Below are 144,179 nucleotides of genomic sequence, written 5' to 3'. Positions count from 1 at the left end.
TGTGCAGGGAGAGCTGTTAGGAGAATTTTTCTGCCCAACAGCAGTGGTCATTCCTCTGTTCCACTCGATGGTACTAGACAGAAAGCAGTATGACCTCTGGGCATTTTAATGGTGCTTTCTCTTTGGAGAATCTCAGTTCTATATAATAGGATAGGAAAACACATCACTGAGCGAACTGCCACATGGTGGCTCATCCTAACAAGGCTTTTTGGCTGAGCTTCTCTACTTTCTGTGTCTGTTTGAAAGATCCCTGGCCCTTTTGTTAATTGCAAGGACTGCTCTCAGGGTGGGCAGTTGATGATCAGCCCTCGTTAAAGAGTTCTTAGGGCCATGCTGGCCAGAACATCCGCACGGCTTCCAGGCGACGGTGACGGATCCTGAGAATTAATTAATTGATGCCAATGGGAGTTGTATGCTTGGAATGAGGACACCACAAAGGCTGGAAGTAGACACAGCCCAGCCACAAACCTCACACTTCCTGACACTCGGCTGCTGTGAGGAGCAGTGATGAGAGCATTGGGGTTGGTCACTTCTGTTATTCTCTAAACACAGAGTTTATTTGCAGAGAGGATATATCTGGGTCTATGGGACCTTGGATCTTGCTAATCTCTCTGAGACTAATTCCTCAGCTTTAAATGAGAAGAATAATCCCTGCACTACTTATTACAGAGGTGTTTGTGAGGCTCAGATGAGGTATTTGTGATTTGAGAGCTCCATAAAGACTGTAACTAGATTTAATGCCCCCCTGGAGTACTCCTATAGCAATCTGTGCTCCCCCAACACGCAGTCATATTTTGCAGCTATTACTTCTTCGTCTATCTTCCTCTTCTCGGCTGTATATACTATAAGGACAGGATCTATTGCTCACCACTGTTTCCTAGTATCTATCACAGTGCTGGGCATGTGGTTGATCTGTAATAAATATTTGTGAGATGAATGGATAGATGATTAATACAGTCCTATATAGTGTTCATTTCTTTTGTGAAAATTTATGCCACAGAAAAATATGCCCCTATGTCATCATCACGGTCTTGAAATAGATCAGCTACTGGCAATTTTGTTTCACTTTATAAATGTTGTTTCAAACACAGTGGTATCTTCCTCCTGAAACAAAATAAACTGGTGAACAAAATAGGACCAGAGACATGGATACATGGAACAGACTGACAGATCTCAGAGAAGAGAAAGGGAAGGGGGGACTGGAAGAGATTAGCCAAAGAGCATATGTGCATATATGTATAGCCCATGGACACAAACAACAATGTGTTGAAGGCCAGGCGGGGGCTGGGGAGACTAGGTGGAGCGGGACAAAGGGAAGAGGAATTGGGGGACATCTGTAATAGTGTCAACAACAAAAAAAGAAGTGTATGTCCAAAGAAAATAAGACATGTCCAAATGAAAATTAAACAAAAAACACAGTAATACCATTTCTTTTTTTATATGTATTTTTATTGATTTCCAAGAGGAAGGGAGAGGGAGAGATAGAAACATCAATTATGGGAGAGAATTATTGATCAGCTGCCTCTTGCACACCCCCAACTGGGGATCAAGCTCACAACTCAGACATGTGCCCTTGACTGGAATTGAACCCGGAACCCTTCAGTCCACAGGCCAACACTCTATCCACTGAGCCAAACCGGCTAGGGCAATACCATTTCTAGTAAGTTCTTTATATTTCAACTGGAAGCCCGGCACACAAAATTCATGCACAGGTATGGTTCCTAGGCCTAGCCTGCAACCAAGGCCAGCTTCCCTGGCTGCTGGCAACTGGCCCCACCCCTGCCACCACCCACCCAGGTTCCCAGTTTGTGATTGGGTGATTGGAGCCTGATAGCCAGGGGTGAGGGACCGAGAGGTCAGCCGGTCTCGCCCACTCATGGCCCCACCCTCGACACAGGTTGCCCTCTGTGTGTGGAGCAACTGACTGGGTGGGAGGGCCTTGGCTTGGCACTGCCCGCATCCCCCACTACCCACCCCCAGGTCCCCATTCGCCATCAGGCGATCAGAGCTTGCCAGCGGGGGGAAAGGGACCCAGAGGTGGTCAGTGCACCTCATAGTGACTAGTCGAGCAATCATTCTGGTCATTCTGCCATTATGGTCGCTGGGCTTTTATTACATAGGATCTTTTCAAAGAACTGACCTCTGGGATAATTCCCAACATCCTAAAACTGCAAGTTTTTCTATTTTGTGGCTTGTAGACTACTTAGTATGACCAGATGGACTATTCTAAATGTAAATTCACTTGTGTAAAACCCCAGACTTTCTTTTGTGGAGGAATGACTGTTTCCTGAAAGCTCTAAGAACCAGAAGTAGACATTATGGGAGGAAAAGTGTGGAGGAGGGGGCAGAGGTGGATCTGAGGATGCCTCTGTAAATCCCAATAAAACATGTTATGGAAATACAAAGTCAAACTCAAAATTTAAAGATGGGCTCTATTATTTACTAAGATTTGCGTGCAATGAGAAGACATTGGAAGGCAAACATGCAGCACAGGTTTAATGCCCCAATACTTTTAGTACCTTGACATTACATTCTACCTCCTTTTATGTGGGACAAATATGCAGGCTAATTTAATAATTTGAACAAACCACCATGGGTTTCTTCTGACAGTGATTTTTCACTGTGATGGGTCTACAGGATGGACCTGATGACAAGGGCATCATATGACACAAGGAAACTTGGTACACATGGCAAGAAGGGGTCAAGTGACATCTTTATCACTATTGAGAAGGGGAAGCAGGAGAAAGGGAAATAGTGAAAATAGTAAGGTGGGAGGTCTAATTAAAAAAAGGCTTCCTGATCTAATAGCAGCGATTGATCAACTGGTGAACCCTACAATAATTGAGTTTGAAAAGATAGATTATAAAATTCCTTAATTGTATCTAATACCGCCCTTAAAAAAAATTATCCTATATAATAAAAGCCCAGCTACTGAATGGCGGAATGACCAGAATGACCAGTCGACCAGTTGCTATGACATACAGTGACACCGGGGGCAGACGCTCAACACAGGAGCTGCCCCCTGGTGGTCAGTGCGCTACCACAGTGGGAGTGCCGCTCAGCTGACTGGGATGAGCAGCTGCTCCCGCTGCAAACCCCAGGCCTATGGGCAGGAACCTGGACTGTGGTTGTCGCCTCCTCGCCCCAGGCTCCTCCTCCTCACTCCCTGCCACCTCCTCCAGACACCCGCAGGCCGTGCAGCACCACTGCCGCTGGGCTCACAGAGCTGACCCTGGAGGCTGGGAGGCAGGTTTCTGGTCACCACGGGACTGAGGCCTACTCCGCCGACTCTCAGTGCTATTGTCCCTGGACCTGGCCCCAACTGGGTCACCTGGAGAGGCGACTGCTCTGGCTCCACGGAAGATGCTGGACCAGGGAGCAGCCTCTCAGAGGGCGGGTCCACAGCCACTCGGCTGACCGGGATGAGGGCGCTCCCACAGCAGGCCAATCCCCACAGGCTATGATCCCCACCAGTGGACAAATCCTGTGCACTGGGCCTCTAGTTATAAATAAAAGTGTCCTGGCATTCATTATCCAACAAGTAATTCTGAGATTAAAGCTCAATGTCACTTACTTGCTAAAGTTCCTTTTAAGCCTTTATCTGGAATTAATGCCTGTGGTAGACACTTTGGGGAGTATAATAGACACTAAAAGTTAGCCCCCAGTATCTATTCTCCCCTGAGCACAAGACCATGAAAAATAAAGACTACATTTCCCAGATTCCCTTGCAGTTTAGGTATGCCCATGTGGCTAAGTTCTACTAGTTGGGGTATAAATAGAAGAATTTCCTTAGCAGTTTTCAGGAACCTTCCCTAAGAGGGAGTTGGTGCCTCTCCTTGGCCCCTATCTTTCTCTCTCCTTTTTGCCTCCTGCAACAAAGATGCTGCCACCTAGAGGCTGAAGACCACATTCTTGGGACCAAGGAGCAGTGAGCCCAAAGGAGCCTACAGCCCTAAAGACTTTCAGAGTGAGTCAAAACTTCAGCCCTCAACTGCTCACCTTCTGACTTACATGAGAGACAGCCACTTCTATCTTGATGAAACCACTATTATTTGGAGGTTTTCTGTTATTGCTGAACCTAAGCCTGTTATTGCTGAACCTAAGTCTCATTGATACAGAGGTTTGTATAATAAGAAACAGTCCTCAACTCTAAGAAGTTTCATAAACTTGAGAAGAATATGAGTGGTATATGCATAACTACACATTTGTACAAAGCATTAAATTATGAATGTCACAAGATTAAAATATTATCATTGAGGATGGAACAATTTTTTTAAAAAGGTAAGTCATTTCTCTTAGGAGAAAATTAGGGAAAGAATCATGGCTCAGGTGACATTTGAGGTTGGCCCTAAAATAAGAATTAAATTTTGAAACATGAAAATGGGGAGAAGGACAAATAATAATAATATTTTAATCTTGTGACATTCATAATTTATTGCTTTATACAAATTTATAGTTATGCATTATGCTGATTACAGTGTAAAGTGTTTCCACCTGGCTATAAAACATGTCATGTTCCTGAGCTGCTAATAGAAGACACCTGGATTCCCACATTGGCTTCCACACTTACCAGTTCTGATATCACATATTAGGTAGCCTCTGGAAAACTTCACTGTACATACATTTGAAAATGAGGCCCTGGCCAGATAGCTCAGTTGGTTAGAGCATCATCCCGATACGCCAAGGTTGTGAATTGAATCCCCAGTCAGGGCACATATAAGAATCAACCAATGAATACATAAATAAATGGAACAACAAAAAATGATGTTTCTCTCTAAAAATAAAAATTTAAAAAAAGAAAAAAATGAGAGTGAAAATAACAGAAAGTAACATCTTACTATTATTACGAAAACAATTTTCACTTTGTAGACACCCTGAGAGGCTCTCAGAACCCCTCAAGGTCCCATGACTACACTTTGAGAACCGCTGAACTAGAATATAAATTCAGTGAAGGCAGAAATTATGTTTAATTCTCTGTTATATTCCAAGCACCTAGACCTGGCCTATAGTAAGCACTTAAAAATACTCATTAAATAAATGCATGAACCTGAGGCCATATTATGAAAGACACTGAGTGCCAGGCTAAGGAGTTTGGAATTGACTTAGTAGACCCTAGGGAGTCAGCAGAGGTATTTGAGCAGGAGAATGTAATCATCTGAGTAATCTGACCAACAAGGAAGATGGGTTGGAAAAAAGGGCAACTTTGAGACAGAGGTACCAAGTAGGATGCTCTTGATCTAATCCCAGTAAAAAAATAGTGAGGTTGTGAAGTAGGACAGAAACTGTTCCAACAGATAGAAGACAGAAGTGAGAAACCACTGGCTGCAGTGTATTAGCCCTCGCTCAGAAATCCATGAATAGAAAAGACAGATTTCCCTGTCTGTGTGATCTTTGCCAAGTTAATCAACTCCTGTTCAATTACACTTTCCTCAACAACAACAAAATGTTGTATTAAATATGGATTGTCATTTTCTTTTTAACTACTCTTAAGGTAATTTACAGATGATAGAGTTGTATCACCAAAATATTAATTTTAAATTTCACAAAATCTTAATTCCTTATTGCTAAATATTCCTTCACTTACTGATGCTGACCAGTAATTAACTAGGTTCCTTAAAAGTAAAATTAGAGAATCAATGATAAACTTCAATGTTAGTTAAAATATTTTCTTGGAAAAAAGGTAATTGTCATTTATTAAGGAGGCTTTTTTAACTTATTTAAAACTCAAGCAATCCCTATGATGTAGTTTGTTTGTTTTCCAGATGTTGCTAATCAGGAGATATTTCTCAAGGTCACACACTTTGAATTAAGTAATAGTCGGGAGTCTGAAACAGATATGTCTGCTTCCAAAACCTATGGTCTTCCCAGTGCATAACAGTACCTCAAAGAAACTGAGATACTTTTCAAATTTGGATATGCATTATCAATATGAAAGTCTGCATTGACAAGAAGAAAAATATGGCATATGTGGAATCAAACTAATTACATCCTAAGTTATATCAGAAAACGTTAGACTCTGTAAGGTTAACATGGCAGGGAAAATGACTATATTCAGGTAATTAAAATGTATAGAAAACTGTGGGCCAAAGCAGAGGAAAATAAGGAAGTTGGAAAATTTTGAGGGAAACAGGAAAAAAAATAAGATCATCATCTCATCTTATTTTCAAACCTGAGCCTCCCACTGAGAAAGAAACAGGCTCTGTTCATCATTGCTTTGTTCATTTTTGGCTGAAGCAAATTAAGTTCATCCACTCTGGGGTAAATGGGATGCACTCTGAGGTAGTTAGCAAGTCAACAGAGGCACAAGCAGTACTGCTAATGAAAATTATTCCAGCTGCCTGACTCACGTCAGCTGAGATTTCATCTCCCTCTGGTCATTTGGTTGAAAGGATTTCATAATGATTTTCAAGAGAGCATTTAAAGTTTGTATTTCACCTTAAGAAAAGAAAGGATGCATTTGTTCTCTGCTTCAAATCAGAAATGTGCTTGACTTTGTAAAGATTGCATAGAGAGAACATTCACCTGTATTCTCTTAAAAATTATTCCTCATTGCATTCCTCTTCTGTTCAATTTCCCAGTCATTGTTCAAAGGCCCACTCGGCAACCTTTGCGTATCTACTTCTATGGTAATATATTCTAAAATTAGAACATCAGAGCTTATCATTCTTTTACAGTATGCTGAGATATATCAGTAAATCTCTGGCTACTATTTATTTATCCAGTAAAATTTGCTTGAGAATCGACTATGCACCCAGCAGTGTGTCGGATCCTAGGGATTCAAAAATGGATCAATCAAGTCCTTACCTTCAAAGTGGTCACTGTTTAGTGGGAAGATAGACAGGTGTTCACATTATCAACAATATGAGCAGCTGTTATGTTCCAGGTGTTCAGATTAGATGCTGGGGATGCAAAGATAAAAATCAACTCCTCACCAAAATGGTAATACTGTCCATGTAAAGCAAAGATCAATTCAAAAGAAAAAATAGTTCAAAAATCAGAAAGAAATGAGCATTCTGAAATTAGCTCCATGGAAATGAGATCTGGGATAAACCTATGCCTTTGGAAATGGGTTGAAAGAGCATGAAGAAGGTAGTCAGGAAGACAGAAAATGCGAAGGAAAGACAAGCAATACCCCGGAAGCTCTGCCTGGTGAGTTAGCAGCCTGACAGTGTCCCCATCTGGCTTTGAGGAAGCAGGCCAACCAAGGTCACTGTGTTTTCCTTAGAGATTTTTTCCATGAGTTGCATTAATGCCACAAGATTAGCAGACTGTTTACATGACAATCAAGCCTGTGTATTGAGGTTGGGGATGGAGGGAAAGGTGGTTAGCAGCTGAGTGTAAAATTTTCCTAACATAACTGTTCTGGTAAGAAATACTAACTGCTTTTTGGACACATCCTTTTACCCATTTACTTTTATTCCAACCCAGAACCACTCTTTATATTTACAGTACTAAGCTTTGGGGTTTATAGTGACTTCCACTAATTTCACTTGAGTAACACTCCTAATTAGTATAAGCACAAGTCCTTTATTTTATCAGAAACACTGCCAAGTTCAGCTTCCCCCCCCCCCCCCCCGCCCCCGAGCCAGGGGAAACTTAATTAACATTTTGTTAATTTCTAGAACTGCTTCAATTTGTCCTTCTGTGGGGTTTCCACCCCCTCAGAGGAGGGGGTGAAATGTTCATAGACAAAGAATTAGTAGGTGAGGTATAAAGATTAACAGGAAACTAATCCAATTCTCAGGATGATTCAGGAAACTAAACTGTTTTGGGAAATTATTGTGGCAGGTTGTATATGAAATATTAACCCATATATAACAGGGGGAGGGGAGTCATGAGATAGCCTGCAATCCCTTTGTTTACCCTGTGGCTCCCACCACTTCTTTAAACTAATCCTGGCCTCTGCTGCCCCCAGAAAATCTAAACCATATTTGAAATGCAAATAGGAACAAAAGAAGTTAATGTTTAGCCTTTCAGCTTCCAAGGCAGAGATCCTTACATAAGCAATAAATTTGGAAGACTTCTTAACCAGCCATCTCTTCCATCCCTTCCCCGGCCCCCAATGGAGAGGGCAAATAAAATCTTTGTGGATTGGAGGGGGAAACAAGAATGTGGTTAAAAAGCAATAGAATTAGAAATGATTTGACGGTCTTGTTCTTTGTCCACTCCAGCCAGGGACTTGCAGGATGAAAGGGAGGTGATTCTCCCTTTAAGCTTAGGAATCCCAGGCAGACCTCAGTGAGAAGCCCACAGCCCTGTTGGCCCTCAGCCACAAAGAGGAATGGTGGACTGCTTGGCAGGGCTGGAAAGAGCCCTGAGTTTCCTCTCAGTCCCTGGGAGACACAGCAGAGGGTCTGAAATTCGCTTGCCCCAGACTCCAAAAGAGACACAGAAGTTAGCAGAGAGAACCACAGCCCTGAGAGCCCTGCAGTGTTCTGAGATGTTCCCCACCACCCAACTTGTGTCTGCCCTGTAGACTCCCCTCCCCTTGAGTGGGATAGCATTTGTGAGAATGACGAGAGATTTTACCACTGTGTTAGCTTATCTTACATGGCAAGTGGAGGAAATGTGAAGATGGGATTAAGAGGCCTAATCAGTTGACTTTGCGTTAATCAAGAGGGAGATTATCCTGGGTGAGCTGGCCTTTAGAAGGTCTTCCCTGTAGGGAGAGATTGGAAGGGAAGTAGATTCCTCTATTGGCCTTGAAGAAGCAAACACCCGAGTTGTGAGGAGGGCCTGTGAGAGGACCACATGGCAAGGACATGAGGGTGTCACTAGAAGCTGAGTGGTTCTTGGCTGACAGCTAGAAGAACAAAAATGTGGACCTCAGACATATAACCACAAGGAAATGAATTCCACCTCAAAAGAGAGGAAACAAAAATTATAAATATGTAAAAAGTTGTTCCACCTCATTAGTAATTAGCAAAATGCATTAACACCACAGTGAGATTTTATTTTACACCAAACAGATTGGTAAACATTAAAAGGCCTGGAAATAACAAGGGTGGCAAAGGATGTGAAGGAATGGGGATTGTCATAAACTGCTAGTGGGAGTATATATAAGCCCTGGAGAGCAATTCGGTATTGATGGGGTTGGGGGAACTGATAGTGCATTTGGATTTTCACTAGTTTTGAGGGGGCCCTGAGCAAAGAAGTCTCTGCTGCAGCCACTATGGAAACCAGGATGGAGGCTCCTCAAAGAATTAAAACCAGAACAACCATATGATCCAGCAATTTCACTTTTGGATATTTATCCAAAGAAAAGAAAAACACTAAACTGAAAAGATATATCCACCCCCATGTTCACTGCAGCATTGTTTACAACAGCCAAGACATGGTATCCATCAGGGGATGAATGAATAAAGAAATGTCATATATATATACACTACAGGCCCGGTGCACAAAAATTTGTGCACTCGGGGAGGGGGGGGGGTCCCTCAGCCTGGCCTGTGCCCTCTCGCAGTCTGGGATCCCTCAGGAGATAACTACCTGCTGGCTTAGGCCTGCTCCTGGGTGGCAGAGGGCAGGCCTAATCCCTAGGTGCAGCCCCTGGTCGGGCTCAGAGCAGGGCCGATTGGGGAATTGGGGCGCCGTCCCCTGTCATGCACAGAGGAGCGGGGATTGGGAGGTTGGGATGCCACCCTCAGTCATGCTCAGGGTAGGGCCGATTGGGGGGTTGGGGCACCGCCCCCTGTCACACTCAAGGCAGGGTCAATGGGGAGGTTGCGGCGCCACCCCCTGTCACGCACAGAGCAGGGTCAATCAGGGGGTTGGGGCATTTCCCCCTGTCACGCACAGAGCAGGGCCAATCAGGGGGTTGGGGCATTTCCCCCTGTCACGCACAGAGCAGGGCCAATCAGGGAGTTGGGGCGCTGCCCCCTGTCATGCACAGAGGAGCGGGGATTGGGAGGTTGGGATGCCACCCTCGGTCATGCTCAGGGTAGGGCCGATTAGGGGGTTGGGGCACCGCCTCCTGTCACACTCAAGGCAGGGTCAATGGGGAGGTTGCGGCGCCACCCCCTGTCATGCACAGAGCAGGGTCAACCAGGGGGTTGGGGAGCTCCCCCCTATCACGCACAGAGCAGGGCGGATCAGGGGGTTGGGGCGCCGCCACTCTCACACTCAGGGCAGGGCCGATGGGGAGGTTATGGCTCTACCCCGTCACACACAGAGCAGGGCCCGTGGAGTGGGGGGGCTGGGGCGCCGCACCCTGACACACACAGAGCCACAGGGCGATCAGGAGGTTGGGGAGCTCCGCCCTATCAGGCACAGAGCAGGGCCCATCAGGGGCCTGGGGCGCCTTCCCCTGTCAGGAACAGAGCAGGGCCAATAGGGAGGTTGTGGCCCCGCCCCCTGTCACACACAGAGCCACAGGGCGATCAGGGGGTTTGGGCGCTGCCCCCTGTCATGCTGATCCCGGTGCCAGGAGGCCTCTCGGCTCTGCTGATCCCGGTGCTGGGAGGCATATTACCCTTTTACTATATAGAATAGAGGCCTGGTGCATGGGTGGGGGCTGGCTGGTTTGCCCTGAAGGGTGGGGGTCCCCACTGGGGTGCCTGGCCAGCCTGGATGAAGGGATGATGGCTGTTTGCAGCTGGTCACACACCCTTCAGGGTGGGGGTCCCCACTGGGGTGCCTGGCCAGTCTGGGTGAGGGGCTGAGGGCTGTTTTCAGGCTGGGACTGAAGCTCCCAACTGCTACTTTTTTTCTTTTTTTCTTTTTTATTCTGAGCCAGCTTTAGCTCTGAGGCTCCAGCTCTTAGGCCTCCGCTCCTGGAAGCAGGTATCTGGTTTGTTTAGGTTCTACAATCAAAACTCTGTATCAACTCCAGGTCTGAGATCCCGGCTGGCTGAAAGCTGGTTTCTGGGGTTTTGTTTAGCTTCTATTTTTGTAATTATGTTTCAAACTGCCAGCTCAGAGGCCTGCAGCAGCAGGCGGGGAACGTTGGAGTCCTCCGTCGCTGAAGCAAGCAAGCCTCATGTTAGTTTCAAGCTGCCTGGCTGCCTGCCGCCATCTTGGCTGGCAGTTAATTTGCATATCGCCCTGATTAGCCAATGGGAAGGGTAGCGGTCGTACGCCAATTACCATGTTTCTCTTTTATTAGATAGGATGGGGGGAACAGGGTGCAAATAGGTTTACAGTTGTGAGTGCATGAAACATGGGGTTTATTCTTGTATTATTGTTTATTAGTGGCCAGTGCATGAAATTTGTGCACATTAAAAGGGGATTAGTTAGAGGAAATATTTATTTTAATATTGCTATTTACCCTTTCTCCATAATAGAAGTGTCAGAGATGAAAGAAAATTAGTAAAATGTATATGAAAATCTTCCTCCTTTCAGAGTCTGGGGCACACCACGGGACCCAGCGTCAAGTCGCTGCCCACTGCAGCACCTCAAAATTGCGTGAGACCCAGCCCCAGCCAGCCCCACCCTTGTCAAGCCCCACCAGGCAGGGGGCACAGCCTCAGGTTCCCTGGCCCAGCACCAGGTGGGGGTGCAGCCTCAGGTCCCCCATCAAGCCCCACCGGGTGGGGGGACACAGCCTCAGGGCCCACGTCAAGCCCCACAGGGTGGGGGCGCAGCCTCAGGTCCCCCAGTGCACACTGGGTGGAGGACACAACCTGAGGTTCCTCAGCCCAGCATCAGGGCAGGCAGTGCAGCCTTAGGTCCCCCATCTAGCCCCGCTGGGCAGAGGCATAGTCTGAGATCCCCGTCAAGCCCTGCCAGGTGGGGGGCGCATCCTCAGGTCTCCTGGCCAAGCGCCATGGCAGAGGGCACACCTTGAGGTTCCCCCGTCCAACCCCACTGGGCAGGGGGTGCAGCCTCAGGTCCCCCATCAAGCCCTGCCAGGGCAGGGGGCATGGCCTGAGGTCCCCTCTCAAGCCCCACCAGGTGGGGTGGTCACAGCCTCAGGTCCCCTGTCCCGGCCCAGTGCCACACAGCTGCAGGTCCCTGCTGATTGTTCATTAAGGCTCATTACGGGAACTCGGCCTCCGCTGTGGGTGCAGCCATCTTGTGTTACAGAAACCCCACCTCTGCTGTGGGTGCAGCCATTTGTGACAGCATCATGGTCAATTTGCATATTCCCTCTTTATTAGATTGGATTCTTGTGTTCTTTTCCATATGAACAACTGTAAACCTACTTTGCGCCACCATGTATATATAGCATAATGGAATATTATTCAGCCATAAAAAAAGGAAATCCTACCATTTGCAACATCATGAATGGGCCTAGAGAGCATTATGCTAGTTATAAGATAAGTAAGTCCTGGGGCTGTATTGTGTGGCATGGTGACTATCTATACCAGTGGTCGGCAAACTCATTAGTCAACAGAGCCAAATATCAACAGTACAATGATTGAAATTTCTTTTGAGAGCCAAATTTTTTAAACTTAAACTATATAGGTAGGTACATTGTTATTAACTTAATTAGGGTACTCCTAAGGCTTAGGAAGAGCCACACTCAAGGGGCCAAAAAGTCGCATGTGGCTCGCGAGCCGCAGTTTGCCGACCATGGATCTATACCAATAAAAGGGTAATATGCTAATTAGACCAGGAGACCTTCCGGGCATCCTTCTGGACAAAGCCATGGTGGCAGGGCCAAGGCAGAGGCGGTTAGGGGTGATCAGGCCAGGAGGGGAGGGCAGTTGGGGTGAGCAGACCGGCAGGGAGAGGGCAATTGGGGGTGAGCAGGCCAGTGGGGGGGTCAGTTGGGAGCGAGCTGGCCAGCAGGGGGGGGAGCAGTTGGGGGTGAGCAGGCCAGCAGGGGAGCAGTTGGGGGCAATCAGGCTGGTGGTGGGGGCAGTTGGGGGCGATCAGGCGGGCAAGGGAGGGAAGTTAGGGGTGAGAAGGCCAGCAGGGGGTGACAGTTGGGGGCGAGCAGGCCAGAAGGCAGAGTGGTTAAGGGTGATCATGAAGGCAGGCAGGTGAGCGGTTAGGAGCCAGCAGCCCCAGTTGCGAGAGGGATGACCGACTGCTGGTTTAGACCAGATCCATCGGATGTCCAGTCAGACATCCCCCGAGGAGTCCCAGATTGGAGAGGGTGCAGGCCGGGCTGAGGGAATTTTGTGCACTGAGCCACTAATAGTTTAATAAAAAGGAGTCTCTGTAGGAAGTCCAAGCTTTCATGCTCTCTCACCTTCCATTCCCTGCTCATGACCTGTAGTAGATCCAGGGGAACTCCAAGTGGCTATAGTAAATAAAGACATGGCAAGCACCAATGAAAGGATCACGGCAAAGAACCCTGGGGTCCTCTTCTGATACCTACTCACCTTTTAAGAAACAATGCCTAAGCTTGCCCTTGGGCCCAGCTGAGACTAAATGCTTCTACAGGACCCCAGCGGCCCATCATTACCAGGTGCTATAGATCCACTGTTATACTAGTAGTTACCTATTGCTGCATGACAAATCATCCCAAAACACAGTGGCTTAACCAACAAGCCAGGTAACAGAGTTCTCTGTGCAACAATCAGAAAAGAGAAATAGACTCAAATCGTAATTTTTAAATCCCCTGACGATTTTTAAATGACATTCACAGATTTCAATAATTCCACCAGTGAGTAGCTTCTACTTCATTGCAAATAACTTCCAGATTTTTACCGACTTAGTTATGTCTATGAACTGGAGAAATGGGAAACAGTAGGAACTGGGGGAATAAACTATAGTAAAAAATAAAATATTTCCTATATAAAATCCTCACTTCCCCAGAATTGCAATACTTGAGATAATTTTGGAACACAGCTATTCTGAGATCATAATGTAAAACCAAGTTGGTGTTGCTGTTTATTCTCAAGTGAATTCTCACTAGGAAATCAACCTGACAAACCTTGGCTGCAGAGAGAGATGGTAAATACTTCTAATCTCTCCAGCATTATTCTCAGTGACATCTTCCCCCAGACAATCACAGACACAGGTCTCCCAAGAGTGCATTTTAAAGAAAAAGAGACAAATAGAATGACAATAACAGGACTGAACAAATGACTGGTCTCCTGGCTCCCACAGATAATCTATTGTCTTGTAGATCAACATCGGGAGGATCATCGTACTACATCTGTGCAGCTGGATGCTGCCAGACAAGGTGAATGGAATAAACAAGTTTTGACCCCCTCAACCAGCAACAGAAAATCTTTGGTGAGAAGATTTCCAGCTGGAATACTTAGCCAAGTTTCAGAAATGTTCCCAAACACAGCAAGTCCACTAGAATTTCCACTGCCATTTCTCCCTCCCATAAAATCAGAAATTTTTATAATCCATAGGTAAATCTTATCCTACTCTGCACTACATCCTATGGAAGTTACATATGAATTATTTCAGGTCCCTGGAGCTGCTTAAATCATTTCTGCTACAAGTCAATGAAAATAAATTAAAATAAAGGTAATAAGAGCTCCCACAAAAATCAGAGGGGCTAAGTGCCTGGGAAGGAAGGTAGACAAATGCAGGTATGGTCCCTGTCTCATGGGCTTACAGCCTAGTTGGGGTCAGAGACAGTAACGTCACTGTGCAACTGTGATGAGTGCTCTCGAGTAGAGGTGCATGTTCTTCCCCAGGCCTGAAACACAGGGATTTGACTGAGTTAGGTGATAGGCACTATCACCTATGCTTTACATACATCATCTCATTTAATCTTGTCCACCCTATGAAGAAGAGGTTATTATCTCCATAGTACAGATGAGAAAAATAAGATTCAAAAATTTATGTAACTAATCAAGGATGATCTAGCTAAGTAAATAGTGGGGTTGGGATTCATACCCAAGTCTGTCCAACTTCAACACCAATACCAAGCTCTTTCCACTATACCGCTAAGTCATACTATACTGGCCTTAAAAATTGAGCTCTACCACGCATATTTAATATTCTTGAGACAATGAAAAACATATCTTCAAAATAGAAGACACTTGGACTAAGAAAAAGTAAGGCCTAGTAAATAAATGGGGGAAAATCCTTTGGTCAAAGGAATTTGATTACAGTTAAGATAGACATAGCAAAGCAAAATATTCTAAGTCTGGATGAATCGAATTAATGGTGGTGTAACATGTTAATGAATTATAGTAAGATTTTAAAATAATTAGGAAAATTAGACTTGCTTTTATAAGAATCTCTGATTTTTTTTTAATGACACTATTTGAACAAAGAGAACACTACACAAGAACTGAGAGTTAATTATAAAATTGTAATAGATTTTACTCTCTGCTTTTTCAAGCACACAAACTATTTCAGCAGTTGTTGTGAATATTAAATAACCCAGGTCAGAAGTTTCTAGCACACAAATAACTGTACGACACAAAATGTTCTCCTACAATCAGATTACTAAGCAAGATTAATTGAAGAAAGCATTTTCACTTTCAGATAATCTTCAAGTATTTAACTGTTTCCTTGATCAAGTGACAGATAATAGTACAGACAAAATGTACATGGTGGGAAGGAAGACTGATGTGGTTTTTGCTGTTGTTTTTGTGGGGTTTTATTTTTTAACTAGAGGCCCGGTGCACAAAAAATTGTGCACTAGGTGGGGAGAGGGGGTCCCTCAGCCCGGCCTGTGCCCTCTCGCAGTCTGGGACCCCTCGGGAGATAACGACCTGCTGGCTTAGGCCTGCTCCCGGGTGGCAGAGGGCAGGCCCAATCCCTAGGTGCAGCCCCTGGTTGGGCTCAGAGCAGGGCTGATTGGGGAGTTGGGGCACTGCCCCCTGTCATGCACAGAGCAGGGCGGATCGGGAGGTTGCGATGCCACCTTCAGTCACGCTCAGGGTAGGGCCGATTGGGGGGTTGGGGCACCGCCCGCTGTCACACTCAAGGCAGGGTCGATGGGGAGGTTGCGGCGCCACCCCCTGTCACGCACAGAGCAGGGCCAATCAGGGGGTTGGGGCGCTGCCCCCTGTCAGTCACAGAGCAGGGCCCATCAGGGGGTTGAGGAGCTCCCCCCTGTCACTCACAGAGTAGGGCCAATAGGGGAGTTGGGGCACCGCCCCCTGTCACACACAGAGCCTCAGGGCGATCAGGGGGTTTGGACGCTGCCCCTCTCATGCTGATCCCGGTGCCGGGAGGCCTCTCGGCTCCGCTGATCCCGGTGCTGGGAGGCATATTACCCTTTTACTATATAGGATAGAGGCCTGGTGCATGGGTGGGGGCTGGCTGGTTTGCCCTGAAGGGTGTCCCGGATCAGGGTGGGGGTCCCCACTGGGGTGCCTGGCCAGTCTGGGTGAGGGGCTGAGGGCTGTTTTCAGGCTGGCGGGTGACTGAAGCTCCCAATTGCTCCTTTTTTTCTTTTACTTTTTTTATTCTAGGCCAACTTTAGCTCTGGCTCCAGCTCTGAGGCCTCTGCTGCTGAAAGCAGGTATCTGGTTTGTTTGGGTTCTATAATCGAAACACTGTATCAACTCCAGCTCTGAGATCCCGGCTGGCTGAAAGCAGGTTTTTGGGGTTTTGTTTAGCTTCTATATTTGTAACAATGTTTCAAACTGCAAGCTCAGAGGCCGGCAAGGCAGGTGGGGAACGTTGGTTTCCTCCGTCACTGAAGCAAGCAAGCCTCATGTTAGCTTCAAGCTGCTTGGCTGCCGGCTGCCATCTTGGCTGGCAGTTAATTTGCATATCACCCTGATTAGTCAATGGGAAGGGTGGCGGACGTACAGCTAATTACCATGTTTTTCTTTTATTAGATAGGATATATTTTTATTGATTTCGGAGAGAAAGAGAGAGGGATAGAGAGATAGAAGCATCAATGATGAGAATCATTGATCGGCTGTTTTCTGCATGCCCCACACTGGGAATTGAGCCCACAACCCAGGCATATGCCCTGACCAGGAATCAAACCATGACCTCCTGGTTCATAGGTCAACACTCAACCACTGAGCCACACTGGCCTGGTTATATATATATATATATATATATATATATATATATATATATATATATATATAGTTGTTGACAGTATTATAGATGTCCCCCTCTTGTTATTTTCAAAGCTGTTGTGAATTATTTTATAAAAATAATTACTGTATATTTTATATTTTGAGTATATCTCTTGGTCCAGTGTTAGAATTACTTTATGTCAAATGCTGTTGTATCAGATGAATAAAATCATAACTAAATCAATATACACTGAGTGGCCAGATTATTATGACAACCCCATCAGTACTTCATTGACACTTCCAAAAATACTGAATATTGAAAACTTCCTAAGCAAATCTCAAGGTTTTAAAATAACTAATTCACTTCATTGTATTGATGGGGTGGTCATAATAATCTGGCTGGTCATAACAATTTGGCCACTCAGTATATGTTCTGCTAAGGGAATCAAAATTCATAATATCCCTATGTCTTTTATAAAGTAAGTTCTCTCTTTAAAATACATTGTCCTCAAACACACCTCTTCCATTCCGTCATGACTGATTCTGAGCAAACCATCTCTTTATCATCTTGCACACTGAGTTTCAGTTAAGGTGGATTTTATTTAAATCAAGTAGTTTCAGAAGTCTCACTTCAATTCATTTTCCCACTCATATAAACTATATCATTAGATAAAAATCTTAATAATTCTGATAACAATAAATGACTTTAACTCACATGGGACTTTTTAAACTGGTGTTTTGCATACTTTGAAGCTAAGATTTAATGTGTTTTTAAAATTAATTTTGCAGTTATATCAGAAAACAGCGTCTTTACATGTCCTATTCATTCTTTTCCAGGCATCTTCTTCAAAGGAAAAGTTATGTGTAGTTTAGTTTAGGCTATGCAACCATGTCTGCCACATTTTGTTACACTGTTTGATGTTTAGAGCCACCTGATTCACTTATAAGAAGATTTCATGAAACTGTTGTCCCCTCCACGCCTCCATCCAATCCATCACCAACTCCCGAGATTTTCCTCCTAAATATCTCTTGGATTCAGTCACTGTACTTCATCCCTTCCATTTCCACCATGGCCCCATCCTCTTCTGGGTGAAGAGCACTGCAGGTTCCTCACTGGCCTATCTACACCACAACCCACTCCGGCCCCCTCACTCCACTCTCCACAGCCAGAATGTTCTTTCCAAGCTCTGCTCGCTCTGGCCCCACCGGGCCATGCCAGTCTGCCTCTCACGCCTGCTCTTCCTGCTGCAACCACACTGACCTCACAGCCACCCAGACACTGCATGCTCCCTCCCACCACAGGCCCTTCGCCCAGGCTGTTTCCTGGGCCAGTACATTCTTCTTCACCTCTGTATCATGAGTATGACGATATTTACATACTGTGTTTATTTAGTAAAAGTCAAAACTATAAAAATAAAATAAAAATAATAAAAGTCTGTAAATCTGTGTATGCATCCTTCTTTACTCCAAAATGCTGGGACTAACACTATTACTCTTCATCCTACAGATTTTAGGTTCTTTCATGAGCCTAATGTTGTGTTCCACTCCAGGGAGAGAGTGACACTAACAAAGCTATCATAAAACAGCAGAGTTCCTAGCAGAGAGGTGGTCAGGGTCCCGTGGCATCTCAAAGGAAGGAGCAACAATGTTCAGGCACAAAATGATCAGAGACACACTAAGAAAAGAGGTGATATTTGAGCTCATCCCCAAAGAATGAATTGAAACAACAAAGAAAGGGGAATAAAGCTTTCCAGATGGAGGAAACAGCTTATACAAAGGCTTAGAGATGTTTTATTAGATAGGGGTCAATCAAGGGTCAAGTCACCCAGTGACTGGCGACTCTGTAGAGATTAAACCTTACACAACTGTTGGAAAAGCTATGAAAGTAAAAGCCTAGAAAGGGAAGGATAAAGGATCAGAGAAAAGTCACTAGCCAGAGACCACAAAAATGGGAGCTGGTAAAGAAAGAAATGAAAGCAGTTACCTGGGTCTGGTGGTCAATCTGAAATCACCATGGGTCAGCAGAGCTTGCAGATGAGAGGGGAAAGCAGCACATAAGTCAGGAAAAACCAGACCCTGAAGATGAACAGGAACCTGTGAGGAAAACCTGGAGCATACAAAGACAACACCTGTCTCTAACTAACAGTGCAGGAGCCATGTGGAAGAAACTTTGCCAGGGAATGCACTCAGCACTTAGAAAAGTTGAAGGAGGAGATCTGGCAAGAGCCGCAGGAGCTGTGAACACAGAGGCTGCCCCACACCAACCAGAAGATCCAGCAGGTCAAACAATACACATAGCCTTCAGCAACATTTAGGGCCCTGAACTGCTCTCTGAGCATGATGCCTGTTGGAAGAAATAAGGATTTTTGTCTTTGCGTGCAAACTGGCCTAGTAAAAAGAGCACAGGCCTTGGAATCCAATATGTATGGCGTCAAGCCTGACTTTACCCCTTTGAGGTAAGCAGAATTCTACCATATGCCCAGTGTCTCGTGTCCTTATAAAATCCCCTCCCCTTGATCTGTGAATATGATGGGATATTACTCCCTTAATTGGTTTAGATTATATGCAATAGTTGACCTTAAACAGAGCCTCAGTGGGCTTGACCTAATCAAGTAAACCCTTAAAAGAGATGGGACTTTTCCTACAAAAGAGATTTAAGGTATGAGAGGGATTCAACACAAGGGAGAGTCTCTATTACTGGCTTTGAAGATGGAGGAAGCCGTGTGGCAAGGAGTGCAGTGGCTCCAGCTGACAACCAGCAAAAACACAGTGACTTCAGTCCTACAACCTCAGGGAATTGAACTTGGCCAACAACAAGAATGAGCTTGTAAGCAGATTCTTCCCCAGAGCCTTCAGGGGAGGAACAAAATCCTGGCCAACGCTCAGAGCTTAAGAACATGAGCAGAAAAGCCAGCTTCACGATGACCAGGGTTCTGACCTACAGAATCGTAAGCTAATAAACAGATATTGTTTTAAGCTGCTAAGTTTGTGGTGATTTATTACATAGCAAAGAAAACAAACACATAGTAGCTGAGTGAACTTGGACCCACTCCTTAACCTCCCTGAGCTTACCTAGTATACATGCTCATATGTAAAATGAGCATAATAACTACATTGCAAGATTGTGGTGAAAACTAAAAAGAGGTAATGTAAGTAAAATGTTTGCTGTGGCATGTTGCACATAGGTCATCAATAAGGTCTGCATTCTTTTTTATATATATGTATATATTTTACTGATTTTTTACAGAGCGGAAGGGAGAGGGATAGAGAGTTAGAAACATCGATGATGAGAGAAACTTCGATCAGCTGCCTCCTGCACACCTCCTACTGGGGATGTGCCCACAACCAAGATACATGCCCTTGACCGGAATCGAACCTGGGACCTTTCAGTTCGCAGGCCGACGCTCTATCCACTGAGCCAAACTGGCCACGGCCTGCATTCTTTATTATAAGAATAATGAAGATCACCAGTGTTGACCCTATAACAGGTATGGGAAACCTTTTTGTGAGTGCGTGCCAAAACCAGCAAAATTTCTGACTCAAAATTCTTCTGCGTGCCAACCCTAATTTTTTGAGAACACGTTATACCTACTTGATATCTCTTAAGGTGTATGTATGTGAAGAACCTTGAAGAAATAATAAAATTCATTCGAGCGACAAAAACACAGTATATGATGATGAAAAATACATTTATTTTTTAATGTATACATGTACACTGATAGTCCGACAGAAAACTTTATGACTCCATTTAATATTATCAGTGAGACTTTTGCTGCTGCATCACTGATGACAGAGATTTTACATCAGGTTTATATTTCGTGACCTTCAGAGATATGCACGAGCTACTACTTTCATCTGCCAGGCTACTCCTATTATGAGACTTAACAAAGTTCATCACTGAGAACAAAGATTCACAAGCAAATGTGGATGACACCAAAACACTGGTCGGATCTAGGAAGGCAGGGAGAGTTAAGGCAGAGGCATAGAAATTGCTCTTCCCCACTCTCATCAATCCATGTCGATGGTCTTTAAGATAAATTGTTATGTAAAATTATTTATCTAAGATGCACCTACACTGAATTTATCTGAAAAATAAAAAAGTCGATATTAAGGAAAAAAATGTAAATGGAAGATTATAAGAGAGGGTTTCTCGTGCCAGCAAAAGTTACTGGCATGCCATGTTTGGCACGCATGCCAGGGGTTGCCCACCCCTGCCCTATAAGAATCTCTTGAAATGGGAGAGATGTAGCTATTCCACAAGGCTTTGCCTAAAGTGTTTAGAATCAGAGGCTATTTACACCTACTAAGAACAAATTTAGGCTAAGGGTTTATCCCACAGGTAATTTCACCAATTTTTTTAAATATACTTTTTTATTGATGTTAGATAGAGAAAAAGGGAGAGAGGGGGAGAGAAGTATCAATATGACTCAATCAGCCACCTCCAGCACACACCCCGACCATAAATCAAACCGGCAACTCTTTGGTGCACAGGATGACACTCAACCAATGAGCCACATGGGCCAGTATTGCTTAGAATTTACATATTAGCATAGAATAGCACTTTAAAAGGACATGGCACCACAACAATTTGACAAGTTCTGCAAAGACATACTCCAGCACACTTCAAATAAGTGGATCAGGGCTAAAGGCTTCTCAAAAGTCTTCCTCTAAATGCCAACCTCTTTAGTTTCTTTTAGGTGACAAAATAATCATCTCCTAAGGGGAAATTTACTGTGTAAAGTCATCAAAAGTAGGAATGGCATATAATTATAAGAAAACTAAAAAAGGTTTAGTACAATGAAAGGGACTTTGTTGAGCAATATTCACAGTAGGATCACTTGGGGGCAGACAAAGATACATGCTCATTCATTCCATAGATATGAGGACAGATGTTAAGTACCAGTCATTATATTAGATGGTGAGAATGCAGTGATAAATTAGACACTGCCTCTTCTCCCAGGGAGCTTACACTTTAGTATGGTCAAGGGGCATAAGATGAGACAAAGCTAAATTGAGTTATTCATCTACTATTTGGTTTCCATAAAATAAAAATGGGCTTTGTTCTGCATAGAACAAATGGGTCTCTCATGTCCAACAGCTCTTGAGGTGTGGGGTGTAGGGGGAAGGGACAAAACTGTCCAGCATTTGGTTGCAATGGGGAAAGTGCATTCAGTCTTTTTTTGTATCATAGGACCAGTTCCACAACGTCCAGGCAGCTCAGTCAGAGCAGGACATTTAACACAAGGGCCTGCAGATTGCCTGCAAAAACTAAAGCTAAACTGATGCATACAAAAAGACAGGAGAAGCAATAAGAAAGTCACAGTTTCAAGGAAAGAAACAATGAGCAAGCAAAAGCAATGAGTAAATATAAATCTAGCAGAGAAAAATAAGCCATATTGGTAAGAGAAGAAATGCAACAGGACACACCTAACAACGTGAACTTCTGGTCAAGAGGGAATAAAAGGGACCAGAGTTACCCTCCCCACAGAAACAATTAAAAACCCAGACAAACATATTGAGCAATGGTTTTCAAGATCCTTCACATCAGGCAATGAGGAACACTGATCCCTGAAAGACAGAAAATAATAATAATAAATAATAATAATAATCATCATCATCTAAATAAAAGATGGGCAAAGCACCTATATAGACATTTTTTTCAAAGTAGATATTCAAATGGCTAAAAGGTATGTGAAAAGGTGCTCAACAATGCAAATCGAGACCAAAATGAGATATCACTTTATACACATACACAGAGACAGAAGTACTATTCATCCATAAAAATAAGGAAATCCTGCCATTTGTGACAACGTGAATGGGTCTTGAGGGCAGACAGTATATGATATCACTTATATGTGGAATATGGAAAAACCAAACTCATAACAACAGAGATCAGATTGGTAGTTGCCAGAGGTGGGTGTGGGGGAAATGGGTGAAGGTGGTCAAAAAGTACAAACTTCTAGTTATAAGATAAATAATTTCTGAGGATGTAATGAACAGCATGGTGCTCCTAGATGACAATAGCATATTGTATATTTGAAATTGGCTAAAAGAATAGATCTTAAAAGATCTACAAGAAAAAAATTATAGCTAAGTGTGGTAATGATTGTTAACTAAACATATTGTGGTAATCATTTTGCAATATATACATTTATAAAATTATTAAGTTATACATCTTAAATTTATACAATGTTAAATGTCAATTATATCTCAAAACTGGGAAAAATATTTTAATAGACACAACAACAAAGAAGATAAATAAATAATCAGTAAGCATACAAAAAGATGTTCAACCTTATTAGTCATTAGAGAAATGCAAATTAAAGTGACAATGAACTACCACTACACTAGAATAACTAAAACTTAAAAGACTGACCACACCAAGAGATGATGATGTGAAGTAACTGTGACTCCTGCTGGTGAGAATATTAAGTGGTACAACCACTCTGGAAACAGTTTGGCAGTTTCATAAAATGTTAAGTATACATCTACCACATGCTCCAGCTATTCCATTTCTAGTTACTTACCAAAAAAAAAACACAAAACCTAAGTTCAAATATACAAAGACTTGTACACAGATGTTCAGAATACCTTTATTTGTAATGGCCAAGCTCTCAAACAACCCAAATGTTATTCAACAGGCTAATGGATAAACAAAATGTGGGATAACCTTACAATGGAATATTACTCAGCAATAAAAAAGAATAAACTGGTGGTACAAACAATTACATGGATGAATCTCAAAATACTTATACTATGATAATAGTGAAACACGTACATACTATGATTCTATTTATATAAAAATCTAAACATGCAAACCAATCCATAGTGAAGTGACAGATGGGTCAAGGGTGAGGTGAAGTCAGAGGAGGAGGATGGAGGGACTACAGAAGGGCATGAGGAACCTCTTGGGCATGATAAAGATGTTCATTGTCTTGATTGTAGTAATGGTTTACAGGTGTAACATGTTAAAAGTTATTAAATTGTACATTTTAAATATGTATAGTTTATTGTATGTCAGTAATAGTCCAATAAAGCTGTTTTTAAAAAGAAGACACACACACACACACACACACACACAAAAAAAAAAAAAAAAAACAAAACAGTGAGTCACAGATCACAGTCACAATTGACTGAACCAAAAACGGATACGATACTAGAGGGAAGACTCACATATTCCTGCTGCTGGTGCCTCATAGACACCAGCCTCCTTGAAATCTATTCTTCTGTTCTATGAGCTCCCTTTCTTCCTCACTGCTGTGTGTAACCTCAGATTAAAGCTTTCTTCATTGACTCTTTGACTTTTTATTTCTTAAAACCAAACAAAGTTCTTTGATGTGAAACTAGAATGTCAAGTCAGGTGGGTAGATTATGAGAGGTATGATTTAAATAGTTGGTTTAAAGGGATTCAGTTTTCTAAGCCTAAATGAAATTCCTGTTTCAGAGGGCAAGAACCTGCAAATGTGAATGAGGAATATGCTGTTATGTAGTATTCAGTAAATGTTTGTTGAACTATCATGGATCTCTGAAGAATCAGTATGAACTGGAAAAGGATCAAAAGATAAAAGACATGGGAAATAACATCTTAATTTCCCAAATGTGCAAAGGATAGATTCTACAGCTGTCAGATCATGAATTTGATGACAACCCCAGAAAGAATTCTGGAAGGCACAAAACAAAGAAGCACTGTGAGTGCGTTCAAGAGGAAGTAGCTGTCACTAAAAGCCAACGTGGAGCCAGTTATAGCAAGTCACACTACTCTGAAATCATTTCCTTTATGACAGAATTTGCATTCTGGAAGATCAGCAAAGTGTCTTTCTCATCCATTAAATACTGGCTTTTCTCCAGAATTCTGTACTCAGCACTGAGTAGAGTTGCTAATTTGGTAAGATGTAAACCTAGAGCTTCTAAGAAGAAATATTTGGAGAAAGTCTGCCTGGGAGTGAAGAAAACACAAAGGAAAACAGAGCTAAGCAATGAAGACAGAGATCAGACGATATTTGAGCCCCTGGGTCTCCAGCCCTACCTCTGACTTTTTCATTGTTAGTCAATATACTTCTTCCCCTTACTTACTTACCTACTTACTTAATTTATTTACTTATTTCTGTATTTATTTATTCGTGTATTTATTTATTTTTGTAAACCTATTTAAACTGAATCTCTTGTAATTCATGACCAAGAGTCCTGGCTAATACATTCAGCATAATGGCTCATTAAAAGCACTTCATTTTACTAGACTTGATTAGGAACACTGTGAACCACTTTGGCCACTAACCTTTTAAAACGACACTGGGAAATTGTATTTCGTCCAAAACAAGGTGACCAAGGTAGTGAAGATTCTTGAAACTAAGTTAGATAAGAAATTGAAGATGTTTACACTACAGAAGAGAAAACGCGATGGTCGCCTTCAAATATTTGAAGGGATCTCATGTATAAAAATGAATAGATTTGCCCAGCCTGCGTGGCTCAGTGCTGAGCATCGATCTATGACCGAGAAGGTCACAGTTAGATTCCCAGTTGGGTTGTGGGCTCAATCCCCAGTGGGGGGCGGCAGGAGGCAGCTGATCAATGACTCTCTCTCATCATTGATGTTTCTATCTCTCTCTTTCTGTCTCCCTTCCTCTCTGAAATCAATAAAAATATATTTTTTTAAGTGAATAGTTTTGTTTTGGCATGCCAGAGAGTAAAATTTAAAGGAAGGCAGATTTCAGCTCATCTGTGCTCATTTTTGTGTTCAACTCTTTTTACTCCTCTGTGAAGGACACTGAAGGGGATATGTACATGACTCCAATCCTTTCCGACAGTGAGAGTCTCTGATACATTCAATATGTTCTATTATTTATCCTCTGATTACTTTTGCTGGTAAAAATATCCCTAGGACAAATTCAACAGATATTTATTGTGTTCCCTATGTGCCAGGACCATGTGCCTTTATCACTCCATCCCAGGTAATATTGCATCTCTTTAAGATAAACCATTTCAATGCTACCACTCTTTCATATGATCCATAAGATGACCTACTTTTCTTCTTGTTAATAAAATAAATTCAGGAAATAATATGTAGCTCCTGTTTAATTTGCATACCAGATTTGGAGAAAGGCTCACATAATTCCTCAGTCGGTCCATAATCCAATTTTCCCCAATGTGTAGCTGGGCACCTTAGAATTCATGTTAGGTATTGTTAACTGCCCACCCAACAGCTACTCTCCCTTCTTGCTGGGGAACCCTGATCTGATTAGGTCAGCAATGTGCTCAGCTTCGGTGGGTGAATCACACATTCATTCTATCATATGTATTGAGTACCTCCCTGTGTGCAAACTCTCAAGACTAAGGATACAAGTGAACAAGCAGACAATCCTTTTGAAGTTTCTATTCTAGTGGAGAAAGACAGGTCAGAAACAACAAATATACTACCTAAGTAAATTATATGGTATATTAGAAGATCAATGACACAAGGAAAAAATGGAGCAGAGGAAAGGGAATAGAAGTGCCAGTGGTCGCGGTAAGAAGCAGGTTGCAATGTTAAAACTGAGAGAAAGGGAGATTTAAGCAAAGACTTGGAAGATGTGTACAAGAGAGCCATGCTGCCTGGCCAGTGTTGCTCAGTGGTTGAGCATCAACCTATGAACCAGGAGGTCACAGTTCAATTTCCCAGTCAGGGCACATGGGTTGTGGTCTCAATCCCCAGTGTGGGGTGTGCAGGAGGCAGCCGACTAATGATTCTCTCTCATCGTTGATGTTTCTATCTCTCTCCCTTTTTCTCTGAAATCAATAAAAATGTATTTTTTTCAAAAGAGCAAGAGAGAGAGAGCACAAAGAGGAAAGCATTCCAGACACGGGGTACAGCTAGAGCAAAGGCCATAAGGTAGGAGCATACCTGGCATGTCAGAGGTATAACAAGAAGGTCAGCATGGCTGGAGTGGAGTGTACAATGGGGAAAACAGTTGATGACAAGGTCAGAAAAGTCACAAGGGTCTAGATCAGTGATGGCGAACCTTTTGAGCTCGGCGTGTCAGCATTTTGAAAAACCCTAACCTAACTCTGGTGCCGTGTCACATTTAGAAATTTTTTGATATTTGCAACCATAGTAAAACAAAGATTTATATTTTTGATATTTATTTTATATATTTAAATGCCATTTAACAAAGAAAAATCAGGGGAGACAGAAGATGGAGGCGATATAGGCAGACGAGTCCCAGGTCGTGTCCCGGAGCAAATGGAGTGAGCAGCTGAAACTAATAACACCCACCCCAAATTGGCAAAATTGCTCAGCTGGTGAGACGGTTTGCGAGCAGAACTCCCCTGGAAAAGTAAAAAAAAAACAGGGATTTGGGCAGGAAAGTTTGCCAGACCTCTGAGCCCAGAGAGTCGGAGGGAAACCACGTGGCAGACAGCCGCGTCCCTTGGGACAGGCACAGCCCCTGACGGGGGAAAGGAGAACCGTGGGATTCCTGGCGCCGCCAGGGGAATTGAGAGCTGGGTTCTGTGATCACCGAGGACTGAGCCTAAAGGGGACAGCCTGAAGAGCTGACCAGACCATGCAGTCCCAGTGAGAGAAGAAGCTTACAGAAACCAAGCCTTCCCCATTTCCGCGGCCGGCGTTTGTTTGTTTGTTTTCACTGAATCCTGTTCATGGGACATTTCAGATACAGACACTCACCTGTGCTGAAGAGAGGGAGAGTGTGCGGAGGAGTGGAATCTGGGGAGAGACTGAGGAGAGAAGGGGGGCCGGGAGAGGTGGCAGCGAATTGAGTGCTGAGACACCCCTGAGCCCAGGACTGGGGCAGCCATTCTCATCGGAGAGTGAGACTCCTCCCCCCAGCCCCAAGGCAAGGAGCACAGCCACACCCAGATTCCACCCTGAACGAGATCAAGGATTAAAATAACCTGATCAGTCCCTGGGAGTTAACAGGGTCTGGCCTATAGAGGGATTTTCAATCCCAGCAACAACACAGCACCGATAACTAACTATTACGCAGCCAGCTCTGGGCAGTGAACTTCCACTGGACAGAGAGGCGCTATAGCCTCAGAGGCCAACCCCATAACACTGCCACCCAGAGGCTGACCCACAAACTGACTCTTTGCTAAACAAAAAATAAGGCAGTCTGGGAAACAAATACGGCCTGCTTTAAAATAAGGACTGTGGTTTACAACACAGAGGAACAGTGTATCACAGGGAAGCTCAACACTCTCCTGAATACCTGGCAGGTCTAAGGCGAGCCACACTGAAGAATAGAAGAACCGAAGGACCTTCACTACTGCAATTTTTTTTTTCTTTTTTCACCTTTTAACTAAGAAACCAATTTTTTTTTCTTTTTTTTTCTTCTTCTTTTTTTTCTTTCTTTTTTTTTTCTTCTTTTTCCATCACCTGATTTTATCCTTTTAATTACTACCTTCTTATTTTTAACCAGTACTATTACTGCTACCATTTTACCATTTTTTACAGTGCCATTTTATTTTCTCTTTATTTTATTTTGGGATTAGGGTTCTCCATTCTATTTTCGTTATATTATTGGTTGTTTCTAGTTCGCATTCATCTCCAGGGAGCTGTTGCTGGAATTTGTTGGAATTAGTGGTGGTTCTATAGGAGTATTCTCCTCATATAAAAAGTCTCTTCCCCTCTTCCACTTCATTCTCTCTTTTCGCTCTTTTTTTTTCTTTTCTTTTCTTTTCTCACTTTTATTTTCCCCCCTCCTTTTTCCCAATTTCATTTTTGCACTCCTTTTTTTGGTCCCTACTTTTCTTTTCTTTTTTCTCTTTTATCTTTTTCTCTTCCTTCTTCCTTAACCCCTAATTCTCTTAATTCCGATGGTCACCTTTATTTGGGCTTATTAATATCGTGAATATATTTGTGTATAGTGCCTGGTACGTGGTGCCTTGTTGTGTTGTATTTTGTGCCTTTAAATCAATGCAGCAGATCCAAGCAACAGCAACCTCCTGAGCACCACACGCTCTGCTGAGGAACAGCAGCTGTACATGAAATCTCGCCGCACCAGCCAGAAGAGCCACCACAGCAGTGAACAGCACCCACCAGAGGAGCTGCTGCCAACTGAAGAGCAGCTGCTACCGCAACCGCCCGAAGAGCAACCACAGACCAAGGAGTCACTGCCACCAAGGGAGCAACCACTGAACGACTCAACGTCTAGATATGTCAGTGAGATCAAACGTGGGTAGACAAAGAAACCCCCAAAGGAAAGAGAAGGAGGACTCTCCAGAAAAACAGCTAAGTAATACAGAGGCATGCAACATGACAGAAAAAGAATTCAGAATAAGGGTCCTAGAGTGCATAAACCGGATGGAGGAAAAAATCGACAACCTCTGCAAGAAGCAAGAAGAAACAGATGAAAAAATCAATAACAAATGGAAGAAGCTAGAAGAAACAGATGAAAAAATCAACAACTTAAGTAAGACCCAAGAAGAAATGAAGAGTGATATAGCTGCAATGAAAAACTCCATTGAAAGTATCAACAGTAGACTAGGAGAAGCGGAGGACCGAATTAGTGAATTAGAAGACAAGGAAGCAAAACACACCCAAAATGTACTGCAATTGGAGAGAAAAATTAAAAGACAGGAGGAGAGCCTAAGGGAGCTTTGGGACAACATGAAACGAAACAACATACGAATAATAGGGGTACCAGAACAACAGAAAGATGAACAAGGATTAGAAAACCTATTAGAAGAAATAATATCAGAAAACTTCCCTGAGGTGGGGAAGAAAAAAGTCACACAAGCCCAGAGAGTCCCAAACAAGGTGAACCCAAAAAGACCCACACCAAGACACATCATAATTACCATGGCAAATGTTCAGGACAAAGAATCTTACAGGCTGCAAGAGAGAGACGGAAAGTTACACACAAGGGATCTCCCATTAGATTGTCAAATGATTTCTCAACAGAAATACATCAGGCCAGAAAAGAATGGACGGAAATTTACAAAGTGATGCAAAGCAAAGGACTGAATCCAAAAATACTCTATCCAGCAAGGCTATCATTCAAACTTGAAGGGGAAATAAGAAGCTTCACAGACAAAAAAAGGCTAAGGGAGTTTATCACCACCAAGCCAGCATTGCAAGGAATGAATGCTAAAAGGACTGGTATAAAAATAAGAAATAAAAAGCTCAGAAAGAAAACAGCTACACAAAAAAAGAAATGGCTACAAACAAATACCTTTCAATCATAACTTTAAACGTAAATGGGCTAAATGCTCCAACCAAAAGACATCGAGTGGATGAATGGATAAAAAAACATGACCCATACATTTGCTGTCTATAAGAAACCCACCTCATTAGAAGGGACTCACACAGACTGAAAGTGAAAGGATGGAAAAATATCTTTCAGGCAAATGGAAAGGAAAAGAAAGCTGGGGTAGCAATACTTATATCGGACAAAATAGACCTCAAAGTGAAGGCCATAACAAGAGATAAGGAAGGCCACTTCATAATACTAAAGGGATCAATACAACAAGAAGATATAACCCTGGTAAACATATATGCACCCAATGCAGGAGCACCCAAATTCATAAAAAAAACTCCTGGAAGATATCAAAGGAGAGATCGACAACAATACAATCATAGTAGGGGACTTTAATACACCACTGACAGCACTGGATAAGTCTCTAGACAAACAATCAGCAAAGATACAGCATTCCAAAATGACTCACTAGATCAAATGGACTTAATAGACATCTTCAGAACACTTCACCCCAATGCCACGGAATATACATTCTACTCAAGTGCTCATAACACATATTCAAAAATAGACCATATATTGGGTCACAAGCAAAGTATCCCCAAATTCAAGAAGATTGAAATCATAAAAAGCGTCTTCGCAGACCACGATGGCATAATATTAGAAATAAACTACAATAAAAACAACCCAAAATACTCAAACACCTGGAAGCTGAATAGCATGCTATTAAATATTGATTGGGTTACCAATGAGATCAAAGAAGAAATTAAAAACATCCTGGAAACTAATGACAATGAAAATACAACAATCCAAAACCTATGGGACACAATGAAAGCAGTCCTGAGAGGGAAGTTTTTTTAGCTCTACAGGCCTATCTCAAAAAACAAGAAAAAATGGTAGTATATCCTCTAACTCTACAACTCAAAGAATTAGAAAGAGAGCAACAAGAAAACCCCAGAGTGAGCAGAAGGAAGGAGATAATAAAGATTAGAGCAGAAATAAATGACATAGAGACCAAAAAAACAATACAGAAAATCAATGAAACCAAGAGCTGGTTCTTTGAAAGGATAAACAAGATTGACAAACCTCTAGCCAGACTCACCAAGAAGCAAAGAGAGAGGACCCAAATAAACAAAATCAGAAACGATAGAGGCAAAATAACAACAGACCCCACAGAAATACAAATGATTGTTAAAAAAAATACTATGGACAGCTCTACTCCAACGAACTAGACAACCTGGAGGAAATGGACAAATTCCTAGAAAAATACAACATTCCAAAACTCAATCAGGAAGAATCTAAAAATCTCAACAGGCCAATAACTATGGAAGAAATTGAAGCAGTCATCAAAAAGCTTCCATCAAACAAAAGCCCAGGACCAGACGGCTTCACAGGGGAGTTTTACCAAACATTCAAGGAAGAACTAAAACCTATCCTCCTCAGAATACTACAAAAAATTCAAGAGGAAGGAACACTTCCAAGCTCATTCTATGAAGCCAGCATCACCCTAATACCAAAACCAGGTAAAGACAACACAATGAAAGAGAATTACAGGCCAATATCCCTCATGAACATAGATGCCAAAATCCTCAACAAAATCTTAGCAAATCGGATCCAGCAGTACATCAGAAAGATCATACACCATGACCAAGTAGGATTTATCCCAGGGATGCAAGGATGGTACAATATACGCAAATCAATAAACGTGATACATCACATAAACAAATTGAAAGAAAAAAACCACATGGTCATATCAATTGATGCAGGAAAAGCATTTGACAAAATTCAACACCCATTTTTGATAAAAACTCTCAGCAAGGTGGGAGTAGAAGGATCATACCTCAACATAATAAAAGCCATATATGACAGGCCCACAGCCAACATCATACTCAATGGACAAAAACTAACACCATTTCCCCTAAGAACAGGAACAAGACAGGGATGCCCCCTCTCCTGTTCAACATAGTACTGGAAGTGTTAGCCATTGCAATTTGGCAAGAAGAAGAAATAAAAGGCATCCAAATTGGAAAAGAGGAAGTAAAACTGTCCTTATTTGCAGACGACATGATATTATACATACAAAACCCTAGAGACTCCATCAAAAAACTACTAGACTTAATACATGAATTTGGCAATGTAGCAGGATACAAAATTAACCCCAAGAAATCTGAGGCATTTCTATACACCAATAGTGAACTTTCAGAAAGAGAGATTATAAAAACAATCCCGTTTACCATCGCACCAAAAAAATTAAGCTACTTAGGAATAAACTTAACTAAAGAGGTAAAAGACCTCTACTCAGAAAACTACAGGACGTTGAAAAAAGATATAGAGGAAGACATAAACAGATGGAAGAACATACCGTGTTCATGGATTGGTAGAATCAACATCATTAAAATGTCCATACTACCCAAAGCAATCTATAAATTCAACGCACTCCCCATTAAAATACCAACGGCATACTTCAGAGATCTAGAACGAACTCTCCAAAAATTCATCTGGAATAAAAAAAGACCCCGAATAGCTGCAGCAATCCTGAAAAAGAACAAAGTAGGTGGGATCTCAATACCAGATATCAAGTTGTATTACAAAGCCACTGTTCTCAAAACTGCCTGGTACTGGCACAAGAATAGGCATATAGATCAATGGAATAGAATAGAGAGCCCAGAAATCGGACCAAACCAATATGCTCAATTAATATTTGACAAAGGAGGCAAGACCATACAATGGAGCCAAGATAGTCTCTTCAATAAATGGTGTTGGGAAAATTGGACAGATATATGCAAGAAAATGAAACTAGACCACCAACTTACACCATACACAAAAATAAACTCAAAATGGATAAAGGACTTAAATGTACGACAGGAAACCATAAAGATTCTAGAAGAATCCAAAGGCAACAAAATCTCAGACATATGCCGAAGCAATTTCTTCACTGATACAGCTCTTAGGGCACTTGAAACTAAAGAGAAAATGAACAAATGGGACTACATCAAAATAAAAAGCTTCTGCACAGCAAAAGAAACCATCAACAAAACAACAAGAAAACCCACTGTGTGGGAAAACATATTTGCCAATGTCATATCCGATAAGGGCCTAATCTCCAAAATTTATAGGGAACTCATACAACTTAACAAAAGGAAGATAAACAATCCAATCAAAAAATGGGCAAAGGACCTAAATAGACACCTTTCAAAAGAGGGCATTCAGAAAGCCAAGAGACATATGAAAACATGCTCAAAGTCACTAATCATCCGAGAGATGCAAATCAAAACAACAATGAGGTACCATCTCACACCTGTCAGACTGGCTATCATCAACAAATCAACAAATGACAAGTGCTGGAGAGGATGTGGAGAAAAAGGAACACTTGTGCACTGCTGGTGGGAATGCAGACTGGTGCAGCCACTATGGAAGACAGTATGGAGTTTCCTTAAAAAACTGAAAATGGAACTCCCATTTGACCCTGTGATCCCACTTCTAGGAATATATCCCAAGAAACCAGAAACACCAATCAGAAAGGATATATGCACCCCTATATTCATAGCAGCACAATTCACCATAGCTAAGATCTGGAGACAGCCTAAGTGCCCATCAGTAAATGAATGGATTAGAAAACTGTGGTACATCTACACAATGGAATACTATGCTGCTCTAAAAAGGAAGGAACTCTTACCATTTGCAAAGTCATGGATGAACTGGAGAGCATTATGCTAAGTGAAATAAGCCAGTCAATGAAGGAAAAATACCACATGATCTCACTCATTCATGGATAATAGAGACCATTATAAACTTTTGAACAATAATAGATACAGAGGCAGAGCTGCCTCAAACAGATTGTCAAACTGCAGCGGGAAGGCCGGGGAGGGTTGGGGGGCAGGAGGTAGGGGGGTAAGAGATCAACCAAAGGACTTGTATGCATGCGTATAAGCATAACCAATGGACACAAGACACTGGGGGATAGGGGAGGCTAGGGGACTGTCTAGGGCGGGGGGATAAAATGGACACATATGTAATACCCTTTTTAATACTTTAAGCAATAAAAAAAAAAAAAGAGTTCGTGTGACACCTCTGACACGCATGTCATAGGTTCGCCATCACTGGTCTAGATGATGCAAGACCTTATAAGCATTGGAAAATCTTTTGTTTTTACTCAGAAAAATGGGGATTCTTCAATAGCTTTTGAACAGAAGAGTGACGTATGGAACTTCAATTGTGAAAGGATTACTCTGACTACTGTGCTGAGAATGACTGTAGAGTAGATAGTCAGACATAGAAAGACCAATATGGAAGCTATTACGATGACCCAAAGCAATGACGATGGGGTTTGTACCACAATGTAGCAGTGGAAGCAGTTAATAGTAGGCAGTTAGTTGGATGTATTTTGGAGGTAGAGCCAATAAGATTGGCTTATGGGTTGGATGAAGAGTATTTAAAAAAAATCTAAAGGCACCTCCAAAATTTTAGTCTAACCAATAAAAAGATGAAGTAGTCATCAACTGAGAAAGCAGCTGAGGCTGGAGCAAATTTATGAAGGAACACCAGGAGTTCACTGTTAGATATAAACTAGGTGAAAGATCTGGGCTGAAGATAAAAATGGTGGCACCATTGCCATATAGATAGTATTTTAAATGACATGAATGGATGTGATCTCCAAGGATGAGTGTAAATAGAGTACAGAAGAAAATGGGCCACTCAGAGAGCTTGCCAACTAAAGAGGTCAGGGAGAAGAGAAGGAACAAACAAGGGAGATTAAGAAGAAGCACTAGTGAGGTAGAAAAGGAACAAAGCCCTGCTCTGATCCTTATCCCTATCTGTCTGATATAGAGGTTAGGAGAGAATGTGAAAGCTTGTGATAAACTCAAGTCCCCCCAATAAAGTCCTAGCAAAAGAGTAAGAATGCTTGTTTCCAGATGTCTGGCTTTCAATCAAAAATCGTAACCGAGAATGAAAACCCAGCCTGTCAAATCTGTGGGATGCAGCTAACACAGAAGGCTCCTTGGAAGGAAATTTGGAGCATTCAATTATTATGTTAAAAAATAAGAAAATTCTCAAATTATCTAAGCTTCTGCCTTGACAGACCAAAAAAAAAAAAAAAAAAAAAGAGCAAAGTAAACAGAAAGAACAAAAGAATAAGGTAACAGCAGAAATCAATAAAATTTAGAAAAGAAAAGCAATAGGAAAAAAAAGGCTGATTCTTAAGATCAATAACATTTGTAAACTCTTGGCCAGGTTGATCAAGAAAAGTCACAAATTTAAAAATATCAGGAAGAAAAGAAAAGACATCATTATAGATCCTACAGATTCCTTGAAAGTCACACTGCCAAAGCTCACTCAAGAAAAAATAGATAACCTGACGAGTCTTACATCTACAGGACTTTTATCTATATTTGCTGTTCATTGTACATCCAATGTTTTCCCTCCAGATTTTTAAATTCATCACACAGCTCAAGGGTGATTAGGGAGGGCTTCTCTGATCCCTCAAACTAAAGTAGCAATTTGGTTCTATCCTCTTCAAAGTATTCCTAGCACATGAAGTTATCTTGTTTAGTTTGTGTGTATTCGTTTATGGTCTGTCTCCCCACCTTGTCTGTCTTGGTCACCAGTGTATCCACAGTGCTTGAAATGTTACAGGTGCTCATCATTAAAATGAATGTTCACTAAGGCAGTCATTCCCTACCAGTCACTAATCTGTCTGGGCTAAGATGGATCTACCTGGGGTGCTAAGTCTAAAGCCCAAGATGATGACTCCTACTTTGCTTTTATCCAGTTTTTCTCCTAGTCCCACCATCCAAATGATTAAAGAAGTCAATTAAGCTCAACCAACTTGCAGTAAAACACCAACTAGGAAAGAGGCAAACAGAACATTCTTTTGTTTAAATGTCTCAGTGTAGTGAAAAGGTCCACCCCGATGCCCTCTTCCCATTTATACATATTAACATATTTTATCATCACACCAACCCCGAGGGTTAGGTGTTATTATAATTCCTATTTTATAGATGAGGAAACTGAGGCACAGAGAATCTAAGTTACGCAACTACTGATCATAGAGCCAGAAGTGAAATCCTGGCCATCTGGTTCTAGAGACTGGGCTCTTAAACATTCCAATAAACTCCTTACATTACAGGGTAGCTATCCTGCCTGAACAATGCACAGGGACTTTCCTGCCCCACCCTCCCCTCCATCCACATTGACCAAACACCCAGACCAGGGACTGAGCAGACTTAGAGGCAAATTCCTGAGGAAGTACTTATTCCACTGGGGCAAGACAGGGGTGGAGGAGAGGCTTCAAGAAGGAAGATGACCCACAGGAGGAAGAGGAATATTTTTCTCTAATAACCATAATAGACATCATGACATGGAGTGACCCCAAGTGTCTAGAACAAGAACTCACTCTTTTTTAGAAGCAGGGTAAGTCAAATCAAATAGAGCTGCCATTCTAGAGTTGGACCAGCCCTCTGGTTGGAAGGTAAAACTTAAATCCAAATTAAAGTATATTTTTACCTTCACAACAATTTTCTTTATTTTTTTTCTAAATATTTTTATTGATTTCTAAGAGGAAGGGAGAGGAAAGAGAGATACAAACATCAATGATGAGAGAGAATCATTGTTCGGCTGCCTCCTGCACACTCCACACTGGGGATTGAGCCTGCAACCCAGGCATGTACCCTGACCAGGAATTGAACAATGACCTCCTGGTTCATAGGTCGACACTCAACCACTGAGCCACACTGGCCAGGCCGCACAAAACAATTTTATAAGATTGACTGGCAAAAGTAACATTGCTATAATAGGCAGTAAGACATTTCCTCCCACAAAATGGAGATCCTGTAGTTATATATAAAGAAACTTAACAGATTGGGACATTTTGCCCAAAACCTTCCTGATTCCAGCTTCTCATAACAGTAACAGGGAGCCTTTTGAGTTGCCATGTGAATGTCTCACACAATTATCTTACTTCCCAAGGGGTATTTTCCCAAAAGGAAAGAAAAGAAAAACCTAAGTCGAAAGAGTTTTCCTCTTTTTTTTTCTGTCAAGGTTGGTCCTTGAAATGAAAAACACAATTGCACTCAGCCAAGAAGACAAAAATTAACTTTGCTAAAAGAAAAAAGGGAGGTCACCTGAAAAGCCTGATTCTTTGGGTAAATTAGTTCAGCATCATGACTCCTCACACCCAGAATATAGTCTCTTGAAAGATTTAATAACTTTTATACCAGGCCCAGTAATATTGTTCCTTGGAGCCAATAAGTCCTTCAGGAAAAGTCAATAACTTGGGGATTTTCTTGCAAAAAGAAATCTGCTCTTTACTGATCCCAACTACTGTCCAAAAATGGAATTCAAACAGAATTATAACATACCAAAACACATGCAACTTTTTAACAAAACAGCATAATGCCCTGACTACCACTTAGAGGAGAAATAAAAAGAACGGGATTTATAAAAAAAAAAAAAAAAAAAAAAAAAAAAAAAAAAAACAAAACTAGAGGCCCGATGCACAAAAATTCATGCAAGAGTAAGCCTTCCTTCCCCTGGCTGCCAGCATTGGCTTCCCTCCGGCACCCAGGACCCGGGCTCCGCTCCAGTCTAATTAGTATAGTACCCTTTTATTATTATAGATAATGTGTGTGCCAATAGGCCAGGGGTGGGCAAACTTTTTGACTCAAGGGCCACAATGGGTTCTTAAACTGGACCGGAGGGCCAGAACAAAAGCATGGATGGAGTGTTTGTGTGAACTAATATAAATTCAAAGGAAACATCATTACATAAAAGGGTACAGTCTCTTTTTTTCAATAGTTTTATTCATTTCAAAAGGGCCAGATCCGGCCCGCGGGCCATAGTTTGCCCACGGCTGCAATAAGCTCACGCCCAGCTATACCAGAAGACTAGTGAAGTATTTAATGCATCTACATGTGGAATTCATGGGAATTTGACATCTACTAACACAGACTGATTTGGGTGTGTTATATTGCTGATTCAAATTCCAAAAGCAGCTGGGCCTTTGGTAATATGCTTTCCCTAATTGGGAAACAACTCTTGGTAAAGTTAAAAACAAATCAAGTATATCCTTTCTTCAATTTACACAATTGCTGTAGTCATGAAAACTTCAGTCTGTTTTTAAATCTTGCAAAAAAATATTATGAGTTTATATATAAAATGTTATTAGGTCCTAGGCTCATAATAATAAACAAGTTTTTCACATACCTGAGTGACTGGTGAGGGATTCAAAAATTATGCAGAACATCAAACAATTCTTCCTTGTGCAGGGCTGTCCAGCAAATCGCAATTTTCTTGTATCACTAACCTTTGCTCATCAATTGACTGTAGCATCCCTCCAAAACCAAACATCCTCCAATTTTCCAAAATGCTAGGGAGCAGTATAACAAGCACAGTTTAAAAGAAATCTCACTTTAAAATTCAGCTTTTCAGACTTCACTTTGACTATCATCTGCATCAGAAGAATAGAAACACGTTTCACCACTAACGACCTGGGTGACCTGGAGCAATCCCTCAGCCTCTCTGATCATCAGGTCTTCTGTAAAAAGGGAATAATGATGTCTTTGCAGCAGGACCACAAATTTAACTCACACACAACTCAGCAATGTCTTAATTGTCCATAAACTAATCTGGCATTTCTCCCGGGCTCCCATTCACTGGTTAATGGGAAAATAATTAACTATATGTCCAATGCAGTTTAAATTTAATCCAATCTGATCATTTAAACAACCCCTTTGGGCAATGTTGGGAATCTCTAAGAGAAAAATACTATTTGGGCTCCCAGCATGGCCAGCTTTATGGGTCTGACACCTGTGCTGTTGCACAAGGCCCTACTCTTAAAGAGGCCCACACCTGGTTAAATGCTCTACTGTAAGAGTGTTTAAATTCTTCATTTTTGAGCAAGGGACTTGTGTTTTCATTTTGCACTACAGCCAGAAAATTATGTAGCCAATGCTGGCCCTCAAACAGCTGCCTTCTACCCCTACTTCTCTCCCTAAGATGACACCTAGATAACTGAGGGAGAGAGGTGTTGATGGGTCCTCATGACACTGAGGGAAGGGCCTTCTGGCCTTGTGGGGGTCACTGACAGGCATTGGTAAGTTAATGCAAGTCTCAAGACAATAACCATTATTCACTGGGGACTTTCTGCTTGGTCAGGAAGCAAGTTACACCTCTGCATGGCTCAGCCTCACCCCAGCTATGTTGGCTGCAGACTGTGGAATGAATACTCCTCTCACCCAGGCTACTGGCCTGGAAGTTCACCCTGCCTTCTCAGGGCAGGGTGGGTAGATGGTGACTTCGAAGACCTACTGGCAATGGTCATCCCATCCATAAAACATGGGAATTAGGAGCAGCACAGGAAAACAAAACCATAAGACCTCCTTCTGTCCTTGGTGCATGGCCAAGTTGTTATGGTCAGACCCTCAAGTTGGTACAAGTGAACAGGACAAGAGATGAACTTTCCAGGGCCCCCCAACTTGGTAAAGGTCAATCTTCCCTCTTTGTGTTTACTGTTACTATCGTTTTTTTGTAACACAGCTCCTTTCCAGGCCATGGGAGAAATTTCAAGACACAAATCCCTATCTTCTCTTCCCATTCTTTTTCACACTCTCCTTGGCCAAATGTCCTGCTTCCTGATGCTGATCTTTTTAAGCCTAAACTGTGTGCAGAAGTGTCTTCTCTATACAATGGGGATCCCCTCTATGACCTGAGTTTCCGGGGCTCAGCTAGTAATGTGTGACATGGAAAATAAAGTAATTTAGCAAACCTTCTATCTCCACAACACCTGGCTAAGAGGTCGAGAGTCCATCTTCTCTTTCTCTAGGATACTAAAGCTCATGGATCCCCTTCAGAGGTCTGCCCTTTGCAACAAAATATAACATAAGAAGGAAATTAAAATGCATCCATTCAGCATTTGCAAAAACATGAAGCCAAGAACATTTGTTTTGCAGATTGGTTTTGAGTTTGGGTTTTTAGGTTCCTTCTCTTTCAGCAGCCCTACCTTTTTTTTTTTTTTTTTCAGTTAATTCTTGAGTATGTGCAATATCTAAAGCAATAGGAAAGGGATTATTTGGAATTAGCTCTACTTCAAACCTCCTACTTCAATCCCACTAGGTCCTCACCATATCCAAAGTTGAATTCATTCACCTTTCCCTCAAACTAGCCTTTCTTCTTGATTTTCTTCTTTTATCAGCAATAGAAAATGACGTTAGAACAGCAGTTCCCGAACTTTTCTGGTTCACAGCATCCTTAGTGTCTTGCTAATATTTTTATAGTGCCTCTAGACCAAAAGAAATACTTATTACTTTCATTTATTAAGTAGTTAGAGCCAAACAACTTTGTAAGTTTGTATGTCCTAATAACTTAAATACATTTGAAAAAATAATACATATGTATTTTAAATAATATTTTCTTTTATTCATAAAGCACATTTACTTAATAATGGCATATATGCACGTGGTGGGCACTGCACAACTTTGCAATCTTCGAATCAAATTAAATACCGCCACCCTCACTTCCTGTTCCACAATGATTCTTAAGCAATACTTGCTTTTTATCACAGCAACCACCAAAAATCCAGCTTTGCAAAGAAGAAACAGCACCAAAAGGAATGTATTGCTATAATGTTGACACTGTAACCTACATCAAGTGAGTAGTACATGATGTCCAACAGTCACAGAGTATAATTCTGTTTACATCAAAATTTTATAAAAATCCCACAACACCCCCTGTGAATTCATTGTGGTATCCCAGGGCACCTCAGCTGAAGTTTGGGAACTGCAGGGTAAGAATGATAGCTCAGAGCATGCTGCGATAGATTATTGCAGTAATGACCCCCATGAATCAGGCCTCTCTGTACCCATGCACTGGAGCCAATGTGATTTGCTTTGGCCAATAGGACACTGGTAAATGTGACACACATAGAGGCTTGAAAACTACAGATACTCTAGGGTTTGCCCTATCTTGCTTCTGCCCCCATGTGACACACCCAAGCTAGCCCCCTAGAAGATGAAAGACCTTGTGGAGAGAGGCCCCAGCCATTCCAGATGCGTGCATGAGGTCAGCGAGACCATCTAACTCCATCCAAGCCAAAACATACCAAAAGAGCTGTCCACTGATCCATAAATCATAAAACATACTGAAACTTTTTACATTTTAAACCACTATGTTTTGGGTGCTTTTTAGGCAACTAAAGTAACTCACAGAATGTTAAAGCAATTGCGTTTTATACTTTAGGTCATAGAAAACCAATAAAAGAATTAATTTCTTTAGTTAAATAGAGTTATTAAATGGATGAGAGCATGATCACTCGATTGTCCCCTTGGAATCCTCTTAGAAATACCTTGTGATTTCCGGTCTGATAGCCTCAGGAACAGATCCGGAATTCATATCCCTTTCATTGTGAACAAGATTTAAAAATTGACTTCATTCGTCTAACCACAGTTCCTAAAACTAACACAGTCACTAACATAAGTGATCAGTAACGTATAGAAAAGTCTGTTTGTAAGGAAGATGTCAATTGTAATTTGGTTGTCAAAAGGTAAATAGATACCTTTTTGCAAAGTATAAGAATAGCCCGTTTAACCAGAATTCAGATTGCTGACAACTATAACCAGAGCGGCAGAAACCCAGCCACAAACATGGAAATGGCCTCACAGTGGCAGAAATTTGTCTGCCACAAGATGTTGAATTTTTATGCTAATCAGAGCCATTCCAATCAAATGCTCTGACATTTTTATTCCAAATTTTGAGAAACTTTATGATTATTGTTCCAGAAATTTCTAATAATAAAAAATCTTTACAGACATACTTTATTCCAAGCATATATAGCACATGGAAATCTGAAACTTTTGAGAAAAAAAAAATAACTCAGAGTAATTCCTTGTTCTCTTTATTAAGAGATTGCTAGAACCTTAAGATATAAACTATTGACAAGGTACACTGTTAAAATGATTGAACTCACACACACTTTATAGAATTAACAGATAGTTCCCAGGATTTTGATACAGAATTTGCCAAGGATAACAACTTTATTATTCTTAGGTATTACAATTGATCACTGACAAATAGAAGACTCTTTAAAGAATGGATTATTCAATAATATTTTTGTAAGGGTTCTTAAAGTAATGGATATTGAATAAATGCTAGAAAGCAAGGCCTTGACCAAAGTGGCTATGGTCATGCTTCCTATTAAGAGAATTTCCATTCTTAGCAGAAACATGTACACCTTAAAATCTACCAAACCACTAAATAGCAAAATTCTGGGATTTCTCCTATTATGTATTATGCCAAAACTTTCCTCCATCGTCTTTCTATTTTTTCATAAGGCATAGCAATGCCTGTTAGAGCCCTCATCATATGTTACTCTTCATTAGTTCAATAAACATTTTTTCAATGTTTTTAAGAACCTGCTAACAAACATCCTTAAGGACTTAGTCTGTGCTACATTAGGAGCTAAGATTACAAAGACAAGTTAAACTGTTCCTACCCTCAAGGAAAACCTGGTCTAGAGTTTATGGTCTAGGAGGGCAAATAGTTAGTCTATAGTTTACATAGTAGGGATGGGTAGACAACAAGAAAATCAGAATTCACTGTGACATAACCAAGCACTGGCTGCTAAGACAACCCAAGGGAGCAGCCACTGACTGCAGCTGAGGAAATCAAAAGAGACTTCCAAGAAGAAGTGAAGAGTCCCTGAGTCCTGGAGAATGAGCAGGTTCTAACCCAAAAAAGGGGGGGGGGGGGGGTTGGTGAGGGTAAGTCAGGCCTGTGTACAGAGGCAGAATGGGTCACAACATGGAGTTCTGTTTTGTGAGAGACTGCACTACAGAAGAAACAATAATATTTCAAATCTTATTATTGAAAATTTACCATCCGCTGGTTACCTTATTAAGTCCTTGACATATCAATATATGCTGACCAAAAAAAATTGATGTGGAAAAATTTATTCTTACCCTCCTCCCCCAATTCACAATTGAAGAAACTGAAGCCCAATGAGATTAAGTAACTTGCCCAAGATATATTTTGCAAGTGGCTAAGATATATTCCAACTAGAAGTTCTGATTCCAGAGCTTAGGCTCATCGGCTAATCATGAATGGATTTTTATGTCATGATAAGGAATTTGAACTTGACCTTCAAGGCCATGGAGGCTAAGAAGGATTTAAGGCAAAAGAATGACATGGTCAGTATTGCCTTTTAAAAGGATGGTCCAAGTTCATGGGGGGAAGAAGTGAGGCTGATCTGAGTGGCAACCCTGCAGTTATGCAGTGACAACCTTCATGGCCATATTTAATGTAACTGCAAGCCAGGAGGTGATTACAGTCATCCACACATAAAATGTATGAAGGGTGGAACTAAGGAAGGGTAGTGACAGAGAAAAAACAGGGTCATAATGCAGCACTGTTAATGATGTAGGCTCAACAGTAGTTGATGGCTGGTTAGATTATGATGGTGATGCAGAGAGAGTGGGGTTTTTTAGTCAATCTCGCTAAATTGGAACCACATTTTAGAATCACCTTTCCTGTTCAGTTCTGGATTAGACTAAGCCAAAACAGAAACTTACGCAACAATAGGAAAGTGACAGGAAGCAGCCGGCAGTACACTTTGCCGCCAGTACGCTCTGAAGGTCGGTGTGGTTAGAAATGAGGAGAGATAGACACAGAGATGCCAGCAAGGGCCAGTCTGTCCTCTCTCTTTCCCCGCTCTGCACCCTCTTCTGCTCCTTCTAGCTTTTTCCTCTCTGCTTGCCCCACTGACCCACCATCAGATGCCTGACAGCAAACTCACAGGCAAGAACTTGGACCAGGTTTTCCATAGACCTCGACACCAGCTCCCTTTGCAGTCCCTCTCAGCAGGTTCCCCTCAAGCTCTCACTTGTCCACCATGCCTGTGCTTAGGAGGGTTTTACTTAGTGACGGCCCTGATTAGCCAACTCTCCTCCCGCACTCCCTACTTTTCCAGCTTCAGATTTGATCCCAGCAGGGTTTTTGTTTTGTTTTTGTTTTTGTTTTTGTTTGTTTTATTTTGTTTTGTTTTGTTTGTTTGTAGTAATTAAAAAGATGAGTCTAAAATTCATCTAGAACTCCGAAGGTCCAAACAGCTTTGAAAAAGAACAAAGTTGGAAGACTTCCACCATTTGATTTCAAGACATATTATAAAAGCGTTCATAACAGAGCTATAAAGATGGACAACCAAATTAAAGAGGGGCAAAATATTTGGAAGAATTGCTGCCTGAGATAACTGGGAAAGCAGGCCACAAGCTTACTGAGTCTGTAGCTCTGGGGGAAATGGTTGTTGGCCATAGAATAATTGTGGGCTTGCTTTTACTTTGTACCTCAGGCAAAGTATTACAAGAGAGATGAGCTCAGGAAATAATTGACCACTTTGCAAGCAGAAATTGAGGATCTAAAAATTGGAGGCCTCAGTAGAAAATTTACAAAAGCTATGCACCAAGATGGATGGGAGAAGGGCCTTGCCTTCATTCTGGAGATGTTCCTATCTATATAAAGTCTATGCCCAAAAGATGCTCTGAACATGGAATTTCTTAGAATTAGGCTTCTAATAATTTCTCTACGTGGGAAAAGAAAAGCATTGTAAACCAGACTTTTCTAAGAGAAAGGTAGGTGCTCAAGGATTCGGTATGCTTGGTTACTGGTATTGTTCACAGGACCTCTGCTCTCTCATTCTGTCACTTTATTGTAACAATCTTTTAAAATCCTAGTTTCGATCATTCGAGCTTCTGGGAAGTACTTTGGATTGTCGGAATTACACTTCATTTTGAAATTTCTTTTCATAGGCTCAACAAGCTTTATTCTATTGGTGCCTTCTTTCATAGTTCCTTTAAAATCTAAGAGTTACTGGTGTAAGCTGTTAGAAGAATTATGTCAGTACATATTGCTGAATTTCGTTCCCGTATCAGTTTTGTTTCATTACTTCATTAGCTATGGGGAGTTTGCTGATATAGCTAGGTAGATCCTTGGGATATTACTGACTTTGTTCTAACCCATTTTGAAGCTTTTGGCTTTTTTTATATATTTAAGAACTTTCAGGCGGGTTTTATGAATATGTTTTACACAACCTCATTATGGAGTGACTTGTTCAGGAATGGATGGCCTTTGTTCCACATGTCAATCTGAATTTCAGCACTTCTTCCCATCTGTCAGCCTATATTGTCCAAAGAGTGTGTTTATTACCTTATGGTTGTACAGAGAGAAAACATGTCCACCGTGCAGAACCGTGATTCCAGACCATATAAACAAACGGAAAGGTGGGGCTACTGCAGCACACCTTCAAATACAATTCAGACCACAAAGCATTAATTTCAGTGGTCACAATGACTATTATTAAAGGCATTAGGATAGATTTCAGTGCTAAAAATTAAGAAAAAGTTTTCCAAACATTTTTGAATACTAAAATAAGATTTAAGTGTGTATTTCAATTTTTTAATTAAATGAATAAAAGAACACAGTGTTTTTAAAATATGTAATATTCAACTACATATATGTGTGAATATTTTTCTACCCGACTTACTTGACAGATAATTGCAGTATAAAAGTATAAATGTGTTTTCTTGTTCATGTTACCAAAAAACAGCAACTGAGTGAGGTGCTACTAAGATCCCTCCTGTGAAATCTTCCCTGATTCCAGTGAGGTGGGTTCCCTCCCTTCTCTGAAGTCCGTCAGCTCTCCCTGTCACTCAGGAAGCTACCATTCTGCTTTGCAGAAGAGCTATTTTCTGGTCTTGTCTGATCTCCACTCTAAATTGTGACCCCCTGAGGATCAGGAATATTTCTACTCCTTTTTACATTCCCCATACCGGGTATAGCACCTTGTATATACACAGTGGATGTTCAATAAGCATTTTCTGAATGTTAGAATTTTAAGCCCAAAACCCACTCCTGGATGCTGACTCTGCACACACCAGTAGTCATTGTGCTGTTTGGTCCAGAGCTTAACTGTTGGGTAATGTCTGATGTTTTCTCATGGGAGGAAGGCAATTTTGTAAAAGGATTTAGTGATAATGAACAGGGAAAGTAAAAATAGTGCCTAGCTGTATCACAAATATTAAAACTGTCCCATGAGCAAATATCTTAGATTACTGACTAGAAGAAGTTGAAATCCAATTTTTGCAAGCTCTTTACTGAAAAAAAAAATTTATAGAAGAAACTTAATTAACTTTGAAAATGTCATATCAACATTTTCTCTTAAACAATCCAGTGAGGAGAAAATGGACAGTTGCTTCCCCTTCTAATATCAATACCATTAGCAAATGGTATTGACACACCAGGGCTATACCATTAGTAGGTGGGTGAGGAGGAAGTATTGATTATCTGTAATGTCCCCACATTGGTGATGTAAGAGAACTGGAAGCTAAAATATGGGGACAAATCATCATTATTCAGTATGGAATGGTCAAAGTCTAAAGAAGAAAGGATCAATGTCAATAAAATACTGAAGTGTACTGAATGTGTTCACTGAAATTGGGAATATAATAAAGGAGATATATGCTTAAAGTCTAAATAGGGACAAACTTAGGGTAAGTAGAAATATGTACAAGATTTTTAAGAGGGTAACTTTAGTTTTTTGTTAACTTAAGAAACAAAGGTACATTGCCGGGGTCCAACCCCGGCAGGTCCAGGGGTCCCCAAAGGTGTGGACGGAGTCGGCGAAGAAGGAATGATACGGAGACAGTGTTCAGTTGATCAGCAGCCTATCCAGGATCTCCAGCCAGGATCTCCAGCCAAGTTCTGTGTCCATGTTGTCTTGCTAGGTTCTCCAGCCAGGTTCTGTCCAGGTTCTCCAGCCAGGTTCAGTCACCAGGTTCTAGTCAGGTTCTCTTGCCAATTTCTGTAGTCAGGTTCAGTCCAGGATCTTTTGCCATGTTCTCTCGCTAGGTTCTGTCTCTAGGTTCTGAGGCCAGTTTCTGTCCAGGACCTTTTGCCATGTTCTCTCCAGCGAAGTTCTTCTGTCTCTAGAGAACGTTCTGTGTAGGTTCTGTGCCTAGGTTCCGTCTCTCCTAGTTCTGTGTTCTAAGTTCTGTATTCTAAGTTCTGTGTGTAGGTTCTGTCTTCTCTGGTTCTGTATTCTAAGTTCTGTGTCTTGCTGTCTTATTACATCTGTATTTATACCAGTTGATTCAATCCTATCAATCTCTATTACAAAGGTTAGGGCGTTTCTTATCTCCATTCCAGGGAGTAAAGATTATGTAGCTTAAGCATGATTGTTCATAGTTAAAGTGATTAATTACCCACCTGGCACTAGTTAAGAGGTTTTATTCCCTCCCTAACTTCAGGGGAAAATCCCTACCTGGGGAAACAACCTTTCTCAGAGACCTTGGTTAAAACACATAGTGCCAAGAAGGTGAGCAAACATATTAAGAACAGTATGCCATATATGCCAGGTCCCTTGAAACAGCAAGTATGGACCGGCTCCCAGCAGTACATAAGAATGAAAATATAAATAAATCAATGGGTAATATCTCCATAGTTTATTAATAGTAGAGAGATTTTTGTGGAAGTAGTTCCCAACCTGTTGGATTCTGGGGCCCCTTAACCACTGTAATTGTTATAAGGAGACCTTAACTACATTCACACAGCAAACCTTGACTATGACATGCAAATTATATGCCTGACACATATGCATTTCCATTTGACATAAACACATAGATGCTTACTGATGAGTAACAGAATGTTCAGATAGGTGGGGGAAGCCAGGCAGGCTGATGCAGTAGGGTCACACTCACATGGGAAGAGCTGTCAGAGGGAGGGAGAGAACTCATTGGGGGGGTGGGGGGGGACACATGATCAGTGAAAGGGGTCGTAGCCAGAGACTGGGCTTTGAAAGGCCCTGAGCAGAAAAGTGAGAGGGAAGCAGCCAGCAAGATGGCATAAGCTATGTTGTGAGCACTAGGACCTCTCAGATCTTCAGGAAAATTACCACATTCATAAAATCCTATGTATGATTAATTTTTATGGGAAATGTTTAAGAGACTGAGCTTCTGGATTTGACCTAGGGGTCATCCCAAACAGCAAGGAAGTGAGCGTGAAGGGAGGAAGCACAAGGAATTTAAATGGGAGAAACTCAAGGAAACATGAGCAGCACATTGCCTATTACAGGCCCTCGAAATGGAGGTCTCGCCTATTTAATCTGATCTTGAAGGACTTAGAAGCCTTGGGAAATAAGTGAGTTTCTTATATAAATTCACTTAAAAGTGTTCCTGATTTCTTAGAAGTTTTTGTCATTATGTGTTTCCTTAGATGATGGAAACATGCAAAAATAAAATTTTACATTAAAAAAATCAATCAGTACTACAAGAATTCAGACCACTATTTTCAGAGCATTGGCCCGTTATGAATTGTATCAAGAGGATTACAAATTGTCAGCTTCATCGGAGAGGAAAGGCTGAGTGGAGTTCTCTGCAGAGCTGTGAATGCCACTGTATAAGACAGGCCTGACCTGACAGGTGCCCCATAAGTTTTGAAGTTAAGAAAGAATGGGCATCTGGAGAAAAATAATTTAGTAGAAGGGAATAGAAAAAAAAAACTTATGTGATGTCTATATGTGAGGTGGCTTTGTTACAGGATTACTGGATACTGAGGCTGACTCCAAGACCTCTTTGGGTTATTTAAAGAAGTAGAGTGTACATGACGGCAAGTTCCCAAATCATGGCTCTGCTTGCATTTCTATGGCAAGCGTTAAGTATTTGTTAAGTATGGCAATAGAACATATAAAAAATTCATTATTAAAGAACCTTCACTCTATCCTCCCTCCACCCACTGGCGCTTTTTTTCCCTACAAAGCTAATAACTTTTCTATGTTAATTAGGGAGAAAGATCGTTTATATGTAATTCTCTTTTTGTAATTTTTCTTTTTACCACCTTCAAATGTTTGAGCTTTGTTTTTCACCTTGAAAAATATTTTTGGAAACACATGCACACAGAGATTTTTGTCAATCTCAGTTCCAAGTAGAAATGCAAGATCAGCTTTACTTCATGTACAGCATTACGGGAATTCTGATGCAATCAGAGGTCAGATGCTCCTTCAAAACCACAGAATTCTCTCATAGATACATATATAGCAACTCAAAAACCTTCTCACTTAATATAGTACCTTTCCTGGGAAGAAACCCAAAAGTTCCATAATCAATATACATAAAACACCATTTAAATAAAACTGCCATCGCAAAGCTTTCTGAGCAAGAGCAAAACTTCTGGCCTAGGACCTCTACATCTGAGAAAAGTGCTTGAGAGCCTTCAAACTCCAATATTCTGTCTGGAAGAATAAGCACAGCCAATTGTGTGAACAGAGTCAGCTCACCAGAAAGTAGATATACCATAGGAGAGAATTCATTAGAATTAAGGTGTGGTCAGAGAGGAATGAAAATCATTAACCGCAGGGTTAGAAGTTATCCAGTGATCTTTCTAATCACTCTTACTAATTCAATTATAAAATTACTAGAGGCCCAGTGCACAAAAATTTGTGCACTCGGGGGGGAGGGGGGCCCCTCAGCCGGGCCTGTGCCCTCTCACAGTCTGGGACCCCTCGGGAGATAATGCCCTGCTGGCTTAGGCCTGCTCCTGGATGGCAGAGGGCAGGCCCAATCCCTAGGTGCAGCCCCTGGTCGGGCTCAGAGCAGGGCCGATTGGGGAGTTGGGGCGCCACCCCCTGTCATACACAGAGCAGGGTGATCGGGAGGTTGTGATTCCACCCTCAGTCACGCTCAGGGTAGGGCCGACTGAGGGGTTGGGGCACCATCCCCTGTCACACTCAAGGCAGGGTTGATGGGGAGGTTGCGGCGCCACCCCCTGTCATGCACAGAGCAGGGCCAATCAGGGGGTTGGGGCACAGCCCCCTGTCACGCACAGAGCAGGGCCCATCAGGGGGTTGGGGCACCACCACTCTCACACTCAGGGCAGGGCCGATGGGGAGGTTATGGCTCTACCCCGTCACACACAGAGCAGGGCCCGTGGGGGGATGGGGTGGGGGGTTGGGGTGCCGCACCCTGTCACACACAGAGCCGCAGGGTGATCAGGGGGTTTGGGCGCTGCCCCCTGTCACGCTGATCCCGGTGCCGGGAGGCCTCGCGGCTCCGCTGATCCCGGTGCTAGGAGGCATATTACCCTTTTACTATATAGGGTAGAGGCCTGGTGCATGGGTGGGTGCCGGCTGGTTTGCCCTGAAGGGTGTCCTGGATCAGGGTGGGGGTCCCCACTGGGGTGCCTGGCCAGCCTGGGTGAGGGGATGATGGCTGTTTGCAGCTGGTCACTCACCCTTCAGTGTGGGGGTCCCCACTGGGGTGCCTGGCCAGTCTGGGTGAGAAGCTGAGGGCTGTTTTCAGGCTGGGGGTGACTGAAGCTCCCAACCACTCCTTTTTTTCTTTTTTCTTTTTTTATTCTGGGCCAGCTTTAGCTTTGAGGCTTGGCTCCAGCTCTTAGGCCTCCGCTGCTGAAAGTAGGTTTCTGGCCTTTGCTTACAATGTTGCGATCCTGCTGGCTGAAGCCCAGCAGGTTTCTGGGGTTGCTTGCAGCTCAGAGGCCTGCAGCGGCAGGCGGGGAATGTTGGAGTCCTCCGTCACTGAAGCAAGCAAGCCTCATGTTAGTTTCAAGCTGCCTGGCTGCCAGCCGCCAGCCGCCATCTTGGCTGACAGTTAATTTGCATATTGCCCTGATTAGCCAATGGGAAGGTTAGCAGTCATACACCAATTACCATGTTTCTCTTTTATTAGATTGGATAGAATCTTAGGATTGGCGGCGATATTAACATAGCATCTAGATTCCAGAGCAAAATACTGCATTAAACACATGACTATCCATATTTTATTAATTCATTTCTTATGCTTAATGAAATGTATTTGGAGACGAGCAAAAAACCAAACAAACAAACAAAAAAACTTGATTATAAAGTTTTTGGCAACTTCCAGCTTGAACTTAAAAAAAAAAAAAAAAAATTGCCAAAAACCAATAAAGTGCAGTATGAAACATTTAGGAGGGTAGTTATTTGGAAAATTCTGATATGCATATATGTACATTATTTCTCTATCAAATGTGAAAGCCATGATCATAGCCCATGGCCCTGTTGGTTCTAGGGCCCACAATGGCAACCCTGTTTCACTGACATAGATCAGCTGCTTCTCCTTCAAGCTCTACTAAGGCCAACAGAGGCAGGTATCTACACTAATTAGGTATCTACACTAATTAGGTATCTACACTAATAAAAGACAAACATGCAAATTGACCATACCTTCACTACACCCTAAGCCACGCCCACCAGCCAATCAGAGCAACTATATGCAAATTAACCCAACCAAGATGGCGGCCGGCAGCCATGGAGCTGGAGCAAGCAGGAGGCTTGGTTGCCCCAATGATGGAGCCGCCTGCCACTGGCTCTGAGCTCCACTCAAAGCAACAAAGTTTCAATTATAGAAGATAAATAAACCCCAGATAACTGCTCTCAGCTGGCTGTGGCCACAGAGCTGGAGCAAGCAGGAGGCTTGGTTGCCCCTGGCAATGGAGGAAGCCAAGCTTCCCTCCTGCCCACCCTGGCCGGCTCTGAGCTCCTCTCAAGGCTACAAAGTTTCAATTATAGAAGGTAAATAAATCCTAGAATAAAAAAGAAAAAGGAAAAAAGGAGAGGCTGAGGCTGGGAGCTTCCGTTGCTGTGGGGGCTTGGCCAGCCTGAAAACGGCCCTTAGCCCCTCACCTAGACTGGCCAGGTGCCCCAGTGGGACCCCCCATTCTAAAGGGGGTGTGGCCAGCCTGAAAACAGCCATCAGCCCCTCACCCAGGCTGGCCAGGCACCCCAGTGGGGACCCCCACCCTGAAGGGGGTGTGACCAGCCTGCAAACACCCACCAACCCCTCACCCAGGCTGGCCAGGCACCCCAGCAGGACCCCCACCCTTATCTGGGACACCCTTCAGGGCAAACCAGCCGGCCCCCATCCATGCACCAGTCCTCTATCCTATATAATAAAAGGGTAATATGCAAACTGACCCTAACAGCAGAAAGACTGGAATGACTGGTCACTATGACACACACTGACCACCAGGGGGCAGACGCTCAATGCAGGAGCTGCCCTCTGGTGGTCAGTGCATTTCCAGGGGGAGCTCTGCTCAGCCACAAGACAGGCTGATGGCTGCCAGTACAACGGTGGTGGGAGCCTCTCCCACCTCCTCAGCAGCGCTAGGGATATCCGACTGCAGCTTAGGCCTGCTCCCTACTGGCAAGTGGACATTCCCCGAGGGTTCCCGGGCTGCCAGAGGGATGTCTGATTGCCAGCTTAGGCCCAACCCCCAGGGAGCAGGCCTAAACCAGCAGGTGGACATCCCCCGAGGGGTCCCAGACTGTGAGAGGGCACAGGCCAGGCTGAGGAACCTCCCCCCCCCCTCCGGCCCGAGTGCACAAATTTTTGTGCACCAGGCCTCTAGTTTTATTATTAAATGTCTCTATTTCTTTATATTAGTTCTATTTCAAAGATGACTTATTTATTTTTCCCCTGGAGTCCAAGACTTTATTTAAATAAGGTCATAGATGCTTAACACTTCCCAAGCTTATTTCCACTAGTTATTAACTTAATTCAATTATCTAAGTCCTTTCATTTGATATTGAATGGAAATGCCGCTGATGAGATTTCCTGGAGAATAACATGCTGTTGGCCTGGGAAAATGGGCTTTGAAAATTATGTCCTCCTTTAGCTCTGAAAATGTATCACTTACATCTCTAAGATAAAGCAAAGCATGAAAATAAAAAACACAAATGTCATCCATGTGACCTTGATTTTCTGGGATAATTCAAATTTTATATATTAAAATATAGTATTAAGTGTCAAATAATAGAAGTTTTGTTAAATAAGTTGTAATACATTATACAATGGGCAACTATACAAACATTTAAATGATGTTTAAATGTTGCCAAACATTTAAATGACATATGAAATGGAAGATGTAAGACATGTTTAGGTAGAAGCCAGATTATAAAACACTATTAATCCTGATTTTGTATACCAAAATAATAATTGTAGTTATATTGCGATAAAATAATGTGTGATTTTTATCTTTTCTTTTAACATTCCCATATTTCATCAAATAGATTAAAAATAATTGTTAAAAAAAATGCAGCCACTATTGTCCACTCAGCAAAAGATACCTAAAAAGTAAAAGTTGCCATCTTTTCTCTGATGTTCCATCTAAGCATCTTTTCAATAGTCTTTGAATTCATTCTTGCCCCTTGATTCTAGTTAAATCTGTCTTAGATTCTATTGCTGCATAAGAATTTGCACAGCTTATCTGGATCCTTTGCTTCGTGGTCTCTCAGTCAAGGGGTTGGTCCACAATCTATAGTCTCATCTGGAGGTTCAACTGGAGAAGGAATGGCCTCCCAAGTTCGCTCAGTGGTTGTTAGCAGTATTCACTTCCGCATAGGCTGTTGGACTAAAGACCTCAATTCTTTGCTGACTGTTGTCCAGAGGTTACTCTCATTTCCTTGCCACATGTGCCTCTCCTACAAGCAGCTTGCTTCATCAAAACATGCTCTTTAATGTATTACTTAATTTGATATGTTTATAAACATTAACTATTTCTCTTACCTGTTGCAGATGATGAAAGAATCTAAACTAAAAAACAAGAAAGACAATCTAATGCTATTAGATACAAAAAACTTCATCACCATGTTGCAAGAGGGATGGGCTTAGAAAATATCAGACTTTTCCAAAAACTAAAAATGTTACACATTCTGCATTTTCTTGCCTAAATGAAATTCTAAGTGCAGGGCTTGGTCTATAGTACATTAAATGACATAGCAATGGTATTTTTATTCCTTTTTATCTTAGAGCCAGGAGATTTGCAGCAGCATGAATTTTTCAGTGTATAGAACATTTAAAACATTAATTATCTGCAGTTTTTAAAACAAAAGTGAAGATACCTATTATGAGAATGACTGAACTAGTTCCTCAACAATTAAATAATCAAAGATGGAATTATACAAATTAAGAGTCAGTCTAAAATAATTAAAGGAAAATAAGCATTCGCTTAGATCAATTATCAGCACAAATAAAGGAAAATATCACTACCATTTAGCATTGCTTGTAAAATTCAATTAGGAAAGTAAATATGCAATTCATTGAGAAGATACTTTAGTATGAACCAGAGAGAGGCAGAAAGCCATTTGCTCATTTAGATCAATTAATAGCCAATTAGTTTCTTAATATGACTTGTCTATATTCTTTGCACTGAGATGCTCTATAATAATGAAGCAAGCCTAGTAAAATTCTCTCAAGTGAACCACCATATGTGTAGGAAGGAAGGATTTTTTTAAAGAAAAAGAGAATGAGACTAGTTATAAAGCTCAGAGAAAAAAGTTTTAATTGAGGGTGTTGATTTATGATTCAGTTGCTTCTCTCATGGGCAACTCTCACCTCATACAGTAACAGAAAATCATTCATATAGACCCTGGACCTAAACTGACAAGTAGAGTCTATGAGGAAGCAGTTCTATCTATATATATAAAAGCCTAAGCGACCGTTGCTACTGGTCGACTAAACACTATGATGTGCACTGACCACCAGGGGGCAGATGCTCAACACAGGACCTGCCCCCTGGTGGTCAGTGCACTCCCACAGCCAACCTCTCTCCCCCTGGCTGGCCAGCCCCAATCCGACCCAATAGGAACTGGGCGAGATGGCCCCGATGGCCCTGATCACTGGCCAGGCTGAGGGTCCCCACCCATGTACAAATTCATGCACAAATTCGTGCACTGTGCCTCTAGTGTTGTTATAATTATAGAAAAAAATGTTGCAATTCTAACTTTAAAAACTCTTGTTTCTAAAAAATGTCACTTAACTCTAGCTAATGATTCTCCCAAGTAACATCAGATGATAATAGAACTAATATATAATAAACAAAAGGAAAATATCCTATAATAAGTACAAAGTATTGTACCTCAAAGATGTTAGTCAATTACTGAAATGAGAAAAACATCAGAGAAGAAAAGTTAGCTCAAGTGACAGCTGTTGAAACAGTAATATATGAATCAATATCATCCACATATTAATTACTAAACACAAAGAAGCTCAATTTATTTTATTTATTCAGGCAAAGAACAAATAAGTTCAGAATTAAACACTTGCTTAAAGCTTATTTAAAAGTTTTGAAGTCAGAATGAGATTTTAAAGTTTTTAATGTACCCATTTAATTTTATGCTTGGTATGAAGCCATATATAACTTTCACCGGTTATTAACCATAATCACCTTGGCAATACTTCAGTGCTCAGTCATTTCTTTGTCTCTCAGGTCTAGAGCAACCTTGGTTGGTTTTGTAGAATTAGTCATTCACTCTGAATACTCTCCAAGACCACATGATATAATCCCCAGGATTCTGAAGAGAAGCTATCTGTATACCAAAGACACTTTGGCTATCAAGGGCTATCCCTAATGAGATCACAGATGAGCTCATAAATCAGACTGGACAAGAAATGAGACAAGAGTATGAAAAATACCTGACTTGCTACTCAGTTTCTGACTGATCTGAATTGCAGCCAGGGCAGGCAATGCTACCATTGGTCAGCCAAGGTAGTTTTTTTAATTGCCTAGTGAATTCACTTCTATCATATTTGGGTGGCGAGGTGGTAGATAGCTGGGACATCTTCTAATCATTGAACCCTGGAGGAATCTTTCTGGAAGAAAAACACATGTCCTAGGGGTTGGGGGCTGTGAGAAGAGTGAAGAGGGAGAGAGAGAGAGAGAAGAGAGAGGGGGAGAGAAACAATGGTATGGTGACTGCCAGAGGGAAGGGGGGTGGAGGAGTGGAGGTAAAGGGGGATAAATGGTGATGGAAGGAGACTTGACTTGCGATGCTAAACACAAAATACAATATATAGATGACGTATTGTAGAATTGTATACCTAAAACCTATATCATTTTATTAACCAATGTCACCCCAATAAATTCATTACTTTTTAAATGTTCTGATTACAATGAATATTTGATTCTCTGGAAAGGAACATGATTGATTTCATTTTTAAATCCCACAGTTACAAATAAGGTTACTTTGGGTTTAATATTGAAGGAAGCCTCACAAATATTCCCTATTCATCAATGCATGATGTAATATGTTGAAACTGACTATGCTTATGTATAGAAAAGAATTGAGGAGGGAATATATTCAGGGAATTTATAATCATCTCTATAAACTCACCCCTTCAGAATATAAATTAGAGTTGTAGTCCAGAAATGGGCCTTCTAAGGCAATATAACTTCCCAAGTCATTTCTCAGAACTCAAGGGTCTTAGAGGCTTAAAAATGGTAAATGATAAGATTCCATGGTCCATGAAACTTCAAATGCTAAAGACATTTTCGAACAGTAAATGACACACAGAGCATTTGATAACAAGCTGCTACTTTTTAAAATGTGTTTCACACTATTTAAAAAACATGTAAAGAACACAGCAATCGCCCTTTAATAATCTTCTGAAACATAAACTACCCAGTAATGACTCCAGAGGCAAAATACCCACAGCCCACATCAACACGATGAAACCATGAAATCACTTTCATCAGAAGACGCTTTGAAAGCCTTCATTCTCCAAAAAATGGTCAACACCTTTTTATTCTAAACCTTTCCTAAATCTAGCAAAACCTTATTATACCAGTGATGACATTTTTTTAAATCCAGATCATTTTTAGCAATTGAAATTTTTTTAACCTAGAGAACCACTGAAATCCTTCAGCATATGGTTTCTAACCAAAAATCCGTCACTTAGTCATTTCAGTCGACTTGTTGGCCTGACCTTGCGTGGCTGTTCCCTTTACTCCGGCTGAAAAGAGCAGTTAACTGAATCTCTAACCCCGTTCTCTGGGCTTTAGTCCCCACCGTAACTTTCTTCAGTTGAGTGACTCAGAACATTGCTCTGGTAAAGTATTAACAGGATCAATTTTGAAGAGATTTCAGGACTTAGATGCAAAACTGGACTCAAATCTTTTCTTTGCCACTAACCAATATGTGCCTCAGTGCAAGTTATTTAATTTCTCTGGGTTGATTCTTCATCTTTAAAATGGGAATAACTATCACCTACCTCAGCGGTGGCTGAGGATTAGGTGAGGTGATCCTGCAATGGCGCACACCGTAAGCATGACAAATGCTTGTTGAAGTTCACCATCGATAATTATTTTTTAGTGCTTGATGTATCTTAGGCCCCGTACTACATGCTGGGGACACAATGGTAAGAAAGATATAAGTAATCTGACCCCCCAAAAGCCTATAGGCAAGTGAAGCATATAGAATAAAAGCAAACTAATGAAAGATTTACCAATAATGATGTGTAAGGTGGAAACAAACAAGGGCTGAAATCTAGCATACAGTGAAGGAGGGAGAAGGTCACAAAAGTCTTCTTCAAAGAAGCGGCATTTAAACTAATAACTGAAGGATGACAAAGACCTGACCAGACAGGAAGAAGGGTGTTCAAGGCAGAAAAAAAAATAGCAAATGTAAAAGCTCTGAGAAAGGTAAGAGCTTGGAAATGAAAAGAAAGTTTGATGTAAATAGAGCACAGAGCTAGGGGGGATATGGCAATGAGGAGGGCAAGGCTTTGAAAGCCACTGTAAGGAGTCTCAAGGGGGGTGATGTGATCCCATTAACAAGAAGCCCAAAGGGCCATGTGTGCCCATGTCCCAGTCAGGGGTCTTATACTAATTCACTTCAACCTCCCAAGTACAGAAGCCAAGGCTTCCCCCACCTCTCCACCAGGCATCCAAGGACCACTTCTCTTTTCTAAGCTTTATGTATGTAGGTCAGATCATTGCAAAAAAAGAGCCTGGGAGAGTCACCAAAAGAACCAGAGGTTTGGGCTGATGAGGGTGACACTCCTGCTGGACAATAATAAGCAAGACTGCTGACAATTCTCTCCAAGCACTGATGATAGAAACAAACAGGAGTGGGAAATGTTGGTGCTGTGGCAGCTGGCAGGCTCTGGTTAATGGCTCAGGCTCCCACAGGGTCTTGGGTGATCAAACACCATCTCTCACTGTGGGCCTTACTGCCTCTGTGCCATAATGAGAGATCAGGAATCTTTAGAAGGCCTTGGTTCCTATGGGTCTAACACTCCACCTAGCCACAATGTGCCTACAGGAAAACAGGGCACAATCCTCCTCTGTGTGGGCCTCTAAAGATATCTCTCCCTGTCCCCCTTCCAATACACACACACACACACACACACACACACACACACACACACACACACATCACAGCCTTTAGTCTACACCTGTGAGAGTTCTTCCTCTTGCCTCCTCTTTGTTCCTAGTTCTTTCACAGTAGAAGCTAAATCATCCCCAAATTAGTACCTCTTCCCTAAAACACAAAAAAGAGCTTAATGTCAACTCTCCTGGAGAAGAAAAACTGAGATCCTGACATTTTCATTTCAAAGAAAGCTGGACACTATGTCCTTCAACAAACATTTTTAGAGCACACATTACCGTGTAATATAAATTAGAGTGGGGCAGGAGTGAACGAAGGGGGAGCAATGCCGAGAGCCTGTGGCAGCGGCCCAGATGAGAAATGAGGTGTGGAGTAAACAGGTGACAGGAAACTGGAAAGAAGTGGATATACTTGGGAGGCATTTCTGGAGATACAATAAAAAGGACTTGCTGCTAAATTGGACACGGTAGGCGAAGCAGCAATGAGGTGAAGTATGATGCCACTGTTAGAAAAAACTGAGGGAAATAAGACTTCTAAGAAAAGTCTAAAGTGTTCAAGTTTTGACACACCAAGCAGGGATGTCAAGAAAGCAGCTGAACATCTAAGTCTAAAGCTCAGAAGCAAGATCCTAACTGGATATGAGAAGGCTAACCTCTATTTTATAAAACTACTGTTTGAAATTCTCTGCTATTTAGATAGTCCCTTATTCTGTAAAGTCAACTTTGCTATTTTTAAACAGCCACTTATTCTGAAAAAATAACTTTGCTTTCTAGCCTGCTTGAATAATAAGGAAGACAAACTTAGCTGTCTGACCTTGTAGGCCAGAGACTAGATACACCCATACTCTCATGCCATGGCAGATGTATTATTTAATTGGATAGAACTGTGTTGTTTTCAAGGCCACAAGCTTCCAGCAAGATTACTAAGCACACATAGGACTGGTTCTTTAATAAAAAGAAAACTTCTGCTTGTTGCTCTGCTCAGAATTTGAAAAGACATTTTTCTCTGAGTCTGCTAGCATATAATAAAGTGGACCTCCACCTCTCTAAAGTGTCGCTTAGTTCTTCTCCGGTCTTCTGTAACAGATCCTATATAATAAAGGGGTGATATGCAAATTGACTGCCACGCCCTCACAAAGATGGCCACCACAAAATGGCCAGCATGGGAGGGCAGTTGGAGGCAACTGGGCCTGCAGGGGAGGGCAGTTAGGGGCAATTGGGCCTGCAGGGGAGCAGTTAGGCATCGATCAGGCTGGCAGGGGAGCGGTTAGGGGCAATCAGGCAGGCAGGTGAGCAGTTGGGAGCCAGCAGTCCCCAGTTGTGAAAAGGATGTCCCCCAAGGGGTCCCAGATTGGAGAGGGTGCAGACTTGCCTGAGGGACACCGTTCCCCCCTCCCTGGTGCACAAATTTCATGCACTAGGCCTCTAATCCACATGCAAGTGAAATCATATGGTATACACACGTATATATACATATATACACATATATGTATATATGTATATATGAGTTGTAAATATAAAGATGTTTAAATCCATGGGAATGGATAAGTCACCTAAGGAGAGTGTGGAGTGGCGGGTAAGAACCCAGGTCCAAGGCCTGAGGAAACCCATGAAGGGAGGTTGGGTAGAATCGAAAGAGCCAGGAATGGAAGGAGTGGAGAGGAGGGAAGGACATTGAAGGAAGGTGGTTGCAATGTTCCCATTACCCTTCTCCCAAAGCTAAAGTATGCCACCAGTTCTTCCATCATTCCTTAAATGTGCAGGATTGTATTTCCTCGGTTTTTTTCCCAGTGCAGAAGAGGAAGTTTTCTTTTTGTTTTATGCAGAAGTCTTTGGTTTATTTCATTTTTATATTTCTGCTTACTTTTCACTGGAAAGCTATTAAAATTAAAACAAATCAAGTTATTTTTAATAATAACCTATCTGAATAAGAAGGAGGTAGACATTCTAACTTTTAGAGAAACCACTTTTTCATCATTAAATTAATTCATTGGCTCTATATTTTAAAATCATAAGCGTTATTTCCCCCATGCTTTTAGATGACACATAAGACAATACAGAAAATCATGTTCAGCATTCTACCTATACATGAAGGAACCTGGGTAAGAGAAACATTTATATAAGGAGAATTCGAGTACCTTTTTTACAAACTTAGCCTTCCCATAACCAAAACCACAGCACCCACTTTAGTTGCTCTCACTGAGACAAGTCACTCTTCTTATTATACATGTCAATTCCATTCCACTAAAAGCAAAAATGTTCTTTAGAAACCATTGTTTCAGAGGATCCTCATCTACAAAACTAGAAGAGGATAAAACACCTAATACGGGTAAGATAAAAAGCCAATATTTATAGGCATTAAGCATGAAATATAGATGTAAACTAAAGCAAAACCATCACATGGTGTGCCAACTGGGAAGTCTATTTTTTTTCCATTACAGTTGACATTCAATATTATTTTGTATTAGTGTCAGATATATAGCCTAGTGGTTAGACAATCCGATACTCTACAAAATGTTCTCACCCCTAATATTTCCAGTACCCACCCAGCACTACACAGAGTTAGTACAATATTATTGACTATATTTCCTATGCTGTACTTTACATACCTATAACTATTTTGTAACTACAAATTTATTTTGTAATCCTTTCATCTTTTTCGCCCATCTCCTCAACTCCCCTCCCATCTGACAACCATCAAAATGTTCTCTGTATCTGTGATTCTGTTTCAATTTTATTTATTTTGTTCTTTAGATCCACATGCAAGTGAAATCATATGGTATCTGTCTTTCTCTGGCTGACTTATTTCACTTAGCATCATACTTTTCAGGTCCATCCATGCTGTCATAAATAGTAAGGCTTCATTTTTATGGTCCAGTAATATTCCATTGTATATATACCACCACTTTTTTACCCACTCATCTTATTGATGGGCACTTGAGCTGCTTTCATAACTTGGCTATTATAAGTAATGCTGCAATGAACATAGGAGTGCATATATTCTTTTGAATTAGTGTTTTGTATTCCTTCAGATAAATTCCCAAAAGTGGAATCACTGGGTCATAAGGTAGTTCCATTTTTAATTTTTTTAGTAAACTCCATACTGTTTTCTACATTGGCTGCAACAATCTGCATTCCCACTAACAGTGCACAAGGGTTCCCTTTTCTCCACATCCTCACCAGCACTTGTTTGTGGATTTATTGATGGTAGCCATTTTGACAAGTGAGAGGTGATATCTCATTGTGGTTTTAATTTGCATCTCTCTGATAATTAGTGAGCATTTTTTCCCTATGTCTTAGCCATCTGTATGTCCACTTTAGAGACATATTTGTTCAGGTCCTCTGCCCATTTTTTAATTGGATTGTTCGGTGTGTGTTTTTGGTGTTCAGTTTTATGAGTTCGTAATAAATTTTGGATCTTCTTATCAGATGTATCGTTGGCGAATATCTCTGGGATGTCTATTTCTCTTAGATAAATACTTCTAGAATACCGAGTTACACTTAGAAAATCACCCATTTAAATGAAATTAAAATAATTCCTACAGTCATATACAGCGTTTTCCCATATTACTTTACATCCATTTTTCCATTTATCTAACTGTGTTAGAGATGTCTTTATGTCTGGTTAGAATTCTTAAAGTCACATCTATAATCCCATCCTAGTGCTAGGCCAGGACCTTCAGAGACCTCAGAGTAAAGGTCCATAATTTACTTCCACTGAAATCCATCTGGAGGATGTGTCAAAATGCAGATTCCTGTACTGCACCCCAAACATATGGAATTAGCATGATATTTGTAAGGAAATATGATATTTGTAACAGCCCAAATAAGGCCTTCAAACTGTATCAAAAAGGTAATAAGTCCAAAGTCATCCATAACTACCTAAGAGCTATAGGCTGATATACCTTCTACTTACATAATTTTTTGGAAACTACTGCCATAAAACTGGTTGAACAAAGGGGGAAATGTCACCCTGGCTAAACCTCCATCTCTTAACAGAAACAGCTTACGACTATTTTATCCTGAAGTACTGTGGCAATGTATATCTCGTGTATTTTCATTGAATCAAAGCAATGAAAATTTAAAACTAAGAGACCTTAGAAGTTATGCCTCATATAAAATAAGCTGAGAAAGAAATATACCAAACATATGTTAAAAACCCAAAGGTCTGAACAATCAGAGGCCTGATGTTATTCCCATCATTTATTTAAACAAAACTAAAAGGTCTAATATTTAAAACCTCAAATCTTTATTTTTTCCATGTTAAAAACATTTATCACAGTTTAATGAAAAGGTTTTTATTTTAAGGAGTCATTCTAAATATATAAAATATAAAATTATTATAGCTTTACAAGTAATTTACTTTTGATTGAGAGATGAAGATTTATACCTTGATAAGTAGAAAAACAGTAATATATTTTTAAACAATATCAAAATATAATTTACAATTTCATGTATTGCTTAATAGATTTCTAAAATTCAAGCTCAGAAAAACATTTTAAAGTATATGCTATGATTTTTATAAAAGAGAAAAACTTTTTCCTCCAAAAAAAAATGTGGAATAATTTTACCTATATATAACCAAAACTCTTGCATGGCACAAAGAGTTAAAAATATTAAATGTTTACTTAAACCCATCTTTCAGAATTTTTTAAATTTCTTTCTTTAGTACAGCTTCAAAAATATCTATGGCTGTGCTAAGTCTTATAGAGACTTAATGTCTCCCATTGAAATAAAGACGTCATATCCAATTTTCACGCTCCTTACTGATAATAACCATGACTCATTTCTTAGAATTGGGTCTTCAGGTAAACAGGGAGGGACAGGCTGTGCCATTTGTACACTTCACAATCTCAGAAACATTTTATAACCATCATACGTGTAAGGACATGTAATTACTCTGATATCTCTTTCAATGTGTGTCAAGAAGATAATAAATGCACATTTTACACAGAGCACTAATACTTGGGACTATGAGTAGAACAGCACCTCCTCCCTTTTTATTCACTCATAGCTTCTAACCTAATACTCCCATCAGACTAACAGAAATGCTATTGGTCCACACATATTTTTAGATGTATCAGAGAGTAAGAGGGTCATTATATGATCAATCTTTCACAACTTTGGTGGGTAACTGTGCTCTATTTAGAAGAACCTTCATTTTGAAAACGTCACTTGCAAATGAACTTCATCTTGCCACTATGCTAGGTAAGCAATGATAACTGACAGATCTAAGGAAGGCTCTCTCTCTAGACCTAATGAAGGTCTAACATGGATCTCAATAAAGTATGCTTTACTGGGGAAATATCTATTTGTTAAAGTTACAGGGGAAATATTGCAAATTAAAAATCATTTGGAAAAATTAAGTTATCTCTAGTTAACTATCTCTATTTAGTCATTTTGTAATATTGGATATAGCAGCCCCAAACAGTTAACTGATCGCTGATTTAATAATTAAATTCTGAAAGTTTCACAACATATAATCATGTAATTTTGTTTTTAAAACATCATCAAAAAACCAAAATATGCCTATTTGTAACCATCAGAGTGTGTACATTCGATGAGGACCAAGCTATGTTCAAGGCCCCATTGAGCCTAATGGTCAATCATCATCTACATGCTCTGCCATGAAGAAAACATACAGTGTGCTCTTAGTGGCCACTGGAAGAGGCTGTTTTGCATGGAAGGAAATCAATAATAAAAGAACCATTCTCCACTGGCGGGGGGGCGGGGGGGGGGGGTGTTGGGAGGGGACTACAGAACAAGAGAAAATGACAGAGGCTTTTTGGAAATGTTTAGTGGTGCCAATGAAATGGCATGCTGTTTGTTTGTTTGTTTGTTTGTTTGTTTGTTTAATGTATTTTTATGATTTTAGAGAGGAAGGGAGAGGGGGAGATAGAAACATCAATGATGAGAGAGAATCATTGATTGGCTGCCTCCTGCACGCCCCCTCAGGGGGATCCAGCCTACAACCCGTGCATGTGCCCTGACCAGGTATCAAACCGTGACTTCCTGATTCATAGGTTGATGCTCAGTCACTGAGCCACACCAGCTGGGAAAATGGCATGTTTTTTTTAAAAAAAACAAAAAACATATATGATTTGTTTCATTGTAGCAACAGACGGTGACAACTAAAAAGAAAGTGTACTCCTTTTGTGCACTGAGAGTCACCAAAAGGCACAAAGTTCACAAATATATATATATTTTCAGGTAAGGGACTAAAACAATGTAAAGAAACTGTCCCTGTTATCAGTTTAGCAGTAGAGGTGAGAGATGAAGACATTTGAAGGAAAAATCGATTAGTATTAAAGCACCTGTGCCCAGCTGAAGCTCTTAATAATGATAACTGCCCGATTGACGCTGACAATTACAGTGACCACTGGACATGGGCATCAGTACCTTACACACCAAAATCCTAGAAAGTTCATGGTGAGCACTCTCACTTTGTAAATTTGAGATTCCATAAATTACAGGGAATCAGCACCCAGTTTCAATCTTCATGCATGCCCAAAAAGGAAGAAGAAACATCCATCAATAACAAACAAGGACTCATCCTTTCAAATCTAACTTCTATGCCAAGAAATTATTTCCTTGTTCAAACTAAAATGTTTCTATGGGATAAATCATCCAATAACTTCCCCATTTCTAAAAATATTAGTTCTTTTTTGTGTGTATCCTTCTAAGAGAGGATATTAAGAATTAATAGTCATTCGAGGACTTCCAAAAAAAAAAAAAAAAAAACCACCATGAAACAAATAGCAACAAATTACAGCCTGAGCTGGATCCTATTTTCAAATGGTGGGCAAGAGCAATAAGACCATTCACATTCTATCATTACTTTTATTACACATTAATAACTAAAACAGCTTCTGTGCAGGTTTCAGATGAATGAGACACAGAAGATCAGCTACATGGCATTAAACTTATGTGAAAGTGGAGTGGATGGCAGCAAAAGTAAAGTTGCATCAGAAAACAAGAGTTATCTAATCATTAACCCAGCGGGAAAAGGGAACTGCTTCTGATTTCCTAGAATACAGGCCTCACAGGCTATGATTTCTGATTCCCATGGCAGCACACAGCATTTTCCATCTAGCACTTTAGCAGAATGCTCCGTCACACCAGGCCCTTCCTTATTACTGATCCGAGTTGAAGCCATTCATTTCCATTTTCCTTGCCTCTGTAAAATGTCCAATAAAAGTGATAGGACAATCATTTACCCTCAATTTTCTCAATAATGTAAGGTGTTAGAGCGGGTCTGTTAGAACTCTAAAATAATAGGCTAACATATTTTCCCAATGCTCCCTTCCTCCTTTATTTCCGACACTATCTCCTCTAAAGTTTAGGGGGTTTAAATGTTTGAGAGATGTATTGCTCTTCCACCCAAAAAGTGTTCTCAAACATAGTTATTTCCTGAGTACATCTCTTTCAAAAGAAAAGTTCTACAAAGACTATAAAAACTTTCCCTGGAGTGCTTACAAAGGGTAACATAAAAAGTAGGTACGGGTGGAAAAAGAAACAATGTTTCAAGAAGTGTTTTACAAAAATCAAGTATACGTGATTTCTACCCTCTCTGTCCTTTTCACCCTTCTTCCACGCATGCAAACAAATGCACAGCGCAGTAGATTTCAACAATAGGTTTTAAGAACCAAAGCAGCAATTTACAAAGAAGCAAAATATAAAAGTCAATCAATCCTTGTTTTACAAAGAGAGTAGGTCATTGACATCAACAGGCTATAGAAACCCTCCTCCCTTTACTCAGTGGATTGAAAATTAAAACAGTGCTTCTAGACCTACAGCAGGTGTGATTCACATGTTATTTCCTGAGCATATCCTATTCAAGCTCACATAACAAAATGAAGATGCTATGAAGCAAGTCATATTCCAAGCCTAATTTTCACAGCATTAAGATTTTGCAAAAGAACTACAAAGCTATTGCAATCAACTACTTACATGTAGAAAACCAAACATGGGTATTAATGGGGAACAAAATTATCTATCCAGAAACACTCCCTAAAATTTGCTTTAAAAATAACTTTTAAATGATATTAAAATTGGTCAAATTTTAGGTAATTTATCTTAAGCATCCTATATATTCAATTGCATTAAAAAGTACCCAGAAATCAAAATTATATTTCAAAAAAAAGAATGTATTCCATACACATAAAACCAAACCAGTGTCCAAAAACAGACCTTATAGGTTTATTTAAAAACACACACACATACACACAGGAATAATGGTTCGTTTCTCCAGTGATGGACCGGCCACATCATAATCCTCGTCTGGCATCACTAACGGCTCCCCAAACATCAAAGACAAATTCATCTGGGAACGCAAAGTCTCCAAGAGTTTTGTCAAGTGCCACAGCGAACTCATCTGGATTACGTTTGTCCTTTCCAGCTTCAAATATTGTGGTAGCTATCAAAAATAGATTTTAAAAATTATTGATACTTGAGACAGCATCAGAGGACTAAGAAAAATAGCACCAGAAAATTTACTTTCTAAAAGGAACATGCATAGTTATCACATATTTCTAGTACAAAAATCACATCTCCAAGTAGCAGTGATATTTTAAATGATCTATCCACTATACCCAAGTTTGCAGCTGCTACCGCTGCCCTCTCTGGAGCCATCGATTTGTTGTTCCACTCATTTATGCATTCATTGGTTGCTCCTTGTATGTGCCCTGACTGGGGATCACACCCATAACCCTGGTGTGTCAGGACGATGCTCTAACCAACTGAGCTATCCGGCCAGGGCTAACAGTGCAGATGACTGATGCTCTTGAATAGTGAGAAAAACAAGGACACTGATGGACACTGAATCAACCAATCTCTCTCCCTTTCTCTCTCTCTCCACCCCCTCCTCTCTCTCTCTCTCTCTCTCTCTCTCTCACACACACACACACACACACACGCGCGCGCGTGTCTGTAAGAAAAAGCTTGGTATGTGGTTTTCTAGTACCTCAGGAAGCTCAGTAGCATTGTCTGGTGTACTGAGCCCAGGAACACCTTGTTCAGACCTGGTCTGATCTCATTTGCAATCTCTGGTTTGGGTTCCTTGGTCACAAAATGAGAAAAAATGATGATTTAAAATCCCCATACTATACCCTGACAGCCCAAGCTGTATAATCTCACTCATACACGCATGCTGGCACACAGAGAAGAGTGAAGAAAAAGTCCTACACACAATATAGTCCCAGAGTTGGCCCCAAGTCCAGTTATACATCCCTACATGTTCTCACTCCATGACCATTATTACTAGTAATAATTAGTAATGATCATTGCTATGAATGATAATAGCTATGTCTATTAATTATGATGTGAGAGAAACTGTATACATATTAGAATGCTTTGACAACCCTATGAAGTTTTTATTGTACCCATTTTACAGATATAGAAATTAAGACTCAAAGTTTAATAATTTGCTCAAAGGCAAAAGCTTCAAGCTAATGAAATTAGGACTCAGACTCCCTATGGACTCTCATTTTTGTGCCTCTCATCAGACATTTGGTCAACAAATATTCAGCAAGCATTTACTATGGAAGAAGTACTATGGTAGGAGCTGGGATTAAAACCTGAGTAAGATATGGTGCCTTCAAGAAACTCCTGATCTTGTAGAAGCAATAAAAATACCAATTAGGCAGCTTCATAATTGTGTTGGAAATATTGTGTGTAATACACTGCTCCATAAATCTTTTAAAAATCAAATTTGCTACAAAATTTTTTTAATATATTTTATTGATTTTTTACAGAGAGGAAGGGAGAGGGATAGAGAGTTAGAAACATTGATGAGAGAGAAACATTGATCAGCTGCCTCTTGCTCACACCTTACTGGGGATGTGCCCGCAACCAAGGTACATGCCCTTGACCGGAATCGAACCTGGGACCCTTCAGTCCGCAGGCCGACGCTCTATCCACTGAGCCTAACTGGTCAGGGCTGCTACAAAATTTTTAACAGAAATTGAGAATGCAGCATGCACTGAGCATGTCATGAATTTTTGCTAATACCTAAAGTATAAACATAGATTTGAAACATCCTTACAGGAGAAATAAACTGGCATGATTATATTCTTTTTCATAAAAGACTGTATCTCTGATTTAAGAGAAATGCAAAGGAACTAGGAAAACATATCACATTAACATAACCACAGCTATTAAAATGCTTCTCATCTGTTAACAATAATACATTTGCAATACACTGCAATGATATTTAACAACTGAATACAATTTGGGGAAAAATACTCCACTAACAGTAGACTTGTTATACCACATGTAACAGCTAAGTGCTGACCTCTTGTGGCTATTTCAAGGATATCTTTATACCGTTACCAATACTGAACAACTTTTACATTATTAATGACACTTATTTTGGTGATACTGATCAATCTGCATTTTCCAATACGTTCTTTTTTTTTTCCAATACGTTCTTAAATACTTAAACAGAACTTCAGACATACAACATTACTGCAGGTGAAAAATCTTGGTATCAAAGTGTCAGAATTGAATCTCAGCTCTTAACATGTTAGCTGACTTTGAACAAGTTACCAAACCTCTCTGGATCTGTTTTAATAAAATGGCACATGGCAGGATTTAGATAAAGATTAACCACCAGCAGCCCTAGCTGGTTTGGCTCAGTGGGTAGAATGTCAGCCTGCAGACAGAAGGGTCCCTGGTGCAATTCTGGTCAAGGGCACGTTACCTGTGTTGCAGGCTCCTCCCCGGCCCGGGCTCTGGAGGCAACCAATCTATGAGTTTCTCTCACATTGATATTTCTCTCTGTCTTTCCCTCTCTCTTCTACTCTCTCTAAAAATCAATGGGAAAATATCCTTGGGTGAGCACTAAAAAAAGATTAACTACCACCATTGTTAATTTAACCTTTAAATCTGTAACTGTATCTTTCTATGGAAGGGCTTCAACACTTATTTTCCCTAAGACTTTTCATAATGTCAACTCATGTCAAACAATCCACATGAGTCAAACATCAAAATAGAGCCAAGGTAGTTTCTTTTAATGAAATCTATTTCCAGAACTTTATTGGCTTTACCTGAGAAGGATAACTTTTTATAATATTTATTGTTTTAACGTTAGTCAAAAAAGAAAAATCATCCTAGGAAGAAATGTCACTATCTTGATTAAAATACCATTTATCATATACTTTTAAAAGAGCTAAAAAAGACTTTATAGGAAAATATGACTTAGAAACTAGCAATCAGATTTCCTTACTACACATTTCTGGATCTCTTTATAAATTAGAAATCTAAAAAGTCCAAAGTTCTTAGAATAATCACCAAACTCCTAAATTGATATCACCAGAAAATATTATAGTTCTATATACAAATTACACTACATCTTATATTCATTAAGAAATTTATATTATACAATTTCCCACTAAGTTAATGTTTCTCTCTCATCAATGTTTCTATATAAGGTCTTAATTCACAATCTTCCAGACCTTTTTTTTTCCCAATGGGTAACATTCCAAGGCAGTAGGTCATTTGAAAAGTCATAGTTCACAACTTAACTTGATAACCAAACAGAGCACTTTTATCTTCAGGGTTACTTGGTCCAGAAACTCATTTGAATTATTTTTCATTTTCAAATAGTAAATACATCCCAAGGTGTTGAGGTTCTTGTTTGGTTTGGTGTTTTGTGGGGTTTTTTTGGTTTGTTTGTGTGGTGGGTTTTTTTTTGGGGGGGGGGGGGTGAGGTTACTGTTTTGTTTTTAGATATTTAATTGCCATATTACTTTTTAAATTTTTTAGCACATTAACATCTCCAGAATAACATAATATCAGTGTAATTTTCATTAAGAATTAAAATTTCAAGTCCTGCTGGCATGGCTAAGTGGTTGAGCATCGACCCATGAACCAAGAGATCACTGGTTCAATTCCCAGTCAGGGCACATGCTGGGTTGCGGCTTGATCCCCAGTGGAAGGCGTGCAGGAGGCAGCCCATCTATCAACGTTTCTCTCTCATCAATGTTTCTATCTCTCTACTCCTTTTTCTTCCTCTCTCTAAAATCAATAAAAATAGTTTTTTAAAGAATTAACATTTCTGAAAACTAAGAAACACAGGGAATACAAATAATTCATCTGTTGAAGCAGTTTCACATTTGTGATTTACCTATCATGTTAATTAGATCTGAATGAGAGAAATTCCTAATTTAACAATGTTTGCATCCTTCAAATAATTACTTTCTTTGAACTTTACCTCCCTTGGTGACCACATTGCTAATCATGTACAATGATAATGACTATTCATGTCATTGGAGGAACCTGCTACAGATGATTACTTATGAAGGGATTTCTATTTAATTTATAAGAAATGTGCAAGGAACATCTAGTTCCCTGAATAGGTCAGAGTGAAAGAAAATTGATTCTTCAAAAACTGATTAATTCATTTATAATTACTTGTAGCACTGCCCAATGCTCTTCCTTATATACTGTGTATTTTTAATAACAAAGGAGCAAAACTAACTTACTGAACTATTCCCAATTTATACTTAGATAACAATAAGGCCTATATGTAAAATTAAGTTTTAAAGTTGAGGACTGTTTTAAGTTTTCACCTGTTAAAAGTGGGGTTCTCCAAAGTTGGAGGAATCAGGCTACCTGATATCAAACTACATTACAAGGCCATCATCATCACAACAGCATGGTACCAGCCCTGGCCAGTGTGGCTCCGTTGGTTAGAGCGTCTTGCCATATACCAAGAAGTGGCCAGTTCCATTTCCAATTGGGGCACATACCCAGGTTGCAGGTTCAATCCTGCAGTCAGGGTGCATGGAGGAGGCAATCAACAGATGTTTCTCTCTCTCTCTCCCTCTCTCTCCCTCTCTCTCCCTCTCTCTCTTTCCCTCCCTCATTCCCTCCCTCGCTCCCTCCTTCCCTTCCCCTTCCTCTTCTCTAAAATCAACTTTTTAAACACTTATTTTAAAAAACAATTTATTAAGTACTTGATGCAACACACACCCAAGCACACACACAAGGATGCATACAGGCACAAACCCCACCACTAAGTGCACATATACTCTTCCCCACCCAGCAGCCAACTCCCCTTCTTAAGGGAATATTTCTCTTTCTTCCTTCACAGAAGGCACCAGGGCTTTCACAATCTCAGCCTTTGTATTTCAGAAATTACTCTCAGCTCGAGAGGTGTGACCCAGACCTAACCATCCCCCTAGCCTCAGTGACTGGATCAAGTGGGCCAATCAAACCAATCAGAGACAATCCTGAGCATTTTGTTTGAATGACTTGGCAAAGGCCCTCCCTCTTTCCCATTGTGTTTGACACCAAGATGTAGAGGGTGGAGCCATGGCAGTCATTTTGAGGTCATGAGGGAGGGCCTGAAGCTGCCAAGGGATACCATGGGGGCCTAAAATGAAACCAGAATGGAGACAAGAGAAATCACATCCTGATGATAGCATGAGAACTCTGGATCTAGCCATTCTTGAGGCCAGAATCTACTTCTGGACTTTTCAGTTACAAAAACCAATACATCCTTGACACACACACCTTATATTTTCCTTAAGTCGATTGGAGTTCAGTTTGTTGTTTTATTATATATAACTGAGAAAGTCTTAATTGATAAATCAAGACTCTGACATCCTAATGGTGACATAAGAAATACCCAGAGAACATTGCCCAGCCGGATTGGTCAGTGGTTGAGCGTGGACCTATGAACCACCAGGAGGTCACAGTTTGATTCCCGGTCAGGGCACATGCCTGGGTTGCAGACTCAGTCCCTGGTGTGGGGCCTGCAGAAGGCAGCTGACCAATGATTCTCTCTCATCATTGATGTCTCTCTCTCCTTCTCACTTCCTCTCTGAAATCAATAAAAATACATTTTTTAAAAAAAAAAATACACAGAAATTCACTGCTCAACTGCCCTTATCAGTCATACACCAGGTTTATTTATCATAGGGCTTCATTAATCTTATAAATGTGCACAACTTGAATATAATAAACATACAATGTAATAGATGTGCAGCTAATATGTCAAATAATACTGTGTTTATGTATCATTTACAAAATTCTTTTCATATATATTTTTAAATCTATAAAATAAACTTATAAATAAAAGTTTAGAACTGTGAACTTGACTCTAAGGCTTCCCAGCTGGTAAGTGGTAAAGGCCAGACCTTCTTTTCATTATTCTTCATTATCTCTATTTTCATTATGCTTTTCATTACTATACAATTACTTTTCAACTTGAAAAGTATCATTGACTATCAATGCAAGAAAGATACAAATAAGCATTAAGTTCCATCAAATTAAAAAATAGAAGACTTTTTAAAATAGTATAATCTTACCTAATTCAATATCTCGAATTCCCATGTACGTCTCAAGAAGACCATCAACCTTTTCAATTGCCTTAGCATTGTTTTCAGAGGGCTTTATCAAAGAAAAGAGAAATAAGCTATTACACTTGTATACGAAATCTCTTGAATGTCAGGGCACACATAGGGGGAAATCTGAGGTAGAGCCAGTTCATGGTTGTTTATTTCAGCTAATTCGAATGGAAATATATCTAGAATGTGCTCTGCAACTCAATACAAATCTTCACAATAAATACTTTTTTTAGTGTCAGTGTTAAGTGTCATGGATTCAAAGAAAGGCCAAGAACACAGTCTCCAAGCAGCTAACAATCTAGAAGGGGATACAAATGTAAAAATAAATAGCTATATGACAATAATAAAGATAATTTTTAATGATATTTAAGGTACAGAGGTATCATGGGGGAAGTAAATTTAAATCTCTAAGAGTCATGGAAGACTTCAGAAAGAAGGTGACAAGGATTGTGTTTTCAAAGATAAGCTGGAGAGGGTGCTGCATGTAGAAGGCACTAACTACGCAAAGTCTATTCGAGGTCGTGGAGTTTGATCCAGGAACTTCAAAAAGTCCACTGTGATGAGAAACACAGTGGCAAACATATGACTAGAGCCTAAGGGGTCCTGGGTGCCATGAAAAGGGCTCTGGTCTTTGTCTTGCAGGCCAGAGTCTCCAAACCTTTTAACAGCTCACCCCAAGATAAAACATTTCTGAACACATACCATTATTGGTAACCTTTTATTTAATTGTGTTATTTGCAGGTTTTATAAATTATACACATGTATTACCATATTAATCTATTATGGACATTATAAAATACACACACAAAAAATTTTATAAGGCCCTAACCAGTTTGGCTCAGTGGATAGAGCATCGGCCTGCAGACTGAAAGATCCTGGGTTCGATTCAGGTCAAGGGCACATGTCCGGGTTGCAGGCTCAATCCCCAGTAGGGGCGTGCAGGATGCAGCCAATCAATGATTCTCTCTCATCATTGACATTTCTCTCTCTCTCTCTCTCTCTCTCTCTCTCTCTCTCTCTCTCTCTCTCTCTCCCTCTCCCTTCCTTTCTGAAATCAATAAAAATATATTTTTTAAAAAATTTATAAGGATAAGGTCATAATGAAATATTTTTAAAGTAAACTTTTGTCTTATGTTTTAATGTTACTAAAACATTTCTGTTCTTCCTAAAACTTTTATTCAAAGTTTCAGTGACTTGCAGTATATACAAATATCAAATCATTATGTTGGACACCTCAAACTAATAGAATGATATAACTCAATGTTTTTTAAAAGTTTCAGTGAAAAACATGATTGGATATACAGGGTGGGGCGAAAGTAGGTTTATATTTGTTTGTATAGAAAATACAATCTATATATATTAAAGCCTAAGTGACCGTTACGACCAAATGACCAGGACAACAACCAGTCGCTATGACGTGCACTGACCACCAGGGGGAAGATGCTCAATGCAGGAGCTGCCCCCTGGTGGTCAGTGCACTCCCACAACCAACCTCCCATGGTCCCTCCTCCAGCCAGTCCCTCCCCCCAGCCGACTACCCCTATCAGCCCGGTCAGGGCTGGCTGGCCAACCTCCTGCAGTCCCTTCCCCTATCCTTCTCCCCGGCCGGCAGGCCCCAATCGGCCTGACCTTGATTGGGACAGGGCAAGATAGCCCCAATCAGCCCTAATTGCTGGCCATGCCTAGGGACCCCACCCATGCAAGAATTTGTGCACCAGGCCTCCAATAATTAATAAATATTAATATAAGAATAAACTGTTTTGCATACTCACAACTGTATGCCTACTTTTGCCCCACTCTGTATTTTATTATACTTTTTAAATCTTAGTTTTATATTTAATAAAGTCTTGTTTTATGCTGTTTATTTCAATACTTGATTTAAATGGCTTCATGGTTGAAAAATAAATGCCCAAAGATGTTAAATAACTATGAGTACAAGTGTTAAATTCATGATTATATTGTAAAAGATTCATAATACTTTTAATATTGTCATAAATATACGTTGCTTTGTAGTCTCAAAACGTTTATTGCCAATAAAATTTTATTTTTATTTCCTTGAGGATATTATTACAACTTTCGCATATTTTTGTTTCTATTCACTAAGCCTTTAAAACAATAACATACCATACCTCACTCTTACTTTCTTTACAGTGTCTTCTGAATGGTCAGTGTAAAGCAACAGGCTGTGCAAAGTAACTTAGGCGTTTACCTCTGTATCTACCCAGCCATTGTGTGAGTGACTGCCACAAGCATTAAGAACTTCCCATACAAAATAGCCACAGGATTTCACTACTCCAAAAAGCTCTTAAGCTCATCGCCTTTCTTCCATTCACATACTGATTGCCTGGGCAGAGCTCATCTTTTCTTTCCTTTCCCTCCCTTTCCTTCCCTTTTCTTTCCTTTTCTTCCCTATTATATTCTTTTCTTTTCTTAAATGAGATATGCTTGACATAACACTACATTAGTTTCAGGTGTACAGCACAATAATGGGATATATGTAGGTACTGCAAAATCATCACCACAATAAATCTAGTTCATATGCATCACCACACATAGTTACAACTTTTTATTTCTTGTGATGAGAACTTCTAAGATCTACTCTCTTAGCAACTTTCAAATATACAGCACAGTATTATTAACCACAGTCACCAAGCTGTGCAGTACATCCCCAGGACATATTTATAATTGGAAGTTTGTTCCTTTTGATCACCTTTACCCATTCTGCCCATCCCCCACACTGCCTCTAACCACCACCATTCTGTTCTCCATGCCTATGAGTTTAGGTTTGTTTTCTTTTTCTTTAGAATCAACATATAAGTGAGAGCATGTGGCATTTTTCTTTGTCTGATTTATTTCACTTAGCATAATGCCCTCAGGGTTCATCCATGCTGTCACAAATGGCAGGATTTCCTCCTTTTTTAAGGTTGAATAATATTCTCCATCTTTTCTTATTTGCAAGGGTTTCCTTTTTGTCTCTCTGCCTACCATCTTCCCTCTCACACCCATCCTGCTCAACAACTCATCCCCCCAGAACCAAGGGATTTTTCTAAAATGCAAAATTGTGCTGCTCCCCTCATGCTTCCTAAATGGACCCCCCATGATCCATGGACCCTCACATCCTGACCCAGGCCTATACCTCCAGCCTCACCAACCCCACCACGAATTTCCAGCACTCACACTCCAATCCCATGGACGCCATAAGGCCCCCAAACCCATCATTGCTTCATGCCTGAAACACTCTTCTCACCACCTTGAACCGATCATTTCTTCTGGAGGGAACTCTCTCTGACCTCCCCTCTCTCCCCATCCCTGACAGCAGCTGATCAGCCCCTGCTTTGGGACCTTAACCCTATGGCTCTGGTGTGTAATCACTTCTTTTCATGTCTCTCTCCTTTTAAAGGAAAGCACGGTCTTTGTTCATCTTGGTATCCTATCACCAGCACCTGGACCAGGGGTGGGCAAACTTTTTGACTCAAGGGCCACAATGGGTTCTTAAACTGGACTGGAGGGCTGGAACAAAAGCATGGATGGAGTGTTTGTGTGAACTAATATAAATTCAAAGTAAACATCATTACATAAAAGGGTACGGTCTTTTTTTTCAATAGTTTTATTCATTTCAAAGGGCCAGATCCGGCCCGCAGGCCGTAGTTTGCACACGGCTGACCTGGACCATGCCTGTCTCCACAACATATATTGAATAAATTAGGTGGAGTATTGTTCACAAAATCATCATCACAAGAAGTCTAGTTAACATCAGAAGTGGTGCTAGGTTACGAGGGGATGTTTTTTCAATCCTATAAACCAGTGGTTCTCAACCTTCCTAATGCTGTGACCCTTTAATACAGTTCCTCATGTTGCAGTGACCCCCAACCATAAAATTATTTTCGTTGCTACTTCATAACTGTAATTTTGTTACTGTTATGAATCGTAATGTAAATATCTGATATGCAGGATGTATTTTCATTGTTACAAATTGAACATAATTAAAGCATAGTGATTAATCACAAAAACAATATGTAATTATATATGTGTTTTCCGATGGTCTTAGGTGACCCCTGTGAAAGGGTCGTTCGACCCCCAAAGGGTCTCGACCCACAGGTTGAGAACCGCTGCTATAAACCCTTTAGTGTGTGAAATAGATCGTAAGTTATTTGTATCAAATTTAATGTTAGCACCAAACTAGCTTTTTCCTTCCATTATGAGCTATTTTAATTGCCCTGTTTAATTAAATAGGCTGTGCGAATAGGAATGGAGTTTTAGATGTTTATCTTTGAATAAATCTTTCCTACCTCCCCACATGGATCTTCAGCTTCTCTTCATTCCAGCAGCTCATACAAAGCCGGTGTTCAAAAACGTTAGCCATGTTAACTATCAGAAGACACTTCTCCTGCAGTGACCTGGAGCTTCCCCTGCCACCCCTGCTTCCTGTGCAGACCAGCCTCATCCCCCTAACTGCTCACTGCGAGCGAGCTCCCACTATTGTTCCTTCTCTTACATGTTCCTGTCTCCCACTGAGGTGTGTTCATTCATTCACTACACATGAAATAGACTTCGGCAATATGCCCAGTAGTGTGCTGGGCACGGGAAAGGTAAAGACTCGGAATGACCAAAAGTCACTGCCCTGGGTTTTGGTTTTGGTTTTTCACATACCTCATCATATCTCACTTTCAAAATGCCTTTGACCCTCCAAATCTCTTCATTGCCCTTTGCCTCCAAATCAGTCCTTTCAGACATTCAGGACCAAGTCCCCTGACTCAAAATCTCCCCCTAGATTCCCCAAAGCTCACAACACCCTGGGTGACTCAAACATTCAGAAGGATAATCTTGGCCTCATGGTTCCTTGAGTATCTACCCCATCAAGCCACCCCCATGGCTGACTCTGACCATGGTCACCCCACAAGCTCTGGGATCCTGGTCTGTAGAAAGAGCCTCCTAATGGCTCACCTGTCTCACTCTTTTGCTCTTCAAACACCTGGGGGATCCTCGGACAATAAGCGCACACAGAGGGACTAGACGGGCCCGGTGCCTGGGTCCCTGCCTTCAGAAGCCCCCTGGCCTCAGACACCTGCCTCATCTCCCCTGTGCCCACAGGGCAACTGCCACATCACCGCTGTCTTTGCTGCTGTGAGTGGGCCTGACCTGCCGCTTGCCACTTCGAATCCTGCCCCTCACCCCTGCTGCCCTCCTGGTCCACCCTTCCTCCTTCCATTTGTCTCTTCTACTTCTGGTGTTTTTCACTCCAATACTGACCCAGTTAATCAGTGAAACCCTCCCTCTGCTCAAGTTTAAGTGAATCATTTGTTAATTCATTAATTCAGCAAAGATTTGAGCTCCTTTGATGTGTCAGGTACTATTATTCTAGGTGCTGGGATACCACAGTGAACAAGACATGTGAGCAAAGGAGCCAGACAATAGACAAAAAGGAAACAAGGAGGCAATGAGTCCTATTGTGTTTCCTGCTTTGAAGAAAAGTAAAGGAAGAAAAATTAGGAAGTGGGAGGGGCAGCAGGAATAGCTCTTTATACAAGATGCTCAGAAGCATCCTTTCAGAGAAGGTGATATGTGGGCAGAAACCTGAAGAAGGCCAGAGCGGGAGCCATGCTCACAAATGGGCAAAGCATTCAGGGAGAGGAAACAGCGGTACAAAGACCCTGCGGTGGCAGCACACATCTGGCCTGTCTGGGGAGAGCAAGGAGACTCAGGTGGCTGACACAGAGGAAGACAGGAACCGTGGTGGGAAATGAGATCAGAGAAGCAATGCAGAGTTGGATCATGTCAGTCATGCGGAGGACTTCGGCTTTTATACAGAGTAACATGGGAAGCTAACAGAGGGTTCTGAACAGAAAAGAAATTTAACCTCATTGGTGTTTTTGAATGAAAATTCTGGCTGCTGTGCTGAGCGCAGAGGGAAGAGGGCCAGGGTGAACACAGGAAGACTGACCAGGTGATTGTAATGTTCAAGATAAGACATGGTGCCTTGGACCCAAGTGGTGGGAGTAGAGGTGGGGAGTTGTTGTTGGATTCTGGCCTATTGTGGACGCAGATCCACCAGGATTTGCTGATGGGAGGGATGTGGGACATGACAGAGAACAGTCAAAGATGACTATAGAATGTTTCACTTGAGGAGACTGGAATTCATGCATATTATCTTTTATTACCAAAATTGGAAGTATATTTACTCCTTCAGGTGGCTCTGAGACTTTCCTTGGATCTCAGAGCTTTGGCTGATATCTTAAACATTTTGAGCCAGTCCAGATGTCCACAGACTCCAGAAAAAAAAGTTGTCTGCAGGAAGCTGAGGATTGCTTTGGATCACAGTCTCTTCGCATACGCTTAGTTTCCATATTCCTTCTAAATCCTTCGATAATTTTAATACTGGTAAGAAGGCAATGAATTAAAGTCTGTGCTTTAACTGGAATGTATGGCACCTTATTTAACCTCATGGTTTTACCTTTCTTTTCAGCTCTAATAACCATAAATTCATGTACATGTGCAAGCAGAATGAGGGCCAAATGAGCATAACATACCACTTCTTCCACAGTGGCAGGACCTTTTGACCTCAGGCGAAGTGTCTCCCTTCCGGTACCAATTTTTCCTGTTGAGGTATTTCCAGCTTTGGATCTTGGCTCTATTTCTGTAGAGATAAAAGAGATGGGGAAAGGTGCAAATATTTAGAAAGAATTCCAACAGATTGCTGTAAAAGCTAAAGTATTTGCCATCACAAAACTATGTACAATGATTGTAGAGATTTGATAAAAGGTGTGAGTCCTTACAGAATTTCCCCAAACAAATTCACCTGCCACTCAGGAGTCTCAGATGGGAGTCTCTAAGAGAGGTCTGGCTACAAAAGGAAAAGGAAAATATTTGAAATGTGAAGATGGAAAAGACTGGAAGCTATGAGGAATAAATAAAATAGTTGGCTTTTATCGTGAGAGTAAAGAGGTGTATGTGGCGGGAAAGCAGAGCTGGAAGTGCAGCTGACTTCTTCAAGGTCATGAAGCAGAGAGAGAGCCATATCTTGATGTTTAAAAAAGGGAGAGAGAGAGGAGCAGAGACACTCTTATATGAGTACCCACCTTCTGTTTGATGCTTCGTACACAAAATCCCATGTGGTACTCATACCAGTCTGTGAGGCGAGGTACAGCCCTCACTTCACAGAAAAGGAAACTAAGCTCACTGAGGCACAGAGCTGGGATGCAAACCCAAGTCTGTGATCCCGAAGTCCGTATGCTTTCCTCAACGACACTCCAGCACCACACCTCTGGGAAGCACGAGGGATAAATTCAGAAGTGGCATAATGAGAGAAGGAGGTTCTGAAGAGAAAGAGGCTGGGAACAGGATCCAAGGAAGGCATCCCCTCGGGAGGCAGGCAAGAGACAGGGAGCGCGTCCAGGGGCAGCCACTGCTTTCCTTATGCTTGGTTTGTGTCTGTGTTTTATTTTTGGTTTTGATTTTTCAAGTCACAAAGAGTCCCGCCCGCCCCAATACCGAGCAGTAACATAAATGAGTGAAAGGGTAGGGTGGGAATGAGGATAGCTGGAAGAGGCATGCCCTACCCAGGTCACTCCAATAACTTGTTCCCTGTGGGAATGTAGGCCCTTCTTAACCAGACCTACTTGTTTGCAAAGAAATTGTATACTCAGAGTTTTTTTATGAATCTCCTGATTTTAAGTTTTGGCCATTGAGTCAAACTTCAAAAAACATTTTGCCAAAAATAAAGGAGATCTGCCCTGGCCGGTTTGGCTCAGTAGTTAGAGCATCGGCCCTTGGACTGAAGGGTTACCGGTTCCATTCCCGGTCAAGGGCATGTACCTTGGTTGCAGGTTCAGTCCCTGGCCCCAGTCAGGATGCAAGCAGGAGGCAACAAATTGATGTGTCTCTCTCACGTTGATGTTTCTCTCTCTCTCTCTCTCTCTCTCTCTCTCTCTCTCTCTCTCTATATATATATATATATATATATATATATATATATATATATATATCCCTCCCATCTCCCTTCTGCTTTCTCCAAAAATCAATGGAAAAAATATCCTCACTGCTCAGGTGAGGATTATAAATAAATAAATAAATCTGTGGATCAGATTCCAACCACGAGCCACCAATTTATCAATTCTGCAAATATTCTCCAAGTCACCTTGACTGAGGACCCTACATGGCAGCAGTTTGGGGCAAGGACAGAGGAAGGAGTGGGAGGTGCTGCACCAAGAACCAGAGATACCTTGAGCCCCAATGAGGAATCACAGGACAAGGCTGGTAAATGCAAGCAGGCAGTGAGGGCCGCTGCACAAACGCCTTCTTATTGACTCAGAGCCTAGAATAATGTCCATCGTCAGCAAGTACTGTTTTGCTATTGAGAATCTACTCTAAAGTGATTAAGGATCTTACGTATTAATTTTAATCTGCATTTAGGAACAGAATCACCAAAAACATAAGTTTTCCTCTGAGAATGAAAGAACTGAAAATTATCATGAGGTAAAGTAGAGCAGATCCCCTAAGCAAAAACCTATACTGATGGTGCTATGGTGACCTGATTCTCAGGAGACCGGAGCTACATCCGCGAGTCTACAGTATTAATATTGCCAGTTACACTGTGTCCCGTTTGAGGAGAATGGATGAACAGAAGCAAGATGCCCGGCATAGACTTTCCAAAAAGGGGCCCAAAGAAGCAGACAAGGTCAATCTGTCCTCTGCACTGTCCAGGATCTGTACACCCGGCCATGTGAGTGTTATCATCTGAATTATATGCAGACCTACGGTGGGCAAGTCAGAGTCAACTTAAAAAACAACCTTATGCTCCCCACTCCCCTGACCACACATTCATCATGCCACTGAGACGTCACCAAATGGCCCACTCGGTATAATTTGTCTTCCCATATAAATTTGCTGCTGGGTGGGAAATGAACTGCTCAGCTAACGTGCTTGGGTCCACCGCTACAACTACATTTCCAATTGTATAGTGATACCCCGGCATTCTGACATTTGGTGAGCATGATATAACCCTGGAAAACTGAGCAACTCCCGATACACTGAAAAAAATAAAAGGTTTCTGGGATTTACAGAGCGAAGGATCCAGACTCTGGAATATGGGAGGTTCACGAGGGGGTTTTCATTCATGCCCGAGAAGCCAGACAGCCTCTTGGAGGGTGTCTCTATCTTACCTTGCTCTTACCTGCAACACCATTTGCTCAAGGGAGAAAATATGTAGAATAAAAGATTTTTTTTAAAAATATATTTTATTGATTTTTTACAGAGAGGAAGGGAGAGAGATAGAGAGTTAGAAACATCGATGAGAGAGAATCATCGATCAGCTGCCTCCTGCACATCTCCCACTGGGGATATGCCCGCAACCCAGGTACATGCCCTTGACCGGAATCGAACCCGGGACCTCTCAGTCCACAGGCCGACGCTCTATCCACTGAGCCAAACCGGTTTCGGCAAGATTTTTTTTAATTAATAAGCTTTTTGTAAATCCTCGCCTGAGGATATGTTTATTGATTTTAGAAAGAAGGGAAGGGAGAGAGAGAGAGAGAGAGAGAGAGAGAGAGAGAGACAGAGAACAATTGGTTGTACAGGGTGACACTCCAACAAAATGGGCCATCCAGCTGGGGCAATAAGCTTTATTTTTTTTTTAAGCAGTTTTAGGTTCACAGCAGAAGTGAGCATAAAGTACAGATGTTTCCATACACCCCCTACCCCCATATATGCATCATCCGCCCACCCCCCCACCCCCCACCCCCGATTATCAACATCCCCCACCATAGTGGCACACTGTTATAATCAATAAATCTATACTGATACGTTATCACCTAGGGTTCACAGTTTAAGTTAGGGTTCACTCTTGATGGTGTACATTCTGTAGGTTTGAACAAATAATGACATGAATCCACTATTGTAATCTCATTCAAAATAGTTTCACTGTCCTAAAAATCCTCTGTTCTGCCTATTCAGCTCAGATTTCTTGTTATCACGGTGTTTATTCGGCTTTCTCTTCAAGAGTGGTATCTCACAACCAACCACTTGGTGGCACCAAAGCAGAAGTTAAATTTTAAGTTCTGGCTTGGAGGCCTCTAAAAAGGCAGTTTTCACCGCTGAGGAAATAGAAGCCATCTTTATGATCCTGATACAGGAATATATATCAACCAGTTTATACATGAAAGCAGGCAAGATACTTCTATTTGCCCATAGGGGGTTGGGGGGGGAGGGGGTGCAGAGAATAAGTTCTGTAGTTTTTTTAAGATTCTCAGTTGTCCTACTTTGGGGATGCTGGCCTGCCTAAGCATGTCTAACCAACCAGGCCAAGCCCTAAATCAGTCACTTCACTTCTCATTAATGCGTCCGCATGGGGCCTCTCTAGGGGCTGGACAATCAGAGGGGTGCAGCAGACACTAGGAAGGGGCCTGCAGCAGCTGCACCCACTAGATTCCCCTGGGGCTTCCCACCCCTGGAAGCATGCTGAGTGCCTGCAGCAGGTCATTTGGGGCACAAGACACTCACAGCTGCTCCCGGGCACCAAGAAGCAATCCTGTGTGCTCCCTAGCCCTTTTGTGGCAATTATATCTGCTACTCTAGTTATGTAATTTAATTTAAAAGTACATGAGCTGGTAGGTGTGAAACAGAAAGTTATTATTGCTAGGAAAACTAGGTTAACTGCTTTGGAAAAACTCCATAAGAGTGCTTTGCAAAAAAAAAACAATAGGTGTGGGCACGATGACGCTAGGAGATTAGAAAAAAAAATATCTTTCAACATTCATTTCACATATCTGGTTTTTAAAAAATAAAACAGAACCCACAGATATGCATGAAGGTTGTGATTACATAAGGAGGATAATAGAGCTCCGATTTGTGTCTTCTACTCAAAGAAAGGATCTTTTATATCATAAGAGTGGTAAAAGAATGTGTAGTTATAGGTCTTAAAATGTTTAGAAACATTTGTTTCATTGTTTATAACACCCCATCTCAACTAGCATTTTCAGTAAACAGAACAACCCCAGTCTCTGCTATATCAGAGAGACGGGAAAATGGAGGAGGCAAAAAGGTATCTGTCTCTAGTCCTACCCTGAACCCCAGGGAAAGAAGAAGAACTGACAGAAGCCAAAGCCCTATTTTCAGGAGGAGCACATGCAACATGACTTAGATCCCCAGCTGACACGGGATGACCCCTGTGGGGGGAAGCCCGGAATTCTCCTGCTTCTGCACAAGGTCTTGCTCTGGTCCCAAGAGGGCCCATGTTGGCCTGGAGGACAGAGCACAGCTTTCATAGCAGGGGCAGAGCCACGATTTCAAGGGGAGGTGGGCACTGGCGGACACGGCTATACCAACGGTTGCTCAAGGAACAAGAGCTGGACTTGAGAATCAGAGAACCTGAGCTTAAAACCCCAGCTCCTCCATTTACAAATTGTGTGAACTCGAGGAATCAGTCCTTTTCAGTAAAATGAGAAAAACTTAGGTACAGTGTTGTTTTAAGCGTTCACAGGGCTAATGCTTTAAAGGTGCTCAGCCCAGTGGCCTGGCTGGTGTTAGTGCTGCTGGAGAGAGCGATCTGCTCTTCCCACTCCCTCCCCATCGGCACCATGTGCACTGGTTTTCTCTCTTAGAATGAGAAACGTGCAAAGGTCTCTCTTCTATTATCCAGAAAATTGTCACTTCAGACACAAAGGTCTCTTTTTTATTCTATTTTATCTTTTCTATAAAACTATGACTTTCCCCTTCAATTTATAGGAGGGTAGAAACAACAGATGACTCTCCCCTTGCTCTTCTCAGACTCTACAAAGTGGTTGAGTTTAAGCCCAGCTCATCCTGGGGGCCCACAGTCCTGGAGGCCCTCCAGAGTCCATCTTATTGGACGACGGCCCCCACACACAAAATTCCCCTATTAGAGTTACATGACACCACGTGAGCAAGTGCCCATACATATCACCACTCCATCATAGAATGAAACTTGCAGCCCCCTCCCCTAGCCACCCATGTAAGCTACCTCCCCAATTCACCAATCCACGTCTGTAATTTCCAGCTCTGGAGTTACACATCAAGAGAAACATCAAAAGAGTGGCCAAGCCCTAGCTGGTTTGGCTCAGTGGCTAGAGTGCCGGGCTGTGAACTGAAGGGTCCTGGGTTTGATTCTGGTCAAGGGCACTGCCCAGGTTGTAGGCTGGATCCCCAGTGGGTGGCGTGCAGGAGGCAGCCGACAATGATTTTTCATCATTGATGTTTCTATCTCTCTCTCCTTCTTCCTTCCTCTCCGAAATCAATTAAAGTAGTAATAAAAAGAATTTTTAAAAAGAGTAGCCAAATGGCAACTCAGGGTGAATTTTGAGGGATGTGGCCACCAACATTCCTCAGCTTTGCAGGCTCAGAAATGCTTTACTTGTCTTTTTGTAAAAAAAAAAAAAAAAAAAAAAAAATTAGGTGTGGGCACGATGACGCTAGGAGATTAGAGGAAAAAAATATCTTTTTCTCCAGTGTTCCCAAAGCAGACCTGAGTCTCAGAGGTTGATTCACACTCATGAAATTCACAAGGAAGAGATGTCATCACCTCGATTTAGTAATCCATAGGAGGGATGCTATCAAAGGTCCAAGTGGCCTTTCATGCTTCATTCTCATGAGCCTGAAACGTCTTGGAGGAAGTGATGTCCAAGCAGAGACCCAACCATCCAGGACTAAGACAGCAAAGCTAAGTGGGTAAAGGAAAAGGAAGGAAAAGGGTTCCAGGCCATGGGTGTAAAGACTCCAAAAGCAAGGAATGGAGAGCTTATGGTTCAGAGTCCCTCCAATGGGCTGACTCTCCGCTCACCAGGCCTCCGTCCCTCCTAGGATGATTCACTTGAAACGTTCTTCACTCCGGGTACCTGAGGAGCTTAGTGTGCACAGATGCCACCAGAGCAAAGGACTCAGGAATGAAAGACAATTCTCTTAGACCAGGGGTAGGCAACCCCTGGCACACGTGCCAAACATGGCACGCCAGTAACTTTTTTTAAAATTAAATCTTTATTGTCCAGATTATTACAGTTGTTCCTCTTTTTTCCCCCATAGCTCCCCTCCACCCGGTTCCCACCCCACCCTCTGCCCTTACCCCCCACATACACACTGTCCTCATCCATAGGTGTATGATTTTTGTCCAGTCTCTTCCCGCACCCCCCACACCCCTTTCCCCCTGAGAATTGTCAGTCCACTCCCTTTCTATGCCCCTGATTCTATTATATTCACCAGTTTATTCTGTTCATCATATTTTTTATTCACTTGATTTTTAGATTCACTTGTTGATAGATATGTACTTGTTCATAATTTTTATCTTTACCTTTTTCTTCTTTTTCCTCTTCTTAAAGAATACCTTTCAGCATTTCATATAATTCTGGTGTGATGAACTCTTTAGCTTTTCCTTATCTGTGAAGCTCTTTATCTGACCTTCAATTCTGAATGATAGCTTTGCTGGGCAAAGTAATCTTGGTTGTAGGTTCTTGCTATTCATCACTTTGAATATTTCTTGCCACTCCCTTCTGGCCTGCATAGTATCTGTTGAGAAATCAGCTGACAATCTTATGGGTACTTCCTTGTAGGTAACTGTTTTTCTCTTGCTGCTTTTAAGGCTGGCACGTGAAAGCCTCTCTTATAATCTTCCATTTACAATTTTTTTCTTAATATCGACTTTTTTATTTTTCAGATAAATTCAGTGTAGGTGCAGCTTAGATAAATAAATAATTTTACATAACAAGATATCTTAAAGACCATAAACATGGATTGACGAGAGAGGGGAAGAGCAATTTCTATGCCTCTGCCTTAACTCTTCCTGCCTTCCTAGATCCGACCAGTGTTTTGGTTTCATCCACATACGCTTATGAATCTTTGTTCTCAGTGATGAATTTTGTTAAGTCTCGTAATAGGAGTAGCCTGACAGATGAAAGTAGTAGCTCGTGCATATCTCTGAAGGTCACGAAATATAAACCTGATGTAAAATCTCTGTCATCAGTGATGCAGCAGCAAAAGTCCCACTGATAATATCAAACGGAGTCATAAAGTTTTCTGTCAGACTATCAGTGTACATGTATACATTAAAAAATAAATGTATTTTTCATCATCATATACTGTGTTTTTGTCGCTCAAATGAATTTTATTATTTCTTCAAGGTTCTTCACATACATACATCTTAAGAGATATCAAATAGGCGTAACCTGTTCTCAAAAATTAGGGTTGGCACGCAGAAGAATTTTGAGTCAGAAATTTTGCTGGTTTTGGCACGCACCCACAAAAAGATTGTCCACCCCTGTCTTAGACCAAGGCTGCAAACAAGGAGTCCATAGTTACATGTGGCCCGTAGACATGTTTGTGACGTATGCAATGTTCTCTGATTTTTTCATTAGTTTCCAACATTTAAAAGTTGGGCACAAATCAGAGTTCTATTATCCTCCTTATACAATCAGAGCCTTAATGCATATCTAATTTAAAAGATTTCTCATAAAAACCCACATTCTAAGTTTTTCTTGAAGACACACATCCTATGAGCTTGGACATACACAAATGGCACTGTCCACAGACAGCTCATGTGCTCCCTACCCTACTCTCACCACCAACATACATACAATACACACACACACACACACACACACACATTTTTCTCAGAATAGTTTGACAAAACCCAGCTTACATCCCACCATTCAACATTTTGACTGTACATTCCCTTTGTCCATGTGTCCTTCCTCTCTCCAAAATTTCTCAGACTTCTTTAGAATAGCTATGGGCTTCTGTTATGTCAGGTTTTAAAGCAGTACTGGGACAGATAAAAAGCAAGAAAAAGGAAGCAAGAGGAAGCCACATGCACAAGGCATCAGTTGTCTGTTGGATCAGATGGTCTGGCAACACATGAACCAACCCCACAAAAAATACACAAAGTTGCTCTTAACTGTTCCTTTGATGAGACTGAACAGTGTAGGACAAGTGTCAGAAGTGGAAAAACTGTACCCAAAATCTCTTTGTTCTTTGGTTAATGTGTCATTTGAGAAACACTTAGCTGTGTTTTTATAACCCTGAAATTACAGGCAACAGTTAATGTTATGTCTAGGAAGAAGGTGCATATCTTTAACCCAGAGGGAACTATGTTAAAAAACAGATTCCAGACCTCTAAATTCTAATATATGAAAGATTTTTTAAAAGAGTGATGGCTAAAATATTTTCTTTTTACCCTTTTATACTTCTTTTATTTCACAGTATGATTTTATCATGGGAATGCAAAACTAAAAAATTGAATTTAACTTTTATTATAATTTATTACACATATTTCCCCCTGGCCTTTAAAAAGTTAAAAGTATTACAAAAACGATCCTGGCAATTTAAAGAGACAATACAATGTAATAGTCTACCATATTTCTAACATGTACCCATTTATAATAATATTAAAGAAAACTTTAAAATGAGAATAATCACATAGTTAGAAATTATAAAGCCACTAAAAGTGGAATGATTCAGTTTCTCTACTTCTTAGCCTAGGAATGCTAGCCTCCATTTTTAAAATAATTGTTTTCTGCTTATGAAAATTAGTCTCTTCATTTTATATTTAAAATGTAAAAAAAAACACACACACAAGAAGCCTAAAGAAAGAAAGAAATTATTAATAAACTCAACACCTAAAGATAACTGCTAACATTTCAACATGCATACACTATAAGTCCTATTTCTTCTACATTTAAAGATAGCTTTTATAAATGGGATAGTACCATACATTGTTTTATAATCTGCCTTTTCACTTAATATATCAAACATTTTTTCATACATAATGAGAATTGTTTATCCACTTAACATTTTCTGAAAACATACTCCAACCACAATTTTGAGCATCATTTCTCCTCTTTTTAATTTATTGACTTTAGAGAGAAAGAGAGAGGAGGGGGTGGAGAGATAAATTTGTTGTTCCACTTATTTTAAGAATTCATTGGTTGATTCTTTTGTTAAAAAAAAAATTTTTAGAGAGGAGGGGGGGAGAGAGAGAGATTTGTTGTTCCACTTATTTATGCATTCATTGCTTGATTCTTATACCAGTATGTGCCCTGACCTGGAATCAACCCACAACCTTGGTATATCGGTCATGGGGGTGGAGGACGGGGGTGCTCTAATCAACTGAGCTACCCAGCCAGTGTTCATTGGTTGATTCTTACCAAGAGGTTGTGTGGAAAGTAACCTCGCAGAGTAATGTGATCATAAATCCCTACATGGGCAGGTCACGCCCCGGACATATAACTTCTTTAGTAAAAGGTTTATCTTTGCTTTAAACAAGCCCATTGTTTCCATGCATCTAGGTGAACACACCTTTAAAACACCCCTCATCAGACCCCTCAGAAGAGAAACCACCCTCAAAAGCGCACACAACCCTGTTAACTATCCTGTAATCCAATCCACACCTTGCTCTCTCTCGTCTTCAGTGATCTTCCCTTCGTTCCCTCCTTAATTCCAAATGCAGAAAAGAAGGTGCAATGGTCTTTCTGAGAAGCATTTTCCTCAGTCTGTTGAGATCTTGCTTCTAGGCTTCTGTACCCTCTGCTTGGCTCAAGTAAATTTTTATAAAAATTCTCTGCAAGTTTTGGATATTCTTAGGTCAACAACAATTAGAGCAGAAACGAGTGCATATGTAGCCAGGGTATTTGTCCAGCTGGGTCTTTACAGTGGACACACATGTATCAGTTACACTCAGAATTCATCTAACACATCGGCCACCCCACGAAAGAACTTGCTCTTCATGTATCTTTTTCCATACTGTCTTTGTGGTAGATGCCAAACACATGTCTAACCAGGTATCAGAACAAGCTCTAACATAAAAAGGTTACATTGCAAAATTTGTCATTGTGAGCACTTTAAACCTTTGCCAAAAAAAAAAAAAGGAAAAAGAAAAAGAGTGCCACTGTCAGATAAAATGCACAACATCTCAAACTGAACTTTTCTCCCTGACATTCCCCACACCATTTCTACACCCCGACGGCCTCATTTCCAATGATCACTTTTATCACAGGCTCTCGAGGTAGAAATCTGGGGAGTCACATCTGCTTCTTCTCAACCTTCCTGTCTGCTTTAGCTAAGGATCATCACTGTGCCTCAACCCCCATTTCTGCCTTAACATTATTACCCAGGATTTTTTCTTTTCTTTGAATTCCCACTGCTGCCCTAATCCTAGCCTCTTACATGGCTTCTCCTCTAATCGAATATGGCTTCATTGTCCCTCTGGGCTTACTTCCTTAAAATCTTTTATCATGTCATTCTTCAGTTCTCATATCAAAATGACTCCCTATTATCCCCTAAGACAAGCTCAAGTCCCCCTCCTAGTTTTCCGAGTTCCTCTGATTAGGGCCTGGAGCTACTTGTGCAGCCTGATGTGCTGCAGTCCCTCCAAGGCTAGACTCGTTACTGTCCTGAACACTTCCCATAGGAAGCCATCCTTCCTTGCTATACTTTTCCCAGGCCCCACAGCCAAGTTCAAGTGCAATCTTCTCTAGGAATCTTTCTCACCTAGTCCAGCCTGCTGGTATCTTTCCCTTTTCTGAACACCCATTGAAATTTCTGTAGTGGATTTAAATTTTACTCCACAATTTTGGAAAAAGAGAAATGTCAGACTGAACCTGACTTGAAGCTCTCTGCACCACAGGTTTGGTAAGAAATTGAGTCTTGGTTATGCTTGAGAAGTCTCTCCCCTTCTCAGGATCTGGAGGGCTGACTTTAGGCTCAGTGTACACGGATTCTACTCTGAAGCTCTCTGTCGAAGTCAGTGTGCCAAGCCCAGGGCACAGGGAGTCTTTCACCTCAGGTTGCAAGGCCACGGGTCTTACAGCTCTAACATCACTATGCAACTCTGTTGGATGTCCTGTCACCTCGCAAGGGAAGTTACTTGGGAATGGGACACAGGTCCCTGATAATAGTGGGACCTGCCAAACATCATCTGTCCCATGGCTTTCTCTTTGGGGAAGTCCTTCCCAATAGTACCACTTCTCCCAGCCACCCTCACCCTCTAAGCCTTAGAACCCCTCCCAGTCATGGACAGGTCAGCGAAATTCCACTTTGCTTAAATCTGCATTACAGCACATAGCACAGTTCTAAAAAGGCAGTAACACATAAAGTTACGAGCACCAGCCTGGGGAGCAAAAAGGACTGGAGTGTTATCCTTGCACTTCCCGCCCACCACTGCGTGACCTCACTGAGGCATTTAATTGCCCAAGCCTCAGTCACTTATCTGGAAAACTTCATAGGAATGGCATGAGGATTAAATCAGGCCCTAAGAGTAGTAGTCCTCGTAGCAATGACTAACATTCGTGTAGCACGATGTGCCAAGCACTATCCTGAGTACTTTACATACATTAACTCATTTAATCCTCACAACACTTCATGGATTAGTAAACAGGCATAGAGGGAGTAAGTTAACTAGTCCAAGATCACACAGGTAGTCAGCAGCAGAGGGAGAAATTAAACCCAGAGTCTATGTTCTAGACCACAAGACCATATTGCTTCTAATAAGCATCCAATAAATGGTAGCTATCACTGCTATTAATAGAATTATTTGATTTTTTTATTGGTTTGAGAGAGAGAGGAAGGGGGAGAGAGGGAGAGAGAGAGACAGACAGACAGACAGACAGACAGCGATTTTTTGTTCCACTTATTTATGTACTTACAGGTTGATTTTTGTATGTGCCCTCACCGGGGACTGAACCCGCAGCCTTGATGTATGGGGACAACATTTTTAATCAACTGAGCTACCTGAGCCAGGGCAATTATTTAAGTCTTTTTCTTTTTAATCTATGTTTACTGTTGAAGGTATCCAGATGTCCCCTCTTTTGATTACTTGATTCTTAACGCACCCGCTCCTTTATGTAAAATGTAAGCTCCTGGAGGACAACGAATATGCTGACAACATAATAGTTCTGAGAGAGCTGGCTCCAGAGACTCGCTGCCTAGGTTAGAAGCCTGCCTCCTTCACTTGCCAGCTAGCTCCAAAACCTGGAACAAATTGCTTACCCTTCTAGAATAGTTGAAAGGATTAAATGATTTCCTACTTAGTAAGTACTTAGAAAAGTAAATCGTAGCTATGACAATGATAGACTGATATATTTCACTATTTGATATGAGATGTGATATTACCATCTGTCTTTCCAGGATCTGGAAGCGTACCAGAATTCTCAACAAACACTTGCTAATCAGCAACTCACCCACATTGTCTTTCCTGTTTCATGTAGGTTCATCTTGTTTCTAAATTTACTACTTAAAGAAAAGGTTACACATTCATAATAACAGTAGTAATATCAGCTCACTCTTATTGGACTTACTCTGCATTAAGGACTATTCTGTGACTGTTTACAGATGTTTATCATTTTAAAACTCACAGCAGCCCTGTGTGGTAGATACTGTCATCATCTTCAATTTTATGTGTGAGGAAACCAAAGCAAAGAAAGGTTAATTTCATTCACCTGATGTCACATTACCACACCGCCGTATGTGGCAGAGTGTATGCACCTGATGACTTGCACTTTTGTTGTCCTTTTGTAACTTTGTCCATATTCCCCAGGATATCTGGTAGAGTTCAATACATATGAAGAAGCACCACAAACATTTGTCGTTTGAAATAGCATGAATAATAGAAAGTTTGAAATATCTAAATGTTTGAGATATCTAAAAAGCCATACAAAACTTAAAAGCCAGAGTTTCTTTTTAAAATCATATGTATTTAATCTTTAAAAACAAGTGCATCAATTAAGCTGAATCACGAAGCTGAGGTCCGAGTTTTCCAGCTGTGAATGACTCAAACATAATTCACATACTGAACATCCTATTCCGATGGACACATAGCACAGAAATGAAGCCTCTAAAAGAAGACAGAGGCCAGAGGGCTGTTACAAAATCTAACCCCAAAATAAAGACTATCGGTGCTTTAGGAAGTAAACTTTCTTTCAATTCCCTTTATCACTTTCAGGACTCTTTCCACAAACCTCTTTCCATGAAGCGCAACAACTGCAAACTTTAAAAAGTCTCCAGGATAAACCAGAGACTCCTCTAAGTAAAATGGAATCAAAGCCTCATACATTTAATAATTATTTTTCTGGCATTAAAAGGCCTCATAGGAAAACAAACCAGTTGAGCTAGTCTGGTCCTAAAGACAGTTAAATGGAAGAGTGAATTTTCATAGCCTTGGGAAAATCTGGGTTTACAGGGCAAACTCTGCAGGGTTGAGCTCATTGTGGAGACATGTTCCTTTTCATTGGCAAAAGAGGGAAGGAAGTGAGCCATGCCCTTAAAAAAAAAAAAGAAAGAAAGAAAATAGCACCAGAGACATTCCAGCCGCTACTTGATAAGGACTGGGATGGTTGCCATCAACTCATGGCTAGAAGAAGGAAAATCTGGATCAGAAAGCAGCTGACCAAGAGAAACCATGCTGGATATGGGAGAGTTCCTATTCAACTACAGACTTTCAATAAGGGAGTCATTTAAACCAGTGGCTTTCAAATGTTTTTTGCAATGACATAGAGTGAGAAATATGTGCATTATATCATGACCCATATGTATACAATATCTATATCTAGGTAGATATCTATAGATACACACACATTTATATGTATAATACCCTAATATGCCAATAGACCAAACGGCGGAACAACCGAACAATCGGCCACTATGACGTGTGCTGACCACCAGGGGGCACACACGGAACATGGTGGGTGTTGGCAGCAGGCAGCAGAGCGTGGAACTTGGTGGGCGGCGGCCGCAGCAGGATGGTGGAGCAGGTGAGCAGGGGCTCCAGACAAAGGGGCGCCAGTCACTGTCATCAGGGCGAGTCTCTGGTGGTTACTGAAAATTCTTTGCTTCTGCACACCACAGTCCCGCCAAGCACTCGCACCTGCTGCTGGCGCCATCAGCAGGTGCAAGTGGCAGCTACTGGCCCCAATTGACCCTCAGAGCTTCTCCACCTCCTTCTGCTCCTGAGGGGTAATCGAGGCCCCCTACCTAAAACCCAACAACTCAAAGAGTAAAGGAGAATTTATTTTCCTCGCCTATAGAGAAATAGGTCATAACATGTAGCTTAGGTGTGTAAGTAGGCTATACCATCTAAGTTTGTGCAAGTGCACTCCGATGTTTGCACAACCACAAAGTTGCCTAATAACACTTCTCAAAATGTATCCCTGTTGTTAAACAGCATACAACTGTACTCATAAATCCCATACCCTAAACCCCTGTTCTCAACATCCCTCTACTTCTTGCACATTTCCAACTAAATTGCCCCACAGATTTCAAATTCAATTCAATTGCCCCACAGATTTCAATTCAATATGTGAATCATCATTTGCAATTTCTTTTCCTTTACCTCTACTTCCAATGGGTAACTAATTCTACCTTCTTAACATGGAGTGGTATGCAGGTAAATATTTAACAATCACCTCTCCAGGCTACAAAGCTCCAATTTACAGCACTTGCTCATTTCTGTGATGTAAACACTCCACCATAGCCAATTTCAAACAACCAACTTGATGTCATTGAACATGAAGCTGAAAAGAGGTATGCACAAATGACTCCAGCAAACCATTGTCTATTCCTCTGAACCCTTTCTTATTTCCATGTCTAAATTCATAATTTCATTTTCTTCTCTTCAAGTAACACAATTGAATCTTTATGGATTTCCTAACCTCAATCTCATAGCCCATCCTACTGTCTGACATAGTCTTCAAAAAATCTTTCTAAAATCCAAGTCTCATCATGTTACTCCCCTATCTAAAATCCTTCACTAGTTTTCCATTGCCTACTCTTTATCTGTAATAATAAGAGCATAATATGCAAATCAACTGAACAGCCAAACAGCTTAATGACCCTCCAATGACCTTCCGGATGACCTTTCAGACAACCTTCTGGACGAAGCTGGCGCTGCAAAGGCCTACTCTTGCACAAATTTTGTGCATGGAGCCTCTAGTCTTCATAATAAGACCCTTGATAATTAGGTGCCCACTGACTCTTGAGCTTCATTTCTTGCCACACCACCACCTATAACCTGTATTCCAATCACATTGGCATGCATCATCATATTCCCAGATATATAATACTGCTCCAGACCTTTGCATATTTGCTTATTCTGTTCCTACTCCCTAGGACAACCTTCCCTAATTTATTCATTGAGCAAGCCTCTTTTAAGATTCAGCTCAGCCCTAACCAGTTTGGCTCAGTGGATAGAGCGTTGGTCTACAGACTGAAGGGTCCCAGGTTTGATTCTGGTCAAGGGCATGTACCTTGGTTGCAGGCACATCCCCAGTAGGGGGTGTGCAGGAGGCAGCTGATTGATGTTTCTCTCTCTTCAATGTTTCTAACTCTCTATCCCTCTCCCTTCATCTCTGTAAAAACTCAATAAAATATATTTTTTTTAAAAAAAAATCTTGACACATATAATGGCCCTAGAAGTGGGATATGACTAGTGGCAGACCTAATTATGGAAACAGGAGCAGGTAGGAAGGATGCCCCTCTTCATAGTTGAGTTGTGTTCATCATCCATGTTACTCCATTACAAGGCAGTTAACTACACAAGTCCCTCCTGTATTTTGGGACACACAGTTCACATGCTTCTGAGGCTAAATCTTTAGGGAAATTGGTAGGAAAATACTGGAGTATATGACCATTTCTCTCGGCTTTTGGTAAAATCCCAGAAATGACTTGGCTTCAGCCAATATGGCCTATTTGAATCAGAAAAAAGAAAATTCTACCTCACCTACACTGGCCCTTTCTCCTGGTAGAAATCCAAGATGGCAGAGAGTCAAATAATTATTTAAAATAAAAACAAAATATAAAATTTGAGTCAATGCATCAAGGATAATGCTAGAAAAACAAAGGGAGGAAGAAAACATAGCAAAAAGTAAGATTAGGACCAAGAGAATTAGGGGAAGCCTAGTCACCAAGTACCTCCAGATGTATATATGCTCCCTCCCTGGCAAAGAGCAACGCGCTGAGATGGAACGCCAGAGGATGTGGAACAAACTAGTGTTGCCTTTATCTCAGAGGCAAAAAGATAAACTGCAAAATTAAGGGCTGAAAAATGGGCAGTGCAGTAAGGCCTACATCTAAGAGAAAAGTCCCCAGGCTGGGGCCCAGGGGCAAGGACCAACCCACAGAGTGGAAAATGCATGTAAACCAGCAGGCTTATGTTGTGTTAAGATAAACTGCCATAAAAGCCTTGGAAAATGAAAATCTGCTCCAATATCAACCTCCAGGTATAACCCACAGCACCAGCAGAATTTAGGATGCTGAAATAATATACCTTCTTTAGGAAAATCATACCCAGTGTTCTTCTCAAGTCTATTCATGGAATTCTTAGGAGGCAACAAAGAAAACACAGGAAAAGGTTAACTCTGGAAAACAAGATTATGAGGCAGAGATAAATGTAGAAAGAAAATTATATTCCTTGGGCTGTACTATGAGAACGACTTTGATTTACAGAGTCTAAATCAAATACTATTCCTGCCCAGCCAGCATGGCTCAGTGTTTGAGCGTCGACCTGTGAACCAGGAGGTCATAGCTCGATTCCTGGTCATGGCATATGCCTGGGTTGTGTACTCAATCCCCAGTGTGGGGCATGCAGGAGGCAGTTGATCAATAATTCTCTCTCATCATTGATGTTTCTATCTCTCCCTCTCCCTTCCTCTCTGTAATCAATAAAAATATTTTTAAATAATAAATTGCCGAAACCGGTTTGGCTCAGTGGATAGAGCGTCGGCCTGCGGACTGAGGGGTCCCAGGTTCGATTCCGGTCAGGGGCATGTACCTGGGTTGCGGGCACATCCCCGGTGGGAGATGTGCAGGAGGCGGCTGATCGATGTTTCTCTCTTATCGATGTTTCTAACTCTCTATCTCTCTCCCTTTCTCTCTGTAAAAAATCAATAAAATATATTAAAAAATAATAATAATAATAATAAATCAATCAATCAAATACTATTTCTCTCAAACTGTCTACGTGCTATCAATTTATGTACTGTGACACCTGGGAAGTTGGTTACCAAGCAAAGCCACTTCAAAAGGAACAAGTGCTGGCCCACCTTCCTCTGTGAGAAGCGAGCTCAGATGCAATGCAATGCACCACGCAGCATCACCTTATCCATAGCCGGGTTTCTAGAGTGCCCCCCCCGCCCCGCAGAGCAGCACCGGCATACAGCATTCTTTCCTTACATCTTCTTGGAACTCTGTCTCCCACAAGTAATATAACCTATACTGTATTTCTATTAAAAGACACAGAATCACATGGAAGCAGAAAACATTTTCCAATTCCATATGGCTAGGATCTGCCACTTTCCTGCTCAAGGAAGAAGTGTAATTCCCCAGACCCACTGCATCCTCCCATCATGGTCATTAACTACCCTGAGAAAAGAGCCACTAGGGAAGCCACAAGGAATATTTCTGTTCCCTGAGCAAAGGAAAGAACACCAAGTGGGTGGGGTCATGGATGAGTAAGGGCAGGCCCAGAGTAATTCTGAAGATATTTTCACACTGATGAACACTAGGCCGTCACTTGGCTTATTAAAATAGTGCTGGGTACTGAGAGAAGCTGGCACCTTTTCCTGGAGATGAGATGGCCCTGGGGGTTTGAACAAGAGCTGGAACACAGCTGCCATGGCTAAAACCAAGCAAGTACAGATGTCACACCAAAGTAATTTCATACCATCCCACCCTGCCAATTCAGAATGCCAAAGGAGGAAAAGTCTTTAAAATAGACTAGACAACTATTTTAAATACCACTTCTGTGTGTAACTAAAGTTTTTGCTATTGCGGTCCAGGAATGACAGTTAATATACTTTAGCGAACTTAATAAAAATCGAACTGCTTAGGAAGATGAACACAACACAATGTGCAGTTCTTGGCTTGGAACAACCACATCAAACTCAAAGACTCTGTAACTCCAAATGCCTTTTTTAGAGAATGTCCTTCTAGGCCTTTTTTTTGTCCTTCAATGTTTGTGTTCCTTATAAGTAGTACTATCTATTATTTCCTATGTTCTTAAATGATACACCAGAAGCACGAGGCACCACACCACAGTACTCATTTCCCTTAGAGAGTTAAGTCAGGGAAACTGGAAATTTCAGGGGGACAAGTATCTAACCACTCCACTGTACATCTGAAACTAATATAAAATAATATTAAATATAAACGGTAATTAAAAACACTTAGAAATAGAAAATGTAAAAGAAAAAACAATTCAGCACAAAGAGAAAAGTATAAGTATGAAAAGTATATAAATAGTGGTAATAAAGGGTAAGGAATACACACACACACACACACACACACACACACACACATAAAACCAACTTACCAAATGCCTTCTTAGGTTCTATTAAATTCATGGTAAAGAGTTCCTCTTTTTTTAATTCCTTTAACTTCTTAGCAACATCAAAATGACGCCACCCAACAATATTTTCTCCATTTATGGATTCAATATGATCTCCCACACAGATTGTTTTAACTGAGTCAATTATGCTGCCCTCTTTAATTCTCTGAAAAAAAAATTAAGGATATTGCTTAATGTAAAATAGAACTTTGTAACATTACTTTTCATGTTCTTGAGACATAACATACAATATATTAACATATTAACAATGCAATTTAATGCTCAGTTAAAGATGGAAGACCAAGCAACAAAAGACAACCATCTTACCTCCACCCATTCTTCTTCTTTCTTATCATTCAGAATTCAGCTCCATCCCAGTCACCGCCTCCTCTGAGAAGCTCCTCCTGACATCTTCTCCAGCCCACTCCCCCGAGATTAGGTAAGGTACCACTCTCATCATGCTTCTGCAGTACTTTTTGCTATATATGCTGAGCTCTAAGCTAAGCACTTTACATTTACTATCTCATTTAATTTTAACAACCTCAATGAGAGTCTCATGTCTCAGGAAAATTGACACTTAGGGAGATCAAGTAATTTGCCAAGTTCAACATAACCACTATGCAATTGTTTATTTACCTTGGGGATGGAGATGGTCTTATTCACCATTGTATGCCCTGTAGCTAGCACAACGCCTGCAGAGAGGAGTCCCTCCATAAATGATTATTAAATCATTTCAACATGAAGCCCATTACATAAGAACAGAACTTGAGCTTTTTCTACTGGCTATATTTTTTAACCCTTCGCTAGAAATGCCATGACTCAAGACTTCATACAACCTTAGCTAATAAAATTGACACTTAATAAAAGACAGGTGTGTTTACCATTTGCGGAGCCAATAAAAATGATTTTTATAGCATCACTAGAAGCCCGGTGCATGAAAATTCATGCACTGGAGTGGGAGGGGTCCCTCAGCCCAGCCTGCCCCCTCTCACAGTCCATGAGCCCTCAGGGTGGGAGGCAACCGTGCAATCAGGGGAAGGCAACACCCCCATCACACCTCTGCTGCTGCCACTGCTGGCAGCGCAAGTCTCGGCAGGCCCTGGTTACCTGAGCCTAGGGCGGCCCTGGGTGGCTGCGCAGCCAACATCAGAGGCTTTCCTGCACCTCAGGCATCAGCTGGGCAGCCGACATCTGAGGCTTGCCTGCACGTTGGGCCGGCCCTAGGTGGCTGGGGGGCTGAGGGCGGGTCCGGCCACACCAAGCGCCTGCCACCCTCCCCGCCCTGGCATGGCTGAAAGGACTTGGGGACTCCGATGGGGCTGAGGGGATTGAGCGCCACCATATTATGGCTATGAGTGCCGCCATCTTTCTGACAGTGTGATGTTCAATTTGCATATTCCCTCTTTATTAAATAGGATTTTCCACATATATTTTAGGTGAGAACTGAGGAGTCAAAGAGAAATTTCAATTGATTATTCTTAAATCTATCTTACCCAGATACAATACTACAGCCTCAAAATGAGGGCTAAGACTCCCTAAGAGAGCACTAAGAATTTCTGAAGAAATTTTAGGAATGCCAGAAAACTGCACAAGTGACAACCCTGCAAAGGATGGACAAGTTCCTCCACAGAGGTAAGGAATGGAGCAAAATGAAGGCCATGATCAGCCTCAGGTGTCACAAATCCTTCCTGGGAATAATAGGATAGGAATACCAGGGGCTGCTGCTATCCTATATAATAAAAGCCTAATATGCTAAGTGTCCAGTTGATTGGTCATCTGTTTAACCAATCAAAGCATAATATGCTAATGATATGCTAAGGCTGCTCAACCACTCGCTATGATGTGCACTGGTCAACAGGGGGCAGACAGTCGACCAGTCGACCAGTCACTTTGACATGCACTGACCACCAGGGGGCAGACACTCTGACTGGTAGGTTACCTTGCTGCTGGGGTCTGGCTGATTGGGACTGAGCAAGACAGACCGGACATGCCCTGGAGCCCTCCCGCGGTCCCTCCCTGGCTGGCCAACCTCCCGTGTTTCTCCCCGGCCCCAATCATGCACCGGTGGGGTCCCTTGGCCTGGCCTGTGCCCTCTTGCAATCTGGAACCCCTCGGGGAGTGTCGGATAGCTGGTTTCGGTTTGATCCCGGAGGCATAAAAGGCTAATATGCAAATTGGCCAAACGGCAGAACAACTGGTCACTATGATGCACACTGACCACCAGGGGGCAGATGCTCAATGTAGGAGCTGCCCCCTGGTGGTTGGTCAGTGCACTCCCACAAGGGGAGCACTGCTCATCCAGAAGCCGAGCTCACGGCTGGCGAGCCCAGCGGCAGTGGTGGGAGCCTCTCCCACCTCCGCAGCAGCACTAAGGATGTCCAACTGCCAGCTTAGGCCCGCTCCCCTACGAGAGGGCACAGGCTGGGCTGAGGGACCCCCTCCCCCCCCCCGCAGTGTACAAATTTCATGCACTGGGCCTCTCTTCACTCTTGCCAGGTGGAAGAATAACATCTGAGTCAGCTGGCTAATGGATCACTGTGTACAATAGTTAAGAGAGAAATTGATCTAATGTACCCCAGCTTCTCCATAATATTGCCAAAAGAAAAAAAGTTGTAAAAGACTAACCTGGGAAAGTTGGGCATTTTTAATTTTTAAATTTTATTACTAATATTCCAAAACTCACAACAGGTTTCTTTTTTACCCTGAAATTTTAAAAGCACTGCTATGTTCACTGTAATAGTTACTATGCTTTATGCCAATGACACAAAAATGCTGATTCAAACAGAACTTATCAATATTATTACAATAGTTCATTATAAAGCAAAGAAACCAGAAATTTCATAATCTAACTGGCATTGTTTTATTATAAGTGCACATTAGCCTTATAAGCTATGGAAACAAAGAAGGGTAACTACAACATACTACTCACAGAAACATAAGCCAGATTAAACAGAACACTAGAATCCAAAGATCCAACAAACAAAAAATCTCCATAGCCCATAAACACAGACAATGGTGAGGTAAAAGGCCTAGGGTGGGGTGGGAGCCAGGTGGAGGGGGGGCAAAGAGGGGGAAATGGGGGACACCTGTAATACTCTCAACCAAAGAAATCCCTAATATTCTGTCACCTAACCATTCTTAAAGTACTAGAGAATGTGAAAATCTGTAACTCTTGACTTTTTTCTTAATTTTTATTCTAAGTTATTTCTTGATACATTCTGAACCTATTTTTCTCAATCAACTGTACCATACAGTTTTCAGTTTTACATATAATTTTTCATTTAAGACATGGTTATAATTTTGTTAAAAATAAGTGTTATATAAAACTAACTAAATAAAACTCTTTAAAGACCTGTATGAATCTTACCGGTAAATTAAAGGGCAGAGCAAAAGAAATGTAGGGTCACCTGGCCCTGTGATTAGCCACAGAAGCCACCAGAAGAGTGCCCAGACAGAGGGAGGAGAGGCAGAAGTCAGCAGGTGAGAATCCAGGTGAGCAAGAGAAAAGTCAAAGCATATGTAATCATCACAGGCAGCAGATACGGATCTGGGATGAAGAGACAGGAATATCAACATAAGAAACTTGGAGGAAGAATACCATAAGGTGAACCAGATACAGAAGCAAAGTGGGAGACATTAATTATATGTGCCTGAGCCTTAGCTTCCTAAGTAGATAAAGAAGGAAGTGGCAATTGAGACAAATTTCTGAAATCTAATATACTTTGATAACCATAACCATAATTTGATAGAGATTAATAATATTGCTAAAAGAGCTACTCAGGCACAAAGGACTAGGAAGGGGTAAAAAGAGGCATTAATTCTATACTTATATTTACTGCATCACTTAATATCATTCACTATAACACTCAGAACTTTCCTTCACCTGACTTTGGAGGTTGATGCTGAAAAAAGCAAAGAAGACATTAAATATATTTTTGGAAGATAGGAATTTACAACATTATTAAACTTAGAGATTCCCAACCATTTCAGACATTATGATAGTATCTTCCATTATTACACCCCATATATTTACAGAACTCTGTCTTCTCATCACAGGTATCAGCAGAACTCTAAGGTGGCCTCCCACCACCACCCCCCAACCCCCCGAAAGTCTTAAGCATCAGATTCAAAGTTGTTTGAGCTGCAGGCCCCACCGCCATGGTCAGCAACTTTGAGATCTGTGCTGACCCTCCCAATACTGTCCTGAAACCTTATTCACATTTGTAAATAATTATTTCATTTAGTCCTCTCAACAAATCTAGGAGGGGAATATTTAATATCCCATTAGTGGATGAGGAAATCAAAGCACAATGAAACATGGCTTACCCAAAATAACACAGCTAATAAACAACAGAACTGGGTTTCAAATGGAAGTGGTATAACTATAAAATGCCATGCTCTTTCCACAAAACACTAAGAATCAGACAGATCTAACTAACCCAAGATCAAATATCTAGTTTAAAAAAAAAAAAAAAAGGCAGAGGAGATGACCCCAAGAGCAGAGTTTTGGGTTATAGCTATTCAAAATGATCTATCACTTTGGTAATCATTTGGCAATATATAAATGTATCAAATCAATATGCTGTGCATATTAAACTTACATAATGTTATGTATGTCAATTATATCTCAATAAAGCTGGGGGAGAAAATGACCTATCACCTTTGAACTCTGCAATCTCTTTTTTGACAACCCCACCTTTCCACTTTACTTTTGCTCACTTCTCCTAAAGCTGCTCTTCATCCATATCACAGCTTCTGGACCTCAAACATTAGCTAATTTCTCAGATCACTACTTCTCTTCTGGCTTTACATGCCTCTTCTCATGGGTTCTAACTTCCATCCTAGAACCCTCTGACCCCTTGAACTTGCATGTTTCCAACCTTGCTGATTATTAGTTCTGGATAATTACGTAATCAAAAAGTTAGAAATATATAAGTACCATATTTCTCAAAATAATGATCATGCTACATAAAATGTGATTGACTTAATTCTACTAATGTAAAAGTACCCCAAATCATAAAGATTTCTACAAGAGGATATTCTATAATGACCATTTTGTGTTTGTTTATAAATCAATTCAAAATAAATTTAGTTTTCTTAAGTCAATTTAGCCTCATTCCTTAATCACCTGGTATAATCCCTTATTTCTATTTTGAATCAAAGTATAAGTCTTCTCTTAAACAAGGGAAGCAGCTAACAATGGCTCATATAGCCACTTGTTTTTATATAGCTCAAGAGATATGAGTAATTTTTACATTTTAAATGGTTGGGGGGAGAATAATTGTGACATGTGAAAATTATACTAAATTCAAATTACAGTGCCTATAGATAAGGTTGTACTTATTTAGAATACATCTATGCTCATCATTTAAGTGTTGTATATAACTGCTTCTGTGCTGCAATGGCTGAGCTGAGTAGTTGTAACAGAGAGTGTGTGATCCTAAATTGTAATGAACCCTAAAATATTTACTATCTGGCCCTTTATAGAAAATGTTTGCCAAATCCAGTCTTAAAATGTTATAGGAATGTAAAAATTTTGTTCTTTAAATATACTCAATTTTCTGACTGATATATATGTATATAATTTTTCCTGGGAAATGTTGAGACTTCAGTACTAAAATCATAAATGTTTAAGTCTGTTGTCTTTTCACCTGAAGAGTTTGGACCATGCAGAGCTATTCAATGTATTTATCTGCATTGATCTCATCTCTTAATTATGTGATGATGTATTATTATTACTATTATTCAGGTACTAGCTATCTATAATAATAGAAGGGTAATATGCTAGTTAGACCAGACGTCCTTCCGGACGACCTTCCCAATGAAGCCGGGTCTGTGAGGGAAGCCTGGGTCTCGGGTGCCTGCTGGCAGCCGCAGGTAAGCCCAAGTCCTGGATGCCAGAGAGAAGCTGGTGCCAGCAGCAAGGGGAAGGAAGGCCTACTCCTGCACGATTTTCATGCATCAGGCTTCTAGTCAATTATAAGTATGTAAAACATTTCATATGTGTCATCATTTTATACCTAAATAATCCTATAAAGTAGGTGCTAATATTCCCATTTGAGAGAAGGCATAGAGAGGTTTAATGGCTTGTCCAAGGTCACACAGCAAGTTAATGAGTGGTTAAACCTAGACTAAAAGCAGGCCTATCTGATTGTAAGTCATGTTCCTACACATTACACTACACTGCCTTCCTGGGCATGGAATCCTCCCTCCTGACCTTCCCCTTGTCTGAAGCCCTACCACACTCTCCCACTCTGACTTCAACCTACCCAACTTCCAGCCACCACTAAAAGCATATCAACTACTCACTTCGGCAGCACATACACTAAAGCTGGAACTATACAGAGAAGATTGCATATCATCCTTGCACAGGGACCATGCTAAACTCTTGCAAAGTCCCTTTTTTTCCTGCTGATCTTGGCAAAAATAAACTCGGGAATGGTGAGCCAGAAATTAATGAAATTGATTACTTCTACCGAGTGGGGGAAATGAGTAGTGGGATAGAAGGGGTGAGGGGGTGGGGGGGAAGAGTAACACATCTCTGAATAGCTATTAACATAGTTTTGACTTTTGAATCATGTTAATATTTTACATATTCAGAAAAAAATAAGTCAACAAGAATGAGAGGAATAATTCAACCTCAATTGAGAAAAGCAATTGGAATCAACAGTATTTCAAATGAATAACAATTATGGGGGCCGTGGGAGCAGGAGAAAACCAATTCCCAGAAACTTTTGAATAGAATCCTTTGATTATATACATCCATTTAGTTTAAAGACAAAAGATGCATACAAATCCTAAACTCTTCTTAATAGGCCTATTTTTCACAGTGTGAATATAACAATTCTAAAACTATTCTGAGAAAGTATTTCAATGATTTTGAAAAGTATGGGGAAGCCTAGAAGAACTCTGCGGGACAGGAATATAATTGGAAGTATAATAATCTACAATAATAAAAGCGTAATATGCTAATTAGACCAGACATCCTTCCAGGGGGCTGAAGCTGGGGCTGCAGCCACCGTGGCTGCAAGAGAGGGGTCCAGGCATCTGCGGCTGCGAGGGAGGATTGAGGCAGCTGCCTCAGCTGCAAGGGGCGGATCGAGGCAGTGAAGGCCTCTAGTAAATTTGTAAATTCTAAAATGCGTGTTTTCTAACCCTGCCCCTGAAAGGACCTAGAAACAGTGACACTCCAGCAGCAATGAATGAGTACAAGTATCCAAGTCTGATTTTGAAATACCAGTCCTCACTAAAAAAACAAGAGCTCCTTACAGAAATGGTTGGTTCCAGACCTAGGGGAAAGAACGTATAAGATGAAACTAGAATATCTTGTGCTAAAAGGAAGGAACTGCTCCCAAAATGACAGGAGCTATGTCAAAAGGATACAGGAGCAGCTGAAGGGGCTTCCTGCAGGCCACTCTCAGAGGATTTCAGCATCAAAGTAAACAATAGTAATGGACCATAACCCACTGAATAAAATAAGAAACCACCTGTCCGTGCTGATAATAGATAAGCCAAAAAATAAGTGGAGTGCTTTTTTTTCAATAAGAAGGTTTTAAAGAAATATATAAGGAATGATGAAATTAGAAAAACTGCCATTTTGCAACCATTATAGTAAAGACTGATTCAGGCAAAACTTACCAATAGATGCAAAATCTATGGGATACAAGTAAGAGAACAGGATATTTTCATAATCTCAAAGTATCTCCCTACGAATTGCTGGAAAAAATTTAACTCTGCAGTGTATAAGACTGGCAGACACTAACTTAGACAAGTGACAAAAATTAACGTCATAAATGAGACAAACCAACACAACACACCTTCTGATGTAGTACACTGAGAAGGACACACATCACTTATCTAATTTTCCTGCCAAAAATGCGTAACCTACTTTTCAACATGAGGAAAAATCAGAAAAGCCCAAATTGAGGGATATTATATAAAAGGCTGAGGAACTTTTCTAGAATAAAGACGACTAAAAAGACATGACAACTAAATGAAACCCATGATCCTATATTGGACCTATACTGGGGAAGGGGGCAGGGGGGAGGGAGCTATAGAGGAATTTATTAGGACAACTGATAAAATTGCAATATGGACACATTAGATTAGTTTAGATTAGAAAAGCATTTGTCACTGACAGGTTTCCTGAATTTCATAGTTGTAATATCTATACCAATAAAAGGGTAATATGCTAATTAGACCAGATGTCTTCTGGATGACCTTCCAGACATCCTTCCTGACAAAGCCGGGCCCTGGCGAAGCTGCCCTGCCCCTGGTCCTGGGTGCCTGTGGCTGTGGCCCAGGCAAAGCCACCCTGGTCCCAGATTGTCAGAGGCATGTCTGACTGTCAGACATCCCCCAAGGGGTCCCAGATTAGAAAGGGTGCAGGCCGGGCTGAGGGACACCCCCCCCCCCGCTCCTGTGCACGAATTCCACGTACAGGGCCTCCAGTAGTCATATATAAGAGAACATCATTGTGCTCAGTAACTACATTCTGAAGTATTAAGGGATAAAGAGATGACATATGCAATCCACTTTTTCAAATGGTTCAGGAAAATTACATATATGTCTATGAGTGTGCCTGTATATATAATACATGTGTGAGAGAGAGAAGAAGAAAGCAAATGTAGTATATGGTAAAAATTGGAGATCTGAATAAAGGGCTTTATAGGAGTTCTTCATGTTATTATTACATTCTTTCAGTAAGTTTGAAATTATCCCCCCTCAATTTTTAGAAAATCCCACCAACCATGTACATAGTATAATACTCATTTCTCTTCTAAGTTGAACTATATGGCAGCAGTTTGGTGTATGTACCACCTCTTTTTGCCATCATGTTCTCTGTCTCTACAGGGCCAGTGACTAGAGCTCTGAGGCAGGCACGTGTTTGACAAGGCATTAAATAAAAAATAGAAACACAAGCTCTGAACATCAGAGGCTAAGATATAAAAAATCCACGCATGTTTGCAAAACTTCCAAGCCCTTCCCTGCTGACATTAGAAAGGCATTGCTGCCTGTGCCCCATGTCCTGAGCTTCCCCCAGATAATCCCACATGACTTTCCAACTCACAGATTTTCCATTTGGTCACCCACTCAACCTTCAGCACTGTCATATCTTTTGCAGAGCTAAAAATAGCCATTCTATCAAACGGGAAGTTAAATAAGGTACTATTTACAATTAAGAAGATAACTTCCCTAAGACTATTTTTTTAATGATGACAGTGCATCAGCAAATCCAGGATTCTGACAAAATACAGGCATGGAAGCATGCTCTATTGCGTGAAGTTTATCATGTAGTCTTAGCTCGGTAGTAGGATTGCCAGCTCTGGAGTCAGATCTCTTGGAGTCAAATCCTGAATTTGTCCGGCTGGAAAAGTTAGAGCAAGCTACTTAAACCTCCTGGTCCTGTTTTCTACATCTGTAAAACAGAGGTTGATAACAGTGCCCGTGGATGAATCTCAGACATTATGTTGAACAAAAGAAGCCAGGAACAGTAGAGTACATAATATATGATGCTACCTATATGATGTTCAAGAACAAGCAAAACTATGGTGATAGAGGTCAGAAGAGTGGCTATCTTTGTGGGGAAGAGCTAAAAATACTGATTGGGAAGGGGCACAAGGGAGCCTTCTGGGTGGTAGAAATTAAATTTCCCTTCATTTGGGTGGTGGTTACATATGAGTAAGTATATAAATATTCATTAAGCTGTACATTAAAAATTTGTTACACCTCAACAAAAAAGTAAATAAAATGAAAAACACAGTACCAACCAAATAGAACTATTATAAGGATTAAATGAGAAAATGTATGCAAAGTGCCAGGTTCACGATAAGTCAGTGTTCTCACAACTACTTATTACAATAATATAACTGTTATTTTTAAGAGATGAATCTACTTTTCTTTTTGCCACTCCTGTTCTTATAGTTTTTTTATACCATTTCAAACTTCCTTCTCTTGCCTTTGCAGCTCCATAGTGCTCTCTTTCTATTTTGATAAAAGAATTATAACATTTAGAAAAGTTTGAAGAGCTTTTTTAAAGAAGTAAATAAGATGGCCAAAAGTATATGCACTTGGAAATAACACTAAATCAGGAAATCGCATGGAAACCATCAGATGTTAATGAACTACAGACCTAAGAGAGTTCATATGGATGAGTAGGCACCAGGGCCAGATTTTCAGTAAGTTCTAAATTCTAGAGGAAGTTTAAACTGAACAGAAGAAACTCAAGGAAAGGGTAAACAAAAAATGATGTCTTTAAAGCATTTTTTAGTGAAACATTACCAATCTATCCATCCCTTCTTAAAGGGCTCTCACCCTGAAGTTCTTTTCCAACTGTCTTGGACCTGGTAGATTTTCTGAAGTGTTACTCCCAGGTCACACAGGAATTTTTTCAGACTTACCTTTATGAAAGCACAGCCAGTACCATTATCTGTAATGGTGAGACCAAGTGAATCCTCAGATTTATACACATTCACACTTTTTTTGATCCCTTTCACGTGGGCAAATATGAAATCTTCAAGACCTATTTGTGATCCCAAGAGTTTTTCCATGTCAACTTTAGGTGTGTTTAAAGTGCAATATAAGATCTGAAAAAAGAAAAAAAACATTTCAGGTCAGTTTCCATCAGGAAAACATTCTGGTCATTCATTTACTTAATAAATATTTGAATGACATAGTCCCTGATTTATGACATAAGAGGTTAGTTACATCAATAAAGTACAGGGTAGGAAATATTGTCAATAGCGTGGTCAGGTGCTGGAAATTTCAAGGGAACACTTTGTAGGGTATGGGATTGTCTAACTACACCTGAAACGAATACAAAATAACATTAAATGTAAACGGTAATTGGAAAAAAAAAACAATTTTGAAAAAAGGTCATATCAACAATATTAGGTACTTTTTATTGTTCCCCATAAACCAGACTCTGTGCTAGGTAAATTACATCCATTATCTGCTTTAATGCTCACAATAACTTTATAAATACATTATCATCTCCATATTACAGATGAGGAAATTGAGTCTTAGTAAGAGTAAATAATTTGCCTTAAGTCACTAAGCCAGTACTTGTCAGTCAAGATTGAGTTCAGGTCTTGCCAATTTCAGAGTGGTTTAATCTTCGGTCACCTCCCATTGACAGTGCTGAAATCAAAGGCTGTGTTCCCAAAGGTCAGGTCATGCTATCTATGCCACAATGAAAATACATGCAAGACTATTTTTAAAAACTGGTAACAAAATGTTAATGAGGAAAATTTTATTTTACATTACAGTGCTTGAGAAAAGTAATTTAATTCGTGAATGAGGGGCTAAAATAAAAATGTCTAAAATGAACCTTACAGATTAATCCAATTCCTTAATTTAAAAAAAGAGGAAACTGAATTCTGGGGTGTGTAATGCAGCTTGCCAAAGTCACAGGATGGTAGAGACAGAATAAAAAACTAGAACATGTGCCCTAACCCTAAATTTAACTGGCAACCTCCTGATGCATGGGACGACACACTGCAAAGCTGTGTGGAGATTTTAAAGGCACTTCTTACATTGATCAGGTTTTTATTCGACCTCATTTTCCTTCAAAAATAGGATTCATTTTACTGAAATCTGCAGTGCTATTCTTAAGTTCGTCAACCATCCTTTGGGTAATTTGTGGGCCCAAATACAAAACTATGGAAGAGGACAAGGAGGATTGAAAACATGGCCTTGGTTTAGAAATAATGTACCAAACTGAAGAAGGACATTTTAACAGAACAGTTTTATACCAAAATGGCTAAATGAAAAATGTTTTTAATTTTTAGAAAAAGAAGGAGAGGGACAGAGAGAAAGAAACATCGATGTGAGCACAACATGGATCGATCGGGTGCTTCCAGCACGCCCCCCACCAGGGATGGAGCCCACAACCTGGGCATGTGCCCTAACCCTAAATTTCACTGGCAACCTCCTGATGCATGGGACGACACTCAACCCACTGAGCCACACTGGCCAGGGCTTAACTTTTTATTAAGTAATATTTGCCACAAAATATTGTTAGTCCTTTCATCCCAGAGCCTTGCTCAGACCTTCTCCCTATAGTTCTAAGTTTCACACCATTCTTAATTCCCACTGGAACCTTGAGCCTTAACATATCCATAAATCTCAGAAGCCTCGTGAATCTCAGACATGGTATAAATACTACTTATTAAATTGTTTTTTAAGCCACATCAAAATGTATCTGAATAGAAACAGCTCCCGCTGCTATACAATTAAAAGTCCAGCATGGCCTGCACAGCTCTGACCAAACTTCAGAGGTATGTGAAAGAAGCTAGTGATGAGGACAGGGGAAGAGGCCCGCAAGGTACCCAATAAAAGCCTACAAGGAAAACTACTGCCCCCACCCTTTCCTCTTTTCATCCAAGTCTATGAGCTGTGCTAACTGGTTGGCCTTTAAATTTAACCCTTTGTGTTCTCATGGAGGACATAATATATTTGACTTTGAAGTTAGTAAGTTTTTGCAGATGTTCCCTACTGTAAAAATTGTATTATTCACAGGAAAAAAAGTCATTCAAGACAAGAATGGGTCATATTTCCTATTCTAATGGTAAAATCAATGGTTTAATTAGTCCACTAACAAAAATCATTACTCATGGGTGGAGGGTGAAAGGAGTATGCATAGCAAACAGCTTTTCCTGACTTCCTTTCTCAAAATGATGAGAATAAAGAAGTAAACCTGGTTTTCTCCTTGTTCTTTTCCCACGAATCTGTTCATGGTATTCATAGTGGATCCAAAACACCACTAATATAAAAGCAAATTACCAGGTAGACAGGAAATAAAACATTAAAACATACTGATAATATAACAGAGCAGGGGGGGGGGGGGGACCTAAAAAGGAAATCGCACACAAAATGAAATTCTAATTCGTAAGCTGCTTCCTTTCTTTCCATTTTTCACATGCTTCACTGCAGAGCAATTAGATTTCCTGTAGGTATACCCCTTTTCCACTGTGCTCTCTCCCCTGCAAAATAATGTTCCATTCCAGGTAGCCAACAGTTGGCAGGGAAGGTGTCATTTTCTTCTGGAGGAAGGAGTGGAGCCAGCTATACCTTCATGGAATGGAGCTCCAGGGGAAGCTGTGTTGCAGGAATGTAACGGCCCCTGGGAGGTGGAGTAAGAGCCAGCCCTCAGCAGCAGCAGGTAAATAAAGCTCCATGGCTTCGGATCAGCTCTTCACGGGAGAATAAAAACCTAACACTCACACAACCGCAATGCACAACTATCAGCAAATCTATCTGTAAGTATGTGATAAAGATCTAGAAATTCAAACACATCCTCTGTACTGTATTTTGAACTAAAAAATAAGAAAGTGAAACACCACGTTCTAAATGTTGCATTCATCTACTCACCACGTGGGGCCCCTGCCTTTGCCAGGTTCTGAGCTGCACTCTTGATGTACAAAGAGGGGTATGACCAGTCCCCATAGGCAAGGCACTGCCTGGCTCGCAGATGCTCCACTGAGGTACCATGAGGCAACATGAGCCAGTTGTCCTTTATTAAAATCCATGTATATTTAAACCAAAGGAAACTCAAATACATATTGTAAACTTTCCTGCTTTCATTCATTTCCTTCCATCCAAAATCTAAAATGCCTGTCTGCCCATCCATCCCTATGCCCTTATTCATTGACACTGTTCAAATGTGACTGCCCAGGTGGAAATGATCATGCTTTCCACTTCTCTCACATCATTTAAATCTCGTAGCTCACTGCAGTGTCTGAGTCGCCTTGCCTTCAAGTCCAGTTGCTGTAACACATATTTGTCACTCTCACTCTGAGAGAGATGAGAACCTGGTCATCTTCCTCTCTCCTCAGGTTATATCCCAATGGCATTCACAGTACACATTCACTTATCTCATTGAATACAACATACCTGTGTCCTCAGTTGTATTATCCTCATTTTGTAGATGAGAAAATTATGATTTTATACAATTACAATTATAAATGCTTAATGGTAAAATATTTTTAAAATATATTTTATTGATTTTTTACAGAGAGGAAGGGAGAGGGAGAGGGATACAGAGTTAGAAACATCGATGAGAGAGAAACATCGATTCAGCTGCCTCCTGCACGCCCCCTACCGGGGATGTGCCCACAACCCAGGTACACGCCCTGGACCGGAATTGAACCCGGGACCCTTCAGTCCGCAGGCCGACGCTCCATCTGCTGAGCCAAACCAGTTAGGGCAATGGTAAAATATTTTTTAAAAATAACAAGAAAAAATAAAGTGAGGCAGTTATATTATCAATGTTCCTTTAAGAAATATTTGCTTCCAGAGTATATGTATACTAGATAAGATGTAGTACTCTCAAGGCAAGGTGTCATATAAGGAAAAATATCTATCCATTAGATAAACCTTTCTGAGGTTTTTCATTATGAACTGTAATGCTTAACATCTTCTGGAGTATCTACTGTTTATTTGGTGTTGTACCACCATCATTGCCAATATTCATAGGAGAGATGGAGTACTCATGACTGTTCGATTTTCTAGAGCAGCAAAGCCCAATAGAAGTGTCACGCAAGCCACATAATTCAATGTTCTAACAATCACATTAACAAAAGTAAATAAATGAAACTAATCTAGTTGGTTCCATAGTGTAATGGTTAGCACTCTGGACTCTGAAACTAATCTAATTTCCTCAATTATATAATCCCATACACCCAAAATATAATTTCAACATATAATAAATATAAAAATTGAGATACTTTTTAAAATTTTTTTTTATTGATTTCAGAGAGGAAGGTAGAGAGAGAGAGAGAAATATCAATGATGAGAGAGAATCATTGATAGGCTGCCTCCTACATGCCCCCTACTGGGGATCGAGCCAACAACCCGGGTATGTGCCCTGACCAGGAATCAAACCGTGAACTCCTGGTTCATAGATCAATGCTCAACCACTGAGCCACGCTGGCCAGGTGTATATAAAAGTGCTATTTAAACTAAAAAGTTCTATATAAAAGTTATTGTTATTATTCCTGGAATACAGGTACTTCTTGAATAATATACCTACACTCAACAGCTTCTTAAATTGCATTACTTTTCCTAAAGATAACAGATTTTGCTGCTTTTTAATGTCACAATCAGAATAAATTTCATTTCCCCCCATAAATTACATTATCCTTCAATTTTTATTGTTGTTGAAGATAATTCATTGACAGTAATCTTACCATGCCTTTATATACCAATCGCTGCTATATAGTTCTTCTCACAGAGTTATCATCCTTGAAACTCAATATGGCTAGAATGATAAAAGTCTGAATTAATGTGTAGAGCCCATTAATGACAAACAGATTACAAATGTCTCAAAAACACATCAAAATTCATTTCTAAAACTCCAGGAAGTTCATTTTCAACTTTCTTTTGTTTAATGCTTTCCTTAAACAGGAACTGGGTTGGCCCAAGATTCCACATGTTCCAAAAATCTCTGGAAGAAATGATGGGTTTGTGTAGCTGGCATTGCTTATATTACATTATTTGTGGATATGATTTTAAGTATAAGCAACTGGAACAGTTACCTCTTGTGGTTATCTGAAACAGTAGTGTTACTAAATATTTTAATACTACTTTCCTACATCTCAATCTACCCCCAAGAACCTTGCTACCTTTTTACATTTTCTAAAATAAGCATTATAGAAATATCAGCCAATGTCATTATAGAAAACAAAGAAAAGGAAGAGCATAATCCTATTTAATTAAAGGGTAATATGCAAATTGACCCTAACAGCAGAAAGACTAGGACTGACTGGTCACTGTGACACACACTGACCACCAGGGGGCAGCTTCTGCATTGAGCATCTGCCTCCTGGTGGTCAGTGTGTGTCACAGTGACCACCAGGAGGCAGATGCTCAATGCAGAAGCTGCCCCCTGGTGGTCAGTGCACTCCCACAGGGGAAGCTCTGCTCAGCCACAAGCCAGGCTGACAGGTGCCAGTACAGAGGTGGTGGCGGGAGCCTCTCCTGCCTCCTCAGCAGCGCTAAGGATGTCTGATTGCAGCTTAGGCCTGCTCCCCGCTGGCAAGTGGACATCTCCAAGGGCTCCTGGGCTGCCAGAGGGATGTCTGACTGCCAGCTCAAGGAGCGGGCCTAAGCCAGCAGGTGGACATCCCCTGAGGGGTCCCAGACTGCGAGAGGGCACAGGCCGGGCTGAGGGACCCCCCCAAGTGCACAAGTTTTTGTGCACCGGGCCTCTAGTAATAATAATAAACCTGGTAATTAACTAAGCCATACTTTCATCAGAAGTTAATACCACATCTTTATACCCAAGAAAACCACTTGGATTATATTTTCTTTGTTAATGACCATGGTTTTTATCTGGGCTGTTTTTATTATCTAGGTCTCAAAGACTTTTTCTAAAAAAAAGAAAAAAACTTATCTTACCTCTGTCTGGTTAATTACCCTTAAAACATCAGGAATTAAAAACAACCTGAAACTAAGAACAAAATCATTATTGGGGGGGAAAGGTTACCCATTTACTCTGAATGCTTGAACAGAGGAAGTAACTTTAGCCAAGCCACAGTGGCAGACTTGTGTTACTCAAAACTCTTCCCTAAAGCTCTGTGTGTCTGATCCAACATGACTCCCAAAAAATATTTGATAAATGTGTTGTATCAAGGAACTTCTAGAACTCAAACCATTCTTCAGTTACAGTCACAGGCTGGGGCACCCACTCATCCCTCTTAGCTATACACAGTGTACATATGGCTCCCACTTCCAGTAAAGTACTGTGAGAGGGAAGGAACTGGGGAGATAAAGTTCTAGAAGAATTTTTTTTTTAATCAAAAGTAAGGTCAAAGAAACACTAATTGATTATTTATGTGCATCAGGTCCTTTCACATATTATCTCATTTAATTTTTACAGCAATTCTGTGAGTGGTATTAGTATACCATTTTTTTACAGATTAGAAAATAAAGGCTTATAAAGGTAAACTGGCTTGTGGTGAAGTAGCATTTGGTACAAATGTAACCGCAGCCCTGATGGTTCAACTCCAGGATCTTTTCCTAGCAATTTTGCCTCTCTGCCACCTAATATCTGCGTTCGGACACCTAAATTACTGATCACTTCCTAAAGCATCAGCTCAACTCGTCTTGTGAGTCAGGTTATAAGGCAGGCATTACCATACCCTGTGTGCACAGGAGAAAACCAACTCAGACCCATTAGGTAATTTGTCTGGGGTCACATGACTAGTCCATAACAGAGTCAAAACTGGAATTCGGACTTTTGGGCTTTTCTAACCCATAATACTGTACCGGTGATGTAAATATAAATTCAGCTTTGAATTTAAAACATCTAGAAGGCAGGGACTACACAGTTTTGGTTTTTTACCTATATGGAGCCAAATACACTGTTTATTTAGTAAACCAGCCACTTCCTAAAAATGGTGAAGACAGCTTACAAAAAGTATCTATGCATAATTGGACTTTAAAAGTCAAATGTATTAGGTGATTAATAAATATAAAAATATTAATAACATTATTTAATTTGATCTATTTTAAATAAGTAATTTTTAAATTATTTCTTCCAGTTAAATCATTTTAAAACTGAGAAGTTATGCCCTGGCTGGTGTGGTTCAGTTGGTTGCATCATCCATATACCAAAAGTTTGCAGGTTCGATGCCCAGTCGGGGCACATAAAGAAGGCAACCAACAATGTTCTCTCTCACAAAGATGTTCCTCTCTCTCTCTTCCCCCCTCTCTAAAATCAATACGCATATCCTCAGGTGAGGATTAAAATATAAAATAAAACTTACAATAAGTTTATTTGTATTATAATTTATTTGTATTATAAACACAGACATTTAAAATCTCTGTATAATACACATAATAAATTCCTAAGATTTGTTATTAAAAATACATTTTTTCATCATACAGTGCCTTTGCCTTAACCTTGTCAACAGTCACAGTCATCTAGAAATAAGTTTCACTGTTTAGAAAAGATATAAAATTGGCTCCAAGACAGAGATTTAGAAACCTGATACTGTATGCTCTATTTAGACCTTCACAAGGATATAGTACAAAGCCCTGCCTCGAACTGTGTAGAACTTTCTGTAAATGATTCACTTCTAAATTAGGCGTGGTCAGCAATGGCTAGCCTTAAATAAAAGGTGAATCATCCTTTGTACTCTTCCTTCTCTGGTACCACTACTTTTCTTTCCCCCAGTATTTTTAATAAGCAAAATAATTTGACAAAAACAATTTATCCAAAAAAAGGGGGGGGAATCAAATTCACATTTCTTAATCTACCAAATGACTTCCCAGAGTAAGCAAAATCCTTATTTTATTTTGTTAATGAAGTCTAATCAAAGCAACTATGTATCAAAGAAAGTCAAAATCTCCAGTCAATTCTTGAAACACAGAAAAGGTTAAAGGAATAGGGCATAGGATTTAGTCTTGCCTTTGTGGACATTACACAGACACTAACCCAACAAGTAAGATAAATCCAATGCGTGTCGCTATAAATAGCATCCTCTTCCACAATATTCTTCCAGTCAGTGGAGTTATCTGAGCTCCATCCTAGTCTAATAATGCTACAAGGTTACCTGCCAACTTTAAAGACATCATAAATCACTACTATTCCCCCTGTCAGGTGCAGCCTCAAAGTTTCCAGCTTTCTAACCCACTTCTTTTCTCAAAAGCCTCCTCCTGCTGGACATTTAGGAAGGAAGAAAACAGAAAGGGCAAGGAGAGACTGGCAAGGAGACATTTCACATCTCCATGTGAACAGTGAGAGCAACGCAGTAGGGCTTGTGAAACATGATATTATAAATCATCATTACTAGTAAAGAGACCTGTGGTCAAACGTTCCAGTTTACCAAATAAATACACAAATATAATTTATTTTAACATGGCCATTGGATCCCAAAGGGTCCTTAAACACAATTGTAAAGTTTGACATAATGCTCAGCACTGTTTTCATATTAGCCCAGGAAGCGGACTTATCAGCCTTACAGTGAAATGTCTGCAAAGCATGTGATATTTTACAACCACCCAAAAAAATCATGGAAAATTGAAAAGCAAGCATGGTGAGCCGCTCCGGTGTCAAGATGGAGTGACGGGGGAGGGTAGTCTATTCCTTACTATTTCCTAGAACAAAATTTCTGACAATAGAGATGAGCACTTTATGGGGGAAAACTGGGCCATGTGTGAAACCATAAACATCTTGAGAGAGAAAGATTGAAATTGATTTTTTTCTTCTAAAACTAGGACACCTGAAAGAAAATGTACTATAGAGTGACAGGGTGAGAGGTGACAAGGGAAAATGTCCTAGTACTACAAGAAGGTTCCCTAGGTAAGAGGTGACAAAGAGTTGAGGGAAGGGGGTGGAGGCTAGCGCACTGACTACCATAAAGCCTTAAATTGTGCATTAGAAAATTTGAGAAGCATTAAAAAAAAATGCGCCAATGGGCAGGGCCAGTGTGACACAGTGAGTTCAGCCCTACATCTGGAGCGTGGATGTGAAGATTCTTCTAGGCTCGGGGTCGCCCAATTTTGAACTATCTGCCACCCCAGGGATACAGAGTCCCAGGAACTGAGGCCTGGAAGAGGCGGAGAGGAGCTGCCAAAAATAGAATTCTGACACAGAATCGGAGACACCAAGGCACAGCCCTGGTGGAAAACTGTCACCTTTGCTTGAGTTCTTACCGGCTCCCGCTCCCCACTCTGAGCAGCTCCTTCCCACCCTTGGCGTGCCAACATTCCTGCCATGCCTGCCTGTGAGACTCCTGGGCCTGGGCAGGCAGAGAAGAGGGGAGGGGGACCCAGCAGTGTCAGGAGGCTTCCCAAAGAAGCTGGCAGGCTCCCCCAGGACTCCATCCCAACTCCCAGGAATGTGTCACCACGCCAGAGCCAGGACAAGGAGTACCAGAGTCTCCTGGCCCCAGGCTCGGTGCTGACACTGCGCCCTCACTACCTGCTTCTATTTTTAGGCCCGCACTCTCCTCTCCCCACCTCATCCCTAAATGCCTACAGTTCAGAACCTTCCTTACTGCCCAGGAAACTGGGCTTGTGTCTTGCTGGTGCTTATTTAACAAATGGATGATAAACCTTCTCACATATTTTTCTTCTTTCTCCTTTTTTAGTGGGCAGTTTGGTTATACTGAGGATAACACAGGTCCCAGTGAGTTACCCCTTTCATTCTCTGAAGGGAAGGGTCTGGGTTTGGAATATAAACTATGGGGCCACCTATTTTGAATGCATCCTCTATCAGATAGAGGTCGGCAAACTGCGGCTCGCGAGCCACATGCGGCTCTTTGGCCCCTTGAGTGTGGCCACGAAGTTTTAATCGCACTGTAAGTGTGCGCCCGCACGTGGTATTTTGTGGAAGAGCCACACTCAAGGGGCCGCAGTTTGCCGACCACTGAGCTCAAATAAACACATTCCCATGTCAGAGTGGTAAGATTAAGACAGCACGAGATTTTAAAATAAAAATAAAAACACAGGATTTGGATGTTGAGGAAAAGGAATCCTGGAGTTTTTCTGTCCCTTAGCATCTAAGTAATCTTTCCCAAAAGCAAAAATCAGTGTCTGTGACTTGAGCACAATTAAGATTCTAGGAGACTTAATAAGTGTGGGGAGAATTGAAAATGAGCTCTAAATGTTCAGCGGGGAAAAGAGAATAGAATAATAGAATTAAATGCTGAGATAAAGCATGTCACAGCAATTCTCTATGCCTAGAAATAGGATACAAAGAAATATGGGGCCCAATCGGGATGGCTTGACCTATGAACCAGGAGGTCATGGTTTGATTCCCGGTAAGGGCACATGCCCACATTGCGGGCTCGATCTCCGGGGAGGTGGGGGCGGGGGGTGGGGGGGAGAATGGGTGTGTGTGTGTGTGTGCAGGAGGCAGCCGATCGATGATTCTCTCTCATCATTGATGTTTCTATCTCTCTCCCTCTCCCTTCCTCTCTGAAATCAATAAAAAATACGTTTTTTTCTTAAAGAAATATGAGTTTTACTAAAGAGTTATTTTTGGCTCAGGAGAAATAAGCACTGACAAATGCAATGCAAAACAATTCTGAATAAAGCGGTATATTGAATATTTCTCAAGTTTAATTGGGATATTCCACTTTGTTGATGGAAATGGTTTATTAGGTTTATACTACACTGTCCTGAAGAAGCCTCATCAGAATAGTCCAGAATAGTTACTATAAAATAGAATTCCACACTGAGAAAGCTCAGTTTGAGGATCATGTATAGAGATATAGTTTTAAATGTGTTTTCTTTATGTCCTGGGGTTAGGCAAAGAGTAGGAGAATTAAAATTATAGCGATCTAGAAGAGAAAAATTATAAGAAAAAATTGCAAATATATATATATATATATATAAATTGACAAAAAAATCCACATCTTTTTTAGGAAAAGAAGGAAAGAGAAGTAACATTTATTGAACCATTGTTCTAGATATCTAACATGCAACTTCATTCAAGTCTCATAATAATCCTATAATGTATTATTTTTATATTTTCCCAGTCAGAAATTGAGGCTATATGGTGGCATCTCCAGGATCAAACCCAGGGCATGCCACCCTACCCTGAAACCCACCTCCCCGCTGGACTGACCTCAAAGCTTTTCCATCTACCGCCCTGACTCTCTGATCTATCATAGGACCCAGTAAACCTGTGAAATTGTCACAAATTTTGAAACATCACAAATTTAACAAACCAACCACATGTTCCACTCTGTATAATTACAATCCTAGAATACTGCTGCTAAAACTAAAACTATAAAACCAACAGGAGGTCTTTCTACTGGTTTCCAAACCTTTTTCTTGCATTCCCACTTTTTTCCCCTTACCTCCTAACTCCACAGTGTAGAGCAAGGACTTAACCTCAGGCAACCTGGCATAAAGCAGTATTGCTAGAGGGTAGGGTGATATTGGCCTCTAATGAAACAGGTGGAAATTCTGTGGTGGCTTTTTGTTGTTACAATGATTGTGTGACACCACTGGCATTTGGGAGAGACAGGCGATGAGGTAAGAAGCCTATATGAACTCTATCACTCAGATGCCCCACTCAGTGAAGAACTGTCTGGCATTCTACATGACTTTCAAATGTCCCACTAGAGAGTCATGTTGGGAAAAGAAAATATATGTATATCCTATATAATAAAGACCTAATATGCAAATGGTCATCATGCCCTCACGCCAGCACGCCGTAACAGCTCAGACACTCAACAATGGGAAGAGAGGAATGGGGACCAGCCAGGCTGCAGCCCGGAAGAGGGACAAGCCACCCACCCCGCAGTCCCGGGTGCCAGCGGCTAGGGCTACGGCCCGGGAGAGGGACAAGCCGCCCGCCCCGCAGTCCCGGATGCCAGTGCCTGCACCTGTAGCCCAGGAGAGAGACAAGCTGCCCACCCCATGGTCCCAGACACCTGTGGCTGCAGCCCGGGCAAAGCCGCCCTCCCATGGTCCCCTGTGGCTGCAGCCAGCCCGGGCAAAGCCAGCCGGGTCCTGGGTGCCTGCGGCCAGCTAAAGGGAGGGAAGCCCAGGTCCTGGTGCCTGCGATCGGCCAGAAAAGGGAATCCTGGGTCCCGGGTGTAAGGCGAGACAGAGGCAATTAGGGGCAATCAGGCCAGCAGGGGAGCAGTTAGGGGTGATCAGGCAGGCAGGCAGAGGGGTTAAGGGTGATCAGGCAGGCAGAGGGGTTAGGGCAGCCATGGGCAAACTATGGCCTGCGGGCCGGATCCGGCCCGTTTGAAATGAATAAAACTAAAAAAAAAAAAGACCGTACCCTTTTATGTAATGATGTTTACTTTGAATTTATATTAGTTCACACAAACACTCCATCCATGCTTTTGTTCCGGCCCTCCGGTCCAGTTTAAGAACCCATTGTGGCCCTTGAGTCAAAAAGTTTGCCCACCCCTGGGTTAGGGGCAATCAGGCAGGCAGGCAGGCGAGCAGTTAGGAGCCAGTGGTCCCAGATTTCGAGAGGCAGTCGGACATCCCCTAAGGGGTCCCAGATTGGAGAGGATGCAGGCGGACTGAGGGACAACACCCCCCCCCCCTGCACAAATTTCATGCACCAGGCCTCTAGTAATTATATAAGCCTAGACCCTAATTCTGTGTTACAGATAAAGTATATTTTGTTAAGAATTTCCCTGAAGTCCTGGCCAGGTAGCGATGTCCTGATATACCAAGATTACAGATTTCCCCAGTCAAGTAGAAAAGTAGAACAACAAATATCTCATTCTCTCTCTCTCCCCGCGCCTCCCCCCACCCCAACATTGCTCCTCCTTCCTCTTTCTCGTTAACTGCAACAATTAATTAATTAATTAATTGGTTTTCTGGCCTGCCTTTGTAAATCAAGGTAATTGTGCAGAACCTTACCAAGGATTGTACATAATTTCAGGAAATCAAGTAACGGACAACAATGCTGATCATGTTATTTGAATTTTCAACATAAAAAAAGAACTTCTCCCACGTGCTGCTCAGATTCCTGCTGTAGATGCCATCACTCTTCCTTTTGTAGATGTACTGCTCCATTTGGAAGTCAAAGCTGGTGCCACCTAAGTGGGTTCCTCCTGCAAGGAATTTGAGGATTCCACCTCCTTCATTGGTAGGACACCAAGGGCTCTGGACTTTGTGGAAATTTCCCTGTAAGTTACTTGGGAACCGAGAACAATGTGGTATGGAGCCCTCCCTTGGTAACACAGAAGCTCTTACTCTGTTTAAATCCAAACTTATTCACTAGAAATTAGGTACAAGCACCTGACTGCTACATTATGTCTTCTAAGATAGATTTTCCAAGTATTTGCCTATTAAAGTCCGTATTTATTTCTAATATTAGAGGTAAGACATACATTAATTTTTTTAAATTATGTGTATAGGTAAGTAATATTATTTAAAACTTTTATTTCAGGCCCTGACCAGTTTGGCTCAGTGGCTAAAGCGTCGGCCTATGGACCCAAGAGTCCCAGGTTCGATTCCGGTCAAGGGCATGTACCTTGGTAGCAGGCACATCCCCAGTAGGGGGTGTGCAGGAGGCAGCTGATCGATGTTTCTCTCTCATCGATGTTTCTAGCTCTCTATCCCTCCCCCTTCCTCTCTGTAAAAAATCAATAAAATATATTTTTTTTAAAAAAACTTTACTTCAGGATAGTAAAAGTGGTGCCATAAAATATTTGATGCCATGGCCAGTGTGACTGAGTTGATTGAGCATCATCCTATACATGGAGAAGTTGCCGGTTCGATTCCTGTTCAGGGCAAATGCCCCGGTTCTGGGCCCGGGTTGTGGGCTTGGTTCCCAGCAGGGGGTGTGCAGTAGGCAGCTGATCCTTAATGTTTCTCTCTCTCCCTTCCTTGCTCTCTAAAATCAATAAAAACATTTTTTTAAATATTTGTTATTAAAGGAGAATTTTTAGCCCAATAAGGTTAAGAACCACTTACGTAAAGAAAAGATAGGCTTTGGAGTCAGATAAACCTAAGATCAAGACATCTCTTTGAACTGTGTGACGAGTAATTTCCTTTTGCTCTGAGATCCAGCTGCCTCATCTATAGATTGTAATCAGTTATGGGGGTTCTGGTAAGAATTGCTCTTTCAGACAAGATAACACAGGTTACGTGATGATGGTAGGTATTCAACGATAATTTATTTCTTCTTAATGCTCAAGATATGCTTCTCTCCCCCAATCACCTTTCAGAAAATTAAGATAGGATGGGGAAAGTATAAAAGACACAGGAGGAGAAAGGAGGGGACAGGAATCACAACCGGCACCTACTACCTACCCACACCCGGAACCAGCAGACAGACCTCCTGTTGGTTTGATGCTTCTAGTGAGAAGGTTCAGGTGGTTAAACTGGGTTCTGGCCCTGGGTCATGAACGACACAGTGTTCATACCAACCACATAACCACTCCTGCATCAATGCAGTAAACACTTATGTAAATTCTTTCAAGAATGGAACAGAATTACCATTTCCTCAACCTTGTCACAGTGTGTCCCTTACAGTTAACACTGTAACTTAAGAACCTGTGGCTTTTACAGACTGAGATGTAGGTCCTGGATTTTAGCCATTTCAAAAAAAAAAAAAAAGCTGGAACTGTTCTTTGGCATGTGATTTGATTATCTCCAGGGAGATGTTTATACAAAGCAAATATACTTCCTAAATGCTCGGATTCTTGAGCCTCTCAGTTACCACTTATCGTGGGTCAGATAAGTTTCTAAAACAACAAAGCCTCTATCATGGACAGGGTTAAAGGTCCCTTCCTGCCTTTCACTGATCCATAGAAGCCACAGGACCTCCTTGGTATTAGTCATGCCCAAGCTTCAACCTCTCACCACACATTTCAATCACCAAAGCCTCAGAAATCTCACCACACCCAAGCAGCAGGGCTAGTTTCTAAGATGAATGAGAAAGGCCAGGGGGTTTTAGATTCCAATCCGGAGCAACAGTGACAGGCCTTGGTTGGCTTCCTCTTTCCTTTGTCTACCTCAGCAAGTATCAAGCCCAGGGGTGGGCAACCCCTGGCACGCGTGCCAAACATGGCACACCAGTAACTTTTGCTGGCACGCGAAACCCTCTCTTATAATCTTCCATTTACAATTGTGAATCTTTGTTCTCAGTGATGAATTTTATTAAGTCTCGTAGTAGGAGTAGCCTGACAGATGAAAGTAGTAGCTCGTGCATATCTCTGAAGGTCACGAAATATAAACCTGATGTAAAATCTCTGTCATCAGTGATGCAGCAGCAAAAGTCCCACTGATAATATCAAACAGAGTCATAAAGTTTTCTGTTGGACTATCACTGTACATGTATACATTAAAAAATAAATGTATTTTTCATCATCATATACTGTGTTTTTGTCGCTCGAATGAATTTTATTATTTCTTCAAGGTTCTTCACATACGTACACCTTAAGAGGTATCAAGTAGGCGTAACATGTTCTCAAAAAATTAGGGTTGGCACGCAGAAGAATTTTGAGTCAGAGATTTTGCTGGTTTTGGCACGCACTCACAAAAAGGTTGCCCACCCCTGATCTAGCCCAAAGGGTTTCGTTAATCAGTAACATCAATCTGTATATTTCAAGGAACACCTTTGTTTACCTCAGGTGATGGAGGCTTATCCAAGAAGCAAGGAAGCACAGACAACCTTTTCAAGAAGACAAGCAGACTTAAAAATTGTCTCATTGCCATTAAAGACACATACACTGGGGACTCTCTGGGACGCCACCAGGACCCCAGTGACTCTGCCATTCCCAGGTTTCCTCTTTCTTAGGTTCACACCTTTGCTTCTGCTACTATCAACTGTGCAGAACAGAAGTACAGTGTACCTCTAATTGGGTTAAGAGAAAAGTGAGGGGTGGGGGGAGTTATACTCACAGAGATATGCATGTTCCTTTACTCATGCATACCTACTTACAAATTCATACAGTATTCTCTGGAGGGATGGTCCAGAAAGTGCCACAGCAAAAGTTTCTGGAAAAGAGAACTGGGGAACCATGGTAATGGGTGACGCACTTGCTTTTCATTTTTACTATGTGCATAGATTATTTTTTCAATTAAGATAAAAATGGGTTTTAACATCGTTTTGCCTGTAGCTCCATTGTGGACTTCTGCTTCACAGAGTAATTTCTTTCAGCAGCCTGCAGAAGCAAACTAAAACCTAAACCTGTAAGTGCCCCAAGGTTAAGAAGTCAAAATCTAAAGGCAAACAGCCAATGAGCCTTTCCCAAATAATTTGACTGCTTAAGCTCTAGCCAATCAAATAATGTCCTTGCTCTGAGTCCACATCTTCTCTATAAAAACTTTGCCCCTAAATCCTGTCTATGGAGGGCACCTAACCACTTGTGGTTTGATGCTGCCCAAATTCTAATCAATTTTCGCTCAAATAAACTCAAAGTTTTTTATATGCCTCAGATTATCTTTCAACAGAGTTAACAGGGAAAGAGTAGAAGAAAAATTCCCAGGTAAAGAGAAGAACAATGCATAAAAGTCATAGGGAACTGAAAAAAAAGTTTCATGTTCTGGATAGGACATGGCAGGTACCTGCCAAACCTCTAATTCAAGAAATCTTGCTCATGGTCCATGATCCTCTCCGACAGGACCCCTTTAACCACTGTTCACCTGTCTTTGGACCACATGACCTTGCACACTAGACCAGAGATGAGGCCCTGACTCAGAGGCCCAAGAGTCCTGCCCCACCTGCACTGTCCCCTCACTCACCAACACAGAGACTCTCTCCTAGGGTGTTTCAATTTGACACAGAGTGAGGCACAAAAAAAGTAGAGAGGCAAAGGAATAAGAGATACAGAAAGATGATGCAATAAGAGCCTTAACGGTGCAAAGTCAAAAGGATGAGAAGAGAGAATCAGTCAAGAACAGAGTTAAGAAGCAGGGAGAAAAAGAGGCTGCGATAGAAGGTGAAGGACACCTTGACATGCTCTTGATTCTCCAGAGTCTAGACTGCAGTGATGGCGAACCTTTTGAGCTCGGCGTGTCAGCATTTTGAAAAATCCTAACTTAACTCTGGTGCTGTGTCACATATAGAAATTTTTTTTTTAATATATTTTATTGATTTTTTACAGAGAGGAAGGGAGAGAGATAGAGAGTTAGAAACATCGATGAGAGAGAAACATCGATCAGCTGCCTCCTGCACATCTCCCACTGGGGATATGCCCACAACCCAGGTACATGCCCTTGACCAGAATCGAACCTGGGACCTTTCAGTCCGCAGGCCGACGCTCTATCCACTGAGCCAAACCGGTTTCGGCATAGAAATTTTTTGATATTTGCAACCATAGTAAAACAAGGATTGATATTTTTGATATTGTATTTTATATATTTAAATGCCATTTAACAAAGAAAAATCAACCAAAAAAATGAGTTCGCGTGTCACCTCTGACACGCGTGTCATAGGTTCGCCATCACTGGTCTAGAGCTACTGTTTTCACCTGGACAGCATGAATCATGTTCTAGATGTCCATGGCACCTGACTGCCCAGTGCAAAATCTATCCTTATCTCCCTAGTAATATAAACAATCAAACACATACATACAATTGCCAAGGTAACCTAAGTGTCCCCATCTCTTGCAACCTATAAGAGCCTTCCATGCCCACTGGAGTGCCGGGAGCCAGTGAGAGAAGGGGCCAGCCCTCAGCTTCTGAGGTAACAGGTGCTTTGGGAGTGGCCGGCACCCACCCAGGAATTTGGACGTCATTCTAGAATTGCCTCCACACTGAAACTTCAGGAGATTTCCAGCACAAAAACCAACAGTCTTATCCAATTCTTTCTTTCTTTTTTTAATAAGAAATTTTTATTGATTTCAGAGAAGAAGGGAAAGAGAAAGACAGAAACATCAATGATAAGAGAGAATCATTGATCGGCTGCCTCCTGCATGCTCCTATTGGGGATCGAGCCCACAACCTGGGCATGTGCCCTGACCAGGAATCAAACCATGACCTCCTGGTTTGGGTCAACACTCAACCACTGAACCACACTGGACAGGCTTATCCATTTATCTTCCTGTTAGCAATGAGGTTTTGTAAGGTAACTGGTTGGATTACCATCCCAGTTCTCAAAATGAGTCATGTTTGGGTTTGTTCTGTTTTTTTGGGTTTTGTTGCTTGAATTTTTCATACAAAAAAATGAGGCTGATGCTCATGAGGGAGAATAAGCACACACAATGATTGTAATATATTTAGAACATCTCAGACAATACTATGCAATTCCAGAAAATGCCATGATATCCAACTTAAACCAAACATTTATAAAGAAGACATAGTGAATGTCTACTCTATACAACATGAGTCACTCCTCTTCTGAAAAACATCTGAGTTATTTTCATTGCCCATAGAATAATATATGAACAACTTCAAGGACATTTGTATTCTTACTATCTACATCGTCAGCTTTATCTGCTACTGTATCCACACTTTTTTATTTATCAGACATTTATGGAGCAGCTAAACCATCTAGTGACTCTAGGAACAAGCTTTATTTCTAAAGTCTCAGCCTCAGAAAGAAGTAGAGGGACTATTAGACGAAGTTGGAGCAGTAGGCATAGGATGTAGGACTCAAGAGGCAGCAGAAATAGGAGACATTGTTTGGCTGGTGGGGGTTATTTGCAAGTGCTATGGTCTGAATGTTTGTATATGCCCAAAACATTTTTTTCAAAATATTGAAATCCTAACCCCCAAAGGTGGATATATAGTATTAGTAGGTAGGGTCTTAGGCAATTTCTTAAGTCATGAGGGCACAGCCCTCATGAAAAGTGTTAGTGCTTCATCAGAGCGGTTCCAGAGAGACCAGCCCCTCCCACCATGTGAGGACATAACAAGAAGGCATCGCTTATGTACCAGAAAGTGGGCCCTCACCAGGTGACCATGCTGGTGTCATGATCTTAGACTCCCCAGCCTCCAGAACCATGAGCAATACTTTCTGTTGTGTGTGATCTGCCCAGTTCGTGGTATTGTAAGTACTTGAGAGCCCTGAAAGATTTTTTTTTGAGATACATATGATCAGAGCATCAAAATATTAAAATAGAGGAGGGGTGGGATCAAGGAAACCATATTCAGATGCCTCTTTAGAAAGCACCTTGGACTAATCCAGCAATGACAACTGTCAATGCTGCCCAGCCAAGGACCATCAGGAATTCTCACCCCTAGTTTTCTTGCGACTTACAACATGGGAGACAGCACACCAGGGGAACTTGGGCGGGGCGAGGGGGGCGGGAGGAAGGGACCTCAGTAAGAGGGTGTTGGAAAGGACTTGGGCTTGTGCTAGGGCAGCTAGGCGATTTGGGGGCAGGTCCAAGGACATGTGGGTTTGCTCTGGGTAAGGTACTGCCAAGATATGCCAGTCACCTGGTCATTTTGCAGTTTGGGCAACGCTCATGTTGGTGTCTCTGTTCAAACATGATTACAGAATATTCTTATTTTTGTCTTCATCCATCACAGTCAGGGTGAGCTTATCAGAGGTCAGTGTTCTGTGAAACCATTTATGTCAAACAGGAGACATGCAAGGCCTACCTGAGCGTGTCAGGCCAGCTCCCACATATCAGGGGCTGCTTTTCTCCCTCTCACACTCTTTCTACTCAGTGTGTTGGGCTTCATAGCTCTCAGACCTCAATAGTAATATTCACACTGAATTCCCAATTCCTTCATTTCTGGTGTGTTTTTGTTATTTGTTTTTCCTTGGAGGCCAATATGCAAGCCAGTGACCCCCATTTCACTCTGTTCTTCCCAGAATTCCTATTTATGAAGCAGAAAGCCACGGTTTCCCTTGCCAATTATCTGCCTTGCTGGGAAATGATAAAGTCCGCAGTGCAGTTCATGTTCTCCAGAAGCGCCACATAAATACAGAAGATTGACTTTCACGAGAGCTCAGTGCCAGCAAGTTGAGAAAAGGAAGCAGTTTCTGGGAAGCTTCACAAGGCAGCTCCCCATACACTGTAATTCATCAGGAAGCAATTTTGCTTGCAAACGGAGCCTCCAAATTCATAATTTCTGGAATTTGTAGAGATGCATTCCACACAAATACCTCTTACTTAGCTTCCCAGTCTCCATCCTTCACCCTCTTACTCCTCCTCCCCTTCAGGATACATGTGCTGTTCCTCACTCCAAACCCCCTCCCAGACTGGTCTCTTTCCTCACGCTACAATATTAAAATATTAACACCTACTTAAGATACCAGAATTAGAGCTTTGTATTAAAGCTACCAGATTTTAAGTACTATATTTGTGAGGCTGCTTTTATTCAACAAATATTTCCTGAGCTCCAACTATGTTTCAGGTACACTTCCAGGCCCTTGGGGCTACATCAGTAAACAAAATAGACAAAATCCTTGCCTGTATGGAGCTTATATTTTAGTACATGGGATGAGGAAAGACAATAAACAAAACAGATCAGTTAAATATACATGGGATGTTAGTGTCCATGGAGGAACATTGAGTGAGGAAGGGAATAGGGGTGTTGTAGTTTTTAATGGGACGATCAGTGCCAGCTGCACTGAGAAGGTGATACTCGAGCAGACTTAAAGGAAGAGCAATTGCAGGAAGAGGTTCAGGTGAGGCTACAGTCAGTGCAAAAGCCCTTAGGCTCCGGAGTTCAAGGAATAGTCAGGAAACTAGCTGAAGCAGAAGGAACAATAATGTTAGAGAGGGAACAGGGCCTGTAGCCCATCATTGGATTTGGGATTTGTGTTCCATGTAAGATGGGGTGTTTCAAGAAGAGAGAGAAGATACAGAATGTATCTCATTGGTGATAGCAAATTTTAAATTTTCCTCTAAGAGAGAAATGGGGTAATAGCATCAGGGATGGGAGCAGGTGGCAAGAGAAGGTCTGTTTCATTTTTCAGAGACAAACAGCATGACTTTCTGTTAAATATGGAACTTGAAATGACAATCACAAGTCTTGCCTTTTCTGCTTCTCAAGTACACTGCTTTATTTGACTGCCTTTATGTATTGAGACAGGGCTATCTTTGCTTGATCCACTTATTCAATGAACTATTTAATATGACCAAGTTAAAGGAAATAATTTCTGAAACATATAAAAAAAACTTGTTTTCCATTTCTAGACATGTGAAGTATCTAACTACAAAACTGATTTCTTAAAAAGCTCTTTCAAATTCAATACCTTTTTCCTACAATCTTTTCCCATAATAGAAAATTAAGAAAACATGCCATGGCACAAACTACTTGCTAAATAACTACAGTGGTCGATTATTCAAAATGCCTCTTCAATAACTTTTATGACTATGGCTCAAGAATTTAATGATCAACTCATTTATATAACATGAATATTTTTAAATGATAGTAAACTTTTTGTAAAACTGCCCTGCATTAATGTTATGAGTTAACTATTCTTTTAGACAAGATTAATTTACTTTCTCATTTAGTCCTTTAATTAGAAAATAAAAAAAAAACCAATGTCAGCTGTAAGGGATTTTTGCATAACTGCCCGTCTGTTTCAAGGTAATGATCACAGACTGTACCCTGCAAGTGAGTCATAGGTTTTGTTAGCTTCTTCCTTCAGGGACCACAAATAGGTGATAAACCACATTTGTCAGTTTCACAACAGCATCTTCTTGAGGCAATAGTTTGAGGCTTTAATTGAAGAGACAATTTTTTTTAAAAAGAAGCTTTGCTGGTTTGTTTTTGGAATTTGAGTACAGTGACCAAGAATCTCACAGTTGCTATGTAATGGACTTGGAACCAGAAAACCTGGATTTGAATCTTGGCTCTGTCCCTGACTCTGGACAAGATGCTCAAAGGCTCACTTAGCCCAACTGCAAAATGAAAAGAATCCTTGCCTCTCTGCTACGGTGAGGACGGAACGATCACACTGTAGACTCACATACCAGCCATCATGGACTCCCAGTAAATTTGCCTGAATCAGCTGCACCAGACATCAGGTCAGGCCACTCCTTCCCTGTTTTCCGCAGTAAAGAGCTCCTCATACAGTGCTTTTTTATATCTTCACTAGAGGCCCAATGCACGAAATTCATGCAAGTGGCTCGGCCCTCACAGGCCAGCTTTGTCCGGAAGGTAGTCCAGAAAGTCATTTGGCTGTCTGGTCTAATTAGCATATTACACTTTTATTATTATAGATAGCCACCTCTCTAGAGAAAAGGTAGGACTTCTGAGTTAACCATGTAGTAAGGGGGGAAAATTTTTGTTTTGTCCCCACTGACATCTCAAAAGTTTACATCATATTTCTCTTGCAGAGGGAATAGGATGGGAAATGGGATCTCATTGGTGTTTGTTTTATTTTAATAAATGACTTCTATTTCAAACTTATTGTGATACTTATGATCTACTATATTATAATAGCCAATACTTTATCTGGATATACTTAACTCGTTTTAATCCAAATGGAAAACATGGATTAATGTTTGGTATATGCATAAACATGCTAATATATTTGAGGCTATAAAAATTTATGAACTTTGATACAGCACATCACCTTGTTTATATTATCTTGGAATTTTATCTTGCAAGTCCATGCATTGAAAACTGAAAATATTGAACATGGCTGTCAAGCTATGGCTGGGACACCATGGAAAACTTGGGAAGCAATATAGCAATATTATGTCATGGAATTTGGAGTCAGAAAAAATCCTGGGTTTAAATTCAGACTCTGCCACTTACCATGTGCAATTCTGAAAATTTTTTGAGCCCCAAAGCCTCATTTCCTCTTTGTAAAGCAAGGATATGAATAATACTTCTCAGGGATTAAGTGGATTGAATAAAATAATGCCATCTTATGATGAGGAAGACTTAATGAAAAGTAAGTAAATCTGGAGTCCCTGGGTACAGGAGAGACAGTTAAAGTATGCTAACAAGTTCACTTAAGTTCCAAATTTAAGTAGCAGCCCAGCTTTTTTGGGGGGGGTGGGGGGGCACTAGCTACATGTCCTTGGCCAAAGCCCAATCACTTTGTACTTCAGCCCCCTCATTTAACTGTTAGGTATTAATATGATTAGTTACAATTTGTGAAGCACTGACCATATACCATGCGATCTGATAGGTTTTGTGGGGGAGAAAGAAACTTTCCTCTACCTTCATTGTTCTTGCAGCTGGACTAACAATCAAATAGACAGGAGGCAGATTCACAAGAGAAAATAACCAAGTTTAATGCATAGGTACATATGGTAACCCCATATACATGAGCGGTTCAAAGACAGAAAGGGAAAATGAAGTGTATATGACATTCTGAGCTAAGAATCACCTTAGGGCTTCAGAGGGAAGGAAGCTCATTGCAGAAGGATAGAAGCAGATATTCAGTAATTAGAAGTTCGCCCAATGGTTACCTCTGATCTATACTAATAAAAGGATAGTATGCTAATTAGACCAGACATCTTCGAGACGACCATCTGGACATCCTTCCAGACAAAGCTGCAGCAGCCGCCTGAGGCTCAGGCAAGCTATTGATGCAGCTGCCGCTGCCCAGAGACCCAAGGCTCAGGCAGTCGCAGCGGCCGGCAGTGGCAGAAGCAGAAGCATGATGGGGGCATCGCCTTCCCCTTATCTTCCAGTAGCCTCCCACAGAGGGAGGCCAGAGGCAGCAGCAGCAAGGGGATGATGGGGACGGTGCCTTCCCCTGATTGCCTGTCGCTCCCTGTGGGGTGGGCCTAAGCCCTGAGTAGAACCCCTGAGGGCTCCTGGACTGTGAGAGGGGGCAGGCTGGGCTGAGGGCCCCCCTCCAGTACATGAATTTTCATGCACCAGGCCACTAGTAATATTATAAACAAGGCCCCTATTCAAGTTCTTCTAGGTAGTTAAGGGAAGGCAAAAGCTTCTCTTGAGCCAGCAGGGTTTTGGCTGTCTTTAGCTCAAACAATCCTCATATACCACAGAGGCACATCTTGGGGTGACTGGTTCTGAACCCCTACAGTTTATATGTAAACTTCAGTCTTTACAATCCCCCCTCGTAGTAGATGTTCTAATCTCCATTGCATAGGTGGCTGAAACTAAGGGACTACATCTGTGCAAGGCCCCACAGCCAATGAGTGCTAGAGCCTGGCTCCACAGCCAGGCTTATCAGCCTCCCAATCCTGTCCTTAGGGACCCAAGGAACTACCAGACACCAGCCTCTTCTAGACAGGATCAAAGGACATTATTCCTGTGAAAATGCTTTTTGAGCCAAAACGTCCTTCTACAAAGAAAACCTCCTAGTACTTCCTCCTCTACACGAACATACGTAATTCACAGAGGTCTGTGGTTTACCCCAGTGCCTGGGAACCCTGACAGAACAAAAGGTTACACTTCCAGCTCTCTTTCATCTCCTCCTGGAATTTTGCCCTGACCTCAATTTCGCCGGAACAGACCTGATAAACAACATTAAAGATCAGATCTCCAAATGCCGCTCGCTCCGTGCCACTCCAAGTCAGCCCCCTGCTCTCGGGAGTACAGGGCAAGGAGATCTTGAGCTTTTCCTTGAAAGGTGGACACACACTTTCCGGGGCTAACGTCTCACGCCTACCTGTGCAGCTCGCTTGGGCAAGCGTCAATGACGCGGCCGCATCACCGTCCACATAAACTAGTGCTTTCGAAATCACGCTGATACCGAACCCCAGTTCCTGGCACCATGCAGTCCATCTAATGAAGGCAAACTTCGGTCCATTTTCGAGGATACGGTGTAAAGTTTAGAGCTGATTTCCTCTGAAAATGTTAACTGCTCACACGTAGTGAAGTATAACTCTGTTGCCCACCCTTATTGGAAATAATAAGCTTACTGGAAATACCACCAAAGGGTTTCTGGTATTAGTGACATGAGGGGCCAATTGGGTCCAAGTGGGCCTCGGCTTGGTATCCTTTGAAAGGCACATCGTTGTCCCCTCTCCTGAGAGATGCTCAGCGAGGCCCCCTCACCCCTGAAGAGGAAGCAGGAGAGTCAAGTCCAGATAAAGTGGAGGCGCTCATCGGCGCAGCTAGAACTCAACTCTGGGAAGGCGCTCGGGCCCCCGTTTGCGTAAGAAAGAAAGGTCGCTGGTTTCCCAAAAGCCGGGTCTCCGAGCATGGGGACTGCCCCGTTCTCGGGCCCTGGGACTGACCGTTCCCGCTCAGACTCTCTCCCTTCCCCCTGGACGCTCCCAGCGCGCTCCCCGCCGCCTCCGACGCGGAGCCCCAGCACCCGGCCAGTTTCCGCCAGCGCCGCAGGGGCAGAGGCGGGGCGAGGGCGAGCGGCTGCGCCGGGACACCTGGCCTTACCTCGGACGGCGAGATCTCAAACACGCCGGCGATCTTGGCGTAGAGCTCCCGGATGTTGGAGAAATTCTCCACTCGGCCCGTGGCGCTGCCGTGCGCCAGCTGCGTGTAGAAAACCAGCCTGGCCGGGGAGCGCGGGGGCGCCGGGAGGTGGCTGCCGTCCGCGCCCTCCGGCTCGCCCTCCACCAGCGCGCAGGTCTCCTTGGACTTGTCTTTCTTCTTGACCCGCAGCCCCAGGGGCATCGTGCCTGACCGCGGGCCGGGGCCCACCTGCGCTGCCGGCCGCCTTCTCCTCGGCCCGGCGCCGCGGACTTTGCGCTCGCGGTCCCTAGGGCTCCGCGCAGGTGGGAGCGGCCGCTGGACCAATGGCACAGGTGCTTCCGCCTGGTTGCTGCGGGGCAGGGCCCCTTTCTCCACCCCGAGGAGCGGCATCTGGACCCTGAGCAGCCATGTGTCATCCCTCCGGATGAATCTGGAGAGAGGAAAAGTTCTACCCATTCTCGCATCTCATCTCCAGGTTTCTCCCCAACAACCCCAACCCCCTTTTTAAAATTGGCTGGATTTCCTTGAAAGCCTTGGGATGCTGAAGCTACAGAACAACACGTCTTAGAATACAAACATGCTGGCCCTTGCGGTACCTTTCATAAATGTGTGGTAGGCACTCACACGATTGGGACACGCACCTTGGTGTCTGAACGTCTGAGCCATTGGGGATGTGAATTTTAAAGTTCAAGTCCACCTTCATCTGCCTTCTCTGCGCCTTACTTCACCGTGCAGGGCAGAATTGGAAGGGAAAGTTTTGAGATCGGTGCCACATTAAATTCATATTCAAATACCCTCCATGCCTCTTGGTAACCTTTTTTTACTTTTTCCTTCGGGCAGCTTTCTCTGTCCAATGTTCAGCACTCTCCCCAAGTCACAGCTCCACCTACCTGCGCCCTTCTAGGTCTATGCAGTGGACCTGCCTGAGGGTCCTACTCAAAGTATTGTGTAAACTCCCTTAATTCCCCACCCCTTGTCTGTAACTCCTCCCACTGCCCTTCTCCAAACTCAGAGAAATCTACACTAATAAAAGAGAAACATGGTAATTGGTGTACCACCGCTACCCTTTTCATTGGCTAATCAGCGAGATATGCAAATTAACTGTCAGCCAAGATGGCCGCCAGCAGCCAGGCAGCTTGAAACTAACATGAGGCTTGCTTGCCTCAGTGATGGAGGATCTTGGAGGAAACCAACATTCACCGCCTGCGGCTGCAGGCCTCTGAGTGGGCAGTTTAAGAAACATTGTAACAAATACCGGGGGACTTCAGCCAGCAGATTCGCAACATTGTAAGCAAAGGCCAGAAACCTACTTTCAGCCACAGAGGCCTAAGCTGGAGCCAAGCCTCAAGGTAAAGCTGGCCCAGAATAAAAAAAGAAAAAGAAAAAAAGGAGAAGTTGGGAGCTTCAGTCACCCACAGCCTGAAAACAGCCCTCAGCCCCTCACCCAGACTGGCCAGGCACCCCAGTGGGGACCCCCCACCCTGAAGGGTGTGTGACCAGCTGCAAACAGCCATCATCCCCTCACCCAGGCTGGCCAGGTACCCCAGTGGGGACCCCCACCCTGATCCAGGACACCCTTCAGGGCAAACCAGCCGGCCCTACCCGTGCCCCAGGCCTCTACCCTATATAGTAAAAGGGTAATATGCCTCCCGGCACCGGGATCAGCCTGACAGGGGGCAGCACACAAACCCCCTGATTGCCCTGCAGCTCTGTGTGTGACAGGGGGCGGGGCCCCAACCCCCTGAGCAGCCCTGCTCTGTGCCTGATAGGGAGCTCCCAACCTCCCCCCTGCCCCCCACGGGCCCTGCTCTGTGTGTGATGGGGTAGAGCCATAACCTCCCCATCGGCCCTGCCCTGAGTGTGAGAGTGGCGGTGCCCCAACCCCCTGATGGGCCCTGCTCTGTGTGTGATGGGGGCAGCGCCCCAACCCCCTGATTCGCCCTGCTCTGTGTGTGACAGGAGGTGGCGCCACAACCTCCCCATCGACCCTGTCTTGAGTGTGACAGGGGACGGTGCCCCAACCCCCCAATTGGCCCTACCCTGAGAGTGACTGAGGGTGGCATCGCAACCTCCCAATCTGCCCTGCTCTGTGCATGACGGGGCGGCGCCCCAACTCCCCAATCGGCCCTGCTCTGAGCCCAACCAGGGGCTGCACCTAGGGATTGGGCCTGCCCTCTGACACCCAGGAGCAGGCCTAAGCCAGCAGGTCGTTATCTCCTGAGGGGTCCCAGACTGCGAGAGGGCACAGGCCGGGCTGAGGAGCCCCCCCTCCCCCCGAGTGCACAAATTTTTGTGCACCAGGCCTCTAGTATATATATAATTGATTTCAGATGGAAAGGGAGAGGGAGAGAGAGAGAGAGGTAGAAACATCCATGATGAGAGAGATTCATTGATTGGCTGCCTCCTGCACGCCCCCCACTGGGGATGGAGTCCGCATCCCAGGCATGTGCCCTTGACTGGAACCCGGGACCCTTCGGTCCCCAGGCTGACGCTCTACCCACGGAGCCAAATCAGCTAGGCTGAGCCAAACCGGTTAGGACGAGAAACCTCTTTTTATTTGACCCTTGATCTGTCTTCACTCCTAAAGAACCTCTATTTTTAAGGACTCTAGTCCTTCCCCACCTGATGCCATCATTGATAGCCAAAAGCCAAATCTCTTACACTGTTTTCAAGTCATCCTCCATCTCTGCAGCTGCCTCTGGCTACATTTTCACAACAAAGCAAAACTGTCTTGAATTATTAGCTGCATTTCCTCACTTCTCCCTTTACTCTTAAGCTCCCTGTGATCAGACTTTGCCCCCACACTCCACTGAAATTGCTCTGACTCTGGTCAGCACTTCCTAATCCATCAGCTATGATTCACTCTTTTCCACCTTTATCTTACTTGACCTTTGAAAGTTTCTGACTGCAATAACCATTTCACTCTTAAGTCAGGCCTCTGTTTTGACTTCCTTACCTCTTCTCTTTAACTGCTACTCTGCAGAAACTGTGTTTTCCAAGGCTATTTTTCTTTGGCCATTTTTTTGTTCTTTGCATACTGTTCTCCCTGAATGACCACATCTATTGTCTTGGTTGGGTTTTTTTATATTTATGTTGATTTCAGAGAGTAAGGGAGAGGGAGAGAGAGAAACATCAATGATGAGAGAATCTTTGATCAGCTGCCTCCTGCACACCCCCTACTGGGATCAAGCCACCAACCCAGACATGTGACCTGACCAGGAATCAAACTGTAACCTCCTGGTTCATAGGCTGATGCTCAATCACTGAGCCACACTGGCCAGGCTTCTTTGTTTGTTTGTTTTTGAATCCTTCAAGAATATGTGTTTGAATAATAGATACAGAGGCAGAGCTGCCTCAAACAGATTGTCAAACTGCAGCAGGAAGGCCGGGGAGGGTTGCGGGGCAGGAGGTAGGGAGGTAAGAGATCAACTAAAGGACTTGTATGCATGCATAGAAGCATAACCAGTGGACATAAGACATTGGGGGATAGGGGAGGCTAGGGGACTGTCTAGGGCGGGGGGATAAAATGGACACATATGTAATACCCTTTGTAATACTTTAAGCAATAAAAAAAAAAAAAAAAAAAATATGTGTTTGATTTTACTTTTGTGTTTTTATTTATTTTAAAGAGAGAGGATAGAAGAGAGAGAGAAACATCAATTGGTTGCCTCCCATATGCACCCTAACTGGGGATGGAACCCACAACCTAGGTATGTGCCCAGACCAGGAATGGAACCCACAACATTGGTGCACAGGACAACGATACAACCAACTGAGCCACCCGGTCAGGGCTTGACCTTTTTTGTTGTTGAACTCCAAATTTATATCCACAGTCCAGTCTACCAGAAAGGGAATGTACCGCAGGAAACTCAAAATGAGAAACTGAGATTATACAAATCATCCTTTCTCCTGAAAGCACCTTTTTTTTTAATTCCTGATTTTAGTAAATAGGGTCACATACCCAGTGGCCCAGACCAGCATCTTTGAGTCATCATACCAAGTATTTTCCTTTTCCCTCACCTCTCACATCAATTCAGTCCTAAAAGTTCATGTTTCTAAAAATAAGGTTAGCGGTTGTACTGGAAGAAGAGAGGAGAGCCTACTTTCTTTAGAGTAACTTTAAAATTTTTGTGTTTTGTTTCTGTGATTTATAATATAAACATATCCTATGGGTAATTTCAAAGAGAGCTTATGGGACTAAAACCAGGAGCTCTTAACACTGTGACCTAAAATTGAAGTTCTCCATAGGATGTAATAGACACTCAATAGTGTCTATTTTGTCCTGAAGAGATATATGATTTAGCTACTAATATCAGTGATTAGTGAGGTGGGAAAGTAAATAAATTTTCCAAGTTTAACCACTGCCAAAAAAAAAGAAAAAAAAATAAACGTATCCTGGTTCATATGTTGGTTCATACTCACTGAAAATGGAATAGTGCCACAGGACCTCAGGGCCTGAATTTGCCTTTATGTTTATGATTGCTGTAGCACCAAATAGTATTACCTTAATTATCTTGGGATAATGAAAAAAAGAGTAGAGAAAACCTAATAAGTAAATGATGCATTCCCATCAAGTGAGAGCCAACTAACTTCACAATGTAGTGTATGGATTAAAAGTTCACTGAGGTTTGATTAAAGAAAAGTAAGAAGAGAAGTGAGTCACCATATGGTATATGGCAGGTACATTACCAATGCCTACACAATATGAGGGAACACTAGAGTGTATGAAATTAAGAAAAACTTCAAAAAGAAGACTATCTTTAAGCTGTGTCAAATAAAATCTTACCTAATAATAGACAAACATATAAATTACCCATCCCTCTGCTACGCTCACCAGCCAATCAGGAGAGTATACAAATTAACCCAACAAAGATGGTGGTTAATTTGCATACGTAGGGGCGAAGCAGCAAAGTGAAGACTGAAGGCTCCGTCTGGAGCCTCGAAGACTGAAGGCTCTGTCCGGAGCGAAGGCCTGGGTCCCGGGTGCCAGAGGAAAACCGGTGCCAGCAGCCAGGGGAAGGGAAGGCCTATTGCATGAATCTCTTCGTGCAATGGGCCTCTAGTATCAAATAAATAGGGCAAAAGATTGGCATGTAGAGGAGCACAGGAGACTTTGAAAGTTTGTGAGGAGGACATTCTGAAAAGGGAAGTGTGCTGAAGGTGGCCCACCCTGTTTATCGGAATTCTGACTTAGGGGAGTGCAGGAGGTGGTGCCCCTAATTGTTCCTTGACCTTTCCAAACAAGTCTGTGCATGTGCGAACCCTCGGGTGTTTACTGGAATCCTTATGCTTAATCTTTAGGTGTCCTTGCTTAAATGACACTGCAGACACATATGTCCCCCCAAGATTACTTACCCTACTGATTGTATCTAAAAGCTAAACTTTATCTCAAACTGCTGTTACAATAAAAGCCTAATGAGGCAGGTGATTGAAGCTGTCTGGTTCCTTTAGCCAGGCAGTCCCTTAGCCCTCTCTTTCACAGCAATCCTATGTCAGAGTAATCATTCATCCGTTGCTCAGCATCTTCTGGTCAGCCCAGCATTGGCATAGATAGGAACATTAAAATCCATAGCCTTTCAATTTCCTTTAATTTCTAAATTCTCTTATTCTTTGTCTAGAAAGTGAAAGTTTCCCTCAAGGCCTATGTCAAGTTTACCTTTACTGTAAATCTCATTGAAGGAGCCAGCTGTATCAGCTATAGCTACAGAAGGAAACTGATGATACACTCAAGAATATCTGGCGATGGTTTAATAAAGGGATCGGGCAAGATGGTGGTCAAGGTATACTCATAACATAACCTGACCCCAAATTACCATTAGATATGAGCAACAGGCACACCTGCTCTGGCCCTACAAGGTGCACCAAACCTTACAAGGTACAAAGTCCACAGGGTCAAGAGGCATGGTCACCCAGAACTCATGCCCTTCCTTCTAGACCAGTGATGGTCAACCTATGACACACATGTCAGAGGTGACACGCGAACTCATTTTTTGGTTGATTTTTCTTTGTTAAATGGCATTTAAATATATAAAATAAATATCAAAAATATAAGCCTTTGTTTTACTATGGTTGCAAATATCAAAAAATATTCTACATGTGACATGGCACCAGAGTTAAGTTAGGGTTTTTCAAAATGCTGACACGCCGAGCTCAAAAGGTTCGCCATCACTGTTCTAGACCTTGCTCTGGGTACCTAGGATCCTGGATTTCCCTACCCAAATAGCCCCAAGTCTGCTTGCATAGGCTTTCCCAGGATCCAGGCAGCCAGCACCACTGGTATGCACAAACCTATGCCTGGGAGTGGCCAAGGAGCAGCTCTTTGCCAGGGTGGGGAGGGAGGGTTGCAGAACAGGAAAAGAATGGGATAGGCTACAGTCTTGGGGGTGACTCCTACAGTAGAAACCATGTTTTATACTCCTCTTTAGTATCCTCTCAGATTTTCATATGGTACTATGTAGTAGTAGATATCAGTAAATATGACTGCATAAAATAAAGTGGCCTTTGTTACTAAGATAAATGAATTAACTACAATTAATCAAAAGTAGTAAGTCTTCATTTTACATCTAGGTTTACAGTTCAACCCAGGTTATTGATCTACAGTATTTCCACTCAGTAGCATTTGATGTTTCTAACAGCCTAAAAGTATCAACTATAAAATCAAATATGCATGAGTCTAAAAAAATACCAGGATTAAATTAGTATAACCTTATATGTCTGCCAAAAGCAATAACATTACTTTGTTGATAAAAAACAAACATGTAATCATCAAATGAATCATAAATTTACTAACTTGTTTTTTCCAGCAAATATAGCTTCTAATTACAACATGTAACGTTAGTTCTGAAGAAACGAACACTGCCACCCACCCCCACTGACATCCTTACCCTCCCCCACCCCAGTTATGTATGTATCCAGTAAGCAAATACTTGGGAGAAAATAAACACAGGATTTGTTAAATCATGTGCAGTTTTCTTGGGAACTAAAGAGCCTGTTTTATAGTTACATGGCAACAATAAACACTTGGAGATGACAAGTGGGCAAAGAAATAACCCTTAATTCGCTGAAATTCAAAGACTTTTTAAGGAATAATTGGAAATAGAGAACTGGAAAATGGGAAGAAGAAATGAAGATGAAGTGATATAGTTGGAAGCATAAAGTTAATAATCAGTAATAATAAGTAGTTGTTCATTGAGCACCTACTGGGTGTCTGGCTCGATGCTCAGTATTTTATATGCATTATTCTCCATGGATACTTGGAGGAAACCATCTGGCAAAGAATTCAAATTATTCTGCATCACCAAGGTAATGGTAAATGAAACAGTAAAGAAGCAAGACCAGATGTGAAGAGTAAGCTAATTTAATATAAGTTATTCTACAATAAAATAAATATGAAAGGACTGCATGGGATTTAGAAAGCAGCCACATTCAGAAGTCACATATTTTAATCATTCAAGCTCTGTATATGAAAATAGTAATAGCAAATAATTTCCTCTATACAGAACCCAAATAGTACATAGATTAAAACAAATATTTTCAGTGAAAACAATAACCTAAATAACCCTTTGAAGATAATCATAATGATTTTAAGGTCAAGATATAGCAAAGACAAAAAGAAATATAAATTCTCTAAGGAAAAATATTCACATAAGAGTAGAAAGCCTAGAGCTGTGGTTGGCAAACTGCGGCTCGCGGGCCACATGCAGCTCTTTGGCCCCTTGAGTGTGACTCTTCCTAAGACTTAGGAGTACCCTAATTAAGTTAATAACAATGTACCTACCTATATAGTTTAAGTTTAAAAAAATTGGCTCTCAAAAGAAATTTCAGTCGTTGTACTGTTGATATTTGGCTCTGTTGACTAATGAGTTTGCCGACCACTGGAGAGTAATGACATTACTTTTCAAAAATATGAAATCTGGGGTCACAGTACTATCCATCCATTTGCTGGGGGGGAAGGTAAAAAATTGTCAGGACATGTCCAGCCAGTGTGGCTCAGTGGTTGGGTGGCAACCCAAGAACCAAGGGGTCACCTGTTCGATTCCCAGTCAGGGCACATGCCTGGTTGCGGCTCGGACCCCCGTGGGGGGCGTGCAGGAGGCGTGCAGGAGGCAGTGGATCAATGTTGCTATCTCTCTATCCCTCTCCTTTCCTCTCTCTCTAAGTCAATAAAAACATATTTTTAAAAAAGATTGTTAGGACATGAGACTCATTAGCTGATTATGAGATTATTGTCTTCAGCTGTTCCCTTTTAAACTTGAATACATGCAAATGATAGGCTCTCAAACATGCCAAATATTTTTTTTATTTTGTTCCTTAGTGTTATTGGATAAATTATATTAGTAAATGTTATCCAAAAATATTTTGCCACATTTGGTAATTAAAATTATAACACTGAATTTACCCAGAAAGTTTTTAAAGTTAATATTTTAATATGAAAACTTACCATTACAATGTAATCTCAGTAATTTAAGATAAAATAATTCAGGTGTTGCTGTAATTTTAGCGAGAAAGGGCTGAAGTTTTTAACTGCCAAACAGAATGCAGAGAATGTTGATTTACATGGCATAGATATAACCTGAAGATCCAGATGGAATTTTTAAGTGGGCATCCTGCTTTACACTTTCCTTTCAAAGGTCAAGGAAACAAATAGGAATGGTGAATATGTACATACTAGAAGCCCATTGCACAAATTCATGCACGGGTGGGGTCCAGCCGACCCACCCCAATCCAGGCCGATCTTGCAGGGCCTGCCAGGAGGAGGAGCCATGGGCGGTTGGGGAGCTGGCTCTGCCCAAGATCGGGGTGGGAGGGGGACGATCAGGGGTGGGGCTGGCCAGGGGGAAGGGTCTCAGGTTGTTGGCCACAGGCCCCACCCCCTGGTTGAACTCCAGGTAGAGGGGACAATTTGCATATTAGCCTTTTATTACATAGGATTATATAGGATATGGGAAAAATCAGCCAAAAGGGAATGTTAAACAGAGATGGTATCATTTCCTATACTTTCCACAACTGTTGTAAATCAGGGGAGTTGTTATTCAAGATATTGATTAAGTGCCTGAGTTTGGGATCAAGAGCCCTGGTGTGGCCCTAGCTGGTTTTGCTCAGTGGAAGGGTACCAGGTTTGATTCTGGTCAAGGACACATGCCCAGGTTACCTGGTTTGTGGGCTTAATCCCCAGTAGGGGATGTGCAGGAGGCAGCCAATCAATTATTCTCTCTCATCATTGGTGTTTCTATCTCTCTCTACCTTTCCCTTCTTCTCTGAAATCAATAAAAATATTTTTAAAAAAAAAAAAAGAAGAAGAGCCGTAGCTTGTTTGGCTCAGTGGATAGAGCATTGACCTGTGGGCTACAGGGTCCCAGGTTCGATTCCAGTCAAGGGCACATGCCTGGATTGCCGGGGTTGTGGGCTCGATCCCCAGTAGGGGCAGCTGGAGGAAGCCAATCAATGATTCCCTCTCATCACTGATGTTTCTGTCTCTCTTTCCATCTCCCTTTCTCTCTAAAATCAATAAAAATATATTTAAGAAAAAAAAGAGTCCTGGTGCAGCTCAGCAGTTGAGCACCAACCCAGGAACCAGGAGGTCACTGGTTCGATTCCTCTCCAGGGCACATGCCCAGGTTGTGGGCTCCATCCCGGTGGGGGGCATGCAGGCAGCAGCCAATCAAGGATGTTTCTCTCTCGTCAATGTTTCTATATCTCTATCCCTCTCTTTTCCTCTCTCTCTAAAAATCAATAGAAACATATTTTTTTAAAAGAAGAGTCCTGATTCAAGTCATTTTGGTATTATATAATACAAGGGGCCCAATGCATGAATTCGTGCACCTTGAAAGGAACTGTGGGCCGAGAGGCTGCAGTAGGCACAGGGGTGGGTCTCAGCCCATCCTCCGCGCCCCCGCCTGGCCCCTCCCACCATGGCCCCCGGTCCCCTGTCTGCCAGCAGCCCCGCTCCCTCTACCACCACTCCCATACACTGACAGTGCCGACCCTGCTCGCACCCACTGACAGCGTGGAGTGATTGGGGCCAGTGCCAGCAGTGGGTGAGAGTGGGGCCAGCGCCGTCAGCAGGTGGTGGCTGCTGCCCAGATCACCCCTCAGGATCAGGGGGAGGTGGAGAAGCCCTCAGGGGCGATCAGGGCTGGCAGCCGCTGCTCACACCCAATGATGGCACCGAGCGATCGGGACCATTGCTGGACACTGGCAGCGGGTGCACACCGAGGCTTTGGCGTGGGCTGCAGGTGCGAGCGGGGATGGTGCTGGCAGTGGGTGGGAGCGGCAGCTCCGGTGGCAGCAGTGGGTGCACGCAGGGCCAGCGCCAGAAGCAGGTGCAAGTGCTGGGTGGGACCGCAGCGTGCGAAAGCAAACAATTTTCAGTAACCACCAGAGGCTCGCCCCGATGACAGCAACCGGTGCCCTGCCTTGGTCTGGTGCCCCCACTCACCTGCTCCACCAGCTGGCTGCAGCCAGTGCCCACCACGTTCCACACACGCCCCCTGATGATCAGCGCACATCATAGCCACCAGTTGTTCGGTTGTTCGGTTGTTTCAATTGTTCCGCTATTTGGTCTATTTGCATATTAGCATTTTATTATATAGGATAATTTATATGA

The 144,179-nt window shown here is 41.6% G+C and overlaps 1 protein-coding gene, 1 non-coding gene and 1 pseudogene across 2 annotated transcripts; 2 read left to right on the top strand and 1 right to left on the bottom strand.

Moving 5' to 3' along the window:
* Window positions 1-43,170: 43,170 nt before the first annotated feature.
* LOC118675532 lies at window positions 43,171-45,374 on the top strand (annotated as a pseudogene).
* A 19,647-nt stretch (window positions 45,375-65,021) lies between these two features.
* On the bottom strand, window positions 65,022-134,042 carry GIPC2 (GIPC PDZ domain containing family member 2). Its single transcript, XM_036352738.1, is given in 7 exon segments — window positions 65,022-66,623; window positions 72,520-72,601; window positions 79,086-79,192; window positions 97,853-98,033; window positions 108,268-108,453; window positions 133,535-133,864; window positions 133,866-134,042. Coding segments are annotated over 7 exon segments (1,212 nt in total). The 3' UTR covers window positions 65,022-66,474.
* A 3,701-nt stretch (window positions 134,043-137,743) lies between these two features.
* On the top strand, window positions 137,744-137,871 carry LOC118677979. The gene has a single exon (XR_004974676.1). It is a non-coding gene; the product is annotated as a small nucleolar RNA SNORA25 (small nucleolar RNA).
* Window positions 137,872-144,179: the final 6,308 nt, after the last annotated feature.

This window comes from Myotis myotis, unplaced genomic scaffold (assembly GCF_014108235.1).
Source record: "Myotis myotis isolate mMyoMyo1 unplaced genomic scaffold, mMyoMyo1.p scaffold_m19_p_2, whole genome shotgun sequence".
Taxonomy (NCBI): Eukaryota; Metazoa; Chordata; class Mammalia; order Chiroptera; family Vespertilionidae; genus Myotis; species Myotis myotis.
The sequence above is the reverse complement of the archived record's forward strand: the minus strand, read 5'-3'. Positions and strand labels throughout refer to the sequence as shown.